The sequence below is a fragment of the Pseudochaenichthys georgianus genome, chromosome 16 (assembly GCF_902827115.2).
Source record: "Pseudochaenichthys georgianus chromosome 16, fPseGeo1.2, whole genome shotgun sequence".
Lineage (NCBI taxonomy): Eukaryota > Metazoa > Chordata > Actinopteri > Perciformes > Channichthyidae > Pseudochaenichthys > Pseudochaenichthys georgianus.
Window position 1 is genome coordinate 27,678,651 of NC_047518.2, and position 109,312 is coordinate 27,787,962.

Here is a 109,312-nt window from a genome sequence, read left to right on the forward strand (position 1 = left end):
AGCAGCACCAGTCAGAACCAACAGCATAATGACCCGCTCTGAATCAGTCCGCGTCGCTGCGGCTCAGAGACACACAGGGAGGGATTTGTGTTTTTGAAAAACACTCGTTATCGTCATGTCAGGTTTTTGGTGGATTCAATCAAGTCTTGGATTGCAGAGTATGAATGTCCTCTTGCTATTTTCAGTTGATAAATACGCGTGTAAAGTTTGTGAAGGCAGGAGGAAAGCTTCCGCGATCACCGTCTCCTCTCTGTTCCTCTAAGCCCCGCCCCCTCCTGAAAATAATGAGTGACAGGCTGACAGTGACCCGATAGAAACTTTATTATTCACTTAATCAATGAGATATAATGAAGCTAACTTAATCTACATTCATGGGATTCATGTAACAGTAAAACAGAGAATGTAAGTGTGCACCCACATGCACTATTTTTGTTTTTATAATGCTGTTGTAAATACTCCTTGTCTGCTGATGAGTTCAGACTCAAGTCATGTGTGTGATGCCACATTCAAGACATTCAGTGTCCTTTTTTTAACAGAAGACCGTTGCTAGAAGCTGCAGCTAGACTGCAGCAGTATTAGTTTTTTGTTTTTGAGGATGGAAAAATGTCACACACAGATATAGGGAGGCTAGACCTATTGATTAATTATGGTTTATAATTTCATGTCAACACGAAGAAGAAGAAAAGATGGCTGCAATGTTCAGTGTCAATCCTGTGGAGATGGAGATGGAGGTTATAAATCTCCAAAATCATGTTCAGCTTAAGTCTCAGCAAAACTCACAACATTTCTGGAGCCTTGTACGCCCAGAAAACTATATAAGAACATTCACCAAGCAGCACTGAACATGTCTGCTTTATGTGGTTCTGTATACTTCCCTTTGTGAAGCAGCTTTTTCTGGCATGAATGAAATCTAAATACAGAACAAGACCGACTGATGAACATGTAAATGACTCTATTAGTGAACCTAAGTGGGTCCAGCATACACCTGTATGGTAGACTCCATGCAGCGCCATTCATCTCACTAACTGTAAAAAAGAGTGAATGCACTTATTTTACACGTGCCATAAGATGCTTGCAAGGTGGTGATTAAAGCGATGTATTTACTATGTGGGCCATACTAAGAAGTGAAAACATTATAATTTGCTCTTGGACATGTATGTGAATCTTCAGTGAAGTACTTACTATGTTGTCCATATTAATATGTTAGAAATTGGCGTTTTCTTGGACCTTGATGTGAAGTTAAGATTTTAGATAAGCTTTAGGTATTGCAATTTCACACAAAAGTAGCTTAATTCAACTGATGAGTGCTATGTGAAAAAATGTAAGCGATGCGATGCAAGTAGCTCTTGGCCACTTTCATTTTTTCAAAGTAGCTCTCAGGTGGAGAAAGGTTGGAGACCCCTGGTGTAGACAAACTTTCCACACACAGTTATAGTTATTACAAGTAGTCAAGCCAGGTTTAATGATAAGCTGCTTTATATCACAATGAATAATACAGAGATTGTATTCCACCTCCAATTTTATTGATGCATTATATACAGATACAATGCACTTATTCATATCCTAATTGTTAGAGAATCGCACACCAGAAAGACACTGCAACCGTTGATCTCCGTCAGATCATGCCTCCATGCATACTCAAGTGGACAGCACCAATGCAGAAGTTTAAAAGGAAATATTCCTTTGTAAGCATGCAAATGTACCCACTCCCACATCTCACTGAACAGGTTGCTTGACTATCACGCTTATGCTTCAACCTTGAGTATAAGATATTGCTGCATGGAGGAGGCCCTTACTGTATAAAAACATATACAGTACATGTACATAAACACAGCTAAACTAACACGTAATTAACCTAAAAAAACAACATGGGGCCAGGTTTTACATACACTGCCACACACCCTTCAAAATGTATAGAGCAGGGAATCATGTTGTTAAATTTCATAGCAGGGCAATAATTAAAAAAGGGGATAAATCTGCCAACAAACAAGGGAGGGAAACTACAGAACATTACAAAACAAACTGCTGCACATTACCCTTCCATACCTCTGATGGGAAACACATACACAAACACACAAAGTGTAAAAACACATCATGATAGCATCACATAATGGCTCACAATCCCTGAGTGATATACAGTACACCTCCTGTGCCGTGGCTCAGGGAACTACTTCCCTCCTGTCTTTGGGCAGTGGTGTGATAAGGCAGTGATGGGTTGTATTACTTCACTTGGGTACTCCCAGGGGGAATCCCCCTGGTGTTGCTGTGTATGTGTGTGAGTTGTGTGTGTCTCTTCAGAAAGGGAAGAATGCCACCATTGAGCACCCTGCCATTGCGCCTGCAATCCTCTCCCCCGCACCCCCTCCTCTCCCCGTCCTTGCTTGCACTCTGACGTACAGTTGGAGCAGATTTGGTGACACGAAGATAAAAGCCTTCCTCTGTTTCTCTGCTTTCCTCTTTCTCCTGTGTCACCAGAGAGCTGAGTGCTGTTCCCTTGGCCGTAGACAAAGAGAGCTCATTCAAACTGACACAATCACTTTTCACTTCTGCTTTGTGATAATCCAGAGTTCAGAGTGTTTCTCTGCAATATGCCAACCATATTGTCATCAGCACTATACAGGAGGTCTAAAGATGCTATGCCACTTTATATACTACAGCTGTGCTCTAATAACTGAGACAATAAAGCCTAGGTGCACTTTTTATACAAAGGCCTTAACTTCCTCTCATAAATCTGACAACTCAGACAAGCCTGCAGAGGTTAAACAGTTATACACAGCGGCAGCAGACACTCAACCTGTCACTGCTATTCTTTATTGCCAGATAATTTGGTTTAAATGCAGTAAGGACAACACACATCACCTTGATTTGTAACATTCTATTTGTCAGTCAGGAAATAATGATACCAAAAATTAACTCACCATTCATATGAGATGTGTTTGCTGTCTGGCAAAAATGGCAACTCAGTGTGGAATTCAGTCAGGACAAAATATACCCTGCACAAAAGCAGGAACAATATCAACTACAGTTCAAAGAGTAGTTTTTCTAGTGACCTCCTCTTCAGCAAGTTTTGATAGTTCCATGTTATGGTTTTTAGGCCCTACTCTAAAAATTACAACATGTCTCGACAGCCCCAGATTTGTTCAATTCACTCAATAGGCGCGTTCACACCGGAATACTTTTACCCGTACTTATCCCATTTAGTTCCGTTAGTATGGAGCTAATTTCCTGCCATAACTCCACAAACAAACTAAACAGGTTTGACAAATGCCTCATGATTCACTAACAAACACAATGTGGTTTGCAAATACAAAACACCATCTACAAACTAATGCATTTAGTTTTGCAAAGAAAAAACTTATCTATCAAATAAACACATAACATTTTTCTAATAAATCATGTTTCAGAGACAAATTCAGCATAGGTTTTACACATAGGCGGCGCGTGAGGCTCAGGTTTGGGAAGGCTAAATAACTTGTTTTTACCTGACGCTGCCCGCCCCCGGCGTCTATAGAAAAGAGCTCAACTCAGTGAAGGCACCGCCTGCTGACCAATCAGAGCTCTGTGTGTGGAGTTTAAATCTATCAAGTCATATTACAGGATAAAGGAAATACAGTTTAAACTGCCGTATGCAGAGAAGACGCCGACGTGTCGCACTTATCATTCATATCACACTGATATCACATCATCAATCAGATCATCGATCATATAATCATATAGTCAGCTTCTCGAGCCGTATCTGGCTGTGCAACACTTACAGTGTCACACACTGTATGCAGAAGTATTATTTTAAGCAACACATTAAGTTGACGAAACACTCAACTCAAATGTAATTAAAGTCAGATCCACTCGTGTCTTAGACGGGCAGTGATATCATAAAACTGTTGTATGCTTTCAAACACTCGGTAGTTTATTTTTATTTTTAACCAGTTGTTATATATTCACCTCGCAGGTGGCTATGTGGTTTCCTGGATTATATGTTTAAGTCATAGATGTTTAAAGTTCATATTTGTCTAATATTAGTTTACTTTTCATTAATGAAGTATGACGCTGCGCTGTCAGTACACTTTTCCCTGTTTGTGATTGGTCAAATGTTGCTAACCCCGCCCCTTTCACGTGAACGCTCTCTCGGCTGGAGAGAGAAACCCTGGCTTGATTTACCGAGTTGATAACCAGCGTCGTAGGACCGCTCGTTTGTTAGGATTAGGATAACTCAAACATATCCAGGGTCTGTTGAACTGGCTTCGTAGTACAGTTTACTGGTGGCTGCATAGCAGCGCTAATGTCAAAGACACAAACATTATACATTATATTTTTATTTTACCAGGATGCAGTGACACAAATATTTGGGAAGGCTTAGCCTTCCCTAGCCTACAGTACCGCCGCCCCTGGTTTTACAAGTACACAACTTTTTTTTACAAGTAAAACACTTTTTTTCACAAGTAGTACACAACTTTTTTTTATACTGATATACAGTAATACTGTACTGGCGAAGTCCCTCCCCTTCCGGTGGACCTCCATGGGACCTTATTTCGGAAAAATTATGTATTGAAGTCAATGGAGAGAGAAAGATTATTTTTCGATCCCGTTTGAATTGTGCCACGAATTACCCATGATGTTTTTCAATTTAAAAAATAATTTCGCAAGTAAAAAAAAGAAAAATGTGTCGTAAAACTGTGAAGTAACAAAAAAAATTGTGTGAAACGCTGAATGAACTACATCTCTGGTCTCGCACAACAACACACGTCACCAAGATGGCCGTCACTACTGTCTTGTCAACAAAACGATTGACACGTCCAGAAGAATGTCATGCAAAGCTGCCTGCCTGCCTTCCTTTGATTCCCTCTGAACTGCCTGATATTTTTAATGTTTAATATCAACCATTTGTGCAGATAGCATGAAGTAGAAAAAAATCGCCGATGCTAATGTACCATTAGTGTTTCTCCCCCAGACTTAAATTGTGTATTAGAGAATGATCACACCGGTGTGACAGTACTCTTCAAAGGGTTCACGAAATATGACTACTAATCTCACTGTTTAACATTTTGGGTTACTTAATGTTACTTCATGTTAAGGCTAATAAAAATGACAAGGCTAAGGTAGGGTGACCAGACGTCCCCGTTTTCCGGGGACAGTCCCCGTTTCTATTGGCCTGTCCCCAGAAATGTCCCCGTTTTTGATACGTTCAAAACACATAGCAAGGTGAAATAAAACGTTTCATGTCAGGAAACACTGGGTAAACAGACTGTGGTCAAGCCAGCCCCCACTTCGGAAAACACAGTCAAGCCAGCCCACACGTTGTATTGCGGTGCCCGAATATCCTATGCATTACGGTAGAGGCCTGTAAAAACTGCCTTCAAAATAAAAGCGTTTACTTGGTCAATAACAAATATATCTAAAAAACACACCAAACATATTCATATATACTGGAGCTTAAATTAAGAAATATGTACTATATAATGTGATCAATAATAATTTAAAACAAACTCAGTATAACTACCACATTATAACTGAGTGAATGTAAAATGTAAGTATACAGTTATGAAGACATATCTGACATTTCCACTGGGTGACTAATTTCAATTGATGTTGACACCATCTCACAACACTCCTAAAATAACATTACTTTCTGAAGCACAATTTAAAATGTATGCTATTTAAAATCTCAAATTAGATCTATTGTCCATCTATATTTTGATTATTATCTAATGGAAACGGTCCATAATCAAAGAGTCATTCAAAGTCAATCAAATACTTATTTCACTTCAGGGTGATAGGAGGAGACCCCATCTAGTCAATCAGAGAAAATCAGGACAATCTGATGTAGAGTTTCAAAATAAAATACTTTTGAAATCTCATATATGGGCTATCTTCCTTCTGTTGTTATACAAGAATAAATAAAAAACTGTCAAATTATCAAAGACTTATTTCACTCCAGGGTGATAGCAGGACACCCCATCTAATCACTCCGAGAGAATCTGGACAATCTGATGTACAGTTTCAAAATAAAAGACCTTGGAAGTCTCATATATGAGCTATCGTCCTTCTGTTTGTATCCAACAGTTAAAATGTTCAAATTAAATTGAACCAGAATAGTCCCCCTTTTTTCTTTAACAGTGAAGAAAATTGGATATGTTAGTGATATTTTGACCGCAAAACTCAAAATGTCCCCGGTTTTAATTTTGAAAATCTGGTCACCTTAGGCTAAGGCTGAAATGCTAACTAACGTGCTTGCTACTATCTAGGTAGCTAACTTGATCCAGCCACTCCTGGTCCTTTCATCAGACGGGAAGCGAAAGAACGAGCAAGACCCATTGCTGGTATGATAACAACCTGGTACTAAGCACACAGGCATCTTGTTAAAGTTATCTTATCTTAGCTATCTCTTATTTAGTGGAGGAAAAATTGTGACATCACTTATGACATGACTCACTCTGGGATTTGTAGTCTTTCTCGTTGCGTATTTTTCATAGTCTTATATTTCAACAGTTTTACGACAAACTGTGACTTTTTTGACATGGAAATTCTTTTTTAAGATTGACAAACATCATAGGCCTATGTGTAATTCATGGCACAATTCAAACGGGATCAATGTATAATTTTTCAGAAATAAGGTCCCATGGACCGGAAGTAGATGGGCGTGACTTTGCCACTCTATACATAAACTATACACAAACTATACAAAAATGCCTTTACGCTTTGGAGCTTGTTTCCATCGGTAAGCAACTGCCAGCTAGGTCTCTCAGTCACTCACTCCTGATCGTTCACTGTGCAGTGACAGCTGCTATGGGCCTGATATGTGAAAGTGAAACTTTCTGATAGATAGAACATAGGTAGCCTATCAAAACGGCCCAGCCCAGTGAGGTGTGGCCGGAACACTTACAAATGTGGGCCGGTAGGATTTAGGCAAAACTATTTTTTTGTTTTTTTTGTTTTTGGCCCTCCGGCCCACGCACAGCACCGGCCCACCGGGAAAACTCCCGGTATTCCCAATGGGAATACTCCCGCCCCTGCTGTAAAGTAGCTTCATAGCTTCATGTCGAACAGTTCATTTTCCAGAGAGTTTTCTTTGAAATCACCAGGTAATGCTAAAAAACATTACATACATTTAGATTGTATTACATACATTTAGATTGTATGACAAAGTGTTTATTTAATATCTCTGGCTAGCTATAGCTAGTTAACGGTTTAGCTTACCAAAAAAAGTAACGTCAACGTAGCTGTAATTTATGCTTTGCTTACATGTTCGCATAACTTGGAAGTTTACTGACATTTACATACCTTGTTTACCTGGCTCAAGTGGTGGCTCTAGTCTGGGGTTGTTGTGTGAGCCACCACTTGAGAACTGTCGTCTTTTTTAAGAAAAAAAAATGTCTTATGTCCATCTTCAAAAACTCTGAGTCCGACTGACAGTTTAAACATTGTCACAGGATAGGTACCTGTCAGCCAATAAGACAGATGTTTATTTCCATTCAACTCTCTGGTTGGTCTGGTGTCTTGCCTCTGTTGCATTCACTAAACACGGGAAATTGCAATGCTGCCGTCCTCTCATGATGAGGTTCAGGTAAAGCACGGTTAATGTATTATATTATTGAGGGATAATAGTCCGGGGCTACAGAAAAAGCCCAGGCCAGGCGATGCCACTGGGCGGTCCAGTATAATAACGTCGTATTAAATGCAGTCATTTGGTCTTTAGCAACAGCTTGTGAGAGCAGTGCATTCATCAGTGTTCGTTTTAATGCTGCCAGTTTGTTGACGGCCTGTGAGTTGATGGGACTTCTCATGCTCCCTAAATGCTAGTGGAGCGTCGCAGTGGCGAAACCGTGCCGCGCCACACTTTTCAACGCATAGGTGCGCCACATTTTCGGCTCAGTTGAGGCACCCTCCTCGAGATGAGGCCCCACGCAGTCTGCATGATCGGCCGGCCTGTAGGGAGGGACGGCCCTGAGTACATATGCAGATGTGCAAGAAGTAGGCCTACTCAGATTGTGTACTTGGGTAAAAGTAGAAGTACCAGAGTGTAGGAATACTTTGATACTACTTTGAAGTAATAATCCTGCAATCAAAGTGTTACTCAAGTAAAAGTATAAAAGTAATAGCATGCATCACAATATAGTCAAAGTACCAAAAGTAAAAGTACTCATTATGCAGAGCAAATCTACTCAGTTACTTTGCACTAATGAGGAGAGCAAAGAAGATGTTTTGTGTAGATTATTCATTTAATCTGCTTTATTGGACACCTAACTGTTCAAACATTTCTGCCGTTATATTTTAAGTTTAAATCTAATGTGCAAGCTGGAAGGCAGTGGTGTCAGGACAGATTATGACACAGTGACGATTGATCATGACTATCAACGTTTCCCTGACGTAATGTGATTTGATTTTACAGAGGACTCTGGCCGCGATGAGGCAAGAGTACTAAGGTGCTGTCTATTGTCAGTGATAATGAGCTTCCCTCCATTTCCACCATGACCCAGTGTCCACTGCCAACGATCAATGTTGAATCAGGTATTGTAATGGTGAAATTTCCTTTTTGGGGGTTGTCAAAAGCTTTACAACTTCACTTCCCTGATCACACTAAAAACACTTTCAACTTAATTGCAATAGACTGATGGGTGCAAGAACAAGATTCCATGAAAACAGCTGACTATTGTGAACGATGATGTCATTTTTTTAAAGTTGAACTTTGAACTGTGTCTATACTTTGATTTGTTATGTGCAACTATAAATAACATAATTTTAGGAGATTTGGTTAATGTTTAATACATGTTTAAAGCACTTAAGTTATTAAAGTAAAGGAAAATGTCAAGTTACCCCAATTTAAATTAATGTTTGATTCATTCATTCACACATATCTTGCTCAAAATTAAATACTTGTAGGAAGTAGTAATTCTGAGTAGTCTGTACAAAGTGAAGAGTAACCTTTTATTGTCAATTGTTAAGTACTCACATGTAAGTGTACTACACTAAATAAGAATTTGTAAGTAAAACAGACAATGTACACCTCACTGAGGTCAGACAAGTACATTTTTATTTGTGTTTCAGGCCATCAGTTTGCATTTCTTTTTCAAGTGAGGTTAACTATTTAGAATGTACAGTGTTAAACTGCATGGTGGAAGAATAAATGCAGCATGTTACAATAATATTGCATGAATGACATTGCAAGGACAAATAAAAAGGTTACAGATTAAGTGTTTGGTAAATATAGATGTATATGTATTAACTTGTGGAAGGTATAAAGAATGTCCTTCTGATTTTGTTCTGACAACAGTATAAATGCAAAGATGTGGATTCTTTAAAGACTTAACTCAAAGTAAAAATAGTTGAATTCTCAGGAGTCCTATCTTCATGGAGAGAAAGACATTTTATCATTTCAATTTTAGGTTTATCTACATTTTGGGCTAAAATGTTCATTGGTTACGGTAAGGGTAGATTAAGACCCGAAGGAAATTTATATAAATCTAAACATTTCTTGCATGGTGACAACAAGTATTTGTGTGTGTAGCTGTGGTTGTGAATGAGTCACCTGACACGGGATGTTGGTGGACGCAGTTGATTACACACACGTCCAATTCTATAAAAAGGACACGGTCATAATCTCTAATCACTTCCATGTCTGGCAGAAAAAAGGGAGCAGGTTAATCTGGATTACACGTCACCATGGTGAGGTCACAGCCGAGGCATCCGATACCCTGACCAGCCAGGAAAGAGAGGGGAAACACAAAGACAGGTAGAAGACAGGAGACGATTAGAAACCCCCACATTTTTTAAGACGCAGTATCTATTTACAAGAAGGAGAGAACAAGTAATAATTCCATTTGCAAAATTCATATTTAGCCTTGTTTTGTTATTGCAAATGAATAAGACTGAAAATACATGGGGGGTAGTCCTTTTAACCATAACTTTACAAAAAGTAACATTACACTTATGGAGAGTGAAAAAGTAACCACATGACCTGAAAACCAAATGAAAAGTCCACCCGACCAAACATAAGCCTACATAATTTTATAATGTGTATTTGTTTTATTTGTAAATGTCAGAGTTATTGTAACATTGTGATACACTTAGATCAAAGCATGTTTGTATATAATAATTTAATTCTTAATTCATAAAGACTAACCCTGGATGACCTAGACCCAGATGATTGCTTTAAATCTGACAAGAGGGAGAACAGAACAGGGCATGAAGAAGAACTATTAATCTATGCCTAGGATATGTTTTTTACCTAATGAACCATGGAGTTGGACTGAAATAAACTTCATCAACAATTGAGTGTATTGAAAACTTGCACATGATGACAAACGGATAAGAACCCCATCAGAGCTGAAAATAATGTATATTAATGCCTGGATTATCATGATAGGTGTAATATTCACCCACTCAACCGCAGTGTTCACCCCCATTTTGATGGAAGAAACAATACAACAAACTATTAACAACTGTTTGAATAAGTGTGATGATTGGAATTGAAGAGGGGATTTTTTTCATAAATTGAACCACATTTTTAAATCCATGCACTGTCTTTGTTTTAGCTGAGCCCTGGTGGCATGTGATGTGCAAGCCCTGCAGCTGATCCTGCCAGTGACCACAGTGTTCTGCAGCTTTTACACCACTCAATCTTCATAGAAAAACTGAGCATGACTGGAATGTTGAATCCTCTGCTAATTCACTGCATACTTAAATGTGATAAATGGGGAGAGCTTGGGGTAGTTAAACATTTGTTAAGGTTTTCTCTGAAAAGCACATGCAAAAGCACATGTATGCCTTTCTTATCTGTAGAGGGGGTGTGTCTAACATGGAGAGGGGCTTCCTAGGGCAGACCGTTTCACATACCATGAAGATGCTTTCTGCTATTGTGTACCTTCAGTCATAAAAGCGACTTCTCCTGCAGCAGCGTTGTATTTTGACAACAGTAGACTAATGTTCTGTCAGTCTCAGCTAAAAAAAGCCTCAGCTGGTGTGGAAGAAGCATCGCTGCTATGCGAAGCTTGCAAGCCATCACACTCACAACCCTGTAGTGTGTGTCTGTTCGACGAACCAAAGGTTATATCTTCGGACTACGAACTTGTTATTCCCCGCTCTTCCAGCCTCATCCCCGGCTAGACAGAGAAGCTGAGAGCAGCAGGGAGATCCCCTCTTCAGTTGTTTCTCCCTGGGTATGACGGCTATATCAGCTGACTGTAAAACAATATCTTACTTAATAACATAAATAACACTGAGTGAGCTCATTACTCATTACAACCTGTATCCTATATTGCCCAGGTCGCTTTTAGCGGGGACACGCTGGACGGCTAAAAATACCTGTCTACGACTATATTTGGCTTGGCTGGATCACAATCACACCGCTAAAATAGTCGGTACAATGAATGGGCTCTCTGCTATCTCACTGCCTCCGTGATGCTAAATTTAGTAACAAGGCTTGCGTCAATCACGAGCCTCAGTGCGTCAAGCCTTCCCCCGCCCCCCGGGGCTCGTCATTGGTCAGAATTGGGACGCTGACCGGATAATTCGCGCTTCCTGATTGGCTCTTGTGATGTATTGTTCCTCGCAGCTCCGGAGGCACTTTTTTAATTTTGAGGTAGCTGAGCACGATTGAAGGATTATTCCTCCTCTCATATCCTGTCCATGCTATAGTGTTCTTAATCTGGTTAGTGATAGTATTTCTTCACTATTGACTAAATGTAGCTGCAATTAGATTGACTATAATATGCAAGTTGCAATGGCCCCAGGGTAAAATTGAGCCACATGTTATTTGTTATAGCAATTTTCCTCAAGCATGGGTTATATCCTTTTTTTTAAATAAATATTAACTGTTTCATTAACAGCCCCACAATGTAATTTCTTAGGTAAAAATGTACCCCGCTGTAACTTTCCTTATCAGAATTGTTCTTTAAATAAGTGTCAATGTTATAGAATAAAGCTGGACACTGTTATTTGATGTCAGCGAGATTACTGAAATAATTTGATTTGTTTTGAGAAAAGGGAATTTTCTAATTACATAAATCCACTTTACAAAATAATATAAACCCTGATAATCGACTAAATGACATGTGAGGGTGGGGATTTGAAATAATAGGAGTTAAAGAAGGTTCTCAAAACAGCTAGAAAAAAGCAATTTGGATATCCTGTCAGTTGATTTAATTGACAGTTGCAGGTTTTCAGTGTCATGACAAGATAACATGACAGACAATTATTATTATTATTATTATTATTATTGGCTTATTAATGATTAAAGGCACAGAGTCAATATTGAACATCCTCTCAGACAGGCTGAAATAGACAATCATAAATAACTATGGCTGATGTTGCATGAAATGGAAATACTCAAGTAGCCTACAATAAGTATGTGATATAGTTAAGTATTAGTAGTTGATTCCTTTTCATAATCAGAGTACCTTTATTTATCTGACAATGGCAGACATACGGCAGATGTATGCAGATAAAGTGAAGAGAATAGACTTACATATTACATATTTTTTTAAGTAAGCACGCACATGTTATTAACATAAACACAATAAGTAAAAAGCAATAACAAATCAGTGTACCATGGTAAAAAAAAAACTACGTAGTGGTAGGCCTACATTTAGAAAATAAAAATGACCATATAAAGTTATAGAAGTACCACAAATATTCTTATATTTCTCAAAGGAAGTTTATCACTTCTTTATGTGATTTGGATCATGTTAAGTGAACGTTTAGATAAATACTACTCACTGATAAATAATATGAAGGTATTTTTTTAAGTTCTTTAAATTAATCTTCCGTTTTACTGATACAAATGGCATTTGGGCAAATGCACAAGGACTGCAAGCTCGCACGGTGCACCCTCTCTGCATCATCCGCTGCAACCATCAAACCAACCGCCTCTCTCTCTCTCATTCGCTCCTCTCCCTTTCTCTCTCGCTCTCTCTCTCTCTCTCTCTGGCAGGGCTTATGTGTCTGGTACAGTATGAGAGCGAGAGAGAGAGAGGGCGCTGAGTGACGTCACCTCTCCCATGGCGTCACATTGACGTAGCGCATACCAGTGTGGAGGCAGAGCACACATAAATGCACTATTTGACTTTCTCCACTCAGACGGCGCACATAAACAAACCCGCGTTACAACTCCACACTTTGCAAAGCACACCATCAGCACTGACAGACTCACGGGAGCGGACGCAGATACGCTCCTTTACACCCGGGAGATTTTGATTGTGTAATGTTCTCTTTCATTTTTTTCTACTTTTCGGTAAGTTTACTTTAAAGAAGTTAATAAGAAGAAACTTTTTTTTGTCGCCGATGAATCCTGATCTTCTACAATATTACGAGAAAGAGATTTTTTGTTTTCATGTATATTTTTCTCAACACCACTTCGACTCTTGGTGATTATCCTGGATGGAAATAGGATACTTCATAGGTTATTACCACATGTAAAGACGGAACCGCTACAGCAAACCAGTAAGTAAACTCGGAATGAATGAATGAGAGTCTGACATTCTGCCGTAGCGCTTTTGACTGCCAGACTTTAAAACAAAAAAGATGGATTATAAATGTGTCCGCATGTTTTTATTTCCTAAATCCTAAATGTCAAGCTGAATCTTCCCTTTAATATCACCCTCTGTCTAATTATTCCAACTTTGTGCGTCTAACCTGTTGATATGTCCAACTTCAACACGCTATTCATAATATCGCCTGATCCTGTGCCGTATGTCCAAAGAGCTAAATGAAGCTGGATTTGAATTTAATTTGCAGTGGGAAGGTATCATATCCTTTCTGGTTGTCATGGAAATGAGATGCCTCTCACTCACACAATGAATAGTGGAGTCAGACGCACTAATGGTCAGAGGGGAGAAGAGTAACCTACATTCAGGCAGGAGAGTTAAAGCTCTCTGATTTTTTTTATTATCTGATGGGTTATGCTGAAGGTCTAAAGGAGTTATTTACATGGTGTGTTGTGAGATATGTGTGTGTTTGTCTTTGTGACACTGATAGATAGACCATGAGCACTATATTGTTTCAAAAATAAAGTCTATACAGCATTATCATTATTAACGCTGGCTTGGTTTTTAGGATGAAAGCTCAACATGAAAGGTAATGTTTTCCAAACAGTCACAGAGTCTGAGCTGTCGCCTGAGTGGTGGCAAATGTCTCTAATGTCAGATGTCTTCTGTCTCTGTGGGGACAAGGTCTCTCCTCTGTGTCCTTCATTGATTGCAGGAAGAAAAAAATTAGCCACATCAAATGTCAGAAGCCCTCTGAATAATTTCCTAGACACATCTGATGGCAACACAGACACAAAGCAGCTGCAAGCTTCAGGCTATTTCTGTGTGGCGAGAAAACACTGAGTTAAGGTTCCTGAGTAACTTAGTGGTTTTACCTTTCCTTCTTACTTGTTCTCTGTTGTGTTCTTTATCTATTTCACACACTCAGGTTTACGCACGCAGGGATTCTGACAGGCTCCCTCTTAGGGCAGATTTACTGTAGGCTACTCACATATTTCTCTGGTCTCTCCTTTATGTCCTCTCTTTTCTCTGTCTGTTTGCTGGAAGCCTCGCGCTGTCCATGGTTATTGGTGTGAGAGGCTACCGGGGGCTACCGGCGCTCCGGGGCGCGTGCTTTACAGCTCTTATGTCGTTCACTTGGTTACCGGTGCGCGCGGGGCCAGAGCCCCACCGACCGACTCGGCCTGATAATAAGAGAAAGGGGATCCGTTTGCTCATTTAGAGAAAAAAAACGGACTGAATGTCTCACTTTGCAGGATAAAGTTATTTGTCCCCCTTTTAAGTGCATTTGACCTCTCTTCACCCTCCTCGGAGGATGTGATAAGAGCCCATTTATATACGCACAGTTACACCCTTAACTTCAGAAGCTTATGAAAGAATAACTATTTTGTCTTGTCTATTTTGTATAAAACCACATCCTGACCAAGGAAATAGTTCAACTTCAGACCTAATGTTTTCTCTCAGAATTGTTCTGTAAGAGTTTGGAGAAAAGTGGAAGAGTTTGATGTGTTGACACAAAGATAAGAAATGACAGCAGGCTGCAGGTGCCTGTCTGTTGCCCTGAGAGTCGGTTATGGGGGCTGTGGCTTGTAAACAGACAGTACTAAGATGCACACCAGGATGTGGAGTGGTCTCTCTTATCCCTGAGTGTGTCCGGCAGAGAGAGAGCCTGTGTATTTAAGAGAGTGTGTGACAGAAAGGGGGCGCTATGGGCCTTGAAATCCGTCTGCCAAAGTGCGTCTCGCTGCAGTGAGGGAGTTGGAGGCGCACGGCGCACAGGACTCGGCTGGTTTGGTTTCAGGTCCGACTCTCCAACATTTCTTGGTTTCTCTCTGCCTCTGGATGAACCCTGAGCAGGCGAATACGGCAGTGATCAGAGGCAAGAAAAGCGATGGCTTCGAAGCACAGACTGCTTTTATAAAAGTTCTCACTTTTATAGGTCTGTATTTCTATAAGTAGTTTACTGTTGAAGCTGTCTTTCGAAACGCAACATTTAGATTATAATAATACTGGAGCACAGCTTAGAATGAAACTTGTCGCCCACGTAAGTGTAAGTCTTGAAATTAGCTAAATGTCCTCAGTTGTGGTTCATATTATTTTCTTTGCAATATAGATTCAGTGTCATATTTAATGACGAATTGTTCTGTGTTTCATTTGAATGTGTAAGTATTGCGTTTGCTTTGTTTAAAATGGATGTACATGTATAATGCAATGATCTTCTTTTTCTGTGACATCTTGTTCTCGCACAGAGGTTTGCACTCCCTTTCATCTTTCTGTTGCGTTTCATCAGATTTTCTGACTTTAACTTTCAAACGTTATATTTCTTTTAATTTAGTGTGAAAACATTTGTTTTGTTTCTTATTGTATTTAAATAGAAGGCTGACAACTTTTTTTCTGGGCTGTAATACTGTGTGAAGACCAACCCACTTTAGAAGACATTTGGTAAATGAAGTTTTGGAAAGCAGTGCCTATTTGAAAAAAAAACAGTAAAACATCGATCAATGCATGTTTCTAAATCTTGAGTGTGTATTGCTGCTTTATTATTGGCGCTGAATGGAGAGGACGGAACCGTTTTTCCTCCTGCCGCCACTGACCCAGACATCTCTCCTCCAGACACAGGTTCGGAAGAGCGCGCCCAGCCGAGGTTGGAGCCGCGGCGATCGGACAATTCCTGTGCGACGCCCGCCGAGTCCTCCCCGCTCCAGGAACCCTGTCCCGGCCGCAGCCACGCCACCCCTCACCCCCGTACACTCAGCACCATTCAGCGCGAAGCTTTTCCATCAGGTACAGACACATCCCGTCCGTTTAGCCTTCCTTCATTCGTTCTTCTTTCTTTCTTTCTTTTTCTTCTTTCTTTCACGTCCTTATATCTTTTCTGGTGTGGCTCAGGTTTGTTTTTCAGCACTTATTGTGGTGTGCTATGTTTGATTATCTTATGCTTTAAGGACAAATAGAAAAACGGGCCCCAAAATATGCTCAATTTAAGGGTTAGGCTACATCAGAATTTAACTATGGCTGTTTTCTAGCGACTGTCTACTTAAATTCATAAGCAAATCATAAAGTTGTATGAACATGCTGGTGATCTGATCTTTGTGCGCGAGAGTTTCAGCTCGTGTGTGTGTGTGTGTGTGTGTGTGTGTGTGTGTGTGTGTGTGTGTGTGTGTGTGTGTGTGTGTGTGTGTGTGTGTGTGTGTGTGTGTGGGTGTGTGTGTCTGTGTGTGTGTGTGTGTGTGTGTGTGTGTGTGTGTGTGTGTGTGTGTGTGTGTGTGTGTGTGTGTGTGTGTGTGTGTGTGTGTGTGTGTGTGTGTGTGTGTGTGGTTATTTGGGTGGCTCGCCACCAGTGCCTACTGAATTGACATTTCAATAATCCTTCTAATGACTCAACAAGGTCTTCAAAAGCCTTTATGACTAATTCAGGCCAAATTATGTTTATATGTTTCACTTGTTATATGTTTATATTATTTTTACACTAAACCTGTCAAATTAATATTATAACATAATGTAATGTATCTCCGGGATAAATTAAATAGATGATAAAACCTTCAAAAGGATAAACTATAACAAATGGTATCTGTGATGTAAGGGTGCATAAGTATACAAATCACTTCAAACTCAAAATTCACTGCATCAAACAACATCCTCTGTTTTTGTATTTATGTTTGCAACTTCATGTTTTCATTTGTTAGATCTATGGCATTCTGACAATGAACAAGCGCACACAGTTATTGGAACAGCTGCAGTTTGTCCAGTTGAAATGCACACCTCGAGGTTAGAGACTGTTTCCCTTCGCCTCACTATGCTGCACCACCTGTGTCTGACTGCTTGGGTTGTCTGTCCTCTTGCTTACACTCATACACAAACACACATCTGCTTGCATGCAAGTGTAATAAAGGCAAGCTGATGGTGGTTTTGGAGTGTATAGAAGGTTTCAAGATTTTTCTGCAGGGGCATGAAAGTAAAGACGGCTCTGGATACAATTATATTTGTATTGTTGAGTGTGTGAGGGGATGCGTACTTGTGAGCATGGGTGTGGGTGTTACTGAGTGATGACTAGGCACACCAAATGTAAAGCACCAAGTGGTTTTACAGGTTCTTCTTAGGATAAGGGTGCTTGTTATTGGCAGAAAGAGTGTATACAGGTTAGTGTTGACATCTTTAACATCATGAGAGATGACAAAAAGTGTGTGTGCTGTGCGCGTGCCACTATGTGTGTATGAAAAAATCATTACATCAAAAGTGTCTTTCATCAGATGACACACAGTCAATAATCAGAGCCCAAAAGATAAGAGATACTATGTTTGTAGTCAGCTGTCAAGTAGATTATATTTGTTTTAAAACAATTCATAGCCTCTCTTTTTTGTGTTTTATATCTATTTTATTTAAAGGTATATGTCTGCATAAGGCTGCAAACAAAAAAAACACAGGTGCAAAAACACATACAGTATACCTACACACTAATGCAGCATTGGGCAGTGGCTTTGACCTACTGACACAACACTGAGAGCCACAAAGTTCACCACTGTCTGCTCTGCTCACGATTGAGTTTGTTTTTCCTCTACTTACTTTGAAGCCTAATCTGTTGCAAAAATACTTTAGGTATAACCCAGAAAGGCCCCATGAAGCCCTTAATGCTGCGTGTGTGGTTTTCCACGTGGGTATAGAAGAGTTGGTCACTATTAGAAGAAACAAAAAATAATGACGTCAAGCACACGCAAGCCTACAGTTTGACTCATATCCTCAATTTACAAAAACTCATGCAGCATTATATTCCCAATATGACATATAACCAATAAATGTGAGATCTTGAATTTATTTAAAGAATAAATTGCAGGATTATTATTTAAAAAGGGACAGTGCTTTTTTGAACTGTCTCTTTTTGTTATACCAAATAAATAAATAAAGTGATAGATGAGTGTCTCCCTTATTGTTTTTTTTCTTTTTCTTTAATTACCGCTTTGAGTCATTCTTATGTCTTTCGATCCCTACCGCCATACTGCCCCTCAGGTTGAATTTAATTGTGTTGAAGCAGCTTAAATTAATGTGTCACTCAGCTTCCGCCATGAGTGACAATCGTATAGGCCTACTGCAGGCTGTTAGATGACCGCAAACTAAAAGTTGTAGGCTATTTTCAAAACGTGTGCTTAAGCCTATTAGTAAAAGTTATTAGGGGAGAAAGAGTGGATTTCTTCAGGACTTTAACATTATTTTAAAGAAAGAACAGGAAATGGGCTGTAATTCCCTGACTGGGGCTTCGTGCCTCCGTTTGGATGCTGGTATTTGTGGGTGCTTTAACAACAGCAGTTCCCGATGTGTTCTGTATTTGACTTGACAAACATGACGCGCGGGGAACAGGGGCGATTACGACAGAGCGCGCGCATGCTGGGCGTCAATGGGAGCCGCGTGTTGACAGTTCCCTGCTCAGGAGCGACGCGCAAACACAAACCCAGCGCTGACACTCATGACCGATTAGCCCGCACACACACACAAACACACACACACACACACACACACACACACACACACACACACACACACACACACACACACACACACGTGCACGCAAAAGCCATGTTTTACGTACTAAAGGGTTTGATAAAATGAGACCATATAGTCCACACACGCACACACACACACACACAGATTAAGAGGTGGTGGCCTGTTACTGTGACAGAATTAAATCAAGGGGGAAAACTCAAGACATACCGACTGGCGTCTGTAGCAGTTAGAGGAAATATCTGTGTCTGCATTTGTCAGTGTGTGATGTGTGTATGTGTGTGTTTGTGTGTTTGTGGATTTGTGTGTGGGTTGTGCAGCCAGCATTCAGCACCACCATGGGGTTCCATTATTATTTAATGTTATCTCATCTGCTTTGCCATCTGACTAACCGTACACCCACCCACACACACGTGTACACACAGATACCCAGCACACACACATGTACAAACACACCCTGGTCACAGATACTTTTCAGTGTGTAGAGTGGATTAAATCTCTGCTTTGAATGCTTTGCCTCAGGATTGTGCACTGATGAGCTGCAGCTTCTCTAACTGAACACTACTAGGAGAGTCTTCATTGCCTGGAGGTCGTGTGTGCGTGCTTCAAATGTCTATTTATTCAGTGAAGTGCAAGAAGTGTTAAAGCAGGAAATGGTCTAAATGGCAATAAAATACAAATATTTCTTTAAAGATCCTATTAGGAAGCTTTTATAAATGAGCAAAATCTCTGAGATCTAAAGAGCTGAAAAGGACTGCCTGTTTCATCAGATATATGCAGAATTTTTTTATCGTGCACTGTTAATTGTTACCCTGTACTATTTTTGTGAGCATGTGCCTCAACCCTTTAAATTCGCTAAAGGGTTGTTCCTGTACTGTGCTTCTGTGGGCAATCTCCTTCTTCTTGAAGTCCTGCTTTCAGTTGAAATCAGTTGTTAACTAATGTGTAATTTTCTCACTGAATGATTGTTGCCGTACAGCTGTACTCTACTAACACTATTAAAATGCTTTTTCACTGAAAACATTTTGGAATACATCTGGTGTTATGTGCCACGCAGCTCTAACCTACATGTGCTCTGTCTCTCCGGCAGACATGCCCTGTGTGCAGGCTCAGTACGGGCCCGCCCCCCCAGGCTCAGCCTACTCTGGCCAGTCCTTCAGTTACCAAGGCGACAGCTACAGCTCTGACCTCATGACCCCTGATTACACCAAGCTGGACCTTGGTGGTGGTGAGATCTCCGCTGCCGCCACCACGTCCCTCCCCAGCTTCAACGTCTTTGTGGAGGGGAGCTACGAGCCCAAGTCCTCCTGCCTCTACCAGATGCCGACACACCGGCTCATCAAGAAGGAGGAGGAGAGCTACCCAACGGCTCCACCCATGGAGGCCATGTCCTCCTCCACCATGTACTTTAAACAGTCTCCCCCCTCCACCCCCACCACCCCGTCCCTGCCACCCCAGCCTGGCACCTCCTTCCTTTGGGACGACCACCCCCTGGCCCCTCCGCCGCACCCCCACTCTCTGGGCTCCCTGGAGACGGGCCCTCTCAAGTCGCCCCGCTTTCCGCACTTCTACCAGCACTCGCCGCCACACAGCGGAGGCAGCATCGGGGGTTACGATAATCTCGGTGGTGGACTAGTTCGCACCTCCTCCTCTTCCTCCTCCTCCTCATCCTCGGTCTCCCATCCTCACTGTCCACCCCTGGAGCAGCCCATGTACCAGCTGCACCGTGGGGCCGGGGGCAGCAGCCTCGCCTTTCGTTCCCTGGCTCTCGGGCACTGTGGCCCCCTACTAGGAGACAGCCTGCCATCGCCTCCCCAGCGGGGCCTCCAGGGAGAGGGCACCTGTGCGGTGTGTGGGGACAACGCGGCCTGCCAGCACTACGGCGTACGCACTTGTGAGGGCTGCAAGGGCTTCTTTAAGGTAAAAACCCTCGAAGCAAATAATTCATATCAGTGTTACTCCAAACCCTGAAACTATTATGAAAGCCTAAAGCTTAAACAATGCCATATATGGAGTCATTCCATATTTATTCCTTATGTTTCTTCCTTATATTCCTTAAGGTATTGTAAAGTACCCACTCCTCTTCTTGTCCTTTAATCCGATAAACAAACAGAGCAGATGCACATTCACATTCACAACAGACGGTCAACCATAAAATATCACCAAGTAGCTGCATACTGACTGACGTTTTTGACTTAAGACATGTTTCCTGCAACCATATAAATAATCTTAAGAGTCACCACAACACACCCACAGGGGTCTTCTCTCCACGCAACCAAGTAGGCAAGTTGTGTGTATGCATGGACTATGTGCTGTGTGATTGCTTGTGTTATGTGAGAACACAGAAAATAAAGTGTGGTAAGAGTGTAATTAAAAAGAAATCCTCCTTGAAATCAAAGTTTTCTTTCAGAGCGTTTGCAGGTAATCAATGGCCATGAAACTGACCACATTTCTCTGACAATATAGAGGACGATATGAGTCAGTTTGAGATTTTGTCCGTCAAATAATTCAATCTAACACCCATCCCACTGTCTCACATCCCATGTTACAGCACATGTGGTCACACACAACTCATAGTCGGACAGATTTCCTCTTACAAGTCATAAAAACACTAAAACAAACTTATCTGGCATGTGCTCATTGAAATAACAGTAAACTCAGCAACACCAAGTCATTTCTTTGCAGAGTTTTTGAATTATAGCATATTCCGACACACTTGTTAAGTATTTCTATTGGTTGCATGAGACAAGAGAGTGAAATGAAGTGACAGCAAGAAGGGGGTGCACACACAGAGGTAATTGAATAATGCCTCTGGTAGGTGGAAATGAATTATCCTTCTTTTCAATTAGTTTCACAATTTGTTTTTATTTAGTAATTAATGAAAGCAGCGTCTGGTGGCAGGCAGCAGGCCGTGGGCTGTCTGCTTGCTGCAGCGCTCAGCACACACAGCCTGTCAAACCTCGCTATGTTTCCTTTCCACACACATGCAGATGCAACTGACCATGCACACACAGCATATATGCACATGCCCACAGATTCATACAGTAGCATGTACATGTGTTTCCAGTCTGTTACTCCCTGAATCCAGTGCAAGAGCAGAGACTGAAACATGCCTTACACACACCTGCTCTTTTCCTATTCATATTAGCATGCACATTACATCCATTATCCTGATGGCTTTATTGTCCCCTAAAAATATTTTCCTGATTATATTTAATTATCCCTGAATAGTTATCACACATTAAACTATAGCAGAGGCTTGCTGTAAATTGTTGTTATTTCATTAGTGCAATTTGATGGCACATATTCAATGTGAATTCATTTGAGCTCTTAAACAAAGAGTTTGTTTTTCCTGTTTTTATTATTTTTGGCAGAATAATGAAGTCCATTCACTGGTGTCCATTTATTTAGTGCACCCATTCAGAATTTGAATTTTTAAAGATAAATAAAAACTAGATCTCAGGTTTTAGTACAATATAAACATTAAGCTAAAAGCAAAAACACATTTTAAAAGGTGACCTGTTTTACCGCACGTTCTAACCGGTGATTTACATTAGCTTTGCTTTTATCATACAAAATACAGGGTTCAGCGCTATGTGTTATTTTCACTGCATGCATGCTATGCAAGTCATAAAAAGCTGGGATGTGGTATGATGGAAAACTGAAAATGAAAAAGGTAACATACATATTACTTATCAATTGAATCCCATAAAGAAAACCGTAAAATCAGCGGCTCAGAGCTACACATAATTCTTTCACTTACAGGCAGACAGAGAGAGATTGCCTCTGATTAAGAAGCCGAGGAGAGGAGGGAAACGGGAGACAGAGGGAAGAGAAGGGCGAACAATGTCCCTAAAGGCTTTAATTTAAGCCAAAGCTATTTACACATGTTATATGTAAAGAATCTGCCTCTGCATGCCTCTAGCCTGCCCCCCACATCACCCACAGCATGTGAGCTTCTGTAAGCGTGCGCGTTTATGAATGTGCCTTCAGCACACACAACTCATTCTGTAACTCTGAAAGTCAATGTTTAACTGAGCAATATTTCACTTGAATGAAGTCCTTTTCCCACACAAACATAATAGCACCCTAACATTTCTTTTTCTGATATGGCAATATTTAATTAAAAAAAAGAAGTTGTAATAGTGAAAAACCGCCACCAACATCATGGTATATTACAAGACAGATGAAGTTCACTAGAACAAAGTAAACTCCTCAAAACTCATACACACAAAATAGTGCCTATTTTTGTACACAATGTACAGAGCAGAAGACGGATCTACAGATTTGCTAACCATATTGAGATAATTTGATCTGACTATCAGAGACTATTAGTTACAGAGCATTAGCTCTGATATGTAGTGTCTCTGCTGAGACGCCAGTCCTGCCCCATGCTGCCTATTAGAAAGCAAAGTCACAAGAGCCCCACACACCCACACACCACACACACACACACACACACACACACACACACACACACACACACACACACACACACACATACACACACACTCTATACACACACACACACACACACACACACACACACACACACACACACACACACACACACACACACACACAGCAGTGGAGAGAGACAGGAGCCAGACCAACTAATGCGAGCTTAATTTATCAGAACCTTAATTGATCATTTCAATCTCAGGCTTTTTTTGGAACCAGCTATCACAGGCCCTGAGGTCACTGATGGGAAAACTTCCTCTTATACAAACATCTAGGGTCAACCCAGCTGTCACCTGAACCCATATATGCTGCACGAAAACACATGTTTTATGTCAAAAGAGGAGTTTAAAGAAAAAGAGTGAAGGCTACCCTTATAATACAAACCTAAAAGTAAAAAGTAAAAAACTTTTAAACTGGAAGCTTGTCCTTGGTGCTGAGTTTATAGAGGTGTCAATACATGTTGGCATGCTGAGGCTTTGTGCGTCATCCAGCTTCTCATGCAGCTTTATGTTTAGTTCGGACTCTCACTAAACGGATGCTATTTTCCCTCAAACACATTAATGACCATAACTAACTTATCCCCGCGTGCACGGGTCACTGACCATTGAAATGATGAGAGCGAGCCTCGGTGCCATGGCAACGGCTCTCATCCGGCGCGTTCGCCCATTACGCGCCAGTTCCGCACTCGCGCCGGAGCATATGGAATAAGTGGTGTGTTATTGGTCTCCCGGGGGCATGGTCATGTGTGGCGCGAGGGGTTCCTAATTTGATTTATTTGTTGTTATGTGTTTTTGAGGCGTTAAAGAAGAGGACAGACTGTGACACTTTCCGCGCGTTTCGTTTGTTTAATTTACAGTTTGTTCTGGTGCTGTCTCGCCTGAGTGGACTAGAGTCCAAGCATGACTGAGTATGTAAACACTACAAATGACAGTAATTATAGTCTAATTGTAAGCTTGTTTAATGTTATCCTTTCATTGAGCAGTTGCACCTAAGGCGAAGGCTTGCCCAAGGGTTTTAATCCAAATGCGTCTTTACAGATTGGCAACATGCCACAGGAGGCCTCGCCGGATGCCAAAGATAATATGCTTATTATGGTCTAAATACTTCTTACAAATGGGCTGTTTCAATGCAATATAAAGAATATGGTTTCTCTATGCAGTGTCTAACTGAGAAATGTACTTCTAATTCTGCTCAGGGAAGATTTCATTGAGTAATAGAGCTCGGATTGAGAGCAGTTGTTTTTGACCAGCAATCAGAAACGCACGGGATTGGCCGATTGGTGTGCGCTTGCACGAGAGCAGGCGTGCTTTCATTGGGCCACCATCTCTATTTTGTCTTTCATCCGGACCCCACGTGGCCCGTTTCTGATTTCATTTTAATAAGGTCAGTAATAATCGCTCAAGCCAGCCGAGGAGAAAACAGCCCCCGCGGGGCCCATTGAGAGCGGCGCGATGCGCTAGGCCCCGGAGGTGCCACGAGCTGACCCGCGAGCTTCACAAACAATCTGATCACGCAGCTCTATACGGCCACTGTCCCCCTGTCTCGCGGGACCCGCCTCGGCACGCTAAGCACTCAGTCCCTATTGTCAGCTCCGGCGCTAATAAAATTGTCCCTCCTGCAGGCGAGGCTTGTTGGAAAATTAATTTTATCTAATTATACTGATGTCAACGCCGCCTTTCAGCGCGTAATTAAAATCTGACCTGCAAGCTTCTGCTTTCATTCTTTGATGGGTAAGGGGGAAACAAACTGAAATTGAATTAAACAAATCAAATATTAGGTGGTTGATTGTGTTTGGAGGCTGATTATCGGAATGCCTGTTTCTTCTCTCCACAGCGCACCGTGCAGAAAAACGCCAAGTATGTGTGTCTGGCCAGTAAGAACTGTCCTGTGGACAAGAGGAGACGCAACCGCTGCCAGTATTGCCGCTTTCAGAAGTGTCTGAGTGTGGGCATGGTCAAGGAAGGTGAGAAAAACACTTGATACACACTTTTTAAACAGGTAACACACACACCAGGATACACAAACCTGACCTTCAGTCCATGGTGATGAAGTTTGTCTCTGCAATCAGGGTTTAACAGCCCGGTAATTATCTGGCCTGTTGCAGCATCACACACATCCATGAAGCAGTAACTTCTCTCTGAGGTACAAAGGAAAATATACATTAACCAATTATAACCTGTCACCATTTGAACTCGGTATCCAGAGGATTTTAAGGCTTTGAAAGAGACACAAAGGTGAACATCCGTTGGAAACATCCTCAAACGTTCTCTTGATTTGTGTCATCACATCTGAAGCCGATGGTCTACATAGCAGAGATGATTTGCTGATCTGTAGTGTGGCACTTGTATTGCCCCCATTTCCCTGAGGTTTCTCACCTGTTTCACACACAGACTCACACTCAGGACCGGCGCTTGCCATAGGCAGTATAGGTGAATGCTAAGGGCGCATCAACCCATGAGGGGCGCCGAAAATTGGGGAAATTTTAAATGGGCAAATTTAAAATCAAACATTTTTTTTTATTTAATTTTCATAACAAAACAATTTCCCGATTTTGGATTAACAAAGTACATCTTATTATCTTATACTAACAGAACTACGCCTATATTGCGTACAGCGCCCATAAACTATGCCCCTCCCCCCAAATCAGGTTAGTTGAACTGCCCCAGCCCCAGTAAAAACCAGAGGTTTATGTGAAATAATTCTTTTTTTGAAATAATGGTTTTAGTGTGCAATTGTAGGTTTTAATTTTGTATTTGTTTTAATTTAAAATAAATCAAACTCCCAAAAAACATATACAGCTTCTGTGTGTTTTTATTAACATTGGAATGTACTGTGATGCAAGCGACCGTGGTGTGGTGGGGGGGGGGGGGGGGGGTGCCAGCTAAAATCTTGCCTAGGGCAGCAAGTTGGTCAGGGCCGGCCCTGCTCACACTCTCATAAATACACACATACTTGTCTATCCTGTTATCTGCATACAGCCGGTAGAACAGCTCCACTGCCATCTGCTGGCTAGTGGCCTCCTGTGTAGGGATTGGGGGAAGGTTAGAGAGCTCCTATGGAAAAAAGCCTCAGTCATACTTATCCCACTATAAAATGCTGATAACAAGCCAATCAGGTAGAGAAGAGATGTTCTTTGTGCACGCTGCATAGACACGACCAGATTCAACTGAACAACCCATTCATATTTGCATTTGGTCTGCTTTCTTTCTCTGCTTCACAGTGGTACGCACGGATAGCTTAAAGGGGCGCCGAGGCCGTCTGCCTTCCAAACCAAAGAGCCCCCTGCAGACAGAAGGGTCTCCTCCTTCCCCACCCCTTAGTTTGCTCTCCGCTCTGCTCAGGGCGTATTCCCACTGCACACCCCGTGACCTCGACTACAGCCAAGTACGCCCAATACCCCTTCTTTAGATCTAAAGGGAAAAAAATGAATGATCTAGGTCGGAGTGCATGCATTCAATAAGAAAATATGGCCTGTCTATGAGTTTATTCAGTAGCTTATCTCTGTGTCTCCACAGTTCAGTGCTTCGGACCCTCCCTCCTCCTCCTCTGATGCTGAGCACATCCAGCTCTTCTACAGACTGCTCACCATCTCAATGGACACCACGCGATGCTGGGCTGATCGGCTGCCTGGGTTCTCCGAGCTTCAGCGCGACGATCAGAACTTGCTCATAGACTCTGCCTTCCTGGAGCTGTTTGTCCTACGAATGGCTCACAGGTAAGAAAGAGGAGATGCAGATGGATGACACATTTAGCATTTAATTTCACTTAACTTGTGAACAAGTCTCCATCCATACGTGCACATCTAAAAAGTCCTTCACAAGATAAAAAAATGCACAACTTAATCAGAAACTGAATTTCCTTAGCAACAACAGGCAGATAATATCCTTTAAGTGTGGAACTTTGTTGGCAAAGCTTTGTGCTGCTGTGTCGGTGTATTTCCAAAGTAGGAGGAGTGTAGCTGAGTAATCGCCATATGATCCAAATTATGAATGGAGTCTGCATCTATGACAGCAGCTACACCCACAGAGTTCTGCTCCGCTCGTCTGATATCTGACGCACAGAGAGCTCAGTGTGTGCTCCGCAGGCTAAAACTGTGCTAACATTGTGAACTGTGAATTGACAGGATCAATTCCATCTAAAAGCCAGTCAGCTGAGAAACTGAAAAGGGCTGTTATGAAGGGAAATACATATTCAATTCAGCTGACTGGATTTAAAAAGAATAGTGGAAAAGGGAATCGACTTGATTTACTTCATGTGTCTGGTGGTTTGTGTGTGTGAGAGAGAGACCACGTGTGTATCGCTCGTGGTTACCTGTGGTGCCATTATGACTGCCCTTGCCCATCTTTGCCTCAGAATTGCCCCGGGTTACCGCTCTGCTCTTGTAAGGCATGCGGCTGGTTAAATTTATGGCGAGGACGGGGGTTGGGCTACATGCTCATCCCTTTGTCTGTGCTGTCGTCTAGGCCAGAAAACCAACACAGTCACACACAAGAACACTTACTCACACACACTCACGCACACTGATGATGTAGAATCCCAAGTTTTCTCTCCTCCTCCCAGTGTAGGTCCAGGTGCAGGGTGGGTAGAGGATGGGTGGCGGCATCACAGTCCCAGCAGGAGGGGGATCAGGCTGGGACTCTGACTCACGCTCAACGCTGGACTCATATGGGCCCAATATCAAACACACACTGCTCATCTTCCTATCAGCCAAACTCCCACGGCGCAGAGGGAAAACGCACACAAACACAGCACTGTTCTACTCTATCCATTTTTTTGAGAGCTAAGGATGCTGTCCATGCTCGCATCTTACTGCTGACGCAGCCCTGCGCTGACCCTGTCTTGAACTCAGATGCCTTGCAGACCCCGGCGCAAGCGTATGTCTGTATGCTTGAGTGTGTGTATGTGTGTGTGTGTGTGTGTGTGTGTGTGTGTGTGTGTGTGTGTGTGTGTGTGTGTGTGTGTGAGTGTGTGTGTGTGTGTGTGTGTGTGTGTGTGTGTGTGTGTGTGTGTGTGTGTGTGTGTGTGTGTGTGTGTGTGTGTGTGTGTGTGTGTGTGTGTGTGTGTGTGTGTGTGTGTCTGTGTATGTACTCAGTGCGTGTAGAGTAAATTTGCTCCGCTCTTCTGAGCCGGCATTGCTGTAAGCACCCCGTTACCAAACAGTTTCTGTGGTTATTGGTTGATTACCGTGGTGACAGTGTAGTCAGGAGTGAGAGGAATGTGTGGCAGACGTCCAGCTGTGTGTGTGGGCATATGTGTGTGTGTGTGTGTGTGTGTGTGTGTGTGTGTGTGTGTGTGTGTGTGTGTGTGTGTGTGTGTGTGTGTGTGTGTGTGTGTGTGTGTGTGTGTGTGTGTGTGTGTGTGTGTGTGTGTGTGTGTGTGTGTGTGTGTGTGTGTGTGTGTGTGTGTGTGTGTGTGTGTGTGTGTGTGTGTGTGTGTGTGTGTGTGTGTGTGTGTGTGTGTGTGTTTTGCGCATCTGTTTGGCTGCTTGTCTGCCAGCCTGTCTGTGTAGTGTTGCTCATGTGCTACTATTAGACAAGGGTCAAATTGTATTTTAGCTCATTGTACCAATAGGTCACTGCAGACCTTATCAGCTACGAAGATAAGAGGGATTTGGGTTCATATTGTAAAGTTGAATATACTTTTGATGCAGTTTTTCTGTTTTACAAGGCAAATTCCAGCCATTTATTTGTAATAGAAGTTAAATATATCCAACTTGATACTTCTATCGGTCAATTCAACATTTTGAATAAAGCTTCACACACAAACACAACACACTTTTTTTTTAAGAAATTCAAAGTATTGAATTGTTTCACGCTACATTTGACGGAAATGTAATGAATTAAAAAAAAAGGAAATATAGGTGCACTAAGTAATCTATACATCTTATCTAAATCCCCCTTTCCCCTCTGACTAGTTCTGATATTTTTGGATAAAAGTGGAAAGGTATTTTTGATTCTGCATGATCTACAGAGCTGATGATGTGCGAGAGCATCTGTGTTCGTGTGTAATGCTCAGAGTGGGTGGAGTACCTCTTCTAAACTGCAGTAGGGCTCGTTAGACGTAAATGGTATTTCGCCTCATAACTGCTAAACCAATATTTGTGCAGGGTGTAATTTAAGGCTTCCTCTATATCCCCCCTTCCCCCCTGTCTTGCTTTCTTATCAGTATCAGCTGTTTCTCAATCAAGCACTTTGAGGTCAACACTTTTTCTCTCTCTCTGATGAAAGCCAGGTTCTTTTAGGCACTAATAAAGACTAGTCATAGCTCTCTTTCATTTACTTGTTTTCTTTCCCTCTCTGCTCGATGGTAAGGGAGAGGGATGTTATGTGTCGTGAGTAACTGTTGGCTAAATAAATCTGAGAAGCTTTTCGTTTCCTCATTAAGGCTTTGTGTTTCCACTGCACACCGCAGCCTGGGCACATTAAAGCCTTAAGAGTTTACCTATCTGTAAATACACACACACACACACACACACACACACACACACACACACACACACACACACACACACACACACACACACACACACACACACACACTGATCAGCCCTCTGCCCTAACCCCTCACCCGACCTGCCAGAATCAAACACAGGAATGTTTTAAAATGCTATAATTTGGAAAACACAACCTTAATCAGCTGCATGCCTGTGTTTGATGTGTGTCTCGTTTCTGTGTGAGCGTGCACACTGCCAGGTTCTCTCATTGTTTTTATTGTAATTGTTTCCTTGTCCAAGTATCACAAGCTATATTTACAATACTCTAAGGAAAATGCAGCATTTTATTGGAATAGTATTCTAACCGATGTATCCTTTTCTCTCTGTGTCTCAGGTCGATGCTGTCAGAGGATAAACTCATCTTCTGTAACGGCTTGGCGCTGCACAGGTTCCAGTGCCTTCGTGGGTTCGGAGAGTGGCTGGACTCCATCCGGGACTTCGCCACCCACCTCCAGAGCCTAAACCTGGACGCCTCTGCCTTCGCCTGCCTGGCCACCCTCGTACTGCTCACAGGTAAAAACACATCAAAATCTAAAAATTCCCAGAAAAAACTGTTATATGATAGTGAGGAAAACTGCATCCTGTTTTCAAAGTTGGATGCCTCACTCCATACACAAACAACATCTGTCAATCACACAAGCTACCCATGCGTGAATACAGATACAAATCCGCAAACACTTTCTTTCCTTTGTCCAGAGCTTTGCCCTCTGGGTGATTCATTGTGACAGTGATCAGGTGGATTCATCCACTGCCGTCACACATACACTCAAAGACACACACGTGCATGCTTGTTCCTACACATCTCCGCCTGAAACAAGAACCTGATACCCGGCAGCACCTGCTGCACCTGCCCCACACCTGGCCCTCTAATCAGTGTGCATGTGTGAAAAATGGAGAGGGAGTCTGCTTTCTATTTGACGTTGGAGCCGCAACAGAGAAGGCAATCATTTAGTGGTCAGGAAAGCAGATTAGAAATGCAACAAAAATGTAGGTGACGGCGGATGCCTTTTGCAACTAGGTTCCCATTTCATCTCAAGAGTCAGAGACTGTACATAAGTGTGTAAAACACCCCTCCCCCTACCCTTCCTTACCTCACCCTGCCCCCCCCCCTCCCCCGCCACCTCCTCCTCTTCCTCCACCTTCTCCTCCTCTGTCTAAGCCCTCTAACCCCATCCTTTCTCTCTGGGGGAGCACTTAACTCTGTGCCTGATCGACCAGCCCACTGTGGAGCACAGCTCTGGAATTGCGTCTGCGCTGTTCTCAGTGGCGCTCTGCCACCTCGGCAAAGCACACAGCGCACTGCCACCACAGAGCTGCCAGAGCCACCAGGCCATCGACCGCTTCAGAGTGGCCTGTGCAGAAAGGCAGCCATCGATCCCTCCCCGGGAGCTGGCGCACATAGAGAAAGAAGGGATAGGCAGAGCAAAGAGAGGGAAGCGTGTGAGAGGTCTAAAAAGCCGCCATGAAAGGAGGGCTGGAGTGACTCCACGGCAGCAAACACAGAACAAACAAAAGGGTCACATAAACAAACAATAAATAAGCTTCAGATAATGGATACCTCAAAGTGAGACTGGTCTTAGAGACAGCCTCCCTGCAGACTGGCTTATGTGTGTGTGTGTGTGTGTGTGTGTGTGTGTGTGTGTGTGTGTGTGTGTGTGTGTGTGTGTGTGTGTGTGTGTGTGTGTGTGTGTGTGTGTGTGTGTGTGTGTGTGTGTGTGTGTGTGTGTGTGTGTGTGTGTGTGTGTGTGTGTGTGTGTGTGTGTGTGTGTGTGTGTGTGTGTGTGTGTGTGTGTGTGTGTGTGTGTGTGTCTGGACACCCTGTTCTCTGCAGAATGAGTTAGTGTCACATTAAGCCTAGTACGGGTGCCACAGGAGTTGCTATGGGCAGCAGTGTGTGTGTGTGTGTGTGTGTGTGTGTGTGTGTGTGTGTGTGTGTGTGTGTGTGTGTGTGTGTGTGTGTGTGTGTGTGTGTGTGTGTGTGTGTGTGTGTGTGTGTGTGTGTGTGTGTGTGTGTGTGTGTGTGTGTGTGTGTGTGTGTGTGTGCGTGTGTGTGTGTGTGTTTCTAATTTCATTTGGCTGCTCACAGAGCCGAATAATCAGCTAATTGTTGAGCACTTTTGTATCTGTCAATGTCTTAAATTGCAAGGACAATGTGTGTGTCTGTGTGTGTAAATGCTTTTTATATATATATGGCGTGTGTGTGTTCACAGTGTAAATGGGTCTTATTAGGTTAGACTGTGTATTGATCTGTAGTGAGTGAGACAAGTTAAGGCCTGTTAAGAACATTAGCCATACAAGCTAATGATGTGCAATTCAATATAAAGGATGTAGCTAATGCTCTGTCAGCTGAATGAGCTCTGACGCATGTGTGTGTGTATTTGTCTTTTTTCCGAGGATGTTATTTTTCCTGTTTAATGTATTATTTTCCTAACGTCTCACTTTCTTCCTTTCCACAGAGCAAGTTCCAGGTCTGAAGGACTCAAAGCGGGTGGAGGAGCTGCAGAATAGAGTGATGTGTTGTCTCCGAGACCACCTGGGCTGCGGGCCTTCTTCCTCCTCGTCCAAGGCTGTCCCCCCCCTGAGTCGTATTCTCAGTTTAAGGGCAGAGCTTCGTTCCCAGAGGACCCAGGGCCTTCAACGAATCTTCTACCTGAAGCTGGAAGACCTGGTACAGCCCCCTCCGTTGATTGACAGGTTCCTGGACACTCTGCCCTACTGACGGCGCGGGTCGACCATACGGAGAGAAAACACACATCACGCCCTGTTCAAGCCTCCCCCCCCCAGGAGCACGCACACGTCCAGAGAGAGACTCGCTCACCTCTGACTGATGCAGAGCAGAGAGCCAAAAAAATGCTTTTCACACAACAAGAAAAAACAATCAAGAACGCCTTTCACTCGAACGGACAACCAACTAAATGCTTTTCACCAGAATGAAAGACAATTACTCGAACGCTTTACTAGTTTTTCTTTGATCCTCCTGCTTTTCTCATGTGGGGGAGGATGACAAAGGCTGAGATGGACGACGGAAAAATGACTTTTTACTGTCCTCTGTCTGTCTGGGTGGTAACTCATCCAGCTAAAAAGAAAGAAGGTTTAGGGTTTATATGTGTTTTGGCCTGACTCATCTAGTATGAGAACTTCTTTTTTAAGTAAAGAAGGAAGGGGTGATGTCGCTGTGTTTGAATGTTTTCAAAGCTTAAGATGTCCCAGTGAAACACAAGTTGCTGTGTATTCTAGTTCCTTTCTGCGGAAAGAAGGAGTAGGGAATTTTCGTAAGAAAATGTACTGAAATGTCAGAGGTCAGCCTAGAGACGCGGAAACATCATAAAGCAGATATTTCATAAACACATGGAAGAGGCAGTTGAGTTGGGCTCTTGATTCCAAGTGCAATTTCTTAAGTGCTATCTCACCCTAAAAGGACGACGAGGAGGAGAGATTTAATTTCAAACTCTAAATTATTTTAATGCAAAGACTTGTCCTGTACTGTCAGTAGTTAAAATAAATAAAGACAGCCTCCGTCTGGCTTTAGCAGCAGAGGAGATACTGTGCACTAACGATTGATGACTGAGTCACCCAGACTTGAAATTGCTCTAGTATGTATTTTTTTTTGTATTAACTCATTTTGGATTCATAGGTCGAGTAGGAGTATGGAGCAATGAACATTGACAGAAACTGGCTTTTAAAGCACTTACACCCTGAGAAGGGCTAGAAGCACAGACACACACCCTACCTGCTCCCCTGGAGGGAGAGTCGGGGGAGGAGGGTGCTCGACAGATAGCTGTATGTTCGGGGGTGAAACATTCCGCAGTCATGCTCTTTTTTCTATTTGTTTCTATTGTGGAGGCCATGGTGGCATACTGTCTTTGTGCGTACGCTTAGAGAAGCCAGGATCATATGCATGGTGTTATAAGCTGTCAAGAGCTGTCATAGCCTCGGCTCAACCTGTGTTTGTCAGACTGCAGCTCTATGGGGATTTCCCTGGGCCTCCTCCACCCACTCGCACTCAGCAGCAGTTTGAAATATCAAAAAAGCAAATTATATAGATATAAATATATATAAATATATATATATACAAAACTAATATTTTGGAGTGTTTTTAGCTTTTTCAAATATTGTGGTACGAGTTGTGCATTGTTTTTTGAAGAAGAGAAACAAAAAAACAAAAAAAGTTGCTGTTTTTTTCAATGTCCCTCTTTGGTTTGAGTTTCCTGTTCGATATTTTTGTTTTCTTTCTCTTTGGTTCACTGGATTTTCTGTTCAGCACTTTGAAATCATAAACTAGTTCTGATTATTCTGCTCGACTGTGTCATGTGTTTTGATTGTTGTTGTTTTTTTAATTAAACGACTTTCACACAAAATGCAAAGAAATTACATTGTCTCAAGACTTTTTAAAAGTAACACAATTTGAGTAGATTTTATTCACAACACGTGTGACTGGCTGGTCAGACACAAAAGCCTCTTAACAGGTAAAAGGCCTCACCACTCTCCCGAGGGACCCTTTGGGCTCTCTCAGAGACTAGAGGGGGATTAGGAGGGTGAGTAGGGGGAGGAAGAGAGAAGTGAGGACAGCTTCATGTTAGCATGAGGTCCAGATCAGCCTCCAGCCTCGTTAAACACCATCGATCGCCACGGTGACATTTCACAGCACATGCCGTCTATACTGTCACTGCCATCACTCACTCGTCCTCCTGCGCAACAGCGTGAGCACTAACACACACACACACACACACACACACACACACACACACACACACACACACACACACACACATGAACAAACTCTCTCTCCAACACACAGGTCTCTCTCCAACACACAGGTGATGGATAGTGACTTGTAGTGAAAGTGTGAACAGCTCTCTGTGTGTGTGTGGCCTAGCATTACTATACTTGTGGGGACCTAAATCTGTCATGTGTGGGGACTCGCTTCCCTTATGGGGACAAATTGGAGGTCCCCATGAGGGGAATCATTCATTTTAGGGTGAAGACTTGGTTAGGGTTAGGCATGTGTTGGTTATGGTTAAGGTTAGGATAAGTCTCCAGGAAATGCATGTAAGTCAATGTAATGTCCCCTGAAGTGATGTATACATGGTGTGTGTGTGTGTGTGTGTGTGTGTGTGTGTGTGTGTGTGTGTGTGTGTGTGTGTGTGTGTGTGTGTGTGTGTGTGTGTGTGTGTGTGTGTGTGTGTGTGGTGTGTGTGTGTGTGTGTGTGTGTGTGTGTGTGTGTGTGTGTGTGTGTGTGTGTGTGTGTGTGTGTGTGTGTGTGTGTGTGTGTGTGTGTGTGTGTGTGTGTGTGTGTTCTGGGGGGGAACATGGTGTTGGAGTACACAGTGTTAAACGATCTCCACATAGATGTATGATGGGAATACAAATAAAATAGATATGTGTCCTTTATAATAAAACAGAGATGTTAGGAACCAGACAAAACAAGCGCCTTTGGTGATAAATAATAACCAGAAAGTGTACTTAAACATTGTTTCTGTGTGTGCAGGAAAAGACCATTTACATCACTTTGCAGTGGAGTGTTTATGCCTGCATTTGTGTACTGTGTGTGCAAATGAACATGTGTTTATCTTATTTCTACGACAGTGACATCTCTGAGTGACAAGTAAAATAACCCCACCACGAGGCCAATTGGTCTGCTCGAAGCTTGAAACACACACACTCAAACTTAAATGTGCGCACACATACACAGTGAGCTGTCAGTCTCCCGGCCAATCGATCAGTGTTGACAGATAGCAAATACCCCCAGTCTTAATTAGAGGTCCCATTAGAACATACACACACAAATATATATGCACCAGCACACACACACATTCAAAGTGTATTCTAATCCATTGAGAAATGTAAAATGACCTCATTCAGACTGATGATATCCAAATGTTTACATGTGAATAGAAACCTGCAGGTTTACAGAAACATTAGGGTTTTTTCACAGAACGAGAAGATAATTTGACAGTTTTAAAATCCAGGTGTAAATGATATTCATTATTGCTGAATTCCATGTAGCTGCTTCAGTTCAAGGGTCCTGTTTTTTTTGTTCATGCTGTCTAATACTTGAATAGAATGATGCTATTAATGTTAATGATTTTAGTAACACCTGTGCCTTTCCAACCATGCTGAGTCTGCTGAGTCTGCTGTGAAAAAGGGCTGTATCCACTGAGAAATCAGGATGTGTTGATCACACCTGCACTAAAGAACAGTAAGATGCAGGAAGTAAGAAGTGAACGGGGCTTCCTGCTGCCTTCCACTCCTGCTGACTTACTTCCTGGATTATACTGAAATGAAGGGCACCTGAGTGCGCACCCGCACACACAAACTCACTCACTCACTCACACACACACACACACACACACACACACACACACACACACACACACACACACACACACACACACACACACACACACACACACATGAACCACACACACATGAACCACACACACATGAACCACACACACATGAACCACACTTTGAACCTTGACATTTCTGATGATTTGCTATTTAGATTTGTACTGTCTGACTGTTCTTCCCCCTCAGTCTGCAACACTGGGAGTCCCCTGGAAGTGGACAGACAGACACACACACACACACACACACACACACACACACACACACACACACACACACACACACACACACACACAAAGACACACACAGACACACACAGAACATGTGTACATCACTAGGGGAAATCCTCTTTAGCTAGGGACTGTTTGTTTCACTGCGGCCCCTCGCGTGGAGCATCCGCTGAAGGAAGAGTGTGTGGGGTGTTGGCCTAAATGTCAAAGGTAAAAGGTGTCGAAGAAGAGGAGTTGAAGCATGCAATATACCCACTCACACAGGCTGATCTCAGAGTAGAAGAGGGGGAACCCCAACAATTATCTCCCAAACAAAACACAAACAAAAACACTTTTTTTTTATTCCGCAGGATTGATGCTGTTTATAAGATAAAAGAAAACGTATCCACATGTGTCTAAATAAATCCAATCACTTATCTCTGCTATAATCTTAGTCAGATATGTGTGACGTATAGGTGTGTTTACAGATGAATGGGAATTGTTGATACGTCTTTTATTTCTCTTCATTAAGATCAAGTACTGTTGCAATATGATAAAGACATAGGCCTATATAATCCTTTAATTCTAATACATGTATTTAGTCTGGTTAATTTATTTCGATTTTATAGTATTAAGTGTGGAAGAGAATCAAGAAATAAGCCTAAGAAATGTACATGTGAATCACAAACAACGTAGTTTCAACCCATTACATATACATTTAATATTAAATTAACTTCTGATGAAAGCATTCTGAGTGTGTAATCCACTGGTCTGGTGTTATTTGTGTATTCTGATCCAGTACTATTTTTATCTTCTTTTATATGCTTTACCTTCAAATATAATTACTATAGATATAAATATGTTCTTATTATTGTATCGTTGTCCATATTCATGTATTTATTTATTCTTTTAGAAATGTCTTGTCGTGGTACAGCGATCAGGAACACAATGTGCTGCGGCTGCTGGTGGAGGTCGGAAACTTTTCATGGACGCACTGCGAGGAGAGTTGTTTACAAACAGCAGATTCAGAACAAAACAGAAAGCTTTGCTCTAAACAAGAAAATAGTCAATCTTGTAAACAGTATGGAGGTTCGAGTCAGTCCTTAGTGAATATAAAATATATCTTGAAGTGATAATTTCAGGGGTAAGTGTCGCCATATAACCTTTAACTTTCTTTATCGTTTTCTGTAGTAGACTGGTATTTCATTATTTTCGGGCTAATGAGTGAGCTAGCTAACATCTTAGACAAGTATTAGCTAAATAACCTTCATTACTAAGCTATTAGCTAATGACATGCTAGCCCGGTCATTTAGCTTCAGCTTTTGTCAAACTGTATGTCTCTAAGCATTATCAATTTCCATTCAGGTGTCTAAAAACACAGCTGAGTTAAGAGATGTAACCACTTCTACTCGAATAAACAGTTATCTTGACTTCTATAATTGGTAACTAGTCTGGTAAACTTACATTGCTTCTTAAGCCATTAAAATAGCCCTCAGTTAACTCTACAGTAGGAGTAACATTGTCTTAAAGCATTATTATGAGCTGCTGCTGCTAACAATTATTAGCATTGTTGTTAAATCTGGGGATTGTTTTTCTACAAGTACATAATAATAATAATAATAATACATTTCTGTCATTTAAATCGACAACATGTCAAGTAATACAAAATGTCTGCCCCAGTTTTTCATATCCAAAGTCTTTCAATGCGATACGATATAAAACAGATAAGGCACAACATATGAATATTTGACAAATATTTCATTTAATTTGCTGTTGACTAATTTACCGATACATTTATTATTTCTGTGTATATGTTAAACTGTCAGTGTGTCATGCAAGTGATACTTCAGTTTCTCTTTTCACTGAAAGGATGTAGGCAAGACAAATATTTGTAGTCTTAGGGAGGTTCCAATTTGAGATATGTGGGCAGACTTGCATGTGTCACAGAGTTTATTCATTTGATTTACATATTTAATAAAATCATACTCTATTTACAGTGTCTGTGGGGGCAGTGAGATAAGGCTGAGCAGGTGCCGTGTCTAAGTTACAAAGAGGTATTGGCTGTGGGCAGTCAGCAGGACACATGGCAGAGGAAGGCAGCAAGCTGACTCTGAGGCGCTTGGAGGCACCGATCCACAAGTTCATTAAAGTGGCTCTGCCCACGGACCTGGAGAGGCTGCAGAAACACCACAACAACATACTGAAGGTGACGGATGAGATCTGGGGCCTATACTGCGAACCTGGTTCAACCTAACCTGGATATGTTTGAGTTAGCCGGTTGGCCTAATCCAAAACATACGCGCTCTCGCTAAACTGTACTACGACGCTGGTTATCAAGTGGATCGCTCAAGCCAGCCGTGTCCTATCTAGTTAGGTGCACGTTCACATGAAAGGGGTGGTATCTGGAGCATTCGACCAATCACAAACATGGAGAAGCGCACTGACAGCGCAGCGTCATACTTCCTGAATGAAAAGTGAACTTTAATACTAGTCAAAAATGAAGAAGTTAAACTTTAAACATCCATGACTTAAACACTTTATCCAGGATCAAAGCCACAGAGCTGCACCTGCAAGGTGAATACAGCTGGCAAAAGAAAAAGTGTTTGAATGCGTACATTAACAGGTTTATGATATCACTGCCCCGTCTAAAACACGATCTGACTTCAATTACATTTGTCTCGAGTGTTTCGTCAACTTATGTGTTGCTTAAAATAATCCTTCTGCATACAGTATGTGACACTGTGAGTGTTGCACGGCCAGATACGGCTCAGCTGACTCAGATAAGGAGATATGTGATACATTATGAAGTGATATGCCGCGGACTGTACTTAATGTACTCTGATCCGGTTACTTATGTTGTGGCCGATATTTAAGTAAGCTTTCTTAACGCTAATGTTATAATAGTCAGATTGCTCTGAAGATGGAGGTGATATTCTATTAATGTTCACGTTCACACAGTCGGTGATTTTTGCCGGCCGTCTTTCCTGCGACGGCAGTTTTTCTGTATTTCCTTTCTCCTGTAATATGACTTGATCGCTTTAAACTCCGCACACTGAGCTCTGATTGGTCAGCAGGCGGTGCTTTCACTGAGTTGAGCTCTTAGCCTGCAACCTAACCTGGTCCCGACCAGGTTAGCCGCTAAGCATATATTACCATGGAGATCTAGCCTGCTAAAAAGAGAACCAGCTTCGGATGACCGGAAAGCCGGAGTTTTCCCTGAATTTAGCCGGCTAAGCGAAAATCCTGCTTCGCAGTATACCCCCCTGGCTGGATACATGATCCCACTCTCACATCCACATTCTCACTTCCGGTCCTCACATGGATAACAGTTTCTCCTTTATTTTTACAGTTCCAACAGAGCCAACAATGGGACCGGCTTCATCTGGAGCACATCAATGCCAGCAGAACTGTGCAGGTATAATATAATATAATAATAATAATAATAATAATAATAATAATAATAATAATACATGGGATTTTTGTAGCGCTTTTCCTAATGCTCAAAGACGCTTAACATACATACTTACATAACACTGTAAAACAAAATAACTCTGTGTGTGTGTGTGTGTGTGTGTGTGTGTGTGTGTGTGTGTGTGTGTGTGTGTGTGTGTGTGTGTGTGTGTGTGTGTGTGTGTGTGTGTGTGTGTGTGTGTGTGTGTGTGTGTGTGTGTGTGTGTGTGTGTGTGTGTGTGTGTGTGTGTGTGTGTGTGTGTCCTGATGATCTGATATGTGTGGGGGATGGGGAGATCGAGAGAATTGTCACTTTGGTACAAAACATTGACACTATCGGTTGAGAGCAAAGAGATGCGATTAAAACTATCGATTAAATCAGTCAAATCTGTTCATTTAAAAAAACATTTTATACATTTCCTTAAAAAGCCTATACTACAATAACTTATGAAATACATACCAGGACTGGATCTGTTTATTATAAATAAATCAACTTTCTGTATAGAAGTTCGGCCTTACAAAATCAGGGCAAAAAAAGAGCTGTTGCCCATCCTCAAATGGACCATTTTTTGTGTGTGTCTTCAAGTACTTGCAGTCTTGTTCACATGGTGGGTGTGAAATGTCTCAGAGGATGTTCTTGCCTGGAAGCCACCATGTCTCCGAAGGTGAAATAACTCCAAACAGGCACAAACCCATCCTCTCACCATTACCCTGCCAACTCCAGGGACACACACAGAGTGCTTTACCGTGTCTGCATGGTGTTAATCCAGAGAAGGGTTAGCCTACTCAGCTCCAGATGTGTGTGCAGCACGTGGGCCGGTGTTCCATAGCATAGCAGGATAGATGGATAGATGTCTGCAGACAGAAAGAGAAAGGAGGGCTGCCTGTCACTATATCAAAAATATGATTGCATTATCTGAAGATAGTATTATGTTATAATAATAATTCTATCAGTCAGATTAATTTCATGTTATTGTAGTTATTGTTCCTTTTTAGCAAATTAAACGCACTCAAAAATAAACAGTCTGTATCCATAGCTTTATAACAGCATACAGAAGGGAAAAAAAGGAGAGGTACACGATTATTAACCAGATATTATTCTGTGTATTATTACCATTATATCAATAGTACCAGTAATAACCATACCCTTTATTGATCGTAGATCGGCTAATACGTCTATATGAGATGTTTTTCAGTCTGTTTAGTCTGTTGTCCCTCCTCCTAGAAAGAACCTCTCCCCCTTCTTGATGATTGACATTTACTTCCTAGCCTCGGTGTCCCCACCTTGACCGCAGCAGCCTCAGCACACACTGTGAGACAGGAGCGGAGTAATGCTGTTTTATCATGAATATCTGCTATTGAGTATATGTTTGGTGGGTCTGTCTGTGTGTTGGAGCTTCAAACGTTCACGGTTAATTTGCGGGCTGACAGGTGCCTGACCAGACTGCCTCTCTGATAATCAGTGTGTTTTTCAGTTTCATGCACATGAGGACCAGTGTATGCATGTATGTTTATTCATGTTGTGTAATTAGCAGCGTGTGTTATCGGCAGTGCCTTGACCCCCTGAGCCCAGAGCGGGTGGCGGTCTGGAGGGCTGATGGCTGGGATGTAATCCTCCTGTCACCCTCAGGGCACGGTGCGATGAGGGGGCTCGTGCCTCGTGGTCCCCTGCCTCATATCTGAACCTTATTAAGCCCACACCCCAACGCACACACATTTTCCATCACTAGGACCGTTTATTGGGATGCTCAACCTGTCAGCATGAGCACTTCTAATTGGGCAGAAGGGCCAGGAATGAAATGTTTCAAAGGATTTAAAATAGGTTATGTGTACATATGTTTATTACATTCATAGTTTAGGATCATTTAAGCTGTATCTCCTTCTTTATAAATTGTTTACTTAAAGGTCACCTATTGTGCAAAATCCACTTTTTCATGTCTTTTCATGTCCCCTCTGTGTAAAGAGATTCTGAAGTTTCAGAAAAAAGATTCGCTCACTTTTTGTCCGGATCCATTTATATAAAAACCTGTCTGAAAATGAGCTGATCAGATTTTGGCCACTCTATGATGTCATAACGATGTTTTGGCTTGTGTAACCATTAGCCAATCAGCAACCAAGGTAACCCCCCCCCCCACCTTATCACCTGAATCTCCTCCTAGAGCACCATTGTGTTTTATTTAACCAAATATCTCTCAGAGGGGCGTGGATAGGGGCTCCTTATTTTCATCTGAAGTAACAGACAGAGAATCAGCACTTTGGAAACAGGGCTGAAACAGAGGGGATTATGGGATGCTGCAATGCACGATCTGTTTGGTATTTCAAGACAAACACCTCAGAGCCATGTTTTTTATATATATATATATATATATATATACTGGTATAAATGGAATGTCTTGTTGTGTCTTCTGTGTTTTTGCTGTGAGACGGCTCAAAACAGTCTGCTATTAACAGAGACCCATCAGGCAGTCTTCACATTTTACAATACATTTCTCTACCCTTGATCTCACTGAGAAACCTGCTTCTTCTCTGCCTCCCTGCAGCAGTTGAGAGCGAACATGAGGGAGATGGAGAAGCTGTGCATGAGGGTCCGTGCCGAAGACGCCCCCGCTCTCGACGCGCTGGTCCAGCCGGTCAGAGACAGGGCGTCAGCCGCCGCCAGAGACTTCCTGCTTCTGCACTCTAACCCCGTGCCTCAGCCTGCGCCCAAAACACCACCTGCCGCTCAGCCTAACAGATGTGTGTCCAGCAGTTACCACGACGATGACGATGTGTGTGAGGAGCCGCTGTCTGGCAGGCAAATTCAGCTCCAGCTCCCAGAAATCCCTGCTGATCAGAGTGCTGCTGAGTCCTGGGACAACCTGGAAGAGGTGGGGACTAAACATTCAGTCCGGATTTCATACTGGATACATGGATTTCATATTATTATTATCCTCCTTATCTGATTTTATTAATGTTATTAGTGTGTCTTTCTGCTCGAATGTTTTATGGTCCCTTATTCTTGATGTGTGAGTTCAAGGTGTACAGCATAGTGTTGGTATGCGAGACAAAGGTTCTCCTCCTTTAAACTTTCAAAACAAAACAAAAAGCCTTGCTCGTAAGATATCATCCAACTTGCTTCATCTGTAGCAAACAACAAAACTATTCCCTGACTAAAAATAGCATTTTATATTAAAGACATACAGACAACAGGTACTTTTAACCTTTTTATTAAAAATGTATTTATCTTTTTAAGCGTATCTCTATCAATGAATTGTTTTATTCTAAAAGAAAAATCTACCATTTTTACCTTCCTAAAAAGAAAGAAAGAAAATGCATAGGATGAAGGGTTTCTTAAACAACAGCTAAAGAGTTATGGAAGTGACCTTAAGAAAGAGTTCAGCCAAATGAAACACAGTGGGTGTTTTTCACAGCGGACACTTTGATTGGCTGGCGTAAAAGCACATTACTAAAAACATAAACCCTGTTGTTGCTCTTTACATTTCCCGGTAGGTCGTGGCAGTAGGCAAAACACCTGGATCCTGAAAGTAAAGCAGCCAACATCCATTGGATTATTTACGCCTTTGCTCTTCCTCATGTGTTTAAATGTCGCTGGATAGCTCAGTGGTTAGAGCTGGCTGCCCATATGCCTAAACTGATGACTATTAAGCCGGTTCGAATCCCGAGCTGGCCTAACATTCAGGCAATGTCCTCCCCTCTGTCTCCCCCGTTCAACTCTAAACATCCGTAATATAGGCCCCAAAAATACCTATCTTCTGTGAAAAAGGTGTCAATCAAAGCAGGGGACACAAAGTGCAACAAGGTGGTTTCCATACTTTGGCTGTACTAAATGTTGCTATAGTTACGCGCTTTATTTCCTGCTATTGAAAGATCATCTAATGCAGATGACCCCTCTCACCTGTTCATACAGATGCCCCTATTTAGCTGATTTACTGCTAAACATACAACGCACTTTAGTATTCATGCTGTGGACGTACAGTAGCTTTAGATTTGTGTGATAACTAAGCTTAACAATAAAATAAAGGCGGTATTTTTTTTCCTCTCTCAGGATCTGAAGGAGCTGAGTGGTTTGGTGACGGAGTTCTCGCTGCTCGTCCATGTGAGTACTCCACTGCTACGCTCACATTTCTCTTTCTACATGTGTGCACAGCTGTGAACAAAAGCAGTGTGACAGCCTATAGCGTTTCCAGGAAGTGGTGAGTAGTGTTTGACCGTGTGCCTGTGTTGCCTGGTTAGGCTCCTCAGAGAGAGGAGGCTACACACATCGGCTCAGGATGACTGCTCGGGCCCCAGAGGCCCCTTCGCCCAGGCAGGAGGGGAGATTGAGAAGTAGTCGAGGGCGAGAGGGAGGACTTGCGGGAGGATGGCGAGTTCTCCACAGGGGGAGAGGTGGGGGACAATGGCTGCATCGGAGCAGGTGGAAAACAGACGGCTCAGATTATCACTCTATCCTCAGGGATGGAGAGAGAGGAGCAGGCCGGCCGAGCGGAGGAGAGATTAACAGGGGAAAAGAAAGTGAGAGAGTGGAGATGTAGTTAGGGTAATAAAAAAAAGACAGAGGCGTGGGGGGGGGGGAGAGAGCATAGACATGTTGTTGTGGTGTCTCAGGGGTGAAAGGCGCCGTTAGGGGAGTAATATTCCAGCTCCGCCACAGTGGAAATACTGAGTGTGTGTTTGCGTCACGTCAGCTCCGCCCTCTGTTCTTATCTCTCTGTGTCTCTTCGTGTGTCTTTGAGGGCAGTCATCTGCCGGTCATGTGATATGAAACTGACAAATACAGGAGTTAAATTGTGAAATAATTTGTTGTTTTTATTTAAGGAAGATTTTAAAAGCATCTTATGTGACTAACCTCTTTTAATTGCTTATTCAGTTTTATTAGAGGATTGTGATTGAATTTGAGATCATTAAAACAGAAGATATGATATTATAATATAAAACATAAGCAATGAAGCTCATTATCAATCTTTTATTTGTAGTTCTAAATGACTTTACGGTGCGTTGCTCAGATTGATACATTTCCTGTTGACTGTTTTGTCAATTCATCTGCATGAAGGCATGATTACACATTCATCACTTTCATTCTTTCCTAGATTTGCCCAAAACCCATAAATATACTTTAAAAAAATAGAGATGCAACATTAAGTTGTTAAGTTGTGATGTATAGTTTAATGCCTTTTTTGGATTATAACTCGAAATGGCTCCCTACTTTTTGTCTGTAGATTTTCTGCTGCATATAATTGTGGAATTAATTACTTTAAATGTTGGACTGTTTGGAAAGTAAGACAGAAGATGTCGGGTTAGCTCAGAGGAGGAGGAGGAGGAGGAGGAGGAGGAGGAGGAGGAGGAGGAGGAGGAGGACGAGGACAGCGCTTGTGGTTGTTGTTTGGTCACTGTGTCCATCCAGCCCTCACATGGAGAGAGACAGCTGCCACTCTGAATATTTCATGAGATCTACACAATGCCACACACACACACACACACACACACACACACACACACACACACACACACACACACACACACACACACACACACACACACACACACACACACACACACACACACACACACACACACACACACACACACAGACCCCACCCCCAGTGAAATCCTTTGAATATACCTACAGCCTCCACACACACTCATACACACCCAACTTGTGTTAACTTGTGCCATGGAGCAGAATCTGTTCAGGCAAAAATAAAATAGAGACCACAACAGGTTGGTTGGTGTGTGTGTGTGTGTGTGTGTGTGTGTGTGTGTGTGTGTGTGTGTGTGTGTGTGTGTGTGTGTGTGTGTGTGTGTGTGTGTGTGTGTGTGTGTGTGTGTGTGTGTGTGTGTGTGTGTGTGTGTGTGTGTGTGTGTGTGTGTGTGTGTGTGTGTGTGTGTGTGTGTGTGTGTGTGTGTGTGTGTGTGTGTGTGTGTGTGTGTGTGTGTGTGTGTGTGTGTGTGTGTGTGTGTGTGTGTGTGTGTGAACGATCCTGCTTGAATGTGTTTGTGTGTGTGTTTTAATATGTGTTTGTGTGTGTCTCACCCTGTGCATCAGTCCCAGCAGGAGAAGATTGACAGCATCGAGGACAACGTCAACGCAGCCGCTGCCAACGTGGAGGAGGGGACCAAGAGCCTAGGGAAGGTGTGTGTGTGTGTGTGTGTGTGTGTGTGTGTGTGTGTGTGTGTGTGTGTGTGTGTGTGTGTGTGTGTGTGTGTGTGTGTGTGTGTGTGTGTGTGTGTGTGTGTGTGTGTGTGTGTGTGTGTGTGTGTGTGTGTGTGTGTGTGTGTGTGTGTGTGTGTGTGTGTGTGTGTGTGTGTGTGTGTGTGTGTGTGTGTGTGTGTGTGTGTGTGTGTGTGTGTGTGTGTGTGTGTGTGTGTGTGTGTGTGTGTGTGTGTGTAATGTTTGAGAGATGGGGAGATCGATGGCACTTTGCCTCCCAGCCATTCCACAGCGTTTGTCCCTATTGATCCACTCGAATACGGAGGAAAGCTGCAATTAAGGAAATAGAGAGAGGAGAGCGATAGAGGGGAGGAAGAGTGATCGAGAGGTAGGATGAGAGGGGGGACAGCAGAGGATGAGAGAGAGAGAGAGAGAGAGAGAGAGAGAGAGAGAGAGAGAGAGAGAGAGAGAGAGAGAGAGAGAGAGAGAGAGAGAGAGAGAGAGACGACGACTCAGTGCCCTTCACACGTATTACTCAATTGAAATGATGAACTTTTGCCTGTAATACTGAGAATGAATCACCTGTTGGTGTTAATGTACAACACAGACACACCAGTGAACACTGTTTTTTTTACCAAGGATTGTGACATTTTTCTAACTTTACTTTCACTATTTTGTTTGGTGATGAGAGGCTTGTGTGTCAGATGAAGCAGTCTTTTTTGATCTGTGTTTTGCTCACACTTTAAGGAACATAATAGAGGCCTAAAGTAATTACACTGTAATTACAGACTCTTAGACGACACCAAGTCGAGATTCCTGTGTGCTGAAACAAACCTATAAATACTAACACTGCACAGAACATTACGCAGTCCTGCCAAGGCTACCTAAAGTTATTATGTCAATTACAAAAAAGTGGTATTAATTGAGCCGTGCAGATACTGAGTTGTCCTGGTTACTGAGATGTTTGCCACCATTAAAGAACAAATTAGATAATATTTTTGTGGTGTTCAATGCATAAAAAAACCCGATATTCAACCAAATCTATTCCATTTCATTTCATTGTTATTTAATGTTATGGCGTGATTCCATTCACCGCCATTGGTGTCGGGTAAAATCAGCTGTTTTGAATGAAATGAAAGGGCGAAAAAACCTTTGACACTGTGAGCTGCAGCTCTAACATTTATAAAATAAATTGCACAAATATTAAAATATTCTTTTGAAAGGGTTATTTTAATTTAAATTCACCCAATTGGCAACACAAACAAAGGTCGACCTCTGTCACGCTGCTGCTGGATGTAGTGGGCTGCACATTAGACTGTGAGGGGGGGGGGGAGATAAAACAGATGAGAGGTATGTCAGATGTTTCCACGCGTTTGAAAGCTTGTAATCTGTTATCAGGTCATAAAGCGTTACACACACACACACACACACACACACACACACACACACACATTGCTCCGTCCTCCACAACCTGTGCCCAGAGTCCTTTTAACTCGGCTCAGATTAAATTAAATATTCCCTCAATTGCCACAGGGGTGGGGACAAGCAATGCTAGCTTTTGAACTAGATTAATTTAATGGTGAAGTGTTAATCGTGTGTGTCCCTGCATGTGTGTGTGTATGTGTGTCATTAATTGTCATCAGCAAAGCGCACCTTCCACTCTGATGATAACAGCCGTAATAACACCCAGGCCACATCTCTCTGATTTCCTCTAAATGGAGATAATGAAAACTCTTTGAAGCAGCTATGGCGGTGTTGATTTACATTTACACATGCAGGCTTGTTTGGGTCTTCTTCTTTTTTTTTTATTCATCCTTCCGTGGCTGGATTTGTGATCATGAAAGGATAGACGCGTCCAAACTCTATCACAAAGTACTAATGCCTCCCAAGGTGTGCGTGTGCGTGTGTTAAATTAAACTAAACTATATCTCTTCTCCCTGTCTCTCCAGGCGGTGGGCTACAAGTTGGCGCTGCTGCCGGTTGCCGGGGCGTTGCTGGGCGGTGTGTTGGGGGGTCCCCTCGGCCTGCTGGTGGGGTTGAAAGCAGCAGGGGTGGCTGCTGCTCTCGGAGGGGGGGTACTGGGGTACGCAGGCGGAAACCTGGTCCAGAAACAACGCAAAGCCAGAGTGGATCTACAGATGAAACGACTGACAGCACCGCCACCAGAACCAGAGACACACAAAGACAAATGACCCAACAGTCGTTTCCATGCTCTGACCTCAGGCCTGATCACTAAAGGCTTCGATTAGGAGCTCTAACTGGACCTCCGGCAGTGTCACATTGCCTTAAAGAGACCCGCTGTAACGTCATCAGGCTTCTCTGTTGCCGCTCACACACGTTGATGTTCGGGTATGAATGGTTTGTCTGTGAAGAGGTTTTACCACATTTTATACACAGTGTATTCCCAACGCAACTAAACAGTTATTTACACTACATTATTAAGCGAGTGGTTGGGTGAGATTTGGTGAAATGTCTTTTTTTTTTTATGTCGTCAATTAAAGGTGGGGTAGGTAAGTTTGACAAACCGGCTCGAGAAACACTTTGTTATATTCCATGGAATGCTCTTAACATCCCGATAGCAATGAATATCCCATTAAAAAAATGTCATCTGTGGAAGCCGTAGTACTGTTAAAAGCACGACCAATCATTTTAGCCGGCCCAGCTAAAATAACTGGATGGCCTACCCACCATTCTGTCAAATGCTATCTAACTAGGAAGGGCTTTGTCCCAGATTGTGCTCCTTCACCAGGGTTTGTCTCCAATGATCATGCCTTCATATTCCTTTAAGCAGGAAATAGTATCCTAATGTGAACAGCTGCACTACGGAGACTACAGTAGCAATGATGATTATGCATTGAGTCACTGTGGTTTAACCATTGCCTAATGTAACGTGTTTGTTTCAATGTTTATATAAAGTATACTGGTTATATTTACAGACTTGCTAAGTGAGAGAGCATAATTGCACAACAATTCCCAAAGTGCCACTGTCCAGCTCGCTTCAGGAAGAACCTGCACTGTGTTGACATGCCATGTTTTCTGCCAAATAAAATGTGTTTTTTTCCAACAGAACTGTGTTTGAATGAATAGATAACAGGGTAAATGAAACCAGAGACATACAAAACATCAGACAACACAATATCCTGTAAAATGGTTTTTAATTTACTTTTTTTCAACTCCTCTCCCCCTCTGAGATGACTTGGTTTAGAAATGGCATCCCCCCCCTCCTGTTGGTTGGCTGATATGTCACGATGCAGGCATCTGTTGTCCTCTATGGAAGGGCAGGACACTCACTACAAACTTAGCAATGGGGTCCTCGCACTCTTAACCTGGCTTTGCATGTATTCATGCTCAGGTGCTCTCAGGGATCTAGACATGTACCAAAGCCTCAAAGACATATAAAGAGACAAAACCATTTTTAAGAGAACTTGTATAAAGTGGCCGACTTTAAATTTCCACCGTTCGTCGCATGGGTTTTCCCCTTTTGTCTCGCGGCTTCTTTTTTTTTTAAAACACTGGGAAGTCTTTTCTCCCCTTGCATGATGACACATTTGACAACAAAAACAGCCATTTCATGAACTTTTACCATTTTAAAAGTACATCATTGCAAAACATTTGTTCCTCTTTTAGTTTCCCGGGAAAAACAACTCTGAGGTGGCATGGCAAATACTGTGCCTTTAAAAAGGTAGCAAGCCCCCTTTGACTTTGAATGTTTGACAGTAGTGGAGGTAATCAGCAGTTTAGACACTGAACATTCAAATAATGTTCAGATTCCTTGGTACAAAATTGACATAATTCCTGATTGCGTAAGTATCCTTTGAGACAATACTTCATAGAGGCACCTTTGGCAATAGTTACAGCCTTAGGTCTTTTCACTAGGCCTGTAACAGCTTTACACATCAAACACTAATTCTCTCACATTCTCTGTTTAAATCTTTTAGATTTGGCTTTAATTAGATATGGGTTGTCCTGCTTGAAAACAGACATCTATTTAACCTTCTGCCGTCAGAGGCAAGGCGGCCGCGCTGCAGAAGAGCAGCATGATGCTGCCACCACCAGGCTTTACGGTAGGGAGGATGTCTTATTGGAGTTTTAGGTTTTCTTATGATGGCCAAAAGACTCACCACAAAAAATAAAATCCTAATTACATCCACTGTGATTCAGTGCTTTAAAACAGCGACACATGAAAAGGTCCAAGGGGGCGATACTTTTTATAAGCACTGTAAGAGACATCGTAATCTAGAAGCATTTAGTACCAGGGAGAGAAGGGGGTGCATCTCAACAGGCTGGAGTAGCTCTGTATCTTTATCTTCTGTCTCATGGTTTGATTTCATGTTACCCCAATCAAGCATTTAAAAATATGTTTTCTATTCCTTCAGAACTACCGTTTGTGGAGAAGATATGGAGATAAAGCTACTTCAAACTTCTTATAACTTGTGCTATACAAGTGCATCAGACTAGAGTTGGTAATATTATTGAGATGCAGCCAGGAGACTAAAAACGCATCTCTCATCAGACAGGCTGAACTACCCACAGATAAGAACCGTACGACTGGAGTGAGGGAACTCTCCAGGGGTTTTTTCTTCTACAAAAAGCCAGGGTGATGTAAAAGAAATCAAATAAAATAAAGAAAACTCTGCATTTAATTTAGACCAACGATGAGACTCCCATGTAGCACAAACATATTTACAAGCTCCGGAAAAAATAATAGTAAAAAGACTTCTCTTGATGTCCTAATGCCCCGCTCCCCTGCCGCCACACACTTTCTTCTTTCCCCCCTTCCTTTTGATCCAAAATAAAAATTGTACATGAAAGAGTTATGAAAATATAGGTTATTCCAACATGGTTGTGTCATGGACAGTTTCTTCTCTTCATTCTCTCTCAGTAAGGGTGTTGGGTGTTGCTGTTCTGTCCCGCTGGCCTGTCCCAACCCCCCCCTCCCCCCGACCCTGGGGCGTGGCATTGAGTCACAGGATCTCTGAAAGGCTGTTGAGGTCACAGCTCGTCGCGGCCCCGGTTGAGGATGGTGTAGCGAGTCTCGCTGGGCGCCAGCTTCTGGAACGAGCTCTCCGGGGGGCTGCTGGCCGCCTCCCCTCCCGTCTCCTCCTGGGGGGGGGGAACGCCAGAACAAACAGTTTAGACACACATGATGATGCTAAGCCATGGATGTTGCACCTTGTTTCTGTTATGTGCTATATGTGACATGTATGTAGTAACATGTGTTGTTTGCATGTTATTGTTCTCTTTTATCCTTTCGCCTGTATCTGCTTGTCTTTCATCCTTTGTTTGATAACTAATGCTGTTGATGTATTGTGAGTTTAAGGGCGTCCATTATCATCTGGCCGGGGACAACAGCTGCAAATTAGCAATGTTTGCTAAAGATGCCCCATTTACTGTTGTTTGTGACAGTGGATCAATGGGGACTGTCCACAACAATATAAACAAATAAACTAAACTCTCAGTGAATGCAGAGTGTGTCACGCCGTCTGACCTGTCCAGGCGTGCTGTCCGTGGGGTCGGGGCCGTGGTGGAACTCTCGGTGAAGCTTTCCAGAGTGAAGGTCCAGCACAAACTGTCTCAGCTTTCCAGGGATACTGGGAGAAAAGAAAACACAGAAGCAAACATTGAACATGATGCAGGAACCCATTTGTGTCCTTAAATCGTATCCTACATCTAACTTAATTGCACAAACCGGTTATAAATGAATAATTTCCGCCTGATGGGTGCCGCCAATACATGAGTAGGTGTGTGTATTGTGAGATTTAGTCATAAGCACAATTGACCCCTCCGCCCAACTTTACAGGCGTACCTGTTCTGCTCCAACAGTGAAAAGACAAAAGTACACTGCAGCGCACCAGGCCTACTGATACTAATTCAGCCGGATCTGACACCGAGTTGAATAGATGTATTATGGACCTGAGACAGTAAGAAGATGTCACAGTACAGCTGTCCAAAATTGGGCTGTACTGTAACAAAGATAAAGAGGAAGGGGCCTGCATGGCAAATGAACTGCACTTACATGACCTTCCCAACTTTGTGAATCATTTGCTTAACAACTCAACCTTAAACACAAGTGAACATGAGCAATTTTTACTTAAATATCTTCCCATCTTGCAGTCTGAAAAAGAGCTAAGGATCAAATCATCAACCCTGAGATGAACAACGTTCTCATCCTCCTGAGCCATAGCTCCAACGGGAAGTGGGTCCATATAAGGGATTTAAGAGTCAGGGAGATAAGACTAAAGCATATCATACAGTGGCTGGTGTCGTGGTAGAAATTGGTGAATGCAAAAAATGCACTTGAATCCCTTTAACAGGCCTCTCGAACACCAGCCTGTTGGTATGAGTGGTTGTTGCATGAGGCCCAGTGACTGTGGGTTGGACAAAGGCATTCCAACACACACCGTTCAGCCATAAAGACAGTAGAGAGAGTTGATGCGAGACAAAGAGCTCGGTGCAGCAGCAGAGGACTCCAGTCCCTGCGGACATGTCATGAAGAAGCATTAATCCATATCAACGCTTTCCTGTGAAGTGCGCTTATTAACGACAGGTCATGAGCTGTTGTCATATCACAGATCCCCAGTCACAGCAGCATGCAGACACATGCACAAACACATATATATATATATATATATATATGTGTGTATATATATATATATATATATATATATATATGTGTGTATATATATATATATGTGTGTGTATATATATATATATATATATATATATATATATATATATATATATATATATATATGTGTATATAACATACACTGTGCTAATGTAATTACAAGCTGGGTGCCACATGCGGGGGTGATGTGATGTAATTAGGTTGTGGAGGGCTGGTCAGTCCTGGGGGCTTCTGTCTATCTGATCAGACTGATTGGGGGCTAGGGGAGGCCGAGTGGTAGGGGGCAGAATAAATAAGATTAAGTTAGATTATACTGGATTAGTTTAGCACTTATTGCACGTGCCAAATCATGTCACATTAGCTCCGGTGTCCTGGCCCATTCATAAAGCACAGATTTTTTAGGAGGTGTGACATTTCTCTGTTGTTAAGCGCACATATTTTGTGCGCGCGCGTGCGTGCGTGCGTGTGTGTGTAATGAAATCAACCTAATTTAAGGAGATCTTGTGATGAACAATTTCACATACGGTATCAGTATCAGGCAGTAAAAAAAAATGTCTGAAAGAACACTGAATATATCAGACTGATTTGATACGTGGATGATTCATGTGTTCATTTCAGCTGATTTTCTCATTTGTTCAAGTTTTCATTTATACTTAGCAACTTCTTTTTGTAGGATACAAATACCATTTGAGATAAAAAACAAATCTAAATGTTTATGGCTGATGCACACAGTGTCTATATAGTCTATATTCTTCAGATATACTGTATATCCTTCTACTGCTGATATGTATATTTTTATCGTTCTTTTATTTGTATTTAATTTGTATTTGATTCTATTTACTTCTAAGTCATGTGCTATGTCTTATCTATGCTGCTGTGAAGGAAACATTTCCCAAACTAGGATCAATAAAGTATCTTTTATCTTATCTTAGTATATGATGTTGGTATTGTTTGGAAAGACCACACATTTAATTATTTATCATACGTTGATAATAATGTGCATTTTTAAGAACTAGATTGCTTCACATCTACACTAAATCTGAAGGAGAAAGTGAAGGTTGGTACTTACTTGAGGTCTTTATAATCGGGGTAGACATACATGTGTCTGAACGAGTCTATAGCGATGACGGGACAGTCAGCGGGAGTTTTCTGGATATGGAGCAGAGGATGGCGGAATTTCTCGCAGTCTGCGTGCAGGAAGTTTATAGACCCTGAAGAGGAAACAATGACGTCATGGACCACTTCTGAAAACAAACACCGTTTGACTCATGGGTAACCACAATCCCCATCCTGGATAGGTACTAAATGCCAGGCTAACCTTTCTCGCTGATGAGCTGGCGAGCCACTTCATGCTGGAACTTCTCTAAACTCTGCGTGTCTTCTTTCACATGGAACAGGATGAGGAAAGGGATCCCTTCTTCAGTCAACTCCTGAAAACACAAATACACACACAAAGCGTCACGGACAGATGGAGCCAGGGCCTTTCTGTGGCTCAGCAGATGGACTACTCAAGAGGCCATGAATACTCTCCAGGCTGCTTTTGTGTAAATATCTCTGTACTTCTACATATCCAGATTCACACATCTAACATCAGATCAGAAGGCAATCGTTAAAGCAGGAACAAACCTCTCCATTTTCAAAGGTGATCTCCCTGACCAGAGGCACACACTTGTCCTGGGCCCAGGCGTAGGTCAGGTCGAAGTTGGTGAGTGATCCGAGGTAGACCATTTCGGCGATGCTCTCTCCAACGGGCTTGTAGATGATATTGTCTCCACTGAAGCGCTCGGCCTGAGATATGGCTCTATAAGAGTAACACAGAAAGGAAAATGTTAGGATGAATATAAATCAAATAATTCATCTAAGAATAAAACATAGATGGCGTTTTGTCTCACCCAAAGGCCGACAAGAACGTGCAGTCATCTCGAAGGATGTTGGCAACCTTTGCATATGTGTTGTAGTTCTCCGAGTCCTTACTTTCAAAGTAAGCTATGATGTTTCTCTTGCTTCTCTGTGGGAAAAGAGAGTACAAACATAAGCAGTGAGAAAATAAATGACTTTTTTGTGTTTAAAATGACTTAATATTTTTAAGTGGGCAGGCTTTCCACTCACATCCAGAGTATTCATCTCCTCCATGGATTGCAGCTCTTTCACAGGGTTGACCTGCTGCTGGCGGATGAAGTCAGCGATGGCCGCCACCGACCTCTGACCCCTGTACTCCCTCTTCATCATCATCCCATTGCGGAACATCTTCAGTGTTGGATACTTGGTGATGCGGTACCTCTGGGCAATGTCCGCTACACAGCGAGGGTGGGGGAAAAGTTAAGTAAAGAAAGACAAATCAATTGATGGAGAGGAAGCAGCGGAGTAAAGAGACATGGGGACGGGAGGATGAGGAGGAGCGGGGACAGAGACGGCGGTTAAACCTGAAAACACTGCCTTCAGTCGGCTCTGAGCTCTGATCTCCCACATGAAAGCTGCCCCCCCGCCAAGAGTAAATATTCTCCCTGCACACACTGAATGAGTGCGAGTGTGTGTGTCATGTGGCAGGTGTCACTCTCCCCGCGGGGGGTCTCTAAGCCTCCCGTCTTCACAGGAAGCAGCAGTTTTGTCATTAGTCTTCAAACAGTTTGCAGGTCATCAATAATTCTCTTTAATTTGCTTTATCTCAAAAGGATGAGGCTGGCGGTTTATGTGTCTGTGCTTTGGTGTCCTGGGCATCTATGTGTACATATGTGCATCAAATGTACAGGGAGTGTGTATGTGCACCTTTTTCCCTTCTTATATATATATATATATATTTGAAATGAGAGTGTTTAAGTCTTTTAAGGCATCAGATCACCATAAACAACAAAAAACATATTTTAATAATAGAATAGAATATTTCGGACAATAATCATCATATAAATTATAAATAATAAAATAATATGTTCATTTGAATCTAAACATTTCTAAGATTAGACCACTTGTATTTGTTCTACATCATTGATCCAATAGATGGATAGATTGGTACTTTATTGATCCCAAATCTGGAAATGTATTTAGTTGCAGCAGCAAGGTGTAGTCAAATGTTAAAATCTTTAAAAGGTGTAAGAAAGTAGAAATGAATAAACAGTAAGGCTCTGGTAACTCCCGACTGGTATTTCTCATCATGTCTTAATGTTGTGCTGTAGGTTAAACAAACAAGAAACACTCAAATCAAATTAAAAGTTAGTAATACTTACAATGTTGGTCGCAGTCGACTCGGGCAAACACCACCTGCTTGGTTTCAGGGAACTCCTCCCTCACTATGTTAGAAGACTCCTCAAATATTGGGTGGAGCATCTGACTGAATCTGCACCTGCAGGAGGGGAAGTGGTGTGAGGCCAAAACGATTTCTATATCTTGTATGTTTATTGAATAGATTACCGAGTATATTGGACTCAATTTTGCAGCATATCAATGTTGACAATGATTTTAGACTATTAGAGCTTCACTACTTCGACTTAAAGAGATTAAAACAATGTAAAAATCCTTTCAAAATAAATCCACAAAATCTTTACTGCAGATCACAGCAATCTCATTATACTTGTGTCCGTGTGGCATTCATAGGGAATGTCTATATCATGAGCAACATTCATTTTAACATCCTTAACAAAATATAGAGAAGTCCAATGACTATGGGAGAGAAAGAACACGCTTACCAGTCTGCGTAAAAATTAACTATCGACACCGCAGCATTATCTGCAAGGAAACACACAGGAAATTCAAATAAGCCTCTTAACATTTCTAAATACACCCACGTTCATTTTGTTGGATAAACTAATTACGTTATGAGTGTTATCAGTGTTAAACCCACATTTTTGTTACTGACTCGTAGCTCATTATTTATCCATCATACCACCCTCTGATAAAAAGTCTTTAAATATTTACTTCGTATAAAAAAGCCAATGACTTACAATAAGGTCGGACCTTTAACAATAGGATTACATTTATTTCCATGTCATGCAAATATTTGAGAAACCACATTAGGTTAACACTAAACATTTGTATGAGGCCTGATGACAATCTGACGGCAACGGGTGTGGCCAATATGAACATATGTGTGGGATGGACATACAAACGTTTAATGGTGCAATGCACATCAAGAGCTCATTACGTGCATAAAGACAAACAAAAACTGAGACAGAGTTGTGAGACAAATCCTAAATACCTAGGTGGACGTAAGATAAAGGGAAACATAATACCTTTCTCTTTGAGACAATTGAGTTCAAGTGTTAAGCTAAGATGTGACTGAGTAATAAAGGAACATTTAGACAGTTTGACATGCTTATAAGCTTCCTTGGCCACACCCATGTGAGAAAAATACCAGGAAATCAGCTGTTTCCTCCAATCTCAAGTCCTTATGGCAAGCTTAGCCCACTAGCTGTTGAATGGACGGTCATGAGGTCTTTGCATCCAACTCTCAACAAGAAGGCCAATCGGTGAATTTCACAAAATACGGTTCCCTTCAGTTTTACAGAGTAAAGTCTGATGCCTTACTTAGGACGTCATCAATGTTGGCTGAATCCAGACTGGTGATTTCTGCCTGTCCGGGAGTGGAGAGGCCCATCGCCTACAGACACAAAGGGTACAGATAAAAAGGTAATTAAAACATAAAAGCACAGACAGCTGGTTAAGAAAACTATGTGGGGGGGGAATACAAGATTTTGAGATATCACATCTGCATTTGCCTATAATTCTTGAAATGCAGGACCTAAATGACTTGAGACTGAGTGAAGCAACTGCTAATCCGCACAACCAGTGTTTACTTTGTCCGCCCCAGGCTTTTTATCTAGTCAGTGTTTCTTAGAGCTGGGCTAAGTATACAATATAATATCAACACCGTCGCCTTGCATGCAAAGCAATATGCAAATGATGCTCTCATGATCTCCTGGGTTTTGTGTGTTTTATGTACATTTGGACTGAAGTTTCAAACAGTGTTAGAGGGATTTCCCTTCATTTTGATCCATTAAGTGAAGGTTATGACACACAGATGGTAAATATAAAGGAAATGGTCAGGAAGTCACACAAACATGTGCCACTTGATGAAGACCTATGCTTTTGTTATGTAATGGTATGCTTTATAATATGTCTCGTTTGTCTAGAACCAGTTTATCCAGAACAAGTTTGTCATGAACCTGCGATTAGAGTATTTATTACATGCTTTGTCACTAAAGTTGAACAAAACATGGTACAGTAGAGCTGCATCCATTTCTTACAGTGGGTTGACCGTTAAGCCTAAATATCTTTCATAGATCTGTCATATTTCCTTCCTCATATATGTGGCCATAAGACACAATGATAATGCACAGTTCTATCAAACATCCTGTTTTTGTCACACATTTTCTCTGAAAGGTTATCAGTTCGACAACATGAGCGAGACAGCGAGTACTGCAGTAGGCCTAATTATATTAGTAGGTTTGTGATAAGAAAGTAGCCATTTGTTCGTTGTGCATCTCCCTCTCTGGTTTACTCAAAAGAAACCAATATATAAACCAATAAGGGAATAAGTATGATTTACCAATTAATTCCAGCTCCGATTGCAAAGCTGAAATAAATGTAAAGACTAAATATTTGAGGGCGAAATGGGGAAAAGAACACCAATGCTAAAGGGATGTTGATGCAAATGTAGGTGTAGCCTGAATCAGCTCCTTTATTACATAACATATTTTAAACTGGACTTCATTATTAAAACTTTATTTTTAATTAATAACTTATTGACACAAAAAGTGCAATCCCATATTTGTTTGCGTCATTGGGAAATGTACGGTGGCTTTCTAATGTCAGCCACTTTATTCAACACTTATTAAAGTAACCTATACAAGTATGCCTGCACTATCACTCCATCGGTGGTGTGATTTCTAACTCGAGATCCTCGTCAAACAGGATGTATGGGTGTCCTTCCTGAAAGAGTTACTGACACGTACATCAATATCAATAGTAAAATAGCCAACGCTCACATTAGTTAATACTTTACTGGATAACCCAATATGTAAATAAACTCACACACAAACATATTCTCAAATTCAACTGTCCTTCATTTAGTTGAGTGTTGTTCCAATGTTAAAATGGTCTGAAACTAAATGCTATTTCTTTAAAGATTATTTATGTTCAATTAGTTCTGAATTTTAATGAATAATCTAGTCTATAAAATGAATATGTTTTGGCGGTGGTGGCGAAGTCGATAGGGACTTGGCTTGGCAACTGGAAGGTCACCAGTTCAAGTCCCGGCAAGACCAAGTGCTACCGAGGTGTCCCTGAGCAAGGCACCGTTCCCCACGCTGCTCCCCGGGCGCCGTTCAAAATGGCTGCACACTGCTCCTAACACTAGGATGGGTCAAATGCAGAGAAACAATTTCCCCACGAGGGATTAATAAAAGTCCATCTTATCTTATCTTTTATCCAAACGATAGAGAAGCTAGGACAATTTACTGTTTCGTATCTGTGCATGGAAAACATCTTTACTGATGATAGTTGTTGCAATTTCTTTCTGTGGCTTGTCTATTAAATTTAACAGACTTATCGTTTTAGCTGTATAGAAAATATTTACTGAATACATGTAAACGTTTTACAGTTATTCAATACTCTTCAACTCAATTAAAACTGTGGTACATGAGGTGAGAAATGCAACATTGTTGTACATGTCCCAACTCTTTTCCAACTTAGACTTGTATAGAAAGGGTAGTTTCAAAGCTCTATCTAAAGCGCTCTCCTAACAGTTCAAATGTATCCCAACCCACGTATGCAACTGTTTGAATTCATTCCTGAATGTATGCATTTACCTTTGGGGGGCCATAAAGTCAGTGGAAGGTGGCTGCCCCGCCCTCAGTAGCAATAGTAGTAGAAACCAGTAATTAGAGATGTTTCTTCTGCTCAACCTCTAAATATGGTCTAATATTGTGTATACTTTGATATACATATACGTATATTCCTTTATAAAGTAGAGCCAGTGATACCAAGAATGTGGCTAGATTAAGTTCTTTATTAGAGTTGTGTTCTTTTCGAAGTTTTGTAAACTATACAATTCATTTAAAATAACTGTGAAAAAAGAAAGTCTCAACATTGTAAAATCAGATATAGTACATGTATACCATATAGCATGACACAGCTGCAAACTTATATGAAATGCCACACTTGCTGTGGTTAGGCCCCGATGAAGACACTGCTCTGCAACTCGGAGGAAAGTTATCTTTCAGGCCCAAAACTCTCACAACAGCAGCACAGCTGCGTAATGCCTATTTCCGGGTTGACAGCCAATAAGAATGAGCCACAACAGAGGAATTCATGAACCGGCGAGCACCATTCAAGACACGAATGGTTTGACAATAAATGTATGCATCCATACCGTTACACAAAGAAATATAAATATTGATCAAACATAACTTATAATCCCTTTCAATAAATAGAATGCTTAAACTAACCACGATTGTAATCAAAATTGGTACCCTGCTGTCAATAAGTGGTAACGGCTAATGCTAGCTCGATGCTTCATCCCCCCCTTAAAGTTATCAGGAGTCCAACTTTAGTCAAAGCATAGAAGTTTGCAATATACGCCCTTTCTATATAAGAAACATCTTGATTAGAGAAGAAGGATTATGACTTGTTACAACACCACAGCTAACGTTATTTAACACCACCGGCTGAGTTGACATTGCAGCTGGGTAACTTGATTAGTTATGGCATACGTTTGGCGAAACCTAGTCCAAGGGCCTCCTTACTGAACCCAATAAATAATAACTGCACTTCCAGCAATGATCCGACTCCCTGGTGGTGTAGGACAGTTTAAAAGCCACGTCTCTCTCATGTCAGCAGAGGCTCATCAGTTAGCTAGCAGCTAACCATACAGCGGCAGGCTAACCAACGCTAATTAGCTGGGGCTAGCTGGCTGTTGAAGCTAAATAGCAGTGCATAAAAGGCTAAAATATATATTCTTACCAGCAAGACAACCGTGACGAAGCGGATATCGAGAGACGGATATATTGCTAACAGTTTCATTGTACAGTATAGATATTGGAGGCGGTGGTGTTTAGTCTTCCCAATGGTCTCGACGCTGCTCTTCTCTTCTAAAGTGCAGCAGGAAACCTACGGCGGACCAATCTCACTGTGACAAAGGAAACGTGAGTGACACTTCCTGGTATTTGCTTGGCTTTGTGGGTGATGTAGTTTTCTGAATAGCCAAACGGCTGAGTCGGATGTTGGAGAAAACTTCAATCATGGCGGTTTTATGCTTGACAACAGTAACGGGACTTGTAGTGTTTTGTCAGCGGCGATTCAACGGGACTCCTTATGAAGAAAACTTTCTCAAGATCTTCATCTGAGAGTAAAGGAACTTTAACGGTAAATATAACACCGACGAAAGAGGAGTGTAAAGGACTTGTTATTACAATAAAATAGCTTTAACATTATACTCATTTTATTCACTGTCACGCATTTGTGCTTCTTTAGCAGCCTACGCTTATGAATAACTGATTTCTCTTGAGTAAGGGGGGTTGCATCATTATGCCTAACTTTTTGTAAAACTCAATGCGACCTATTTTACACCAGCTAGCAATACGTTTTTAAGCTTTAATATGCTGTCTAGGGTTTTAGTTGTTGATTAAATATGGTTGTTACACAACACTTAGTTAGAAAACATTTAGAATCTGATGGAGGATGGATGGATGGATGGATGGATGGATTAGATAGCAAAGAAAATGTAGGCATTCAGTAAGGAATGAGAGATAAAGCACAATAAAAAGCCAGCTTTATGTCTGGAGTGCTGTTAGAGGTAATGCAAATGTGTTGTGATTAACAGCGCATGTATTGCAAATACACGAAAGTAAAGTAAAAAACATTAAATAATGTTTGTATAACTGCTGCTAAATCAAACACAGATTCCACAACTCAATACCAAATACACTGTTGTCCACAAAAGATTATTGCACCTCATCAGATAAGATGAGAAGACTGTTGTCACAAATAATGTCACTGAGGCATCCTCCCTGTGTCTGTAATCAGTTCAGTGTGCTGGCAGTTATTTGTGTGAACAGGTGGGCTGGTCTCAGTATGTGAGTGATCCTCTTTCTCTGGCCCAGCAGGAGCCAGGATCAGGGCAGGTAGGGGACCTGGATGTGCAACCACACCCACCAAGGATGCACTGAACTGAGAAACATCTGCTGAAGTGCCCCCCCCCCCCCCTTACAGCAGCTATGGTAAGAATCCAACACACTCAAAGCATCTACCCATATTTAATGAAGTTTTCTATTTACCAAAATAGTTTTTTCTTATTTTTTGGTGTATGTCAGTTACCTCGTCCCTCCACTGTACTACAGTTTTGTAATTCTTTCTCTAGAGTCAATACCCCTGAGACTACTTATAACAAACCTAATTGTGTGTGCTGAAGGTCTAATTGTTAAGGAGATTAAGGTGGAATGTTGAATTGAATCCCAGCATTAATATTTTATGGGCTAAAGCTGTCCATAGGGGGTTCACAGTGTGTGAGCAACTCACAGATGGAGACAGAGAAAGATGTCTCTCTCTCTCTCTCTTCCTGTCAGTGATCAAGTAAAAAAGAGCTGCAGAAAGTAATTTTTTTATTAGTAATGCTGGGAAATAAGTACAAAATAAGCATCACGATATACAGATACTATATTATAATAATCACAATATGTGCTGAGGCATGTAACAAAACTGGTTGAATTGACTATACTTTATTTAGTACTATACTATCTGTCAATGTGAATTCAAACTGAATAAATTATTTTTGGTGCAATTATCAAGAATTTCATAAATCTTAAGCTTTTCTTAAACTAGACAAAAACAACATCCCCATAATTCATGTTACTAAGAGTCAGAACTAAACATGGAGAAGCAGCGTTCAGTTATTATGCTCCAAATATCTGGAACAAACTCCCAGAAACCTGCCGGTCCGCTGCAACTCTGACTACTTTTAAATCCAGACTAAAGACTTTTATTTTTGCCGCTGCTTTTAATTGAACTATTCACATCTTAAACTGCACTGTAACTTTTATCCATGTCTTTTTTCTTTTAATGTTTCTTTTATTATCTTTTCTTTTTAATGACTGTTTTTAAATGCCATTTTCTTAATGTCTTTCATTTTTTGTAAAGCACTTTGAATTGCCTTGTGTTGAAAGGTGCTATATAAATAAACTTGCCTTGCCTTACTAATATTCATTGATTAATATTGGACTCAAATGTAGTCAAAGTTAATTGGTGAATATGAGTCTGGTAGTTTGCTTATCTAGTAAATGATTCCTATGCGTGTCTTTATTCTGATTTTGAAGTGCATAATTTCTCCCTCTATTGTTGGAAATAAGAAGTAAGATATATTTGAATCCACATCCATAACAAGTTGAACTCTGTTGTAATATATAAACTGGAATGCTACAAATTCATAATTTTTAACAATGACTAATGTAGTTTGGGTTTTTCAAGGAATTGATTACCAAAAATATGACCGATGCCTTGTACACCAGAGCCAAATGGGTCTTTAAATTGACTGCATCGTCTGAAAAAACAACACAAAGGTGTTTTATTCACAGTGACATTTAACAAACAAATCAAGGCTATCTTTTAATTTGAGAAGCCAAAATCAGCAACTGGTGCTTGTCTTATAATTTCTTTATGCATTGAATTGTTATTTGTAGAGATCAAGATCACAGCATGGGAATATTTTCTTTTAATGATATGTTACAGAATAAATTGAAGTTTTGACTAGTGTGTATTATGTCTTGTACTCAGCTGCAAGCTACACATGAGTAAATATTTAGGCTCGTAACCTTACATTTGTACTTTGGAGGGAACCTTGTCTGAAGACAGTCATCTCACACCAGTGCAGCACAACCTCATATCACTCTGCTTGAAGTCTGATTTGATCTGTCCATCTTTTCCTATTTTGCCTTTTCCTCCCTTTTCTGTTTTCTCCTTCTTTTTCCATTTCGTATTGCTTCCATTGATTTTTTTGTTTGTTTTTCCAGCTGATTATGTCCCTGTACTCTGATTCGCCGGTGGGCACATTGCTCTCTGCACTTTAATTGGACATTTAATTAGATTACAGTTTTAGTCCAATTAGACTCAGAGGTGCTGGGAAAGGATATGGAGGGGAGAAGAGGAAAAAGTCCCCAAGCTGCTCCCTGTCTCCCTTCCCCCTTCTCGTTCTCTCCCCTCCTCTTCTCACTCATTTTCTTCTTCTGTCTTTTTCTGTCCGCCTTGCTTTCTCTCGTCCCCCTCCTGAGGGCGGCTCATTAGTGATATAATGGGATGACACAAAACACACAGCTCCCCTAACTCTTAGTGGCTCAAGCCGTGCCTGAACCCCACACACACACACACACACACACACACACACACACACACACACACACACACACACACAGACAGTGTTGTTTTTGGTTTGGTTTTTAATGAGATCTTTCTTATTCTAATACCAAAGCTATGAAGAGGTACGTGAAAGTGTTTTGGTGTTATTAGTGCCTTTGATTATTTCGCAGCACCACCTATCATTCTGCCAGTGACAGCAGCATCGATCAGCCTACACGCATACACACACACTCACACACACCACAAACATTAACGACATGCTGGGCCAAACCCTATCGACTCAGTGGAGTGCTCCGGTATGATATCACTAGACCTAATGAGACTAAGATAAGCCTCATTACCAGCAGCGCTCGCTCTCTCACATGCCAGTCAAATGCAGGGCTATTCTGCACCAGTTTGAACTCCCCTATGGTTCCGCCCTCTCCCCCTTTTGTTGTCATAGTTCTCACACAGAGCTCTGTCTCAGAGCATAAACAACCCAGAGCCCCAGTGGGACAAACACATGGGCGAATGTAAACACACACCCAGATGTATTGGGATCTGCACACACTTGCGCTCAGGTGTAAGTCCTCGAAGGACACAACACCCTCTGTCCCTTAAGCAGTCACACACACCGCCTTCTTTTCTCACTTCCTCCTAACCTCCGCCCTCAGGAGAAAGATAGAGACGTTTTTCAAGTTATTTATTATTATACGCACACAGAAAGACAGTGGAGGAGCTGCTGTTGGCAATGAATATCTTGGATAATTAAATATGTATTTTAAAAAAAAAGTGAATCACCCAGTTTAAAGCAAATATGAAGCTTAAACATAAGAGTTTGATGTCAAAATATAGAAATGACGTAATAACAAAGTAAAAATAATAAGCTAAAACAATTGTTATAAATGGAAATTAGAATGTTTTTGTATTCCTTTTTTAATGGCTGAGGTGCAATTTGAACAGGTGGGTTTCTGCTGTGAGGGAAGATTTGTGTGAATGATATCAGCAGAAAGTCACACACACATCCTACCGTTCATATACCAGATGTGTCATCCCATTTGTGTGTGTGTGTGTGTGTGTGTGTGTGTGTGTGTGTGTGTGTGTGTGTGTGTGTGTGTGTGTGTGTGTGTGTGTGTGTGTGTGTGTGTGTGTGTGTGTGTGTGTGTGTGTGTGTGTGTGTGTGTGTGTGTGTGTGTGTGTGTGTGTGTGTGTGTGTGTGTGTCTGCTGAACGACAGGCAGCAGGCAGGGGTGTTTTAGCCACAGGCGTCACTACCTGACCCCCCGTGGCTGTGAGATTGACAGCTGTGGTCCCGCCTAATTGCATTACTCTCCCAGGTGATTGGCTCACACCCTGGGGGCTCATTTGTCAGGATGCATTGTGGTAATGATGTAAATTAGCAGATCTATGTGTCACTCAGCCTTCTCGCCCCCTGCTGATTGGCCCCGCTGTGCCCAAGGGCCCGGCCCCCAGCTGAGGGAGCCAGCTCATTGGTCCTTTGGGAACCAGGAAGTCCCCTAGAAATATGGCTTTCAGAGTGGGCATCCCTGTGGGCTGATATTATCCTTCCTCCCACCTCTTTAACTGTCAGTCAAACCAGGAACTGATCCCTGCAGCCTCTATCTGAGACATAGATACACCCACGCTCACACACACACTCACACATTTACACACAGAGACATGTAGGTGGTAGTTGCCACCCATAATAGCCCCATGTCGACTGAGAGCCTTTACACACTCCGTTATAACCGTATAAAGGTACACACAGATAAAGTGTGTGTGTGTGTGTGTGTGTGTGTGTGTGTGTGTGTGTGTGTGTGTGTGTGTGTGTGTGTGTGTGTGTGTGTGTGTGTGTGTGTGTGTGTGTGTGTGTGTGTGTGTGTGTGTGTGTGTGTGTGTGTGTGTGTGTGTGTGTGTGTGTGTGTGTGTGTGTGTGTGTGTGTGTGTGTGTGTGTGTGTGTGTGTGTAGTGTGTGTGTGTGTGTGGAATTGAAATAAAGGCCACAGGCTCAGGCTCTGTTCCCCACTGCTAACACAGCATGCCTTAGCTATGTCCTCTATCAAAAGCAGACAACTTCACAGTGACAGACAGGCAGCTAAAGCAAAGTAAATAGACCCAAACACACACACACACACACACACACACACACACACACACACACACACACACACTTGAACTCTCCGGTTTCTTTGCCTTGCCTGTTTGTTTCAAAAGCTTAAATTGTTAGTTATAATACGTGTCTGGTGGAGGCAGCGATGTGTATTACAGCTCTCCTGTAGTGTTGCTGAAAGGTTTGGTCGGTGTTTCTGGGTTCTTTGTTAAACTTACTGTTATATGAGGCCGAATATGAATAAAGACTAAATAATGTCAGCATCAGCATGAATCAATACTTATACAGATGCACAATCACTGGGTCTGGACCTCAGCCTGTGATCAATAGTTGACTCTGAGTTATTGTCTTCATATTAACAAGCAGAGTGCTCCCTGAGGAACATGTATGAATGGCTAAATGAGACCACTCCAACCCTCTCAACAGGACCTGGTGTTGTTTTTACACCCTCCTTTGTTTGACTTCAGACACAGCATTGCAAAAGCCTTTTTGGATACATTTGGATGCACTGTAGGTGTTTCCAAAACACTCAGGTCCTCATGAAACTCTAATTGCCTGCTCTATGCGACTGAATGTCCCTCACATAGATCCAAGTATCGACTCGCGTCCCTTAAGTCAGTGTTTGTCCAAATTATGATTTTTTTTTTAAATCTAAGATTATTCGTAGATCAATTCTATTCTATTTCTTGTGACTCAAAAATGCAGACAAATATCAAAACAAGTCGCAAAAGAACTGAAAAAGTTTGGAATGAGCTCTTGTCATGAAACAAATATACTAAATATAAGTCATCTGTGTAAGAGAATATTAATAACAGTATCATGAAATTACTCTTTGTGTAATGCGGTCATGTCATCTCTGCTAGTTCCGCATGTGCTAGATATTAGTATTAGCAGACTGTGTGTGTGTGTGTGTGTGTGTGTGTGTGTGTGTGTGTGTGTGTGTGTGTGTGTGTGTGTGTGTGTGTGTGTGTGTGTGTGTGTGTGTGTGTGTGTGTGTGTGTGTGTGTGTGTGTGTGTGTGTGTGTGTGTGTGTGTGTGTGTGTGTGTGTGTGTGTGTGTGTGTGTGTGTGTGTGTGTGTGTGTGTGTTACTGACTGAGCAATCATTCTAAATTAGAGATGTTTAGAGATGTTTGTGGTTGATTTTGGTAAAGCCCCTGTAAAAACTCTCTCTCACGGAAAATAACTTCCCATGACGTGGCACACCGATGCTCGCACACCCCTTTATGTGCCGCACCTACCATCCTCCTTTACCCGCTACTTTGCAGTAAATGTGTTAACTAACCTGTATTAAGTCTCCGACACTACTTGGCAGAGCGTGAGAAAGCAGTGAGCATGATGGGTAATTGCCATGCTGCACGCAGTGTCTCCAGGAGCAAGCTTTATGAGGTGACGGCGGAGGAGGAGAGGAGGAAGATTCCTTTTGACAGTTGCACGTTCTTAAAACTGTGACCAAAGTAATCAGCCTGCCTACACTTTATCAATACTTGTTGTCTTGTTTAAAGCTGATATTAGGGAAACATGTCTATTTGTGTGAGCGATAATGAAAATGTCTTGGAGAAAGCGCAGATTGTGGCATGAGTTTGTGCCTCCAGCGTTTATGTGTTTAGGGGCAATAATTGATTTCTGTGTTGTGCCCCGCAGGGCTTGTCCCACATCTCTAAACCCACACACACACACACACACACACACACACACACACACACACACACACACACACACACACACACACACACACACACACACACACACACACACACACACACACACAGCAAGGCATGCTGCAGTATTAATGAGACATGAATAAAACATGAAGAGAGACCCCCCTCTTACATGCTCACACAGGGTCTCCCCCTCCCCAGCTGCTTCCTGTCTGCAGATTACCCTGCTTTCACTGGGCTCTGGTTAAGTGGGGCCAGGAAGAGATTTAGCCCCCTCAGCAGGAGCGGACACACACATTATGCTCATGGGCGCACACGACGTGCACACACATACACACACCCACACTTACTGTAATAAAACATCAGAAAGTATCTGCTTTATTGTTGTTGACATGGTTTTAGAGGATCTAAATACGTTTACACCTCTATCTTAAAACAAACACAATTAAGCAATTAAGCAAACATGTAAATGTTGTTTGTGTGAGAGTTAAGAAATATTTCTTCAATTTGAGTCTTTTGTGGGATGTGTTTGGAAGCAGTCTAGCCTCAGCATAAAGGCACTGTTTTTAACAGCGAGTGTATGTTGTTGCAGTTCAAGTTGTGACCTTTCATATGTTTTCTTTGCAGGCGACGTCCTGCCCAGGACCCGTGGCTCTCAGCTCGCAGGTCCATGCTGCCGCTGTCAATGGAGATAGGAGCGCCCTCCTCAAACTCATCACCGGTAGATAAATGGCTTTAAACATATTACGCTACATACACCGTGTCACATCAAGACTCACTTTTATAAGAAGTAAAGTGTTACTTTTTGTATTGCTATAAGGAACATTTCTTTGCATTTGCCCCATCTGTAGAGGGTCAGAGAGCAGGGACAGCTGCAGCAGCTGCTCTGAGTTTGGGGTTTTGCACAGAGAAATCAGAGCAGGTGCAGCATGGTAGATTGAACCGTGGTCCATCTGCTAAATCGTCCACTCTTCTGCAAAAGTGCTGACATTATCTGGACGTACAGCAATATTGTTATGCAATCTTCCGATGTAGAAAAATGAAGTCTTATTCTTAGAAATGTCTGGAAAAATATATTAACAGCCTCAAAAGATGATCATCGCATATTCTCTTCGTCTTCACAACCAAACAGCTTCCAGCTGTTCCAAGTACATTTTAAAATGTGGAAGCGGGTTTCCTATTAAATGCAAGTAGTAAAAGACTGCAATTTAAATAAAAGGAATTCCCTTTATAAACAATTTATAACATTTTCCATCACAAGCCACTTAATTGTACTTTTTTAATTAATTGCATATCCCCTTAAATCTTGGTCTCTATTAACGCTTACCCGCTGACTCAACCTGTGCTGTGCTGTGTGTGTGTGTGTGTGTGTGTGTGTGTGTGTGTGTGTGTGTGTGTGTGTGTGTGTGTGTGTGTGTGTGTGTGTGTGTGTGTGTGTGTGTGTGTGTGTGTGTGTGTGTGTGTGTGTGTGTGTGTGTGTGTGTGTGTGTGTGTGTGTGTGTGGATGCAGCAGAGCCGTCACTGCGGGACAGAGAGGACCAGTTTGGCCGGACCCCCCTGATGTACTGTGTCCTGGCCGACCGCCTGGACTGTGCAGAGATTCTGCTGAAGGCCGGAGCCTCGGTCAACAAGACCGATCAAAGCCAGCGCGCCGCTCTGCACCTAGCCGCTCAGAAGGTCTGAACATCCACAAAGACACAACGTACACTGGAGCTGCTTCACATCAGCCTATTTTATAGCATAACATTGTCAAAGTTAAGTCAAAACAATTAATATATAGATTGATTTTTTTTTATTCAAAATGAATATGAAGACTAAGTGGGATCTCTTAGAGAGAAACTGTGAGGGTCCAGTGGGAAGCCAGTGCCCCCTAGTGGCTGAAGTTGTAGTTTAAGGGTTTATGGGGGGGAATATCAACTGATTTATAATCCTGCCACACAAACACTAAAATGTAATTCACACACAGTCTTTGAAATATTAATATTTTGAATGGAGAAAGGGCCGTTTCAAAATGTTTTGCCCACCCTTCTATATCAAACAAGGGGAGATTCATGTTATATTCACTTCAGTCTACACTGAGGAACATTGAGAGGAGAAAATAATAATTAGACAGGGTGGCGGGTTGTCTCTCGAGGTATGTGGTGCTAATAATAACTCTTTACAACTCGTTTATTTATCTGAGCCTCCTTTTATGGGAGTGTACAGATTCAGGAACATCATATCATTGAAGAAAGAGGGGAGGTAATTGGGGTCTGTCTCATAGATTGTGTGTGTGTGTGTGTGTGTGTGTGTGTGTGTGTGTGTGTGTGTGTGTGTGTGTGTGTGTGTGTGTGTGTGTGTGTGTGTGTGTGTGTGTGTGTGTGTGTGTGTGTGTGTGTGTGTGTGTGTGTGTGTGTGTGTGTGTGTGTGTGTGTGTGTGTGTGTGTGTGTGTGTGTGGGGGATGCTAGCGGTGGGAAGCCCTGTCTCTTTGACATCTGATCAATAAGTGGCTGAGACAGGAAGAGAGGCCAGGGATTACCGATCTAATTGGACTGAGAATAGGGAGGACGGGAACACACACACACACACATACAAAACACACACACATAGTCTAGATGCATGCTCACACACTAGATAGATCTGTCAGACTGTGGCGATATGTTCAAATATACAAATCACACTCACACGTGCACACGGCATGGCAGCATCGTATCTCACACCGTGCCGTCCGGCGACAATACATCACCTGACAGGAGTGGTGAGAGACCAAAAGTAAGGAGGACGATGATGATGATGATGTGTGTGTGTGTGTCATTGCCGCTCGTTCGTGACTAATATTGAGGAGAATTGGTGATTTCTGAGAATATTTTGCTCGTGTGTCGCAGGGGAATTTGCGTTTCCTGAAGCTGCTTCTGTCCAGGCGAGCTAACTGGCTGCAGAAAGATTTAGAGGAGATGACCCCGCTCCACCTTGCCACCCGACACCCCTCCCAAAAAGCTCTCGCCCTGCTGCTTAAACACATCGGACCTGGAGAGGTTGACACCCAAGACAAGAACAAGGTAATACAGTAAAGTTATACACTCTAAGTTGTTGGATGACGGTGTCCTCAGTTTGCCCTCAGTCAGAAACCAGCCATTTTGGGCGTCCAATAACCTGCAAAGAGAGACTGAAGATCCTTCATAGAAGCAGCAGGAATTTAATGTCACACACACACAAACACACAGAGGCACACTCACACAGCAGTGGACGACATAACAATCTGTGGCTTTGTCCTGTGTTCTGCTGATAAAACCACAAACACACAAACACACGGCCCTTTGTCCGTTTGGGCGGATTTGTATCTGACATCAGGAGTTGGTTTTGTAATAATCCAATATGCATCATCGTGTCAGATGACAGTGGTTTCGGTAAATCTCAGAATAGCTCAGTAGCCGTCATGGCAGCACTATCTGAGTTACAATCTCAGCTCACTGCCGGATCTTCAATAAGAGCTTTGTGAAGCACGTAGCCCTAATAATTCCTGTCAGAGTGAAGTAATTTCTTTTAAAGTGAATGGAAACCTCAAACCTGGTTTTATAACGGCCTCCTCTGTTTTGAACTCCATTCATCATCTTGGGCACTTTTTATCTAATTTTCCCTCTCTTTGTCTCTGCAGCAAACGGCTCTCCACTGGTCGGCTTTTTATAACCGACCAGAACACGTTCGCCTCCTGATCAAGCACGACTCCAACATTGGCATCCCAGACAGCGAGGGCAAGATTCCTCTGCACTGGGCAGCGCACAGTCAGGAGCAGAGCGCTACACAGACTGTCCGCTGCATACTGGTACACACTACTGTACACACACATACACATTCATACATATACACACATGAATCGGTCATCTCCAATTTTTAAACAACAAAGCTTCTTTACTGTGTTTGTCTTTTTCTGTGTGTGTGTGTGTGTGTGTGTGTGTGTGTGTGTGTGTGTGTGTGTGTGTGTGTGTGTGTGTGTGTGTGTGTGTGTGTGTGTGTGTGTGTGTGTGTGTGTGTGTGTGTGTGTGTGTGTGTGTGTGTGTGTGTGTGTGTGTGTGTGTGTGTGTGTGTGTGTGTGTGTGTGTGTGTGTGTGTGTGTGTGTGTGTGTGTGTGTGTGTGTGTGTGTGTGCGTGAGAAGGAGGCAGCTCCCACAGAGTCCCTGCTGAACTGGCAGGACTATGAGGGGCGGACCCCCCTGCACTTTGCGGTTGCTGACGGTAACGAGGCAGTGGTGGAGGTGCTGACGTCTTACGGGGGTTGTAATGTGACAGCTTATGATAACCTCTTCAGAACCCCGCTGCACTGGGCAGCTCTGCTCGGTGAGTGAACACACTTCCTGAATGACTGATACACACCAACAATATGGATTTCCCCTAAAAATGAATTGAAGCCAAAATGGCAACATTTATTATTAGCTGCACATTTAGATAATAGTTTTTTTTTATTTAATCCATGCTAGCATTGTGTCTCTAGGGCAAGGATACCGTACTCGCTTTACTGTAGGGGCTGCTTTTGCAAAGTGACATAAGGTAAGGGGCCAGTTACGACATTTAGGCTTAGGCTTAGCTTGGACCTCTGTAGGGAACTGTGGCACTTTAAAACAAATAAACAAGCTATATTGAGTCTTACATTCTTAGATGAATTACTATGAAATTGTGTACAGACATTTATGGTCACAAGAACATGAATCATACTGACTGTGATGATGGCTGACATTTTAAATCTTGTGCCAGGTGACATTCCCATGAGCATTGTTTTTGTGCTAATTAGCACATGTTAGAATGTATAACCAGGATGATTAGAATAGTCAAATAGAGTGGTAGGTAGGTGTGTAAGTGACAGTTGACTTTTGCTTACTTGATGAGGAGTTTCTTGCTTTTCTGTTACCAGTTCTGTGAAAGTCAACTGAAACTACAAGGGGCCTTTGTATAACCAAGCAGTTGTCCTAACTCCTGTAGATCCTTTTTCATTATCAGTCCCCCTCACATCCCACTAATGTAAATGTGTTTTTCAGGCCATGCCAAAATAGTCCACCTGCTGCTGGAGAGAAACACTTCAGGCACTATTCCCTCAGACAGCCAAGGAGCAACACCTCTGCACTATGGGGCTCAGAGCAACAATGCTGTGAGTCTCATTCAATGAACACGCAGAACTGGGAATCCTGCTGAGTCAGCATCATGCATCTTTATCCAAAATGTAATATCGTTGATAATGAAATAAAGCGGTCTCATTATGTATGTTCAGCATGTCTTTTAAAATCCCAAAACTAAATCACACAAAAACTAACTGCCCGTCTCTGTGCGCCTGTAGGAGACAGTGGGTGTGTTTCTATCCCACCCGTCTGTCAAGGATGAACCCGACCTGGAGGGGAGGACTGCTTTTATGTGGGCCGCTGGGAAGGGCAGTGATGATGTCATCCGCACCATGCTGGCCCTCACCCCTCACATTGACATCAACATGGCCGACAAGTACGGAGGCACCGGTGAGCTCCTGAGAAACAGGGGGGGCAACTGATGCTCCTTACAAATGTGGCCAACACCCACAACGTTGCCCCTCTTCCTCTCTTTTTTGGCATTGCAACAAACAAGCCCTGTTGATTATTCTGTACACAAGCACACACACTTTTATTAAAGATAATAATATACAATATACCAGGCCGATAAATTGTTGACAATGCATATTTGTATGTTATGTTTCCTGGAAGAATCTCAAAGCAATATCAGAAATGAATCACAGGGTTTAAAAAGTTAAGCAGATTTCTTATGGACAGGCTCAATCACTTCTGTGACGAGAAGTAAGACGGTATAATTAATCATTATTGGTCATTTTGTTATTTTAGGACTCGGTTTTAGAGTTTTTTACGTGGTGTTTCTTTGTAAATCAAATACCCATTGTTGACTTCAGATTAAAATGTATTTTTGTTTTGGATTGCGTGTCGTCAAACCCGCTTGGACCACTATTTAAATAAAGTTATGATAGTTATGATTTCTCTATCCGTAATAGGCCATGAGAAGCAGGTCCTTTTTGGCTGTCAGTATCCGCTTAGAAAACTCAATATGTGTATCCCTAATATTGTTTTTTCAGAGCATGGCTTTCTGCTTGTTTTAGGCTAGGGGTGATGATGTCACAGGGGATTCCCCCAAAGGTGCAAGAGAGACTGAGGGAGAGAAGGAAGTGATACTGTCAGCAAAATCAGTGTGAGCCCGCTGAATAGACTCGCTTCCCTGCCAGCACCGTCCTCTGACACACACACACACACACACACACACACACACACACACACACACACACACACACACAAAACACTCACATATGCACACACGACTTACTGCCATGCACTGACTCCCAGGGCTGTTTAGACATAAAATCTCCATGGCAATAACCCCCTCTGCTCAACCAGGCGTTCATTGTTTATGCATGCAGAACATGCAACGGTTGAGTCATCCTAATGAGACGGTGTGAAGGGCAGTGGAGCTGACTGGTGCCCCGAACACTTCCATGCACTTGACTTTAGTCGGTGCTGTCTGGGGACTGGACAGAGGCTGAGGAGGGGGGGGGGGGGACCAAGAGGCTTAAGTGCATCATTAAATGTCTCTGCCTGTTTAACCCGCCATTGACCAGGCCTTAGCCACAACCATAGATTATCATTAACCAATAGATGAACAAAGGACAGGCGCGCAAGAAAGGAGAAGTGTTCCTTAGGCTGTTTATTGTCCAGTTAGATTCAGGGACCTCCATCTTCTTTTAAATGTGTGTGTGTGTATTTGTGTGTGTTCCAACAGCACTGCATGCGGCCTCCCTGTCAGGCCATGTGAGCACAGTGAAGCTGCTGCTGGAGCGGGGAGCGATGGTCGACTCTTTGGATGTAATGAAACACGCGCCGCTGTTTCGGGCTTGTGAGATGGGACACAGAGATGTCATTCTCACACTCATCAAAGGTTAGTCTTGTAATTGGTACACAGTTGGTGCAAGCGTCCTAATAACTACATAATATCCGTTTCAGTACCACAGTGTTTTAAGTATACATTATTATTTATTCATGAAAAAAGGTTCTGCAAGTGTGGACCTGGTAGACGTGGATGGTCACACTGCGTTGCATTGGGCAGCTCTTGGAGGCAATGCTGAGGTCTGCCAGATACTCATGGAGAATGGGATCAGTCCCAATGTACAGGTATTAATGCGTACACTCAAAACATACACATACACCTCTGGTACAAAGCACTTCTGTTTATTTAAATCCCTTTTTAATGCTCACCATTCACATGTACATATTCTTAATAAGTATATTCAAGTTGTTTTTCTTGTTTTCCATCCTTAATCCTTGTTTATTGCACTAGAACATTTCCAGTTTAGCAAAAGGAATCCCTAGGGGTCATTTGAAATCTATTTAGTCAAAATGACATGTTCTCACCATCCATCTGTTGCACTTGTCCATCTGTATACGCCCACATTTGATGGCAATGAATACTACTACATTTCAAAATATATATATATATATATATATATATATAAATGTAAACCCTCATTTGATATGAAAAACAGCTTTAGCATTCTGTACGTTTTGGCTGCACCACACATGGAAATCTATCCACTGAACATAGATTGCAGATTTGTCGGCTCGAGCAGCATGTCCAGTATAAATCAAAGGATAAATGTGGAAATGAAATCCTCCTCTGCATTGCTTTACAAGCAGTGTGTATAAAAGCAGGGAGAAGCTCTTAAAGGTCACCTATTTATTATGTAAATCCACTTTTTCATGTCTTTTATACATAAACACGTGTGTGTCCCTCTGTGTAAAGACATTCTGAAAGTTTCAGGAAAAAAGATTCGCTCACTTTTCAGTGTGAGAAAAAGTTTTCAGAGAGTACTTGTCCATGGACAAGTGAGTTTGGAAATGTACTTGTCCGAATATATTTTTCACTTGTCCAGAATGGACAAAAATTGGGGCCACTGGAATCTTCTTCTTCGTCATCGTATTTTACATTTTCCCACGGTTTTTACGACACCGCTAACGTAAGTAAGCGGTAAGATTTTACTGCATCACACATAGGGTTGGGTATCGTTTGGATTTTAACGATTCCGGTTCTGCTGTTCGATTCCGGTTATTTTCGGTTCTCGATTCCGGTTCTTTGAGAGGGTAAAAATAAGTCAAACTGGGAGAAAAATATATTTATGAAAACATTAAGTCAAATCTGTATTCCTATTTACAAATCATTTCATACTGTTTAATTTCTTACGGTTATTGAATACAATTATATAAAAATAATCTCTGCATTGTTTAGTTAGTTCCAAGTGGTGCCGTTTGAGAATGTACAATTGGCCCAGTCTCCTCTGATGTTGCACTGCAACCTGCCTGTGAGACACAGTCTAACCACACATGTCCAACACATAGGCCTAATAATAATAATACATTATATTTATAACCTAAGGCCTAGCGCTTTTCTACAACAAGACGCTTGCACGCTTACACATGTCCTGCTCGGCCTCGCCTCCTGTCCTCACAACTCTTATTAATCCCGGTACTGGACAATTGTTATTTGTTCCTACTCGGAACCGAGTTTTGCTTCCCAACCCTGCCACTGTGCTACACTTCCCGCCCCGCCCCCGTCTAACTGTACAGAAAGCGGCGAGATGCATTTCCTTAGGAATCGACAAGCAGAACCGAAACTAACATTTCTAAACGAACAATGGCGGACACGTACAATTTGCGAATGAGTTCTGCCTTTTGTAAACTGAATGTATCAATAATTTGTCAATAAACGTCACTTGTCCGCCAGACAAGTCAATTGACAGATCTACTTGTCCGATATTGTAAATAACAATAACACGTCCCGGACGGTGGGACGTGTACTTTTTCGCACTCTGCTTTTTGTCCTGATCCATTTATATAAAAACTGAAAATGAGCTGATCAGATTTTGGCCACTTTATGATGTCATAACGATGTTTTGGCTTGTGTAACCATTAGCCAATCAGCAACCAAGGTAACACCCCCCCCACCTTATCACCTGAATCTCCTCCTAGAGCACCATTGTGTTCTTTTTAACCAAATCTCTCTCAGAGGGGCGTGGGGAGGGGCTCCTTATTTTCCAGTAACAGACAGAGAATCAGCACTTTTGAAACAGGGCTGAAACAGAGGGGATTATGGGATGCTGCAATGATCCGTTTGGTGTTTCGAGGCCAAACACTTCAGACCTATAATATATTGATGAAAAACAGTACCTTTAAATCCTGAGCTATTTTAAATTGTCCTGCGCCTGACTGTTAAATATGTGACTTCTCCTGGGTAGGACCAGGCAGGACGGACTCCTCTGCAGTGTGCTGCTTATGGCGGATACATCACCTGCATGGCTGTGCTCATGGAGAACAATGCTGATTCAAACATACAGGACAAGGAGGTAAAAAAGCATATATTTGTGAGCTATGTTGAGATTTTGGACACAACTGTAGTTTGAGTAAGTGCTTTTTTTTATGGGTGCAAAGGGGCGGACCGCTCTCCACTGGTCATGTAACAATGGCTACCTGGATGCTGTGAAACTGCTGCTGGGATACAACGCCTTTCCTAATCACATGGAGCACACTGAGGAGAGGTGAGAGCCTGTCAAGAGGAAGGATCGGCGGGTGAGGAGAGGGTGAAATACATGAATGACTGGTGTTTGTGTTGTGAAGGTACACCCCTCTGGACTACGCTCTGCTGGGGGGGCACAGTGAGGTGACTCAGTTCATGCTGGAGCACGGCGCTCTGTCCATAGCAGCCATCCAGGACATCGCTGCTGCCTCCATCCAGGCGGTCTACAAGGGCTACACCGTCCGCAAGGCCTTCAGGGAGAGGAAGCAGCTCTTCATGAGGCACGAGCAGCTGCGCAAGGATGCAGCCAAGTGAGAGAGGAGCACACACACCTACACACTTCCATATTTGTGTATATAGACATACAAAGGCCACACATGAAGTGAAGCATCATGATCACTCACTGCTGTTTCTGTCTCCGTTATCTGTCTCTGTCTTCTTCTTCTTCTCGCCCCCATAGGAACAGTCACACTCTCTTCATATCTATCTTTCTCCCTGTCATCCCTGCACACACATACATCTTCCCCCTGTCTCTCTCTCCTGGCTTCTTCTCCTGTTGCCATTTGCTCACCAGGCTCACCTTTATTCTGTCTTACATAACGCTTGATTTAAACTCTTCTCATTAAGTCTTGATGATGTGTTTTTCATATAAACAACAACAAATATCTCACCTTCTTATTAGGGCTGCTCGATTATGGCAAAAATCATAATCTCGATTATTTGGGTCAATAATTGTAATTGCGATTATTAAATGCGATTATTCATTGACTTTGAAAACATCCATTTATTGGAGAAAAACATTTGAACAGTATGTTTATAACAGTTGATTACCCTGAACTTTAAGTATAATTCAACTGAAAAACCCAAAAAGAATACAAATAAAGTAATAATAATAATAAAAGAATAATCGTTTTATTCCGATTACGTAATCGTTGCAAGCCATAATCGTAATCGCGATTAAAATACGATTAATTGAGCAGCCCTACTTCTTATCTAATCATATTTCCGATTTCCTGATTGATAACCAAGCTGTGAGACATTTTTCTTGCTCCACGACTAAAAAACATAATTTTTAAACACTTTAACAATTTTATTTGAGTAGTTATAACATAGCTTAAATGCATTAACCTAAGGCCGCGATTAGACCGAGCGCTTTTCTTTTTGTCAAGGAAACGAGGAGAAGAAGAACAGCGCAGGAGAGAAGCTGTGCAGCTGGTCTCTGTGGACGCTGCAGAGAAGAGAAGGGGCCCTTCGGTGAAAACAGAGCAGGGCCAACTTGTGAATATTATAGAGGACTTATCCATAAATGACTCTGTGGTGGAAAAAAAGAGATCATCAAAAGCTGAACGCACCAGAAGCAAAGAGGAGAGACTCAAAGGTACAAAAGTGTTTCTCAAAATAATTCTGAGTGTCTTTCTCATTTGAGCATGCAGTATGAGCGGTTATATAAACTGACTAAATGACAAAAACTCCAAGAAGATTAGTTGGAATACAAAGTCGCTTTTCTACAAGTAGACGCAAAAGGAGCAGCGTTTTTAAATATAACTATTATTAAATACTTATTGATAACTCATGTGTTCTTTTTATCCCACCAACCCAATAGCCCACAAGAGCAAATCCTCCAGAAAAAGTAAAGCATCTGAACCACATGAGGTTCATGGTGCTTTGATCCGCCACTGTCATGTGCCCGGTGCTCTCCAGACCACCAGGCTGAGGGAGCTCTCTCCTGCCGGCTGCAGCCCTCCACCCAGCCTCAAACCTCGACCCCCCTCCACTCCCAGAGTCAGGGAACGCCCCTCTTCAGGCACGTGCATTCCTTCCATCAGCGTCGCAGGGACAGACACTATTAACAGAGAATGCATCCCTCTGAGAAAGAAAGATGCTCACATGACTGTGCACACTGCCGCTGGCCAGGATGATGCCCCCACTGCTCTACAAAAGCACAGAAACCACAAAGAGCAGACTTCAGAAAAGGTCGCCACCAAAGACCAAACTCTCATTCCCTCATTAAGAGGCAGTTCATCTTTAGATCATAAAAGCCCCTCAAGAAAGACTCAGTCTGCCACACAAGCACCCATCTCAACACGCACGCACAAGGAACACAACAAAGAGCAGCGCAGGCGGAGGAATGAGGCTGCGTGCATCATCCAGCGAGCTTGGCGGAGGTGAGTTTACGTGTGTGTGTGTGTGTGTGTGTGTGTGTGTGTGTGTGTGTGTGTGTGTGTGTGTGTGTGTGTGTGTGTGTGTGTGTGTGTGTGTGTGTGTGTGTGTGTGTGTGTGTGTGTGTGTGTGTGTGTGTGTGTGTGTGTGTGTGTGTGTGTGTGTGTGTGTGTGTGTGTGTGTGTGTGTGTGTGTGTACACACCTGGAGGGGTGTTCAGTAGCCGAAGCCTCTCTGGCGGTGGGAGATTGGCAGTGCCATGTGGTGCCCACATGTGCACTCTCCCACATACATGCCACCTTCTCATCTCTCATGTAACCCCCCCCCTCCATCTTTGGTCTGGATGCCATCAACACTTGAGCAGTGGGGGGGAGAGCGTGGGAGAGGGGTGAGACAAGGAGGCAGGGGACAGACAAGCTATAATTTAGAGCTTTCATACCGGTTTAACAAGAGGCTAAAAGTTCAGCCGTGCTGCTCTAATAGCTACCAGCAGCCTCTCTTTGCTTTTCTCTCCCTTTTACGCACTGTGTTCCTCTGAGAGGCTGCCCGTCCGCAGCTGGAGGCCCTCTGTTTCCATTCAGCTTCACCATTATATTCTGTATGTGCTGACTATTAACTGCCTTGAATAAACTTTGTTTACTTTGTTTATGCTTGGTGAATATTACTATGAGGTTTTGCCAGCTTTTAAACCTTTGAACACAGTCTGAATTATAGTATGTGCATCTCCAGGTTCCACACACGCAGAAGGAGGAAGGTACAAGCCTGCAAAGAGGCGGAGTCAAGTGATTCAAACCACGCCCACAAAGGGAAGAAGATGGACATCCGAGCCCAACCCGCCAAACTGTCAGCGAGTAAGAGCTCAGTTCTACAAAGTATCTACGGTAAGATCACTGTTTTTTTTGCGTTTTGTATCTTTGGTACAAACCAAAGATAAATAAAAAAATATCCAAATTCAACAGGGTTTCTACATACATTGTGCGGGGGGAACTTCTGTGTAGCAATGCAGGAGGAGTCACAGACTCAAAGGAGACACAGGGAGAGCTGGAGCTTTGATGGCAAACGCTGATGGGTTTATTTGGAGCTTCGGCCGGAGAATTCACAAAACAAGTCAAAGAGTCAGAGGTTCTGACTTCACGGCAGAGTTGTCACTTCAATTCTGAAGAAATAGACCCCAGACCCATGTATTTAGTCCAGAGAGAATAATCAACATTGTGCATAACAAGATAGAATCATAACACCTCTATCAGCTGACGCCAGCAGGCAGGAAGAGGGAGACAAAACACTGAGAGCACATCAGCCAAGGTTACAGGTGCGTGTGCTCAGTCATGGGCCTTGGAAAATATTTCCCCAACACATTGCAAGAAGGGATTAACATCAAACAATTTAACTTCAACAAGATAAAATACTTTTGAATAAAAAAGAAACATGTTTACTTCTTGTGGTGTTTATAAGTAACTCCCTTCCTAAACAGGAATTGTTTTTTGATATTCAAATGTTTGTTTTTGATCATTAGGGATCAAAAATCAGGCCCCAGGGAGAATTGAACTCCCGACCCCTGGTTTACAAGACCAGTGCTCTAACCACTGAGCTATAGGGCCCTGTGAAGGAGCTCTTATTTGATTAACATTATAAAGTCACCTTGAACAATCATGGGTGTGGATCCTGACAAGTTCAACAAGTTAGAGGAGTGTCCTGAGCTTTGTTATGCAGCACCGGGTGACTGAATAGGGAAATTCAAATGACATGATATGTTATATATGTTACTTCTTAGACATCACATGACGTTACTACAGGGTTCCCTGGGCAACCCTATGCCCAGTTGAGGTGGTTCATTTCCAGATTCTCAGTCACCTGGCCATACCTTTCTTTTTTATTACACTTTTTTTTTTTTATATATATTTTTTTTTATTGAAGACACATAGAAAAGGCATTTGATACATTGACAGGGACCTCAGTTCAAAGCTACTAGTAACCATTTAGTCTCTACTATTGTGCATCAATTGACAAGCCATACATGGTTAATTTTCACTTGAAGGCATACAGTATTTAAGCCACCTTCATAACTCAAACAGACCAGATAGCCAAAATATAAGGGAGTAGTGTACCGACTGAACTAAACAAGATAATAATAATAATAAAATCTAAATAATAATACTAAAACAATACAAAGACAAAAAATGTATATAAATACATAATAAAGAGGAAAAAGGGGGGGGTGTCCATCAATCAGTAGACACAAATGCGAGAGATTGGAAGAAGGTTAAGAAGGGTTGCCACTTAGTGTAAAACATAGAGGTTCCGCCTCTTAAGGTTTCTCCAATTTTAGAAAAGACATGACATCGCTGCACCACTTAGCATTGGAAGGAGCTTTTTTGGATTTCCAGTGAAGAAGAAGAAGTCGTCTTGCCAATAACGAAGTAAAGTTGTGTCTGTTGTAATCTTCTGGGCTACACTCTACATTTGTGACACATTTGTAAGGATTTACAACCTGGGATATGTTTAAATGGTCCTATACCTGAGACAGGATACTGATGCTGGAAAGCATGGCACAAATACACTGTGGCCCCTGGTCTGTCATTGGATTTGTTGATGGCAAAAATAATGAATATCGCCAGCCTTATCCTTAAATAATAAACCTACTGTGAATTATTGTCTGTACTGTCCCTTGAGTAGAAACTTTCATGCATGCTGTATGTCAGTGATGTTAAAACGCCTGTCTTGTTTACGATGCGAGCAGATGTGCAGAATTCTGTAGATTATAGTGAGTCGTTCAAAAGCAGCCTTTTGATAACCTACAATATGAGAACTATGGCTCGAGGTACATACAAATACACATTGGAAGCAGATCATCAGGATGGTTTTGGTACCAGTGTAGAACACAGTGAGCGACAAACAGGAACCTGTGTAGATGTCTGGGCGACGCTCGGATCACACAGCAGGACAGTATCAGCCGGCTGTCCTGTGTGGAGTCTGGAGCTTTCAACCCCTCAGACAGGCCTGACCTTCATCACACATCACCAGGTGATGACGGGGGAACAGGCAGAAACCTTGCTGCGCCAAAACATACAAGCATGCACACCGTCACTGATTACAGACAGACAGATAGATAGACCCCCGACGTGGTTTCCCCCTCCCCTTTTTCACCTCCCTCTTTCTCTCTCCCTCTTTCTCCCCTTCTCGCTCTCTGACAGTCCTGGCACTGTGAAAAGTTCAGAGCTGTCAGGGGGAATGTCAGATGACTGCGTAGAGCTATCAGCTGAACACACACACACACACATTCTTGAGACTCATTGTCACACTTTTTTTTCATGAGAATTAGACAGGCATTTGAAACACAACTCTGGACCGGGTCACACTGATATGTTAATCATCATAAACCATTTTCTAAATTGCCTGTTAATTACTTTATCTCAAATGTGATTTTAATATCTGTTCATCTTTCTGTAGATAGACATATCTGTTTTTGCATTCCCGATAACAAAACTGTGTCAAAGAATTGCTGTGTGCAAGCTAGATAGATTTGTTAATTAAAAACACTATAGCCGTGCATAACTATGCAGTGCAAATGTTGTACATTAATATACAATACCTTTACTGCACATTTTAAAGGACCAATGTAATGACTTTTAAAACTTTGTTGAAATTAAATGAAACAATAACACCCTTACTCCAGGAGAAGAAATCCTCAAACTCGAGTACAGTATACAGGGTTTTAATTAATATAAATTCAGTGCAGTAGACCTAATCCAGTGGAAGATGATGCCCCCTGCATTAAAGCTTAATGATATGCTTTATTAATCCCAGAGAGGACATGTTGGGGTTATTTACATTACATCACACATAGGATCCTTGAAGCAGGTGGTTGTTTGGGGCTTTGCTCAAAGACACAGCTCCAAAATGCTTCGCCTCCTACAATTCCCCCAAAAATGTAAACCTTGAATATCAAAAATGTAATTAGAGACTTTTGCCTTTTATTAGACGGACTGTGGGCAGACAGAAATACCAGAAAGGGGGAGAAAGGACCTTGACTTAGTTACCAAGACAGGCCGCTGTGCTAAGGAGCCAGGTTTTGTTCATGGGGTGCCAGCCTAAGAGAAGCCCGGACCGCCAGATTCAGATGTAGCACAGGGATGCCGATTACACAACAAATGTCTTCCTGTCAAATCCTAGTTTGGTGTCGAGTTCTAAATAGCTCTCTTAATACTTGGATGTTTTTTTGATCATTTAGAATGTAGATTTGTGACCGCTAATGATAAGAAAAGTGACATTCAAGGCCCTAGTGAGGATTGAACTCACGACCCCTGGTTTACAAGACCAGTGCTCTGAACCACTGAGCAATAGAGCCTTTGACGAGATGAGTTTAATATGTTTACTATTAATACGACTACACCTTATACAACGTATGGGTGTGTGATTGACTGGATCAACAAGTTACAGGAGTGTCACACCAGCTGATGGGATGCAGAAATTGTTCACCTGGTTGTATAAAAAACTGCATATTGTAAATCAGCAAGAATCCAATATAGTGCCTCCCTAATCCAAACCTTTTTCTTTACCATACTATAGGAACCTCTATGGCCAGAAGTGAGCGCTCACTTCAGGGCTCTCAGTCTCAGCTGCTCCTGGAGATGCCTTTCCGCACCCAAAGCCAGCGTATGTTAATGCACATCCACAAAAACACTGTTTTAATCAAGTTAAAGTTTACACAAGTTAATTTGATCTGCTTTTTTTGTACAGTGAGCGGTATCGAGGGTGTGCATCTGACTGACACCATGAATCAATCCAAGCAGTACTCTTACCACCTGAGGCCACACAGCGCTGGACAGGGGACCACAGGCCGGGGGAAACATTGAAACCCCACACACACACACCTCATGTTCTTTGATGTTTCCTCAGCTGGCTGGCGGCCTTCCCTCTATAGAATTACTTTACACATTGTTCGCTCACTGTGCCAAGCTTTCTAAAATTAAGCCATATGACATCAGAGGCATGACCTCACAGGGTGGGGTTAAGTCTACAGAAATGGTGTGTGTAAAAGATAACCTTTCATCCATTGTGGAACACACACACACCTTCCCACTCATTCTCCATCGCTCTCACACACACACTGCGATAACCTTTCCTCCTGTTGTGGAGAATGAGGCAGTCTATCAACAGCCGGTCATACAGATAGCCCACCTGCGCGCACGCGCACACACACACACACACACACACACACACACACACACACACACACACACACACACACACACACACACCTAAAGAAACATTTGTGTTTCTTTACTATGAATTTTGTATTACTTTAATATGCATTTGCACAATAATAATCCATCTTGTGTAATTTGATATACCTGAATAATGTTGTTTTTTAAAATGTGTATTATAAGAAATAAAACAAATATTGACAGAAGGTAGCCCAATGGATTTACCTTTATTTGCTCCCTTTTTATTTATCAAAAGAGGCCAGGTGCCCCAGTAAGCCCTGGATAACATCCGGCAAAAGTACTCCAAAGAGGCAAAGAATGACAAACAATTACCAGTCTAAGAATGAAGCAATAAAAGAAGCACACACAGAAAACAAAAATAGAGGTTGAATGTGGAGTATCTATTTTCACTCAAAATACAAAAACATGTCACTCCACTGTATCTTTGACTGTAGGTTTTGTTGTATGTACTTGTCACATTTGTGCTCTGCGAGTGTTTTGAGTCTTTGTAAGATGTTTGAGAGGGTGTACTGAGCAACACACCGGGTGCCGGTCGGTCAGTACATGTCTCGAAGGCCCAGGTTTCCACGGCGAGTGGAGGAGCCGTGAGCCACGGTGACACTGTAACAGTAGAGCAAGTCGGTCAGCCACTGCTCCCTGGTCGCACCCCGGGAATACCTCTGAAACACACAGAGAGAGAAATAGGTGAATGCACTCCATGAGAAGCTTTATCTCTCCATCCAAATCCCTAAAATCCCCCCCTGTAGTATTGTGAGTAAGAACTGTGTTTACCGTGAGCTGCTGTATGATGTCCTGCAGCAGGGCAGCGTTAGCCAGCAGCTGGTTGTGGATGGGTGTGTGCTGCAGCAGCATGGACAGGATCTGTCCGAGCTGTGGCAGCTCCTCCTCGCTCAGATCTCCAACACGCATCAACTGCAGAACCATTCTCAGCAGGCGAGGAACGCTGCTTAACGCTGACACACAAGCACCCCATATTGCCTCCCTGCAAACATGACACAAAGGTGTTAGAATCCCAATTATTGAAGATCTTTAGCGAATGATAATGGGGAAACTGCAACTGGTGAGGTCAAATGTAATATCAGTAGGAGATTGTTTCAAAACACTGATCAGAACATGGTTGTCGTTGCTCAACACACCGTTTGTGGTTGGTTTCGGCAGGTAGCTCCTGCTCCAGGGAGATGAGCAGAGCCATCAGGCTGAGGCAGCACTGAGACAGGAAGCGCAGCACGGGCTCAATGGGGAGGACGGACAGGTCAAGTAATCTGGATACAGCTCTGAGCAGCCCGGCCGCCATACTGTCAGGCACCACCCCCAACTTGATCTGACACACACACACACACACACACACACACACACACACACACACACACACACACACACACACACACACACACACACACACACACACACACACACACACACACACACACACACACACACACACACACACACACACACACACACACACACACACACACACACACACACACGATATACAGGATGTTTAGTCAATAACGTGTTTTCATGTTTTTCAAATAAAACATCAGTAAAGCAAAAAGAAAAACTGTAAATGGAATGAAAACACGCTCTAAAAAAAACTACGACTCAACAAAACTTCTTACCAGGTATTTGCAGATGCCATTTTGTACGATGTCAAAGCACTGAGACTTTGAACCCAGAGTTTCCAGACAGTGGCAGACTTCCTGTGAATGAAACGACAAAATTATTTCATATCGAAATCATTCCTTTTCTGATAAACTGCTTTCAAGAGGGAGGGACCTTTAAATGTAGGCAATGTGACCACAATGCTTTGTGCTTGTAAATCAGGGGTGGGGAACCTCCGGCCCCCGGGCCGTATACGGCCCGCGAGACAATTTGATACGGCCCTCGAGGTAACACGCAAAAAAGAAAAAAAATTAAGAATCTAGACCGCAAAATATGTAACAAGCGAGTACCTGTTTTTCCTGGCCACGGTCAGGGTACTTGAACACAACACGAGCCTAACGTGTCATCACGTGGTATATGTCTCCTCTGACAGGGGTTTAGAGCTGCCGGAGAGCAGAGCACCAGAACGCCGCTCCGGGCCGGGACTTCACAAATGTCAGTACCCATAAGGAGCCGTACACATGCCGCAGTTTTTGCGTGGCTGTGTCTTTAGTTGAAAGCCCAGTGGCGATCTGTTCATCTGTCATACTGATCATACAGTCAATAGCTTTGTTGTTATTAGCATCTGGTTAGCTAGCTATGCTAACGAATATAAGAAGCTTTTTCTACTACCAGTGAGGTAAAGGCACATCTTTATATGATCATTATAGTTATAAAAAAATAAGAGAATACAGTAAACGGGTATAAAATACTATGACAGTAAAAAAAGTTGTTATTAATAAACAAGAATACAGTTTGAAAGGAGAGTAATTTGTAAAATATCCATAAAGAAAAAGAAAATCTGCTTCCAGTTCCGTTTCATATGGGTGCTGAGAGAGGTATCCATAGATCTCCTAATGTTGCTCTCAAAGTGCACCAGATTGATGCTTTTAACTTCAACATTTAAAAAAAAATCTTAGGAGGTTAGGTCCCCCCCCCCCCACTTAAATCATGTCCACATGGATAGGAAACTAAATTGCACACATCTTGTGTCCATATCTTTCTGTTTTGGTGGTCATGCCACAACCGTGCACGTGCATGCATGCGCGAATCATGGTAAAATATCTGGATTAAGAGGTTGCTTTTTCTTTGCACAGCATGAAAGAAAGGTGAAATGAATGGGCTGTGATTTTAGTATTTTTAAGCAGACGTCAATAATTTGTACGGCCCTCGGAGGATGTTGAAAAAATTTAAATGGCCCTTGAGAGGAAAAAGGTTCCCCACCCCTGTTGTAAATGGAAGAATTAAAGGGTTCTTGTTAGATTTTGGTAGAAATCTTTTTATGGCAATGGACTGTAAAGATACATTTTCTTCTTTAAACACAGGATGGTTAAAGCAGCAGTAATCATATTGAAGATAAATGGAAGAAAAGAACAGCTTTACCTGCAATAATCATACCACTGAAATGTATGCTGTATCCCTGCCTGAATAAAGTAAGGCCTTTACCTCACAGGTATCGAAGAAAAAGACACTAAACAGCATCTAAATGCAATTCCTGCTGAGGTGACGACAAAAAGCCGCAACAAACTTCCTAAAAGTGAAATGTAAGGCTCAGCTTTGCCCTCATAACTTTACATCCAAATCAAATTTCTCATAATCTTTTATCAAATTGAGTTTAGTGCGTGCCGAGGTGCAGCAGTGAGTCGCGGGCCACTGTGTGTCAGAACGTTGCACCTGTTGGCATTCTCGCCGTCATTAAAAACAATCCCGTCTCATTAGTCGAACCAGAGTTGACACAGTCCATCTCTTAATGTTGCCCCCCCTCGCCACCACTTTCCCCCCCCCTCCTCTTTCCTGCCACTTGCCTGTGATTGACTCAGACAGGGAGATGAGAAAGGCAGGATCTGAGGGCTTAATTGAGGAGCTGAATTAGTGATTATAAGCCCCCCACTTGCTCACACACACTTGCCCCAGGGCACAGTTACGTTAACTGTAATTTCTTTGCAGAAATGTCACACTCCCATCATGCCATGGGCTCTCATTAGCATTTGTGCATATCCGCTATGCCCGATAACCACACATGTCCAACCTGCGCAACGCGATAAAGGTTCCCCTCTTAGCCGTAGTGCCACGATAAAGCTTCCCCCCTCTGAGCTCTATATGCGAGACAGCGAGGGACCAGCGGGCGCGGAGAGACCACAGCACTGTCCAGAATATCAACACTTTTTCATTTTCAAAACAATGTCATTTCTTCCACCTCCTTATCCTTTGTAGGTTTTTCTTTAATGTTTCGCCCAAGTGCTTCTGATTGGCAGCGGCTTTGGTAAGAGTTTGAATGTATGAAAGGTTTGGGGAAATGATATGAAAGACAGCGAACGCACCTCAACAACATCCCAGTGGTGTGTGAACTGCTCCATCGGGGTGGGGTACAGGCTGAGGGGTGAGAGAGGGGAGGGAGGCAGGATGCTCTCGTCGTCAGCCTCCTGCAGGGCGGCAAGCTTCTCCGTCGAGAAGCCCGTCAGGGTGGAGAACAAGAAGCTGATGTAGTTCACGTCCTCCAGCGCTGCTTCCTCGCTGCCAACCGACCAGCCACTCAGGGATGATCTGGAGAACACATTAAACTAATTATAATCTAAAAAAACACACAAGCACAAAGAGAATCAAACATTTCCACAGCTTGCAAGTCATGCAACTTCAAAAAGTCACACTTTTTCTACCAACCACTAACTTTAATTTCCAAATTATGATTTCAGTCCTATACATTTTTTACGAAAAGTATTAGTATTAATCATATTGAGGACAAGGACGCACAGAAACATAGTTATTACATGTTTCCTTGTCGAGAGGGAAGGATGGATCCATAACAGTAAGAAATGTGAGTGAATTACAAGTGTGTTTTGAAGCCCGTGAGGCACATGCAGACATAAATATCATTGAGACGACTGCAGCATTCCAGCCTCCCAAAGAGCTCTTTGTATTATACCCATTACACACATCCCATGGAAAAAATGCCAGGACTCTATCTGAAAGTGCAATACTGCCATCTGATGGTGACAGGCTAGAGTGCTCTGACTCTCCAACCCCTGTTCCTGACGAGTGTATCTGTTCCTCCAGCAGTAAGGTCATTCCTGCACTGTCAAAAATGTCTTTTCTAAACAGGAGTGTCTTGTGGAACACACGTTTTCACGAGTTCATGTGGCCTCTGCAGGTGTTAGGGGATGCTCAAGCTCACCTAAAGTGTACAATACGAATGAGAGAGGCAGCGAGGCCGGCAGAGATTCGTCCGGTGGTGCAGCAGCAGCTCAGATTGGCCAGAAGAGACTGGGACATCTTGGGGAGAAAGTAGAGGAGCTGCACCATCCGCTGCTGGGACTCGGCTGGTAACAGCACCACAACTCCTTCCTGTGGGTCTTCACACACACAGAGACGCACACTTTGCATGTTATTACGTAGAAAGAAAAGTCATTACGAACTTTAGGGATAAAAGATGAAGCTTTATCAAGAAAAAGAGAAACCAGGAAAACCAGAATGTGTTCAAGTTAGTAGAAAAAAGGACAGACGGACATAGCTGCTTCTACAGTGACAGCTCAGATAATGAGTGTGGTGTTCTGCCTCTCTCTGACGCACATGCTGATGTCTGAAGTGCTCAGACAAAAGGAGTCTTGTGATGTTCAATTGCTGGCTGTGTGGCAGTTTCTATCAGACCCCCCTCCCTCCTCCACTCCAGGCCCCCTCTGTCACACAGCAGCTTAACTATCTGACGTTCCTCAGAGCAGTGGATATGAAGAGGGGTTTGCCGCTCTCCGCCTCTGGTTGTAGTTAATTTTTACAAAGCTGTATGGGCGGGAAACCCGCAGTAACAGCGCCGCCTAGGGAAACTATGGTGTAACTAAGTATATATTTTCTTTAGTAAATGAATATTGTTTCTGCATTCTCTATCATATTAAACTGTTAATGCATGTGAAAAGAAGTACCGTACTTTTCGGACTATAAGCCGCGACTTTTTTCCCCATTTTTTTTGTACAGCTAACGGCCACTAGGGAACCTCCTAAATCTATGGATTTTACAGGTAAAATTAACCACCTTTAACTCTATGGGCTCTATGACCGGTCCGCGCCCGCCACCTTTAAGCGGCGGGCTCCAGCAGGAAAAGCTGGAGGCCGGAAAAGAGTGAGACAGGTAGCGCGCCAAAGTAAAAGTGGAACCGAGAGACAGAACCAGAGCAAGACAGACGGACAATTTAACTGCTGCGGCTTATATGCAGGTGCGCTTTATAGTCCGAAAAGTACGGTATATATTTCTTACAACATTGAAATAAAAAAAATCTTGCTTAAAGCACAAGTCATGACTGATCTGGAATTGTATTTAACAAAACCAGAAAAATAAAAGACTACTTTCTATTATTCTACTACCACTCTTTGGGTTTCAAACGTTAACCCCTGACCCTGATCAATGCTGTCACAGAAATGTGCCATCTGATGGAAAACACCTGACAGGCTGAGTGGATGTGTCCAGAGGGGCAACAAGTTCATACAAGAAACATTAGAGCAATATGAATCTGATAAGTAAATTCAATATAAGAAATCACATCTGATATCGTCTGATCTTGGTCGTTTTGTCTGTGCCTCTGATTGAGTTGTGTTTACCGTAGAGCTTGCAGGCGTTTGTGAGCAGACTCTTGAGCAGGTCTTTGTGTTTTCGAGAAGCGGCAGCCTGGATGGACAGGATGAGTCGTTCAGAGAGAGCGGGGTTACGGTGGCCCAGCTGGGACAACTGCACAGGAAGAGAGGCCAACCAACGACACAGCACCTTACTCCTACAGAGACAGAGAATAACATACAGAGGCAGGCACACATGAACCAAACGGGTATTGAAAGGTGCAGCGAAAGGTTTTTCAATCTTAAGAATTTGTATTTGTGAGTCCGTAAAACTATTTTTGCATAGACACATTTTGTCAATGAGATTTCTTTACATGTTTAAAAGCCTTACAAAAAAAGTAGGGTACCGTTGTTTAATACCCAAAGGCAAACATTTCTTTGTCGTCCACTTCCTTTGCAAGCAAGAATAACAATCCATTTTTTTTTTTCATGAAGACATATTCCTGGATCAGTTAGCATGAGTTAGACGTCATTATATATATATGACCGCATATATATTGAAATATTGCAATCAGGTATTTTTGCATTAGTTGAGAGACATGAGTAGAATACAGCACTTTAAAAGTTAACTATATCTTTCATAATTTTTTTATTGTTTGCATTATTATATTAGTTAAATAATGTTAAAATGTTGGAAATATTTATTGTAACAAGCAATTTGTTTTTGGTTTCTTGCACTACATTTAAATCGGCTGAATGGCAGAAGTGATTACACTTTGAAATCTGTTTTCTTATTGCACTTAACATCACTATTGCGATATTCGACAACCTTTGGCATATTTGGCTCATATTGTGCTGCACCAATTTCAAGAAGACAATACAAGACACAATGCTCAATCTCAAATACTTCCCAAAAGTTATTGGTCTGTGCTCAAAATGCACAAAAGCTGAGCTTGTGAGATTATTAACATTATTAAGGTATTGAAAGTAAAGTTCTATTAGTTGGATTTTAAATCATCAAAAATAAATTGATATACAAATCAGTTACCCTACATACTACTGCTGTGATACAATGAGCATGTGCTTTAAATCTCCAGTTTGAAGGTCCTATTCAACAAAGAGGTTACCTTGCTATGTGTGTGTGTCCTTGCTCTTGCAGGTAGAGCTTGCTGTAGAAAGACAGCAGCAGAGAGCGGGTCTGTAGAGTCAGGTTCCTCTGCTTATAGTAAACGTACACTGCTGCCAACAGGTCATCTGTCACTGCTGCACAAACACAAACACAAACACACATTGATGTTAATATTCAGTGTTTCCCCAATATACATTCAGCAGCAGCGCCGCGCCGCGAGAGAGCACACCTTTATCTATTTAATATAGTTGTAAAAAAATAAAGTAAGAAATCATTCCAATGTGTACTATAGGACAGTACAGAAAAAACAGTTTAAAAAGGGGAGGGATTAGTAAAATATGCATAAAGAAAAAGAAAGAATGCTAATAGGTAACATAAGATAAGAATAAACAAGTTTAAATGATTTGTTATTGGTTGTGATCATAAACTAAAGATGTTTGGATTATTGAAAAGTATACAGCTCCCTTTCATACGAGTGTTGAGAGCTGTATCCATAAATTCATTTTGTGCTCAAAGTGCACCAGATTGATGCATTTAAAAAAAAAATCGTCCCGGGGTGCATGCTCCCGGACCCCCCTAGGGGATGTGAGGTCCACCCCCAAATAAAGCAGGTTCAAATAATTAAATTGCATACATTTTATTTTGATTGTTTGTTATGTGGATGTGTAGTATTTGTGTTACTGTATGTTCAATAAAGGTGATTTAGCAAAATACACCTGTCGAGCCTCAAGAGCCTTTCTTGTGCTGGCAGACACAGAAACATATTGGGGGGGCCCACTTCGCACGCACTAAGAAATTCCAAGAGCTCCGCGCTCACATTTTGCTAAGCCCGCGTGCCTTAGCACCGCTGCTATGACTCCATCCTAGAGGAAACACTGATATTACAATACAAATATATTCTATTTAAAACACTAGTATCAGGATACTAACTTATCCTCTTGTCATAAAGCACTGAAAAAAAACGTATATCTATTAAATATGGGGATTTGTACTGTGTCCCTAATTGCTTTATAAATAACATTGAACTCTTCTAATCTCATTGACCTCATGCTTTTGTGTCTATTAAAACCAGACACTGTTTCACAAACACACAGCACATGCTTACTTTTGCTCCTCTGTGTGAGCACCATCTTCCACACCGTGCCCAGCAGCATGTGCAGCTGCCTGTAGCTCAGTTTCGCTCCGCTGCCCAGAGTGTCTCGGACAAACGTCCTCAGAGGCGTCAGCCAGTCTCCGTCTGTCTCTCGCCCGAGTCCTTGTCTCTGGCTGAGGGACACCATGACTTGGCAAAGTGTGATGTTAAGGGCCAGAGGCTCCACCGTCAAACCCGGGACGACTGCAGTCTGCTTACTCCTAAAGGAATGGTTAGTGGCATGAGAGAAGTTAGTAAAAGATTTATAAAACTGAAGGTACGATTGCAGTTCCTGGGTCGTTTATACTGGGATGATCAAAAACAATAAGTAAGGATGTTTTCTTGACATATTCACTCAAATATTCCTTACCTTTTGAGATCCACCTTCTTTCTATGTCTGGGTGTGTCCCGAGCATCATATGGAAAGTTCTTCATGAAGTGCTGCTTAAAATCTCCCAGGTATTCTTTATAAAACCATGCATCCTACAGAAAGGCATTTTTTTAAGTTACTACTTTCTTGTACAAAAAGACCACTGTGTTATATTTGTCCTCTCCTCACCAATGCATCCTGGTGCTCCTGCTGTGGTGCCAGTTTCCTCAGCAGCTGCAGGATAGACAACACCTGGAACATTACTGACATGGCATCAGGGCTGAGCATGTGAGCGCCCTCAGAGTTGTTCCAGGGAGAGTCACTGGTGCTGGCTTCCACCCACACCTCCAGCAAGAGAGGCACCAGTGTGGCTGCAAAGCTCTGGACAGCCTCAGCTGAGTCCAAATCCTCCCCCACAGCGGGTCCAGTGTCAACCTCTGGTCTACACGGCCAGGGAATATAATAAAGGACATGTTAAACATATATTTATACACATATATAATATATATACATACACACATATATATATATATACACATATACTAGGGCTGTCAGTCGATTAAAATATTTAATCGCGATTAATCGCACATTTTTTATCTGTTCTAAATGTACCTTAGAGGAATATTTTTCAAGTTTTTAATACTCTTATCAACATATGAGTGGACAAATATGCTTTATGCTAATGTTTATTATCATTTGAACAGTGACAAATATTCTCATGAATATTAAACACAACAACCTCTGAACATTACAAATATTCGCCTCAATTCAACCTGGAACCTCTCTCATACAATAATACAATACAAATGGTGTGTGTGTGTGTGTGTGTGTGTGTGTGTGTGTGTGTGTGTGTGTGTGTGTGTGTGTGTGTGTGTGTGTGTGTGTGTGTGTGTGTGTGTGTGTGTGTGTGTGTGTGTGTGTGTGTGTGTGTGTGTGTGTGTGTGTGTGTGTGTGTGTGTGTGTGTGTGTGTGTGTGTGTGTGTGTGTGTGTGTGTGTGTGATGGATCGTGCACTATCCGAGCTGACTTCTCCTACAATGTCCCACTGTCTGGCTGCCTGCATAAAGTCAAGTGCTCGGCGCAGTTGTGGCGAAATGTCGCTCCTCTGTTTTCATTTAAACAGCTCCTTATATCCGTTAGCGCAGCTAGCTAGCACCAGATGCTAACAACAACAATGCACGTATGGGTCCTTTCTCATTTCATCAAATCCCCCTCCTCGGTCCTCCGGTAGTGACCCGGAAATGAATTTCAGCGCGCCATGTTGAAGGACATCTCATTTCTCTAAATGCACTTCGAGGACCGAGGATCGAGCGTCGAGGAGGCTCTCTGGAGGAGCTATAACCGAGGATACACTGATGGGTCCTCCACGGCTCCTTCGTGGATGCATTTCCGTGAACAGAGATGTTTCAAAGAGTCGTGACGCACGGCCGGACTTATCTCAGCTCTGCATGCATCCCCTGGATATTATTTTATTAACTGCTCTCATCCCAACGCGATGTTTACAGAGAGAACAGCTGTGAGGTCCGTGCAGAAAGGAGAGCAGTGTGTAAAATATATATCACTCAGTATAACAGGCCTACATTACTCTCTGCATTTGCTGTAGTTATATCTACAAACAAAGAGTCCATATTTTTCTAAAACCATTTAGTGCTTCACATAATAAAATACACAACGGCTGTAGCCTGATTATATGCTTTAGGAGCTGTAGGTGTGTGTGGTACAGTGTGTGTGTGTGTTGTACAGTGCGTAGATGCAGCGGACAGACAGGTTTCAGTTGGTTTGGTGTCCTCTGTTTACTTTTAATACTTGTAAATAAAACTTTTGGCCCGTAATTTATTTTCCTCATTGTAGCGACCAGAGGGGAGAGGGGGGGATATATCCAGTCTCTGATAGTGTTACGTTATTATGAGAGTGCTCTGTTTGATTCTGAAATGGTATATATTTATATAAATATATATATATGTGTGTGTGTGTGTGTGTGTGTGTGTGTGTGTGTGTGTGTGTGTGTGTGTGTGTGTGTGTGTGTGTGTGTGTGTGTGTGTGTGTGTGTCCGCATCTGTAGCCTGTTATTGTCTCATTATACCGCACTGTGAATGAATCGAAGTAAATATATAAGTCGTCATGAACACCTCTGTCCATCAGACAGAGGGCTGCTGTGCCTCCTGTCATCATTAATGGACGTCTCTTTAAAATGACCGCTCAGAGGAGAGGAGTTCTCATTTCTCTAACCGCCTGCTGCTTCCCCTCCTCTCTCCTCGGCTCCCCTCATCGACTCCTCCGTTCGCATCTCCTGTGGGCGGGACTAAGTCTTGAGGATAGGAGTCGAGGAGGGGAGTCGAGGAGGGGAGTTAGAGAAATGAGAAAGGGCCAAGGTCTCTCTCTCGCTCGCTCGGGCCACACATACATGGCCGATGGCCAGTCGGTGCCTGCCGGTGAGCGTGGAAGTGTGGTCTGCCACAAGCGGGCGGCAGGAGCGGGGCTGTCAGCAGCATCAGCTTGTAGATGGTATTTTAAACTCTATGCGCTCTGAAACTACGGGGCGGCCGAGGAAAAAAAATACATGCGTTAATCGAGTTAAAATAATTAGTGGCGTTAATTTTTGTTTGCGTTAGCGCGTTATTAACGCGTTAACTTGACAGCCCTATATATATATATATATATATATATATATACACACATATATATATAGAATAATATGTTTAACTGGAAATGTAAAAATATTTTTTAACAACTCTGAATTTATTAAAATGTTCAGATCACATGAGTCAGAAACAATCCCATACAGCCAGCCACCTAAGCAATCTAAGTCTATAATACTTACAGTAGTACACTAATACATACATTATATTGATGTGGCCTTATTTTTATCTGCAACTGTACACAAATACCAGGTTTGAACCAAATGCATATAGTTTAAAAGAAAAAGCTGCGCAGCATTTCAATTTAGATTTAGAATTTGAATGGATAAAGCTTCAAAACCTCAAACTGGGTACAGCCCTACTATAACAATGATAGTATTTCAAGTCAACTCAAACAAAGCAAGGTATTTGTTATGTCATATGTTAAAATAAATCTTGTCTCTGATTCCTATTCCTTGAGGGTTGCAGGAGTTTGTGGTATTGTACCTGAGTCTAAAGGTGGACCGTGGAGTTGGTTTGGACCCAGAGTGCTCATACACCTTCACCCCGACCTTGCTGTAGGTGAGCTCTTCCCAGTTGAGATTCAGAGGCATTAGCCGGCCCTCTCCACTGGAGCCAAATACTCCTTCAGTTGGACTAAAAATATCACTTTCCTCCACTGGTCTTTCCTCAACTACTGCCTGCAGAAAGCGCCCAAGCCTGAAATACAAAACAAGAGTTTAGCAGCTAGAATTAAAATGTAACTAACTCTTTAGAATCTTTGTGCACACGGCCTCCTTACCTAAGGAGCACAGTGAGCCGCCACTGCTGACTAGTCACAGTCCTGTTAGGGTTGACTGACAGTGTCCAGTTGCGCGCCTTAGGGTCCTGGGCTTTTTTGGAACCTCCACTGCCTTGTCTGTGAGAGATCAACTCGAGGAAGTTAGTGAGGAGAACTGCAGGCCTTGCTGCTAGCAGAGCAGGGTAGTGTTCCAGCAACACATCAAGGATCTTCATGGCGTCCTCCTGGATGCTTATCTCGATGTGGGTCATCGCACAAGAGAGATGGGCACTGAGGACGGGGGAAAAAGGAGCCACTCGTTCTGCAGGCACAGACTGTGCAATGAACCTGGATGAAGAGCATAATTTTAAACAGTTAAGCCATTATTATCTTTACTGTACGATTAGATTTCTGTTACTTTCCTAACCTGAGCACACGTGTAGCTGCCAAACGAACATTGCCATCCTTGTCTGTGAAAACAGCTGCAACTTCAGAAACCAGGCGAGATAGTTGCTGCTCTAACAGAGATGGATTAAGGGACAGCAACTCTTTCAGACCCAACAAGGCACTATGTTTGATATTGGCACTGTAATGGTGGAGTTGTGACATGAGGTCCTGGTGAAGGAGGAGGAAAAGGGAGAGAAAGCATACAATTTGTATTATTCCAAAAATTAATTTGTAGTGAAAACATGCTTTTGCATACAAGTGAAACATAGGTGAATAACTTACATTTAAACCAAGCTGTCTGTGTGTGGTTGGGCCGCTTGTGTCTCTCTTTAGCTGTTCAGTTAGATGGATTCCTTTTGAGCGGAAGTTGGTGTTGGTGGCATTATCAGCTTTGGGCTTCGTCTTTCCCACCTTTAACTTAACTTTCTGGAAGTCATCCTGTCTCTTCTTCTTCTTGAACTTCATCTCTGCAGTCTACACTGCGGTCTGCATAACCAAAACATAAAAGTGACATAATGAGTGCTTTGATTTCAATGTAATTGTGAACACTTATTCGAATACTCCACTGTAGTACACATGTTAGGTACTTGTACTATGTTTTAGTGTTTACATGTTTCTTCTACTTAACAATTTTTCATACTGTTCTTGTCAAGTAAAAACCATGTGTCTCTAGTTGAGTTGATTGTAATCTTGCATGATAAACTAAGAGATGAAACGCTCCTTAATGGATGGTACTGAAAAGTATTATTATTATATTGAAAAAGTTCAGATTTGCACAACCTTTGGAATGGACCGCTAAAGAAAATAAAACATACATTTATTAGAACAAACTGTACAAAGAGCAAATGTTTTCTCCAAATAGTCAGACTAGGCCAGCTTTACATTAAAAATAAAACTCTGCACCTGTATTAACGTTAGCTAGCTTGTAGCTAACCATGACGTACCATGGTCAGCAGCATGCAGGACAGATCGTTTATTTTACTTACCAAAGGGAAAGATTATTGGCTTATGCAGTGGTAGGTTTATATAACATCAAACACACACTCGGTGTCTAGCGTTAAAAGGTTGCCCCTTGCAAAAAATGATCAATACATATGAAAATAAATTGTTCTGTCTACAATCTCGTGTTGATGCGTCGGGTCCTTTGACTGTGTGTACATATCAAACGCACCCGGTGAGATGTTGGCACAGCCACTGCGGGGCTTATAATTAAAAACCTCTTTAGCTGTGAACCCTGTCGCTGTTTATACAATGTTTTAGGCAATTCATTTTCATTAAAATGAATAAAATACAATAGTTGTCACCAAGTGTCTGAGAAATATAAAAGTGTTCAATTTTGCTCCAACAAGCTACAACGGTAAACCCTGGCTCACAAAACAAACGCACTACATAGTTGTCCTCACAAGTGCCTTACCAATATTATAATAAGGAATTAATAAAGTAAATTATATATTTGAGAGATGTCCTATGCCCAATATTGGATGATTTAGTGTAACTTACACTAATACAGATGTATTATGAGGGTCTGTTTGTTTTTGTTTTATAGTGCTGAGGTAAAATTGTCCAATATCGTATTTTTTAAACTGGCAGAAGCGCCGCTTCCCCATTGGTTTCGAGGCTGCTTTGTTTTTTCATAGCTAGTCTGCGCTGCCGACCTTGTGCTTGGAGAAACTAGCTGTTTGTTTTAAAATACATCAGGTAAGTTAGGTTTTTATTAGATTACCCTTTAACTAGTCGAGATACATATGATATTTGGTGTATATACTTGCTTGATGCGTCCACAGCTAGCGTATGATTGACAAAAAGCCGTTGTATTTAAGCCTCGGCTGGGCCTCAGTTGAAACCAAACAACGCAACGAGTTTCTGCTCAGATAAGATAACATGGACGAATGTGAGCGTATTTATGTAGAATATTGATTACCTGGTTTATAAATGTTTTTGATACGATCTCTTTCTTTGTCTTACAGTAGAGAAACTAAGAAAATGGAGGCTAATTCTTCAGCTAACCAGCATCCACCTAGAAATGGGCCGCAGTCCAATCCAAAGAGAAATAACAGGGTAAGACGGCACTCAGCTGAAAACAACACAACTTATAAAACTAAACTCATATAACATCATGCACATGATGCTGACTTCTCATAAATAAACCATGATTGTTGTGTTAATGATAATGTGCACTGGCTGTTGTGGTGCGTGTTTGAGAGCCAGGCGACAGCAGTCCTTGCAGGTGGACTTGGTGCCAGCCCGTGTGCTCTTGGGCTTAAAACGTACCCACTCAGTGGTCCTGGCCTTCCATATGTGGCCTGTTATCGCTGTTGTGATTCAAAGGAATGTCTGTGTTTAGCAAAGTTTAGTTTGTTGACCTCACAATGCCAACATGTCTTCAGTTCACTGAAACAGCTTAAAGTTTCTATTTCTGAGACTTGGGTTCACTGAACCAAAGTCTAAGGGCAGGCTTCTCAGTTTTTACTTCTGAAAGCAGTCCTGTTGTGAACCAAAAATGCCTAAAGTTTAGCAGGGCTCCCTGTGGGATTCTTTAAAAAAAAGCGATTAATAGCATATTTTTACATTAATATGCAAGTCCGCTACAAACCAAGACTATCAATAAACAGCACTTTACTTTATTGCAACAAATATAAATGTTACAATTGTGAATTTGCTTTTTCGTGAGAGATATTTGCGACAAATGGAACATTTGGAATTCCCTTATGAAATTCTATTTGTATCTGGTTGAGTAATTGCCATGATGGTTTCCTGAGAGAAACCTAAATCAAGGCTACAACGTTTTGAAGGAGCTAGTTCTTTGCCCCTCTCTAGGTAAAAGGGGTGAATGTTTTGTTATTTGTGTTTGCTTATTTCACCTGTCAAACTTGGATGGGCACCCACAATGGGTGTAAGGCCAAAATACACAGTGGAAGAAAACACAGGAAAAGAAGAGCAAAGACTTGGTGCAACATTTTAATTTAATTCTCCTTGGGAAATTACTGAGGTCTTGATCTCAGGCTTCTTTAATTTGGCCACTGTGGAATGTTTGAATATTACACTTGTCTTCATTTAAGTGTATCAAGTCTCTCACATGATTCAGACACTATTTAATAATGTGTCTGTTTGACTGTTGCTGCTTGATGCAGACGTCCTGGGGAACATGGGAAAATAATGGCTCCATGGCATATATAGTGTGGCGGACATGGACAAGAATGATCAGTCCTCTACTAAGTCTCATCCTGTCACTAATGCCTGTATGTGTCTCTCTCCTTCATGTGGGTTAATTCCCTCCTTTTGACAGAGAAAGCAGCCGCAGCATTCTGCTGATATAGGTAAGTCATTTATACACCGTGCCACTGCCAGTGCTAAGAGGAGAAGCTTGAGATCTTGTTGATTTCCCTGCTTCATTTCATGGGTGGTGGAATGTTCTCCACTTTTTGAGACTGGCACTCTCAGAGATGGGGGCTGTTTGGTGCCATACATGGTTTTGCAGTAATAATCTTGCAAAACATTTTCCAGTAAATTGCCATAATACTACTATTGTAGTTTTTTTTTTTCAACATTTGGATGTTCTGAACAATTTTAGAAATGTCAACCCATTCTCCTAAAATGTTGCTACATTAAAGACCAGCACCATAAGCTCCAGTAGTCCCTCCTGACACCTAAAGCAGCAGCACATACAGTAATACAACCATGCAGCTGCAATGGTTGCAAGTTTTGTTGCACTTTTTGTGCTCTTGTGCGCTCACCAGAAAAACTTCTTTAGACTGCTGGATGCAGTATTCATTGTGGTATTCAGTTGCCTGTGCTACACAGGCTTGAATGCTGTTAATATTTTTTTATCTAAGTAAACCTTACCTGTTAACCAGAGTATTTTAAGTTATGCAGACTTTTATTGTGTTCACACATTGGGACTGCTTCCTTAGTGCAACACAGAATTGATTCTTCTGTGGTTGACACAGTGAGAGACGGTACATTACGGGAGCTGGTGCCCTGCATCAAAGCCTAAATGGGAGTTAGCAGAGAACTTCTGTTCCTGTTCTTCCCTCTGGCTTCGAAGGCACACAGGAGTTTGGGTTTCTATAAGTTGTTCTGTTCACACAGAATTCTAATTAATTGGTCATTACCAGACAATGAAGGCAGTGTTGGAACCTAACACACTTTCTGAATTTCAGTGTCTTCCTAACTATGATTATTATGATCCCAGGGGTCACCCCATAAATGTATAACAAAGTGGCCCGCTGAAATAATATTCTGGACAGGAATGTTGTTGTCAGTCGTGTGTCACTATAAAGCTCTTGCTTTGTGTTGACCACTGTTGTGTCTTCCAGTGTTCTCCAAAGGGGCAACTATCCAGACCCTGCCCGCTCTCAGCAAACAGTTGAAGGGGCTCACAGAGTGTGTCATTGGTAAGCATAGGGCACATTTCCCTCCTAAACATCTACTTTACCTTCTTCTCTTTCTATCAAATGGATTTTAAAAATAAAAAAATGATCATGACTTGTTTACAGGTCTTCAGTATGTGTGGGAGTACCGTAGCCCCAGTAAATCTGTCCCACCACACTACCAGTGCAAACTCTGTGCCGTCTCCCGCTTGCAGCATGATATGCTTGCCCATGTGAAAGGCTGGAAACACAGCTTCAGATATTTGGTGAGTATTGATGGCTTGTTAATCTGCCCTAAATGCACAATATTGGGAAATGTTTTGTATATATTTATTTGTCTTTACACAGAAAAAGGTGTACCCTAACAGGGTAACCCATGAAGAGGAAGAGGCCATCAGGGACCCTGCTGTAAGAAAAACCATTAAAGAAGTTTCAGCCGAGGTGGAGAAGACTGAGGGAAGAGGACAAATCAAGGTGGGTGTCACTTGACGTATATCCCTGCGAAATATGGCAGAAAAGCTGTTTTTATCATCCTGGGAAGGATATTGCTAGATTATTTGCTTAAAATGACCATTGGAAATTAATTGTCTGTGTTAAGGGGTTGCGTTGGCTTGCAGATGTAGATGACAAGGTTGAATACAATCTAGAACAACGGTTTTCAAAGTGTGAGGGGGTGGCGCATCAGAGAGCTTCAGGGGTGCTCTACCAATTTGGGTGGGGTGGGCTGGGTGAGATTCCAGGGCTGATTTTTAGTCCCAGTCCGCCCCTGCCTCCACCTACCTGTGTAAGTGCGGGTTTTCCGCATTGACTTTGAAAACCCCTGATCTAGAAGGTCTAGTTTTAGTGCTACATCCATGAACTTAAAGGCTTATTGCACCGCAATACAAGTCATAACATCATTAATAAATTAGATTAGAAATCTATTTCAAAGGTTGTGAGGGGTAACAATCTATCAGGAATGTGTTTATTGTAGGCTTGCCTGGCATTTCAGCTTACATTGTGCCAGATTAACTGTAAGGCTGCATTTTGACTGACCCTTTACTATCAAATAAATGAAAAAAGAGTATCGACTTTACGCAGTGTTTTCCCAACGGTTCTAAATAAAAGATTCTTACTTTTGCGATTTGAGGTTTTACATTTGAGTTTGCTTATTTTATTCATGATTGTGGATTTGACATCTTTTTGTTCCTGTTGTGGCTTTTAGGTAATTCTGAAGGAGCCATATGAAGTTCTTGCTTTTAAGGGACTCCGTAAGTTTCTCTTCTATGAAATTGGTTTAATAAAAAGGATTTCCTGTTGTAAGCCTGAGTTGTGAATGTCTCTCATTTCCCGTTGTCCCTTACAGGTTCTGCAGCTCCTAAAGCTACGGCTCCACTTGCGCATGGGATGGGACCGCCACCCTTTGGTAAGTCATTTTTAGAATTTAAGCTAGAGCTGCAGCTATAAGTGAACTAATCGATCATCCATCGACTTAAGAAAATACTTGTCAACTCTTTTCACCATCAATTAATCTTTAAGTTTTCATACAAAACCTCAGTTTTTACCTTCTCGTATATGGAGATTTTCTGCTTTTTGTTTAAAAAAAACTAAAACAGCAAGTATACATACAGAAGTACCCTACTTTCTTCCATATATTTTTGACAAACTATTAATTTATCTGTGTGATGTCAATAAATCAGGGTTCTTACACCTTTTCCAAAGTGAAATTCAAGCATTTTCAAGCATCTTACAGCTGTTGTAAATTACATATTTATATACACATACTTATACTCAAATGATTATTTCCCTATCTCACGTTAAATCAGATGTTCTTTATGATAAACAACCAAATGTGTGTTTCATAATAGAATTCTACATGAGGATGAAAAATTAAAGAAAACTAAGTTTAATATTTCAAAATGAGTGACCCATCTGTACGTAGACTGGGCCTCCCATATAACCTGGCTGAGCCAATATAAAACAATCAGCGAAATAACTTTTTAATACATTATTGATTACTATTTTTTAGATACTTTTAGGTTAGCAGTGAACACAAGTCAGATGTAAATGGTGTACTTTTACTCCATTACATGTATTGAATACCTTTAGTTACTTCACAGATGTGGATGAATGATGTGAAATATAATCAAGTGTTAAATCAGACTTTAGTTCCACCTGGAGTAAATCCACCAGCTACCCTGCAGTCTACAAAGTCATTCAGACTAGCTGCACCTTCACCAGCTTTGAGAACACTTTCATGGTCAATCAAAACATATCATATATATTATTCTGAAATGGACCAATCTGCACAATGACTACTTTTACTGTCGCTACTTTAACTATATTTTCACGAAATAAATGTAATCTATTTATTCGTGTTCACCAACACGATTTTCCCCTTGTTTTCGTGTCACACAGAACGATTTTAAAAGCAATGTATTTCTATTGGTAGTGTGTTTCGTGGAAGACCGGAAGCTGTGGGGTTCATAAAAACATGTTATTACTCAATATCAAGCCACGATTATTGTTTTTATTTTAAATCGTATAATGTCGGGCTTTTGTTGCCATCTGTGAGGAAAATAAATGGGGCTCAGAGTCTCAGAATACTGAAATCTGTATATATATTTTTCCTTCTAATTTGTTATTATTTGTGACCCGCTCGATCGAAATCAGTCGGAAGTCGCAACGGCTCATTTAAAAAATAAACGTGGATTTGTGTAAAAAGACTAGTTTTTCAGAGTTTGTTTATTTAAAATCAAACAAAACACCCAAAGTCTTTGCTTTCAGAATATGAAACTGTTGCCAAAATCTCATGATAAATACATTTTTGAAGCTTGCAAAGGGAAGAAGAGGCACCTCTCAACCCACACCCTGCTCTTTCGCAGCGCTGCTCCCCCTCCCTTGGCTGAAATTATGAAGTAAAGGCGTATAGTAATCATAGATAACACGACAGGGTCTGGGACAGTTTGTTTTCAAATAAACAAAGTATTGGCTTTAAGAATATTAAACTTGTTTCCGCAAATTCAGATGATAAATACAACGTTGAAGCTTGTAACGGCATAATTACAAGCAGAGAACGGAGTAACTTAACGTCACAGCAGGCACAACAACAGCCGGTGTTTCTCGTGAGTGTTTCCCCGGTACACAAACACAATACACACAAACGCAAAAATACACAAACACACTCGCGAGCTTCCCCCAGACCAGTAATACAAACGAAAATGTGTCTTCGGGTCAATGTGACTGATTTCGATAGAGCAAGTCACATTTGGTTTAGGCACGAAACATACTACCAGTAGAAATACATTGCTTTTAAAATCGCTCTGTCGAATCAATAGATTATATTTCGTGACTATAACACAAACTGCCGTGAGACTGGGTTGAATTACAACAGTGAGTGCTTAATCATCTGAACACCACAGGATGGCGACTGTAACGCACATAACATAGGTACACTCCTCTGAAATGATTGTCCCCTGCAATTATTATTATCGCTCATCGAGTTCGCTATTCAGCTTGCCAACGTTAACTTAAACAAACGTAAAATGCAACGTTAGCCTAATCTAAAATGCTCTACTACGGCGTATCTTTCATGTGGCTCGTCAGCGCATACTCTCCCATCGTTATTTTTTGAAAACTACTCGTGGGCTTGACCCTCGTCTTAGCCATGGCTTGTATTTGTCTTCTGCTAGCCAACACTCGTTGTAACTGCAACCTCCTGGCGTACTGTCATCTATCACTCTCATCAGAATTCCCAGGTCACACGTAACACAAACACTTGCCGGTCACGCGCATAGCGCGGGAAGGCCGGAGCGGAGCGGTTTTATGTAAAAGCGAAGCAATTAAGCACGCTCAGAGTTCTTTATTTTCTTTTAATCTAAAAAGCGAAGTAAAGCATTTACAAATTCAAGCACCATTCCCAAAATTCAAGCACTTTTCAAACCTTGAAAACACCTCGTACAATTTCAAGCATTTTCAAGGATTTCCAGCACTTGTACGAACCCTGATAAATGCTGTTTTTCCATTGACCTAATTTGCAATTTTAATGTAACATGTCCCTCAGGACCCAGGTTCTCCGACTCAAGGTTTTCAGAGGAGTTTCCTCCTCAGCGAGGACTTCCCTCTGACTATCCAGGGGCAGAGTATGGGGAGCCCGGCTTTGGAGGCTTGGATTACCCGACCAGACAAGAGTCCCTCGGCTCGGGTATGGATCAAAGACCTTACCCAGATGGTATGGGTCATCGCCCAGCTGGGATCAGAGACAGTTTTGGATCAGGTGGTGGAAAAGGTGGCTATGGAAGGGGTGGATTGCTGGAGGACCCGGTCAGTATGTATCCTGATGAGTACCATGGCAACCAAATGCGGAGGAGCCAGATGAACAGACCAATGGACAAGGCACTGGAGAGACCAGGCTTGATGGGGGCTGCTCCAGAAACTGGCAACCTTCCTAATACACTCCTCACTTACCTGGTACGAGTTACATTTCTCACAGCAGGTTCCTCCATAGCTTAACAACTGTCCATTTATTTTGTAAAATTACTCGTGTTTGTATTAAAGGTCCCATGTCATGCTTTTCCGGTTATTACCCGTCCCCTTGTGTGTTATGTAGCGCTTTCTGCATGTAAACGATCTGCAGAGTCACAAACCCTCAAAGTACACCCTGTAGCGAGTAAAACTCCTGTCTATGCTGCCCCAGAACGCCTCGTTGGAGATTTCTTTTTCCATTGTTTTCTTCCCGAGTATGGTGACGTAACCATGCCCAGGTCCAAATGGACCAATCCGTGGAGCTCCTCACTCACACACACACTGTGTGTTTCTCAATCTCGAGGATGCTGGCTTGGTAGTCACTTCCAAGTCACTTCCTTCAGCAACAAAGCAAGTATGCTTCCAAGCCACGGCTTCGGAAAACGAAGAAGAATGGAACAGGCTAACAAGTGTGCCACTCTAACAGTTTCAACAAACTGTACCGAAAATAAATACCTCACAATGTCTATCTAATTATAAACTTGCTTTACTTTCACAGAACACATTTTGGTGATAACAAACAAATGTAACAAAGTCACATATTTACCAACAAATGTTCTACGCCACTACATAGGCTACTTACATGTAAATGTTTCTCCGCAAGGGTTTTTGAAATTGGTCCGTGCGCAAAGCATTGTGGGGATTTTAAGGACGCGAAGTCTACCCATGTGCAGCCTCGAAATTTCCCCCAAACCAAGGACGCGGCCTTGGTGGAATTCCAAGTATGCTGGAGATTGGAACAGTACTTCGGCGGCACTCGATGACGTAGCATCCTTGAAATATTGGCCTGGAAGCCAGTATCCTCGAGATTGAGAAACGGCCACTCACTCTTATCTTTTCTCAGCCGCGTCTCCGGATTTCTCAGCCTGAGACAGCGAAACTCAGGCTGAGTTCAGGTGAGTTTCGCGCTGTCTCGCAGCAACCAGGAAACGACCCCAGTAATCCAGCTCAAACTGTTCGCAGCAGCGAGCCCTGCAACATCCCGCCAACACGGCACCCCGACCCCACGCAGCATTCTCATGTTTGTCATTTTCTGGTTGCTAACGCCATTGTAACACATAATCACTGATGTTCCGCTGTAACGGTGGTGGACTCATCAGAAGAGAGCTGACCAATCAGAGCACAGTGGGCTCATAGGGAGGGGGGGCAGGAGCTCCAACAAGCCGTTTAGGACAGGGAGTGAATACACATACTATACAGAGATGCTGTATGAGAAACCAATGTCATTTTGGAACATTGAACAATGTAAATCTATTCTAGTAGACGTCAACAATGGAATTATGATCAGTAGAAATGGCCATGACATGGGACCTTTTTTAAACGTTTATTAACTCCTTAAAAATTGTATTTGAAGGATACTTTCCGGATTGAGAATGAGAGTGACGCACAGCTGGTGCTGAAGGTGACACAGAAACTGACAGATGTGCTGATGGACTACAGACTGAGGAGCGTATCGTCGGTATGGAGCTTGTTTTCACTAAGACCCGTTTCTGTTCTTGTGTTTTTTATTTAGTAAAAACAAATGTAAGAAACATTTTATCTGATTTGTATGTGCCCATATTTCTCTGTATTACTATTACATCTGTATTTAGAAACCTGTGCATGTAAATAATTGGTCTACATCTCAATGTATAATAATTTCAATTGTTTATATTTCATTTTCTGGTTCTTACTTTTTAACTATTTATGTATGCACCAAGGCAAATTCCTCGTATGTGTAAAACTACTTGACAAAACCCGTTTCTGAATCTGATGATCTTTCCCTAAATGTTTGTCTTCATTTCCTCCTCAGGGTTCTAGTCTGAACAGCTTCTCCATGAGCTCCAAAGGCTTCTCCTCTGAAACCCCCAAATTGATGGGCAGTAGTGATCCATTCTCAGGTATGTAACCAAGTCTCCTCTGAGCCTTTCCATTTGAAGTGACTCAAATGTAGAAGGTTATCGGTTGGTCATTTGTTGACCTTCTATGGATCACATATTCCTGTTACTTTCCCAATGTTCTATATTGTGCCATTTTATGTGTTTCTGTCTCTCTGCAGGTCCATCCAGGTACTCTACGGGACCCAAGTATTACAAATGAAAATCACAAGCAATCCATTGATCATCTTATGCGCGCATCAATTATGACCGGGCAAAATTTGAAAATGTCGATTTCATAATTTCTTTTTTTACACTGATGCTTTTAGGCATATTTTTTGTTGCTACTTAGTGGTCTTCCTTTTTTAATGTTTGTATCTATTCTTAGAATGTGAAGATTAAAAACTTGGGTAGTAAAACAAACATGTGTTCACCAGTTTAACTCAACATAAGTGTATGCCTATTCTTTATTTTCCAAGGCCCTGTTCTATTAAAATTAATGAAGGAAATTACAGGTGTTTGTTTCATTCCAACTAACTTTTTTCACAACACAATCTTCAGGGTGTTCAGATATCTGGGATTCAAACCCGACCTATTGTCCTTAGCCTCATGGCATCTTCTCTTTACTCCTTGATCCTCCATCCTATCTTTTAAAATTATGCACAGATAATGGGTAGTGCTCAAATAGTCTCTGAATGTAGTCCTAAAAGTCTTCAACTGGTCTAGTTTCAGTGAGAATATCAAATGACTTCAAGCTTTCCTTAACTACATTAATCTTTTATTTCCATCCCATTATCATTTCAGCAGCATTAAAGCTGCGAGTAAATCCTTTTCTTAGATATGTATAGCCAGAAAAATATAACCAGAGCGCTTTCTGCATGTAAACGGTCTGCAGAGTCACAAACCCTCAAAGTACACCCTGTTGCGAGTAAAACTCTAACACACAAAAGGACCAATCCGTGGAGCTCCTCACACACAGCCAGCCTTATCTTGTCTCAGCTGCGGCTCCAGATGTCTCAGCCGGAGACAGCGATACACAGCCTGAGTTTCGCGCTGTCTCGCAGCAACCAGGAAACGACCCCAGTAATCCAGCTCAAACTGTCCGCAGCAGTGTGCCCCGCAACGTCCTGCCAACACGCATCATTCTCATGTTTGTCATTACTGGCGTAATTTTCTGGTTGCTGGT

General features: G+C 42.1%; 6 protein-coding genes and 2 non-coding genes across 13 annotated transcripts; 4 read left to right on the top strand and 4 right to left on the bottom strand.

Moving 5' to 3' along the window:
- The first annotated feature begins 13,305 nt into the window (after nt 1-13,305).
- On the top strand, nt 13,306-34,296 carry nr4a3 (nuclear receptor subfamily 4, group A, member 3). Of its 3 annotated transcripts, none has more exons than XM_034101570.1 (8): nt 13,306-13,434; nt 16,092-16,262; nt 20,062-20,891; nt 25,266-25,395; nt 26,653-26,816; nt 26,948-27,147; nt 30,260-30,438; nt 32,382-34,296. In XM_034101570.1, exons 3-8 carry the CDS (start codon nt 20,064-20,066, stop codon nt 32,642-32,644), a joined length of 1,764 nt encoding a protein of 587 aa, XP_033957461.1. In that variant the 5' UTR covers nt 13,306-13,434; nt 16,092-16,262; nt 20,062-20,063; the 3' UTR covers nt 32,645-34,296. The 3 variants fall into 3 exon arrangements, with proteins under 3 accessions (XP_033957461.1, XP_033957459.1, XP_033957460.1); XM_034101568.1 differs by lacking the exon at nt 13,306-13,434 and adding an exon at nt 15,328-15,417; XM_034101569.2 differs by lacking the exon at nt 13,306-13,434 and adding an exon at nt 17,165-17,246 and having other exon boundaries at nt 16,098-16,262.
- Nucleotides 34,297-37,455: 3,159 nt separating this feature from the next.
- On the top strand, nt 37,456-49,144 carry stx17 (syntaxin 17). 2 transcript variants are annotated; one of them, XM_034101597.2, is made up of 7 exons: nt 37,456-37,627; nt 38,481-38,689; nt 39,833-39,898; nt 42,474-42,800; nt 43,979-44,029; nt 45,977-46,063; nt 48,031-49,144. In XM_034101597.2, the coding sequence occupies exons 2-7, from the start codon at nt 38,567-38,569 to the stop codon at nt 48,271-48,273; spliced, it is 897 nt and encodes a 298-aa protein (XP_033957488.1). In that variant the 5' UTR covers nt 37,456-37,627; nt 38,481-38,566; the 3' UTR covers nt 48,274-49,144. The 2 variants fall into 2 exon arrangements, with proteins under 2 accessions (XP_033957488.1, XP_071061974.1); XM_071205873.1 differs by lacking the exon at nt 45,977-46,063.
- A 75-nt stretch (nt 49,145-49,219) lies between these two features.
- On the bottom strand, nt 49,220-60,811 carry erp44 (endoplasmic reticulum protein 44). Its single transcript, XM_034102482.2, has 11 exons — nt 60,663-60,811; nt 57,228-57,300; nt 56,390-56,429; nt 55,931-56,046; nt 54,819-55,003; nt 54,602-54,717; nt 54,336-54,510; nt 54,028-54,139; nt 53,779-53,920; nt 51,570-51,672; nt 49,220-51,184 (listed from the first exon to the last, which is right to left on the bottom strand). Exons 1-11 carry the CDS (start codon nt 60,720-60,722, stop codon nt 51,074-51,076), a joined length of 1,233 nt encoding a protein of 410 aa, XP_033958373.1. The 5' UTR covers nt 60,723-60,811; the 3' UTR covers nt 49,220-51,073.
- Nucleotides 60,812-60,918: 107 nt separating this feature from the next.
- invs (inversin) lies at nt 60,919-84,816 on the top strand. 3 transcript variants are annotated; one of them, XM_034102478.2, is made up of 19 exons: nt 60,919-61,064; nt 61,802-61,918; nt 68,421-68,514; nt 69,304-69,470; nt 70,659-70,832; nt 71,429-71,596; nt 71,928-72,108; nt 72,804-72,913; nt 73,100-73,271; nt 74,572-74,727; nt 74,839-74,960; nt 77,078-77,185; nt 77,271-77,377; nt 77,457-77,666; nt 78,525-78,733; nt 78,959-79,520; nt 80,244-80,395; nt 84,081-84,167; nt 84,252-84,816. In XM_034102478.2, exons 2-19 carry the CDS (start codon nt 61,916-61,918, stop codon nt 84,365-84,367), a joined length of 2,898 nt encoding a protein of 965 aa, XP_033958369.1. In that variant the 5' UTR covers nt 60,919-61,064; nt 61,802-61,915; the 3' UTR covers nt 84,368-84,816. The 3 variants fall into 3 exon arrangements, with proteins under 3 accessions (XP_033958369.1, XP_033958368.1, XP_033958370.1); XM_034102477.2 differs by having other exon boundaries at nt 61,805-61,918; XM_034102479.2 differs by having other exon boundaries at nt 61,805-61,918; nt 69,307-69,470.
- On the bottom strand, nt 81,040-81,112 carry trnat-ugu (transfer RNA threonine (anticodon UGU)). The gene has a single exon. It is a non-coding gene; the product is annotated as a tRNA-Thr (tRNA).
- trnat-ugu (transfer RNA threonine (anticodon UGU)) lies at nt 83,786-83,859 on the bottom strand. The gene has a single exon. It is a non-coding gene; the product is annotated as a tRNA-Thr (tRNA).
- A 99-nt stretch (nt 84,817-84,915) lies between the features above and the next one.
- tex10 (testis expressed 10) lies at nt 84,916-98,536 on the bottom strand. Its single transcript, XM_034102481.2, has 16 exons — nt 98,384-98,536; nt 97,680-97,883; nt 97,378-97,565; nt 96,972-97,298; nt 96,677-96,889; nt 93,742-93,994; nt 93,553-93,665; nt 93,156-93,403; nt 92,049-92,184; nt 90,970-91,139; nt 89,556-89,733; nt 88,705-88,927; nt 86,362-86,442; nt 85,876-86,060; nt 85,511-85,721; nt 84,916-85,398 (listed from the first exon to the last, which is right to left on the bottom strand). Exons 2-16 carry the CDS (start codon nt 97,860-97,862, stop codon nt 85,276-85,278), a joined length of 2,832 nt encoding a protein of 943 aa, XP_033958372.1. The 5' UTR covers nt 97,863-97,883; nt 98,384-98,536; the 3' UTR covers nt 84,916-85,275.
- Nucleotides 98,537-99,009: 473 nt separating this feature from the next.
- On the top strand, nt 99,010-108,635 carry LOC117461221 (uncharacterized). The gene is made up of 12 exons (XM_034103010.2): nt 99,010-99,095; nt 99,365-99,455; nt 100,684-100,714; nt 101,714-101,791; nt 101,894-102,033; nt 102,116-102,241; nt 102,972-103,017; nt 103,113-103,172; nt 105,810-106,216; nt 107,625-107,729; nt 108,063-108,150; nt 108,309-108,635. Exons 2-12 carry the CDS (start codon nt 99,381-99,383, stop codon nt 108,347-108,349), a joined length of 1,197 nt encoding a protein of 398 aa, XP_033958901.1. The 5' UTR covers nt 99,010-99,095; nt 99,365-99,380; the 3' UTR covers nt 108,350-108,635.
- The last annotated feature ends 677 nt before the right edge of the window (nt 108,636-109,312 follow it).

Bases quoted from the DNA above. Each gene is read 5' to 3' on its own strand.
- nr4a3 (XM_034101569.2), top strand. From the start codon at position 17,183: ATGAACAAGCGCACACAGTTATTGGAACAGCTGCAGTTTGTCCAGTTG. The intron at 20,892-25,265 runs GTAAAAACCCTC...TTCTCTCCACAG, and splicing joins GCTGCAAGGGCTTCTTTAAG to CGCACCGTGCAGAAAAACGC. The intron at 30,439-32,381 runs GTAAAAACACAT...TCCTTTCCACAG, and splicing joins CACCCTCGTACTGCTCACAG to AGCAAGTTCCAGGTCTGAAG.
- stx17 (XM_034101597.2), top strand. From the start codon at position 38,567: ATGGCAGAGGAAGGCAGCAAGCTGACTCTGAGGCGCTTGGAGGCACCG. The intron at 38,690-39,832 runs GTGACGGATGAG...TTATTTTTACAG, and splicing joins ACCACAACAACATACTGAAG to TTCCAACAGAGCCAACAATG. The intron at 42,801-43,978 runs GTGGGGACTAAA...TTCCTCTCTCAG, and splicing joins CCTGGGACAACCTGGAAGAG to GATCTGAAGGAGCTGAGTGG.
- erp44 (XM_034102482.2), bottom strand. From the start codon at position 60,722: ATGAAACTGTTAGCAATATATCCGTCTCTCGATATCCGCTTCGTCACG. The intron at 56,430-57,227 runs GTAAGGCATCAG...GTTTCCTTGCAG, and splicing joins CAACATTGATGACGTCCTAA to ATAATGCTGCGGTGTCGATA. The intron at 54,718-54,818 runs GTGAGTGGAAAG...CTTTTCCCACAG, and splicing joins AGGAGATGAATACTCTGGAT to AGAAGCAAGAGAAACATCAT.
- invs (XM_034102478.2), top strand. The intron at 72,109-72,803 runs GTGAGTGAACAC...TGTGTTTTTCAG, and splicing joins GCACTGGGCAGCTCTGCTCG to GCCATGCCAAAATAGTCCAC. The intron at 74,961-77,077 runs GTATTAATGCGT...TCTCCTGGGTAG, and splicing joins GGATCAGTCCCAATGTACAG to GACCAGGCAGGACGGACTCC.
- tex10 (XM_034102481.2), bottom strand. From the start codon at position 97,862: ATGAAGTTCAAGAAGAAGAAGAGACAGGATGACTTCCAGAAAGTTAAG. The intron at 97,566-97,679 runs GTAAGTTATTCA...CTCCTTCACCAG, and splicing joins ACAGACAGCTTGGTTTAAAT to GACCTCATGTCACAACTCCA. The intron at 91,140-92,048 runs GTAACCTCTTTG...CTGTCTCTGTAG, and splicing joins GGACACACACACATAGCAAG to GAGTAAGGTGCTGTGTCGTT.
- LOC117461221 (XM_034103010.2), top strand. From the start codon at position 99,381: ATGGAGGCTAATTCTTCAGCTAACCAGCATCCACCTAGAAATGGGCCG. The intron at 99,456-100,683 runs GTAAGACGGCAC...TCCTTTTGACAG, and splicing joins ATCCAAAGAGAAATAACAGG to AGAAAGCAGCCGCAGCATTC. The intron at 108,151-108,308 runs GTATGTAACCAA...GTCTCTCTGCAG, and splicing joins CAGTAGTGATCCATTCTCAG to GTCCATCCAGGTACTCTACG.